The sequence below is a fragment of the Oncorhynchus mykiss genome, chromosome 23 (assembly GCF_057628025.1).
Source record: "Oncorhynchus mykiss isolate SJ-2025 chromosome 23, ASM5762802v1, whole genome shotgun sequence".
Taxonomy (NCBI): domain Eukaryota; kingdom Metazoa; phylum Chordata; class Actinopteri; order Salmoniformes; family Salmonidae; genus Oncorhynchus; species Oncorhynchus mykiss.
The window spans coordinates 3,109,222-3,253,400 of NC_143044.1; the positions used below are offsets into that span (position 1 = coordinate 3,109,222).

General features: G+C 41.8%; 2 protein-coding genes across 43 annotated transcripts; both read right to left on the minus strand.

The window, feature by feature from the left end:
* Window positions 1–5,102: 5,102 nt before the first annotated feature.
* On the minus strand, window positions 5,103–77,058 carry LOC110502275 (sorbin and SH3 domain-containing protein 1). 40 transcript variants are annotated; one of them, XM_090216599.1, is made up of 26 exons: window positions 76,902–77,058; window positions 50,935–50,977; window positions 49,459–49,554; window positions 48,651–48,767; window positions 47,479–47,588; window positions 47,000–47,144; window positions 46,005–46,159; window positions 45,538–45,598; window positions 45,306–45,383; window positions 43,576–43,611; window positions 43,256–43,352; window positions 41,799–41,913; window positions 40,137–40,220; window positions 32,716–32,765; window positions 29,362–29,537; window positions 22,389–22,465; window positions 21,917–22,090; window positions 17,199–17,245; window positions 16,684–16,798; window positions 16,114–16,239; window positions 15,628–15,822; window positions 14,832–15,389; window positions 13,714–13,812; window positions 12,881–13,077; window positions 12,443–12,549; window positions 5,103–10,138 (listed from the first exon to the last, which is right to left on the minus strand). In XM_090216599.1, exons 3-26 carry the CDS (start codon window positions 49,490–49,492, stop codon window positions 10,071–10,073), a joined length of 3,021 nt encoding a protein of 1,006 aa, XP_090072725.1. In that variant the 5' UTR covers window positions 49,493–49,554; window positions 50,935–50,977; window positions 76,902–77,058; the 3' UTR covers window positions 5,103–10,070. The 40 variants fall into 40 exon arrangements, with proteins under 40 accessions (XP_090072725.1, XP_090072726.1, XP_036816536.2 ...); XM_090216600.1 differs by lacking the exon at window positions 76,902–77,058 and adding an exon at window positions 62,673–62,949 and having other exon boundaries at window positions 46,011–46,159; XM_036960641.2 differs by lacking the exon at window positions 76,902–77,058 and adding an exon at window positions 62,673–62,949 and having other exon boundaries at window positions 12,881–12,933.
* A 2,580-nt stretch (window positions 77,059–79,638) lies between these two features.
* pik3ap1 (phosphoinositide-3-kinase adaptor protein 1) lies at window positions 79,639–118,409 on the minus strand. Of its 3 annotated transcripts, XM_036960130.2 has the most exons (18): window positions 117,895–118,084; window positions 117,332–117,360; window positions 116,554–116,979; window positions 115,822–116,051; window positions 108,747–108,891; window positions 108,382–108,524; window positions 107,427–107,559; window positions 97,401–97,597; window positions 97,016–97,202; window positions 96,844–96,915; window positions 94,502–94,738; window positions 94,332–94,394; window positions 94,018–94,217; window positions 93,797–93,869; window positions 89,458–89,625; window positions 88,997–89,067; window positions 87,347–87,447; window positions 79,639–80,411 (listed from the first exon to the last, which is right to left on the minus strand). In XM_036960130.2, exons 3-18 carry the CDS (start codon window positions 116,975–116,977, stop codon window positions 80,297–80,299), a joined length of 2,559 nt encoding a protein of 852 aa, XP_036816025.1. In that variant the 5' UTR covers window positions 116,978–116,979; window positions 117,332–117,360; window positions 117,895–118,084; the 3' UTR covers window positions 79,639–80,296. The 3 variants fall into 3 exon arrangements, with proteins under 3 accessions (XP_036816025.1, XP_021435857.2, XP_036816026.1); XM_021580182.3 differs by lacking the exon at window positions 117,332–117,360 and having other exon boundaries at window positions 117,895–118,409; XM_036960131.2 differs by lacking the exon at window positions 117,332–117,360 and having other exon boundaries at window positions 117,958–118,206.
* Window positions 118,410–144,179: the final 25,770 nt, after the last annotated feature.

Genomic DNA, 144,179 nt, shown 5'->3' on the forward strand with positions numbered 1-144,179 from the left:
AGGGATATCCTTGCCTCATCGCGCACCAGCGACTCCTGTGGCGGGCCGGGAGCAGTGCACGCCAACCAGGTCGCCAGGTGCACGGTGTTTCCTCCGACACATTGGTGCAGCTGGCTTCCGGGTTGGATGCGCCCTGTGCTAAGAGGCAGTGCAGCTTGGTTGGGTTATGTTTCGGAGGACCTTTGACCTTCGTCTCTCCTGAGCCTGGACGGGAGTTGTAGCAATGAGACAAGATAGTAACTAGTAAAAATTGGATACCACGAAAAAGGTTGGTAAAATTCAACATGTGCAGTTGCAAACTGTAGACTGGCTTTTTTATGCCGGTTTTGGAGCAGTGGCTTCTTCCTTGCTGAGCGACCTTTCAGGCTATGTTGATATAGGACTTGTTTTACTGTGGATATAGATACTTTTGTACCTGTTTCCTCCATTATCTTCACATGGTCCTTTGATTTGCACTTTTCGCTTCAAAGTACATTCCTCTCTAGGAGACAGAACGTGTCTCCTTCCTGAGCGGTATGACGGCTGCATGGTGTTTATACTTGCGTACTACTGTTTGTACAAATGAACGTGGTACCTTCAGGCATTTGTACATTGCTCCCAAGGATGAACCAGACTTGTGGAGGTCTACAATTGGTTTTCTGAGGTTTTGGCTGATTTCTTTTGATTTTCCCATGATGTCAAGCAATGAGGCACTGAGTTTGAAGGTAGGCCTTGAAATACGGCCACAGGTACACCTCCAATTGACTCAAATGATGTCAATTAGCCTATCAGAAGCTTCTAAAGCCATGACAATTTTCTGGATTTTTCCAAGCTGTTTAAATGCACAGTCAACTTAGTGTATGTAAACTTCTGACCCACTGGAATTGTGATACAGTGAATTATAAGTGAAACAATTGCAAACGATTGTTGGAAAAATGACTTGTGTCATGCACAAAGTAGATGTCCTAACCGACTTGCCAAAACTACAGTTTGTTAACAAGACATTTTTGGAGTGGTTGAAAAATGAGTTTTAATGACTCCAACTTAAGTTTGTAAACTTCCGACTTCAACTGTATGTAGTATACAGTGGGTTAGTATGGATTTTCAAACATGTATTGGACACCATTCCCGCTCCTGCCATTACCACGAGCCCCTTCTCCACAATTAAGGTGCCACCAACCTGTGGTTTCCATAGGGGTAGATGGGAAGCCAAATGTAAGATCAGAGCCAGTTTGATAGATGTGTGGCAGAAGAGATGAGACTGAGCACAAGGGCCGGCATTTATCGCCCCATAGCTCTCACTTCTGTCATCATGAAGTGCTTTCAGAGTCTACCTTACCTGACACCATAGACCCACTTAAATTTCCTTACTGTCCCAATAGATCCACAGATGATGCAATTGACATTGCACTGCACACTGCCCTATCCCACCTGGACAAGAGGAATACCTATGTAAGAATGCTGTTCATTGACTATAGCTCAGCCTTCAACACCATCATACCCTCCAAGCTTATCAACAAGCTCGGGCCCCAGGGCCTGAAGCCTGCCCTGTGCAACTGGGTCCTGGACTTCCTGACGAATCACCCCCAGGTGATGAAGGTATGAAACAACACCTCCACTTCACTGATCCTTAACACAGGGGCCCAATAAGGCTGCATACTCAGCCCCCTCCTGTACTCCCTGTTCACCCATGACTGCGTGGCTACACACACCTCCAACTCAATCATCAAGTTAGCCCTGATTACCAACAATGATGAGACCTCCTACACAGAGAGGAGGTGAGGGCCCTGGCAGAGTGGTGCCAGGAAAATAACCTTACCCTCAACTTCAACAAAACGAAGGTGCTGATTGTGGACTTCAGGAAAAAGCAGAGGGAGCACACCCCTATCCACATTGATGGGACCGCAGTGGATAAGGTGGAAAGCTCCAAGTTCCTCGGCGTACACATCACTGACGATCTGAAAGGGTCCACCCACACAGACAGTGTGGTGAAAAAGGCGCAACAGTGCCTCTTCAACCTCAGGAGGCTGAAGAAATTTGTCTTGGCCCCTAAGACCCTCACAAACTTTTACAGCTGCACAATTGAAAGCATCCCGTCGGGCTGTATCCCAGCCTGGTACGGCAACTGCACCACCTACAACCGCAGGACTCTCCAGAGGGTGGTGCGGTCTGCCCAATGCATCACTGGGGGCACACTGCCTGCCCTCCAGGACACCTACAGCACCCGATGTCACAGGAAGCCCCCAAAAAATCATCAAGGACTCAACCACCCGAGCCACGGCCTGTTTACCCCGATATCATCCAGAAGGCGAGGTCAGTACAGGTGCATCAAAGCTGGGACAAAGAGACTGAAAACCAGCTTCTATCTCAAGGCCATCAAACTGTTAAATAGCCATCACTAGCCGGCTACCACCCGGTTACTCAAGCCTGCACCTTAGAGGCTGCTGCCCTATATACAAAGACATGGAATCACTGGCCACTTTAATAATAGAACACTAGTAACTTTAATAATGTTTACATACTGCTTTACTCATTTCATATGTATACTGTATTCTACTTTACTGTATTTTAGTCAATGCCACTCCGATATTACTCGTCCTAATATTTATATATTAAAATAAAATGTTATTTGTCATATGCACCAAATACAACAGGTAAATGCTTGCTTACAAGCCCTTAATCAACAATGCAGTTTTGAGAAAAATACACAAAAAAAAAGAAATAAAGAAACAAATAATTAAAGAGCAGCAGTAAAATAACAATAGCGAGGCTATATACAGGGGGTACCGGTACAGAGTAGGAAAAGGCACCACCGGTTAGTCGAGGTGATTGAGGTAATATATAATATATATAATATATAATATATGTGGGTTGAGTATTTAAAGGGACTTAAGCATAGATAGTAACAGAGAATAGTAGCAGCGTAAAAGAGGGGGGCAATGCAAGTAGTCTGGGAAGCCATTTGATTAGATGAACAATAGTCTTATGGCTTGGGGGTAGAAGCTGTTTAGAAGCCTCTTGGACCTAGATTTGTCGCTCTGGTACCTCTTGCCATGCGGTAGCAGAGAGAATAGTCTATGACTAGGGTGGCTGGAGTCTTTGACAATTTTTAGGCACTTCCTCTTACACCGCCTGGTATAGAGGTCCTGGATGGCAGGACGCTTGGCCCCAGTGATGTACTGGGCCGTACACACTACCCTCTGTAGTGCCTTGCGGTCAGAGGCCGAGCTGTTGCCATACCGGGCAGTGATGCAACCAGTCAGAATGCACTCGATGGTGCAGCTGTAGAACCTTTTGAGGATCTCAGGACCCATGCCCATCAAGAGACTATGACTCCGATGGCTTAGCCACAATGTTACACAGAAGGCCCAGATATAGACTCATTATGGACTTATGTCCCAATATGGATAAAGTTGATCTTTGCCGGCATATGTGGACTCTCTGGCTAGAGGGTCTTGTACACTCTGATCTACTACGACCCTGATAGTCATCCATGCCTTGAATCTTGGTGACATACTGTATACTAGACCATACTATCTTGCCTAAATTGACCATTTGTCTGGCCTAGATGGTCATATGCACTCCAACCTTCTACTCGGTACAGCTAAAAGAGTTTCCGTCCATCTTTTCTTTGTTTCTCCTTTGCTGCTGCTGCTTGCTCTTTGGGGGTTTAAGCTGGGTTGTTGTTAAGGACTCCATGACAATCGTTGTGAAAAGGGCTATAAAAATAACATTTGTATTCCTTGATTTTGATGTGCTGCACCAATGCATCATTTGTGGAAGGATTTTCTCCTTTTCTGTTCCTTTCTTCATGATCTCAAAATGAGCTTGATTGATGTTGTCTAGACTGTTACTACAATCATAAACGAGAATTGTGAATTGCTCCAAAATGGAAATGTTCTCTTCTGAACTATAATTTGAGGATTGGTCAGTGGCATTTGGCACCCACAAGCACTTGGGTCCAGACAATTTCAAAGGCATTTCTGTGCTCCATGAATTTACAGTGTCATGTCACACAGTCTCTACATTCACAGCCAGGGGAAAGACGACAGCAGTAGACTGTATGGCACAGAAATAATAATCGGAACTGTTTATGATGTTGCACATGGCAAAGTTGTTATCATTGACCATCAAAACGTAGACATGACATTTTCTATGTTATAATGTTTGGTTCAGGAGATATGAGGCAAAATACATTATTTGGTAATGGTGGAAAATGTGTTGTTTCTTTTGCGATGGCTCCATATTTGAAAATGTTCAGGGCCCCAAACTGTGTAAGTGTAACAAGTTTCATGATTTAATGAAAAAGTTTACATGTTCACCAATTGGACTATATAAGAGTAAGATGGGAGACAAGCAAATGAATGTAGGCCCTACACAGAAACTGTCCTACTAGGCCTACTGTATCGGGGCCTCTCAGTGCATGATCGAGTAGGCCTAACAAAGCAATATAAATCATTTGAACTGTATTGATCACTTTCAAATCAGAGGTTCAATTGGGATGTTGTTGGTGGTGTCGGACTCACTGTAGCCAAAATTGTTTACTTTTCCATTATCATTTATGTGAAACATAACACAGATCGGACCCGGCCCACTAAGGGGTCCAATATATTCAATATACTTTATTAGAATGACTAAAACTAAACTGTGTAGGAATGATAATGGACCTACATTTAAACAGTTTCTTGACTGTGTCCAGCTCGCTAATAATCATCCCAAAAAAATAAATAGACAGTCGGGGAGTATTGAAAATTCCATAAACGATGGATAGAGCACTACAGTTTCCAAATTGTGACAGCGAGGAAATATAAAAAACATTTCAGTGCGGCCCTTCGGACCTTGTGGAAGACCGAATGTGGCCCCCGCGGCAAAATGAGTTTGTGCTGTCTCCTATCTAGCACTGATTATATAATCAGCGTTATCCATGACATCTCAGGTTCTCTGAAGTATACCTGCGTCTGTGAGTCTGTTGTGTACAGTATGGGTTTTTGAGAAAATGATCAGATTAAGCTTAGTCAAACAACATTAAATACAAATAACTGTAAAACAGTTTTTTTTTTTTTTTTTGAACCCTTCAGTTGTTTGAAAGTTAGACCTATTAAATGACACGAGACACATGGTACTTCAGGATGCTTTATATAGTTTATTAAATATTGCATAATACCGAAATCACAGCAGTAAATAGTGTTGTCTTCATTTTAATATTGACACTGAAACAGCACTGCAAAAAAAAAGCAAAAAAAAAAAAGCAAACAAACAAAACCTGTTGCAGGTTGTGCATCTTGGCAAACTAAAGAAAACAAAATATATATAGTATTGTCACACACCGGATAGGTGCAGTGAAATGTGTTGTTTTACAGGGTCAACCATAGTAGTACGGCACCGCTGGAGCAAATGAGGGTTAAGTGCCTTGATCATTAATAATATCTTTGAAGCAGTGTCACACTTTAGTCAAGGTACTGGTACAGTAGTGGTACCTAGTACATCTATTCTCCCATCAAGGACTAAATCTCATGGTATAAACAATAGTAATATCCTTAAATATGACATATGGATACATTTCTGTGATCATCAATAAAAGCAAATGAAAATTAGGCACAATTTGTATCTGAAATAAGGCATTACGATCCTCACAAAAATGGCAGCGTAATGTTACTTCATATGCATCAAACTGTCTGTGCTAAATAACTCTTCACTCTGTGCTTTTTGCCCCCAAAAAATCATTCAGGTAAATAAGCCGGAACAACTGATAGAGCTTTATGTGACTTTTCCCATCACTTGGATTCCATACTTCTTTATTATACATATTTACAATCCTTATTGTGCCAGGCTGTTTTAATGGTTTACATGTTAATTCAAGCTGAAAGCACGGATCCTTTTTACATAATGTGTGTATACAGTACTCCACAATCATACATTCATACATCCTGCGATGTTTCATGGAGCACATTATCACATCAACATTCTACACTGACTTGTAAAGGCTATCATACGATAGTACAAGAAGAGCGATTATCATACAGCCAGTTTGACATGGAACAGACCTTTCCTTATTAAATTGTCCCTGGATCTTATAAGCTTTGTTTTGACTTCGGATGTCTGTGTTGGAGAAGGGTAATATCTATAGTGCAAGTGCTAGCATGGGGGAACCACAAAATTAAATAGAACACATTGTGTTATACTGTATCTCTATGTGGTAAACAGCTCACAGCGGAGTCATAATACAACCACCACTCAGGTTATCCTTCAGAAACATAAGTTATGGCCGTTATGTACAGCAGACCCAGGGGAAATGTGAGAAACACTACTTACAAACACATGAATGGCCATACAGTCGGACCACATTAGGCTGCTGAGGGGATGACGGCTCATATTAATGGTTGGAATGGAGTAAATGGAATGGTATTAAACACATGAGAACCATATGATTGATGTGTTCGATATGGCTCCATTGATTCCGTTCCAGCCATTACTACAGCCCGTCCTTCCCAATTAAGTTACCGCCTGTGAGTAGAACACCTCATCTATGCTTCACTGTTGCCGCAAAATACTTCTTGATAGTCAAATTAATGATTTAGAGACCAACTCAGCACAATGTAACTGGTTTGGTAAGAACAACTGTCACACAAGACTATTCTCATCAATGTTGGATGTTGGCTGTAAAAAAGCTAGGGATAAACGATGTCGGATGTTTGAGTGTTGTATCGTCTCATGTCAATGACAAACATTGTAACAGCTTGACAGAATGAAGCTTTCTATTCCTTTCAAGTACAACAGACAAATGAGTAAACAGGCAGAGCTGTACTTCATTGTAGAATAAATATCTCACAAGGTAACATGATAGGGGGTAGCCACTTAATAACTCCAGACCATGTCCCAATTTGGTCAATGCACGGAAGAGCAAAATAAATAAATGAATATAGGGGAAACACACTGTGTGTGTGTGTGTGTGTGTGTGTGTGTGTGTGTGTGTGTGTGTGTGTGTGTGTGTGTGTGTGTGTGTTTCCATGTGAGGAATGGTGTGTTGTGGTGTGTTCTGTCTGAAAATGATAAAGATATGTAACATATAAATAATCTTCATCAGTATCACTCCAGGAACTAGATTAGTATTACTACTGTAAAAAAAAGGTAATAATACTGGTTAGATGTTGATAGTCTAACTGATATACTCTAATTTCAATTATACTGCCTAGACTGTCACTCATGACATTTAGGATTCCGCTGAAGAACACAAGGCAGTTAGTCATAAAGAGGAAGAATTTGATATGACTAAGTTAAGAGAGAAGAAAGTAGAGCTGCCACAACATAAGGCGCCCTTTTTTTCAATCTACCAAGTTTTCAGAATATACAGTATTCTGACATGGTGCATGCCTTTTACCAGTTTACAAATCTGATGAAGCTTTGAAATTGGGGACCTCTGTCCTCACAGGAAGACTACTTCGATGCTTTGATATCCGATTTCAAAGCAATCTTCCTCAAGGGAGTAGTCCAGCTCAAAGATAATTAGTCATGTTTTTCTTGTTGTGCCTCAAAATAATGACGGCACTAACCTTTTTAACGCGAAGAAAATTACATGTCGGATAAAATAAAAAATAATTTGTCGCTAAACTTTCCAAAGTTTTTTTGTTGTTGTCAGTCAAATTAATTATGCAAGAAATGGCGGTGGAAATACCTTTAGTAAGAAAATATTGATATAATATCATATTGAAGTTAACTTGGGAGTCATGTGATATGTTGTGTGGTCGTCCCACTACAACTCGGAAAACATGCAGTTTATTAAGCTATAGATTGAATAAGTTATCATAAACTTCACAGGGTGGTGAAAGTGCAAGGAGATGAGCTTAATGCTCCATTCCAATAAATATTCTCGTGACATGATAATTGATGCTTGGCTGCTGTTTGACAATTCAAATAATCACATAATGTAGGCTAGCCTACCCGCACTCTATCTGTGAACTGTTGGCTAAAAGCGCACGTGCCAAGACCAGAGTGGGCATATTCTCTATATAACACAACATTCTTGTGACAAAACCATCAGTAGCGTTGAAAATGCGATGGAAACACATTTCACTTTTTTGGGGCATGGGAATTTGACCGCAAAAAAGTTATATTTATGTGCACTACGTCATCACGCAGAGCCTTTTCTCCACAACAAGTCCATTTGATTCAAACACATCCCTGGTGGGGAAATGTGCATATTGTTTTCATGCGGATTGTCGAATATTCACATTCAAATCTATCGCCAATTAGATGGAAACCTAGCTATTGATACAGTTAAGTGCTTAAAAAAATAGGTGGCATACCACGCCTTGTCCTGTGGTTCCACTGGAGCCAGTCTAGTTTAGGCAGCTGTCTGCCACCAGCTACCTCACAGGAATCACAGAAGATCACGCACACTCACCCATTAGCTCATACACACACACGCGAGCTATCTTCATCAGGTACATACATAGCACAGCCAGTCTTCCTGATTGCATTCATTACTTCATCTGACAGAAAGCTTAGCTAATATGTTTGATCATTGGGATTTCTATCATGCAGATGAACGTGCTCGAATTATAGTACAGATCTTGAATAGAAACCAGAGGCAATACTAAAATGGCATTGGAAGCTTTTGGACTACACTGAGGTAAGAGTGTACTGCTATTTTGTATAAAGACTACAAGCCTACATTGTCACAAACATAGCTTTCTAACTTTTAGTGCCTTCTGAGCTAACAAAATCAAGCCATTCCACGATGATACACAATATAGCAGGCCTATAAATTTGTTGCTTTAAGTTCGCTGTCAGGTCAATGGGTTTTTGATATTTAAACCCAAGGAATATGGTCTGTTGGACACGGTCCAAGTATGTGCCATCACATACAGGCTGGTACCTTCATGGTATGTCCAACCAAACACTACATGGATAGACAGCTTAGCAAGTCATGTCAACCTTCAAATATATCTGCATTCAACATTAAATAAAACAACTTTTCCCAACATAGGTCCTGGAAGGTAGCTGATGAATAACAGCTCCTATTTCTCTAGTGCAGCAACTACACATTTGAGCCCTCCTGATCCATCATGGAGGTTGTAAGAACCGCTCTCTTGATCCATAAACTGCTCTGCTACTGCCCCCTCATATAGATAGACATTCATGTGCTTCAAAAATACTTTGTATAGTAGTTAACAAATCACAAGGACACACCGCAAGTAAGAATATAAGAATATACAGTGTACAAAACATGAGGAAAACCTGCACTTTCCATGACAGACTGACCAGGTGAACCCAGGTAAAACCTATGATCCCTTATGTCACTTGTTGAATCCATTTTAAATCAGTGTAGATGAAGGGGATGAGACAGGTTAAAGAAAGATTTTTAAGCCTTGAGACAGTTGAGATATGGATTGTGTATGTGTGCTATTCAGGGGGTGAATGGGCAAGACAAAAGATTTAAGTGCCTTTGAACGGGGTATGGTAGTAGGTGCCAGGCGCACCGGTTTGAGTGTGTCAAGAACTGCAACAATGGTGGGTTTTTCAAGCTCAACAGTTTCCTGTGTGTATCAAGCATAGTCCACCACCCAATAGACATCCAGCCAACTTGACACACTTGTGGGAAGCATTGGAGTCAACATGGGCCAGCATTCCTGTGGAACGCTTTTGACACTTTGAGTCCATGCCCCGATGAATTGAGGCTGTTTTGAGGGTAAAGGGGGGTGCAACTCAATATTAGGAAGGTGTTCCTAATGTTTTGTACACTCAGTGTATGCTGCAGTGTGTGACATTGAATTGTTTTACTAAAAATTCCATTGTTAGAATATCATATGATAAATTCAGCCATGTACTGTGCAGGACGTGGTTAGGGTATGTGTACACCACACTGACGATTGGGCAGAGGGTCAACAGCTAGCTTTCTCCTATTGTCACCTCATGCACCTTAACATACCTCAGACCAAACTGATCACTTACATTAGACAAACGTATTCACTTGACTAAATAACTGTCCTAATTTAAAGAGTCAAGCATAATAGTAATTATTTCCCAACACTCAACAGGCAACCAAGGGTTAGAGCTAGGTTCTCCTCACACTATAAATGTTTGCTGACAGGTTATAAGTTGACCTCTTTTACGTAATTTCCTGGAAACGTGCCAAACTGTTTTGTCCTCTTCGAGGTACCTGTGAACAAAACAACAACAACATTTGTTAGTCTTTGCAATCAAATGTGCCTACTTATGTGACATAATAGCAACCACTACTATTGAGTACATAAACATAAACACATGTTTTGAACTCTACGGGCTCTATTTTTTAGGCCTAACGCACGCTCATTGGCAATTCCCGAGGTGTTAAAAACCAGCGCTTTGCAATATATATATGCTCGCTTGCGCTGAGGTGGAAGGGGTGGAAATATTTGATGTGTGTCATTAAAAACATGCCAATTTCAAGTAGTGCTACTGGTGATATTTAAGACTCACTAAAATCTGTTTTAGCAGTAATCCAATTGGTTATGGCATCGATTTTGTCAGCGGAGGCACACAGTAGCCTAATCAGTAGCCTATAACCAATGTTTTATTAAAATATCTTCCAGCAGCAAAAGAGTCAACTGCCATTACCGTATTTCTTTATATTGGACATTATTATTGTCCATGCAGCTTCTGGGAAAAGTTAGGACTCAATAGGCCTATGTGAGATACCCATCGAATGAAAGGTGCCAGTGACTGTAGGAAGTCTGTTTAGAAACATCATGTCATTACAATAGACTGTTTATTGTTTTTCCTTTGTAATTTTGTTAAAAAAATTGTATCTTACACTTTCATCTCTTGGACCTAACTGTCCAATCGCAGGAATTCCAATCGCTGTGCTTGGTGCAGAATCTGCTTGTAGCCTAGGCTATTTGCCTGTTCATTTGTTTACCTTCCACGTGGCAAAGCCACTAACAGGCTATATCAACGGCAATGGTAGGCTAATTTTATTATAATGGTTGGGCAATATTCATTTGTCCATGGCTCGAACATGCAGTGCATTTTTGAAATGCAAATGCAATGTGTGTAGATAAATATTTGAAGCCCCCCCCCCCCCCCAAAAAAAAAGAAAATACCAGATTGGCTAAATGTTTGTTATGTTTGTTAACTAGCCTTATTGAAGGGTTACTGTATACTATTTCATAAACAATATTCAATGTATAGGACAAACATCCACGCCTCAGGGGAGGATGGCTCATAATAATGGCTCATAATAATGGCTCATAATAATGGCTGGAACTGAGCGAATTTAATGGCATCAAACTCGGGGAAACATGTAATTAATGAATTTGATATCGTTCCACCTTTTCCGCTCCGGCCATTACCACGAGCCCGTCCTCCCCAATTCAGGTGCCAACAACCTCCTGTGGTTGGTTGGTTTGCTTTATGTTCATGGAACAAGAGATGCGATTTATGCATGCTTCTGACCCGATCCTATTTAGAAATATTGTTGTTGTTGAAAAAAAACCCAAACAGATGAATTGCTTTTCATTTCATTTGATTAAAAACCAAACTTATTATAAAGATTCAGCGACAATGGGTTTATGTTGAGAATGTACATGGCTATTTCTGGAGAAGTGCAAGTATGATCAGTAAGATGGCTCCATGACGTTTATAAAACGTTACATTTGGGAGCAGATTAACAGTGAGAGTGGACATTCCCCCTTTCTCTTTATATTCAATCTTTGTCCAGCTCCTGTGAAAAGTTTGGATGTGCGTAAAACCCCCCCATTGTCTAAGTTGCCTTGTCTGTATTATAAGCCCACGGGGAGTAATTATGGTGCCTGTAACTATTTAGACAGCCCCATTTTTTTATTTGAATTATACACTGTCTTTTTAGGCCTCATCAATAGCCTAGTGAATTTAATCTTGCTTATTGACTACGTTTGGCATGTCCATGTCCAATATACAGTAGGCCTATCCCCTACAGCCCCTACAAAACAATGTATTTCCATATTGAAGCAACGCAATTAGAACAATGTGGACTGCAAACATATTCAACGTATTTAGCAAATATGGGGGAGGCTATTTAACAAACTAGGAGTTGATGACAACGCAATACATAAAAGACCGTAAATACACAACTTAAAGTGACCACATATTTAGCCATGGAGCACGTTCTGATTGGCCAGTGAGGTGTCAAGCTGCGACGCACCCACAACTTCTTTATTCATCAAGACCCAGCTACCGCCTGCTACTGCGCCACTAATTCCGGTTGTGAAAATAGCTCAAATATTTTTGACACCTGTAGCGCTACTGCCAGCGCTAAGATTGACCATTGTGTTAGGTTTGCGAAAATAGAGCCCGATGTGTTTGAACCTCCTCTATATGCGAATTTCTGAGAAACTACCCACATGGCAGTTTTACCCTCTGCTGTCACTCTGCTGTAACCCTATATGGATGAATGTGACTATGACCATATCTTTGGGGAATCCATCCTGAGCCCCCAGGCACATACCAACAAACCAGCCATCATCGCACTTCTCCATGACACTGACAAGATCTCCCTCCTGCAGCTCCAGCTCATCTTCATTCTGTGGCACGTAACTGTACAAAGCCTGGAAACTGTAGGATAACATTACATGAAGTTAGAACTACAACCACAAAAGGACTTGAGACATAGTATCAAAAACGAAATATGAGACGTATTTACAAGACCAGGGTAGTGTTCAGTAGGCACCAAATGGTTTAAAACCAACTGAAACAGGGAGCGACTACTGGGACTCATTTTCGTTTTCTATTTGCAAAGCATTTTAAAATCTTTTCCGTGGCATGCCCTAATGAACATGACTCGGTTGAACTGGGGCCTTAAGTCAGAGTACAACAGTAAAACAGAAACCAGAGTATCCAGGGCTCAGACTAGACGTAGGGACAGACGTCAGACGGCCATACTCACATTCCACAGCTGAGACGGCTTGGCTCCGGGCTGCTGCTGTGGGACTGGGGTTGCTGGGAAATGATGAGAGATTGTTTACTGGGGTGAAGGGGGGGCAGGAGTCTGTGGAGGACAGAGTCATTGGGGTGGGGGGAGAGGGTGCTGCAGTACCTCACCGAGGTCTCGGCTATATTCATGATCTCATTACACACCGCCTCCTAGTGACAGTGGTCAGGTCAGAAGTCAGTCAGAGAGAGAATTCCCAGTCAGCCCAGAAGGAGAGATGAAGGAGTTGGGTAGAGGGGCAGGGCAGGGAGTTAGAGGGTGCACAGGAAGAAGGAAGGTAGGAGGTCCAGTGAGTAGCAAGGCAGAAAGGGAGGGATCCGTTAGAAACCAGGAAAAACCAGGAAAGTCGTGAAACACCAGAAGAGATGGTGGTGGAGTCCGGCCGAGGGGTAAGCATGGAAGAGCAAGACACTAGAGTGAGTGGCATATAGAATGAACACAGTCACAATGAACTATTAGTTCACGTCTGATACTATTCAAAAGATGATATGCACAATTAGTGGGGAGGAAAAGATGACAGCAAGGTCATGCAAGAATGCTGTCATATTCATCTTATTGACTTGTTCTTCACAGAAACTCAAAGTAACAGTCTAAAGCTGAGATGGGGTTCAGGATAAACAATTAGTTAAGTGAGGAAGTTCAGCTAAATTAACAGTGACGAGTTAAAGCAAGCGATCATCATAGATCATGATAAATAAATCCCCACCACATATTTCTTATCCAGAAATACCAGACATATTCATTTTCATACATTATCGTCGTCCACAAAAGGCAAATCAGCACCTTACCGTGAATGAGTTAGCATTCATGTTGTTGTCCTGGATGTCAAACAACATGACAGGGCTTCTGGAGGTTCTTCCATGGTAGTCACTGTCATTCTTCAGCAGCTGTAAGAGGAACACACACATTAGACTCCATGGCTCACAAATAGGAGTTCCCCACTGGGCACAGATGTCAATTCAACGTCTATTCTACGTTGGTTCCATGTAATTTCATTGAAATTGCATGGAAACAACGTTGATTCAACCAGTGTGTACCCAGTGGGTGATGTCTGGAAGATGCAATTCATTTCCAACAGCGTGCTGTAAACACAATCGTAGTGGAAGTCAATTTACACTGTTAGAAAAATCCATAGACCTATCTCTCAAACAAAAGTTATTTTCTATAAAAACATTCATACATTTGTGTCAGATTGTTCACAAACCAGTCTTGGGGCGGCAGGGTAGCCTAGTGGTTAGAGCGTTGGACTAGTAACCGGAAGGTTGCGAGTTCAAACCCCCGAGCTGACAAGGTACAAATCTGTCGTTCTGCCCCTGAACAGGCAGTTAACCCACTGTTCCTAGGCCGTCATTGAAAATAAGAATTTGTTCTTAACTGACTTGCCTGGTTAAATAAAGGTAAAATATATATATATATTTTTTTTAAATCCTCAAATAGTAATCAAATTGGCTTCTCTATGACAATATTTTCCAATATGATGGTATAATTGTGGGGGTCAAGAATCTGCAACCCCTCTGAATCATTCAACACATTAAAAAAAATACAATGATTTAATCATGCACGGTCACATGGTTTTCATTCCAAACACCTGAGATAAATCTTCATATGAAAACTCAATTTAACACTCAAACATGTGCATGTTAGTAGCGCACACACAAACAAAAAAAACATGCAGACCAAAATATGACACATGAGTCGTGTAAGCTCTGCTGACTGCATTGGAGGAAGGTCAACTTTAGGTCAACATTACAGTTAGTTGTCATTCACTATCTATTGCACAATTATCTATCTAGAGGCAGCAACAACGGAAACATCCTATTATTGTGGCTCATGGAGGGAAGAACTCCAGTTCTAACCACAGTGAGCCCGAGATGCAACACTGCACACCATGCAGTTGATCAGATACCTCTGCAGGGCTATTTCGCCAGCTGCCCAGGGCTTCGCGGCCAGTGCCCCTGTCTCCCTCTGCCCCCTCCCCCTCCATCAACTCCCTCTCCAGGATGCTCAAGGGGCTGGCCCCTGTCAACCAGCTCTCCAGGCCCGCCCCTCCACAGGGGCTCAGGCTGCGGGACAGACGAGGAGAGGGAGGGGAAAGCAGGAAGTCCTCCCCCTGGGGCGGGGTGAAGGTGAGGAAAGGGGTGGCCGAGCCAGGGCGGGGCGGGTAGGGCGGGGGCAGGGGGGAGGCAGAGGGGGAGGCCATGGGGGAGATGCAATAGGGGCTGCCGCAGATGGGGGGCACGGGGCTGGCAGACTTGGAGGGGGGCAGGTACTCGCCCCAGCGGTAAGACACAGAGGGGAGCGGGGGTAGAGGAGGGGTGGGGGCAGTGGGGGGGCTGGCACCCCCTATGGTCAGGGAGATCCACTCAGAGGAGATGGCATGGACCTCGGGGGATACAGAGCGGCGGGGGGAGCGGGGGAGGGGCAGGGGGGATGTGGTGAGCCGGTTGTTACGGACACGGTTCAGCTTATAGACCAAAATGACCATCCAGAGAGAGGGGAGGACGAGGGACAGAAACGGAAAGATTAAACATTACACATGAGTATGAATAAACAAAACACAAATAATAAAGTTAAAATAAATAGCAATACTAGGCCACAAAAGTAAACAAAAAAAACTGAGGCAAACTTGGAGTGTACAGGTTGTTGTATTCCTGGACAGACAGCTATACCAGAGAGTGTGTGTGTGTGGAGCGTGTCATTACCTGAGGGGAAGCATTGAGGCTGCGGTGAGGTGATTGGCCAATGGGGGGGTCTGGGTAATCCAATCCATTCTTTACTCTGGGTCGTTTGTGCACCTCTATGTAGGTGACTGGGAATATACCCTGGCGATTGGTGCCAGAGACTTTGCCCTCGTACCAGTTCTCATCGACCCTGCGAATCAGGATGATCCTCTCTCCCTGTAGACATACATTGGCATCCCGTTAGCTCATACTGTATAATCACACATTTAGATGCATGATATAACAAACCATTATATAAGATAACATAGTATAACATTAAAGCAAGCACAAACTAAACACCATCAGCTCACACAAGATTTCTGATAAGCATACTGTATTTCCTGTATCCTGAAACTATGATGGTACTATGTTGCAATACTTGTGATTTCCATCTGTATTACGTAAAAAGAGGAACTAATGTTACAGCTGCTCCGAACCTCAAAACCCTTAACACCTAGTTCTTTTTACCTTTCTGAATGACATCTCCACCACCGTGTCCCCTGTAAAGTTGAAGCGTGCAATGGCCTCTCCATACTCCAGCACCTGCACTGGGGCACTCTTCTTTGGCTGGGCCTTCTCCGTGGGGGGAAGGAGCTGGAGAAAACATACACGCAAAGCCCAAAATACAAATCGGTCAATGTCAATGCTAGGATCTAGTGTCAAGTTCAGGAGGCAATCAGTCAAAGTCAATGATAGGTACTGTAACAGCGTCACATTCACGAGGGCACACTGTAGTACAACATTTTGCAACAGGAAACAAATATCTGTGCTTTTCCATGGACAAGGTGGCACCTCCCTGTTTCAAAACAGTTTCTTCCTACTGAACACGACTCCAGTGAATACCAATACTGGGCCTCTTCCACTGTTGAACTTTTCAACTGACTGGTGTCATAACCCTGAAGAATTGACTTGTGTCGTAATAACACTGCAATGACTGGTCAATTTGGCACATCAGTCTGTACCGTACTGTAGTGAGTTCCATTTTGTAACGAAAAGGTCAGAGTTCATTTTCAGCTACATTATTGTAACGGTCTGTACCTCAACATAACTCCGCGGGAAGATGCCGACTCTGCCGTGATGCTCCCCTTCAAACCAATTATTATCCACCTGTCGAATGATGTACACAATGTCTCCCTTTTGAAATGGTAACTCCCTGAAAAAGAGAGCAACAACAAACATATATGTTAGCTATTGGATTCAACAATATGCCAAGTTAAAAATAGGAGCATTATGTCAAAAGGCATATGAGCAATATGACAAAGGCAGAAATATGACCACACATCAACCACATGAAACATTTCACTATGAGACTCAGAATGAGGTCTACCCACATGGAAATTGCTATGTGAGAGTGGAGATGAATATAAACCACCAGCCAGCCAGCCAGCCAGCCAGCTAGCCAGTCAGTCAGTCAGTCAGTCACACTAATGCCTATATGGTACAGTAACATGATGATTACAACACACCAAGGCTTATATTTTGCTGCAGCTTAACATATTTTGTGCATGTTCTTGAAATCACTCGTGAGATGTGCGTCAATGCGTTTTACCCACTTTAGAGTCTCCGCTCTGAAGTCAAACCGAGCCAGGGCTGGAGTTCTCTGTAAAACAAACAAAGCAGGGACTGTTAGAAAATAAGGATGGATAAAGGAGCCTGGACTCCCATGCCCTGTGGCATGTACTGAACATTGGTTATTCAGTTCAGGCTGGCCTTGCATGCCAGGTTCACACAAAACTATCTTTTAATTTATGTGCACGTGAATTACTGCTGGTGGTTACAGTATATCTTTATACCCTGTAGTAAGACATTATTTATTCATAAAAGTTGAGGCACATGTCAGGCTGCAATAAACATTTGTGTTCTTCTCAAACTAACAATAACATGATAACATAATATGATTCCCGAATGTATAAAAACATAAACATTATAATCCAGAGTAACAATTTGTACTGGTCGGTAATTAGTTCAAATGCTTAAATGTTTTTGAGTGCTACATTTAACTTCTGAGCTCATCTGGTTGTTAGTTGTGCCCTTTCAGTGTCCCTGATCCACTGAGAATATTCTAGCAATGACAGGAATGAAACGACTCATGTGACTGTTTCTGTGCGGTGGTGGTAAATACTGAGCTACTGTGGACTGCAGTCAAACAGATGCCAAAAGAGCAGGCAGGCCAATCAAAATGCAGTAAATGTGTGTGTCAGGGAAAACAGAGTGAAAGGCTAGGATCATGATGATATACAGTATTTTGGGCAGATTTATTTAGCTGGTCCCTGAAAATAGAGTAGAGTAGAGAGCATACTCTTTGTTGTCCGGGTTTGGCCGGAGTAGGCCATCATTGTAAATAAGAATTTGTTCTCAACTGACGTGCCTAGTTAAATAAAAGGTTTAAAAAAATTATAATTGGAAGTGTATGGTATTGTAAAAAGGTATGTTGAAACGATAAATCACAAACATATTGGGTGAAAAAAACTGTAGAACCTATATTGTGCTAACCTGTGCAAAGCGTTATGTTGAACCTTGGAATGTGTTTATAGCTACAACTACTATCCCAATAGCTTCATTCATCCATATTCAGGCAAGCAAGGTCAAATCATGATGTAAGTACATTTAAATCGTTGTAGTCAGAGGAGCCATGCTCATAGGGGGCACAGGGGCACAGGGGCACATGCCCCTCAGATTTGTACGGTTTAAAAAATTCAAACTACCCAAAAATATTTGGGGTTGTTGTTATTTCTCTGTAATACTACTAGCCATCTAGCAATTTTATGAAGTTGGCTTTAGCTCGCCCAGATAGGTTCCCAATCTCCCAACCTCCCAACCTCATAATTACAGTGCCTTCAGAAAGTATTCACACCCCTTGACTTTTTCCACATTTTGTTGTTACAAGTGGGATTAAAATGGATTTGTCTTTTTTTTTTTGTCAAAAACTGTAACACGGCCACTCAGGAACATTCATGTATTCTTGGTAAGCAACTCCAGTGTAGATTTGGCCTTGTGTTTTAGGTTATTGTTCTGCTGAAAGGTGAATTCACCTCACAGTGTCTGGTGGAAAGCAGACTCAAATCAAATCAAAATGCTTGGTAAACAACAGGTGTAGACTAACAGTGAAATGCTTACTTTACAGGCCCTTCCCAACAATGCAGAAAAAAAGTACAAAAACAGAAAAAGTGGAATGAACCAGGTTTTCCTGCAGGATTTTGCCTGTGCTTAGCTCCATTCCGTTCCCAGTCCTTAACAATTACAAGCATTCCCATAACATGATGCAGCCACCACTATGGTTGAAAATACAGAGAGTGGTACTCAGTAATGTGTTGTATTGGATTTAACCCAAACATACACTTTGTATTCAGGACAGAAAGCGAATTGCTTTGCCACATTTTTTGCAGTATTACTTTAATGCCTTAATGCCTTATTCTGTACCTGCTTCCTTCTTTTCACTCTGTCAATTAGGTTAGTATTGTGGAATAACTACCATGTTGATCCATCCTCAGTTTTCTCCTAGCACAGCCATTAAACTCTCTTAAAGTCACCCATTGGCCTCACGGTGAAATCCCTGAGCGATTTCCGATTTCCCTGAGCGATTTCCTTTCCAGCAACTGAGTTAGTTTGGAAGGACGCCTGTATCTTTGTAGTGACTGGGTGTATTGATACAGTGCTCAAATGGATATGCCAATGTCTGCTCTTTCTATTTTTACCCATCTACCTATAGGTACCCTTCTTTGCGAAGCATTGGAAAACCTCCCTGGTCTTTGTGGTTGAATCTGTGTTTGCAATTCACTCCTCGACTGAGGGACCTTACAGATAATTGTGTGTGTGGAGTAGAGAGATTGACGTAGTCATTCAAAAATGTTGTTAAGTACTATTATTGCAAAGAGTGAGTCCATGCAACTTATTATGTAACTTGTTAAGCACATTTTAACTCCTGAACTTATTTAGGCTTGCCATTACAAATGGGTTGAATACTTATTGACTCAAGACATTTCAGCTTTTCATTTTTTATGAATTAGTTTATTAGTTATTGTTCAATTGAATCCATTTTAAAATCAGGCAGTAACACAACAAGATGTGGAAAAAGTCAAGGGTTGTGAATACTTTCTGAAGGCACTGTAGCGACCTACCAAGAAGCCATTTCAGGCTATCAATCAAGTTAAAGAAGCTACATTGAACAAAAATACTGAACAAAAATATAAATGTAAAGTGTTGGTCCCAGGTTTCATGAGCTGAAATAAAAGATCCCAGAAATCTTCCATATGCACAAAAAGCTTATTTCTCTCAAACGTTGTGCAGCCAAGCTAATCCAGGCACCTAACAGGTGTGGCATATTAATAAACTGATTAAACAGCATGACACAGGTGCACCTTGTGCTGGGGACAATAGAAGGCCACTCTAAAATTAGCAATTTTGTCACACAACACAATGCTACAGATGTCTCAAGTTGAGGGAGGGAGCGTGCAATTTCGCCCTTTTGTGGGGAAAAGCTTATTCTGATTGGCTAGGCCTGGCTCCTCAGTGGGTGGGCTTGGGCCCATGCCCTCCCAGGCCTACCTATGGCTGGCACCTGCCTAGTCATGTGAAATCCATAGATTAGGGCCTAATTTATTTATTTCAAATGACTGATTTCCTTATATGAACTAACTCAGTAAAATCGTTGAAATTGTTGTATGTTGCGTTTATATTTTTTGTTCAGTATAGCTTGTCTAATTATCTTAGCTGGCATGCCTGCTAGCAAGGCTGGTATACTTTTAAAAAATGACCACCATAGACAGCTCATGATGTATGCTTAGATATGCAGAAAAATACTTATTTTTTGGACATAGAATTAAGCATAACGATTATGGCTCTAGATTGCAGGAAAAAGCTATTTCAGGTGTTTGAAAAATATTTTTGGAGTGCATGACACCCCTGGTTATAGTCATCATGGGTGTTGACCCATGTTGAACGTAATAAGCAGTAAAAAGGCAGAACAATGATTCAAGTCAGAGTTACTAATGCCCTAATCACCGTAACATCTGACTCAAATGTACAACGTTTGCTTCAACCCTTTGAAGTCTGGTTACAGCTGACAAAACCATCTGTGAAAGCAGGAACCCAACTGTCTCTCCTCCCCTCACACACAGTACAGTACAGTACACACTGGTGGATTTAGGTATAGGCGAAATGGGCAGCCTCCCAGGGCGGTATCTTGCCGGGGGCGGCACGGGGCGCCCACACAAAATAAAACATCGGAATGGTGACATTTGCGGGATTGGTTTTCTATAGCTCATTTGCACATCATTTCAATGATATCATATCACCATGTGGGACTGTGGGTCAATTAACCATGTCGGAGTGGGTGCCCTGATTCTAGTTTGTGAGCTAGGCAGGCTGCTGCCTGGGAAGGTCTCCCACTCAGAAGTACAAGATGGAAGGGGGGCTGGGGTAGGTAGACCTCAGGTCTCTCCACTGGAAGCCCGAGGTAGGGGGAGCGGGGAAGTCTATCAAATAGCGCACCTCTAACTTGGATTTTACTAATTGCATTAGTACTGTACAGTCACTCTACGAAATGCTACCAAATAAACCACAATTCATTCATAATACTGTGAATATATTGTTTCACAGACATATTGTTGCATTTCTTTCTGGTTTGTGCGAAGTCGTTCAGAATATTATAAAACCAGTCTGCACACCACCAAGGTGAATTGGTTTAGTCTTGACTCTTGGTTGACAGTGTTGGGGGATGGGTAATGTAGTCTTGACTCTTGGTTGACAGTGTTGGGGGATGGGTAATGTAGTCTTGACTCTTGGTTGACAGTGTTGGGGGATGGGCAATGTAGTCTTGACTCTTGGTTGACAGTGTTGGGGGATGGTTAATGTAGTCTTGACTCTTGGTTGACAGTGTTGGGGGATGGGTAATGTAGTCTTGACTCTTGGTTGACAGTGTTGGGGGATGGGTAATGTAGTCTTGACTCTTGGTTGACAGTGTTGGGGGATCGGTAATGTATTGATGCTCGAGTGACAAATCGACACACATTTGTTTCTATTTGTCTTTGTTACTTCTTTTTGATATTTGAGTCTTGTTTTTTGTAAATGTTTTTAAATGTCATTATTATTTATTTTAGTTGTTCCAAATGTTGGAATAAAAATTACAGTTAGTGCAGAATGTTTTTTGGGTGTTTTTTTGCGGTGGGGGCTGAAGGTGGGGTTCGCCATACAAGCTAGATCCGCCACTGCGCACACACACACCAAAATAGCTGTCATTTTTTACAATGAGAGGGATGGTACTGTGTTGTACCTCTGATCCGGATTTCCTCTTGTCTGCGTCATTGATGTTGATGTTGAGCAGGTCTCCGAAACGTTCGTTAGTGATGAACTGATGGTGGGTGGGAACAATTCCCGTGTGTCGCCTCGATGCTGTGTCAGCCTCCTCCTGCTCCCTCTTCAGCCGCCGTTGCTCTTCCAAAATTTTCTGCCAGGAAACATACCATTATCTGTCATTTATTTAGCGTTTTACTTGTTTTTGAATGCCACATGAATAGTTCTAAGGACCACAGACACTCCAAGATGGAGGATGGAAATGATAGGTAAAAGCAATTTGAATATTGGGGAAATATTTCACAGTTTTAGTATACACTGAACAGTTTTTAGTAATATTTATTGTTCAAAAGGAGAGCGAAGCCCTATCAGATTTTGTTGAGAGAGGACGACAAAAGAAATGTTGCAGAAACAATAAACAAACCATAAAACAATCAATAAAGAAACATTACCTCTTTATCTCCATGGCGTCTCCTGACCACCTCATCCAGGCCGTCACCAAGGTCTCCTTGGGTCAAGGACTCTGAATCTAATACAAAATAAATACATCAATTATGTCCTGAAATTCTCCAAAGGCATTCAACATTTTCCCATAACAGAGTTCATCAATAGTGCTGCTTTCAATATCTATAATATTTCAATAAAAAAAGAAAGAAATGTCTCTAACCCTATTGCAATACCACTATTACAATAGAGCTGTAAAACGTATTTTGACAATGCAAGGGAACACTGTAAAATATAGAACTAGACATGCTCCGAAGAAAAGGTGTCCGTTGCAGTATGACAAAGGAAAGATACACACACCGAAGGGGGAAAAAAACATATTCCCACATGCACAAAAACAATAAACACAGTATGACACAGCTTTATTTAGCCTGTTTTTATGAGAAAAAAAATACTAGAGGTGGATGGCTATAGAGAAAACAAAATACTGTACAAAACAGTCAGATCAAAAAAAAAAAAAAATGACATGATATGGTTGATGTACAATGAAAATGCATATCACCCATCACCAATGAGTCATCTGATTTCCACACTGACATGTTTAATTACTTCATCCCAGTTATCCCTAACTCTATCCCTAAACTCATCTTGCTTCCCAGCCAGCCATTAGCAATAGACATTTCACCATTCCTCAAACCAAACACCATAAGAAAACCCCTATAATTACCAACCTCTGAGACATAAATCCATGTATTATTACACAGAATATATACAGGAAGTACCAATACCAGCTATAAGGAAATAAGAGGGAAGCACATAGTCTCTCTACTTGAAATTCCAGTCTTGTCAGAATGATAAAATGGAGGATGACAGACGAAAACAGACCCCTGACACAGCACATTTGCTTATGCCAAAGCTGACAAAAACCGAAAGCACATAGCCTTGTAAAATATATGGTAACGCATTACTTCAGGGTGTATACTGTATGCCATATGCATTGCCATAACAATAGCCTACACCAACAGTCCATGGCATTTTACATGAAGATCAATACATTTTTATCTAAATGAATCCCTTTTAACCAATCTACTTTAACACAATACAGAGAAGTGTCATGTAGGCCTCGGACATGTTTACGTGGCCATGTATAACTCCTTAAGACGTGTCACTGAATATATACATTACCAAAAGTTGTCAGAATGCACTAAAGTTACAAGTGTTTTGCGATGGGTTGATGGAAAAGAATGTTTGTCAGGCAAGACAATTTAACCAAACACCGCATTGTTACTGTGACACACCACACAGACAAAAAGAATATGGAAGGTGGTAGCATCACGTTGTGAAAAATACAGATAGAATGCAAATAAGAAAAGCTTGGAGAAAAAAAAACACAATGAGTGGCCATAGAGATCGGCACGGGTGTGTGGGAGAAGGGACACTCAGGTGAAAATATGGAGAGGAGATAGCCACCTCTGCGGTGAGCTGCTAGCGGCTGCAGAAGATTCCCATTGGCGTCCAAGACTCCCCTATTAGTCAGGTTGTTGTCACTGTCGGACGGTGCACCTTCCCCGTTGCCCAGCTTCTCCAGCAACTCCAAGGAAGAGAGGCGCGGTGGAATGAGGGGCCTGGGATCATAGACATTTGTCTGTGACGTTTGACCTGCCATCACCTTAGTGGCTGAGAGAGTCTTTTTGGCCTGGTGAGACCGGAGAGGCCTCTTCACCCTGAACGGTGCAGGGCCCATGAGGAAGATGTTCGAGGGGAGAGAGGAGGAGTTCTTTATTTTCTCCTGGGTAGACAGTTTGTCCTGCTGGGCCGTAGCCTGCTGCTGCCTCTCGTGCCGCCGGATAGTGGTGAAGCGGGTATAGGAGGCAGGGCAGGAGCCTTTGCACTTGCTGCTAGGTTTATGGTGGTGGTGGTTGTGGTGGTGGTGGTTGTGGAGGTGGTGGTTGTGGAGGTGGTGGTTGTTTGGGGAAGCGGATGGGGTGACTGGTGCTGGGGGACTGTTTGAGGTTCTGGAGATAGTGACCTTTGGGGGTTTCTCTGTTGGTACTGGGGCTTTCTCTGTTGGTACTGGGGCTTTCTCTGTGGGGCCGTGCTGCTCTGTCTCTGACTCAGTCCCAGAGAGGGACTCGGCTCTCAGTGTGTCACTGTACTCAGAGGATCCCACCATCTCGCTGCCTGACAGAAAGGCCTTGTCTCGGGCTGCCTTGCCGTCTGTGTCCTCGAGAGGGCAGCCCTCTGTCTGCCCAGTGTGCCCTGGGACAGTGACCAGCAGCGACTCAGCCGAGACAGCGGACGCCATGAAGGGGTCGGCGGGGCTGTGGTTGTAGGTGAGGCTCTGGCCTGTGGGTAGTGTTGGCATGGAGGAGGAGCGTGTGGGAGACGGGCTGGAGCGCTGGATGATCAGCTCAAACTCTGACACCCGCGACGACACGGCATCCCGCCTGGGAATGTTCTCCCCTGCCTCATCCCCCTCCCCATCAGTTCCATTGACCCCCACCTTCTCGAACAGGGAGGTCAGGCTACGGACACTCCCGTGGGGGCTGGAGCCCACTGAGCAGGATGGCCTCTGGATGCTGTGCATGTTCCGGTACAGGGTGGAGAACTCAGATGTGCTCCTTCTAGTCGCAGGGCTGCCATTATTTAAATCAGCCTCAGAGTCAAGGGAGAGACCATTAGAGTTTTTGTGTGTGTTTGAGTTTAGTCCGCTCTCCTGGGCCTCTGCGCCTGTGCTCCCTGTGTATATATCCTCACAGCTGTGTGCCTTTGGGTGCCTGGCAGGCGCAGTCCTCCTGTCCTGGCTGTCAACACTAGGGGGTATCAGCTTAGGTTTGAACTTAGAGGGGAGGATTTGGGGTATGCAGGCTTTGGCAGCAGATAAGGGCTTCTTATTCTTACACTGGTTACCTAGGGCATTACTGGCAAGAACTGATCGACTATTTACAGAAGAGCATGGTGAAATTATATAGCCATTCCCACCTTGATAATCCACTGGCAAGCATGCAGGACAACAGAATAAACAGCATATTAGGTTAATGGTCACAAATTCACACACACTGAAAATAACACAGGGTCAACACATTTCTACAGTAAAGACAACGTCCATCAAAAGTTGATGAGGGAGAAAAGAACGTGATGCATTTCACATCAAGTAACAAAATGACTTTGTTATACTATTAGTAATGCCACTTGTTAAATGCTTCGTTTTAAGTGGAGAAGTGAACATGTTGATTCTGAATAGTGCTAGAAATGCATCTTAAGTGTCTTGGAATTTTCACTGGAGCTGATATGTTAATTCAATCACAATTATTCATAATTAAATGATTAGTGATCGTAAAGCAGTAACATAAAAGAAGTGAAACAACAGAAAGGGCAAAGAGCAGGGCAGTATGTCATGCATGAAATGCTATGTGATGTAATGTTGGTTAGCTTGCTGTTCGAACATCAAATTAAATAACAGATTACATTTTCAGATTACATTTTCACAGTAGCTTTCATATCAGTATAAACTAAAATGATGCAATAAAGGAGCTCATAAGAGTTCATAAGAAACACAAACTACTCTATAAGCCACCGTTGCCCATCTACGCACTACTTACGAACTAGGCCTCAGCATTGAGGATTTGGAATGCCCTTAACTTTTTGCAGCTAACCCAGAAAGCCCTTCCAACACCAGGGTCCATCACAGGACAGTCTCAAATAGAACTGTCAAAACAGCAAGGTCATACACGCCCCTGTGAGCGACTACAACATAATATTCTGGAAGACACACCTGCTGGGATGAGTAGTCATGGTTGACTCTCACCTCTGAGTAAGAGATGTGCTAGTAATGCCACATACTGTATGTGCTAGTCCTACCACAGTAAAGAATGACACAACCCAGTAGGGAATGATGACACACAACCGCCACCAGCTGTTGTGATAGCAACTCTACAGGGATGTTGCCTACAGCAGTAAATGCTCATTTACATTATGCTAATGAGGCTGTATTTTTTGGCTCAGTCACATCTACCCTCAGTATCCTGTTTAAGCAACTCTTCACTGTATAAGTTGAATACTAATGTTATTTCTATGAATATGTCATTATAGGGTGGCTTGCGAAAGTATTCACCCCCTTGGCATTTGTCCTATTTTGTTGCCTGGAAATGGAAATAAAATTGATTTTTGGACCGGTTGTATCATTTGATTTACCCAACATGCCTACCAATTTGACGATGCAAAATATATTTTTATTGTGAAACAAACAAGAAATAAGACAAAAAAACAGAAAACTTCAGCCTGCATAACTATCCCCCAACCCAAAGTCAATACTTTGTAGGGTCAACTTTTGCAGCAATTTCAGATGCAAGTCTCTTGGGGTATGTCTCTATAAGCTTGGCACATCTAGCCACTGGGAATTTTGCCCATTCTTCAAGGCAAAACTGCTCCAGCTCCTTCAAGTTGGATGTGTTCCGCTGGTGTACAGCAATCTTTAAGTCATATCACAGATGCTCAATTGGATTGAGGTCTGGGCTTTGACTAGGCCATTCCAAGACATTTAAATGTTTCCTCTTAAAAAAGTTGAGTATTGCTTTAGCAGTATGCTTAGGGTCATTGTCCTGCTGGAAGTCCCAGTCTCAAATCTCTTGAAGACTGAAACATGTTTCCCTCAGGAATTTCCCTGTATTTAGCGCCATCCATCATTCCTTCAATTCCCACCAATTTCCCAGTCCCTGTTGATGAAAAACATACCCACAGCATGATTCTGACACCACCATGCGTCACTGTGGGGATGATGTTCTCGGGGTGACGAGAAGTGTTGGGTTTGCACCAGACATAGAGTTTTCCTTGATGGCCAAAAAGCTCAATTTTAGTTTAATCTAACCAGAGCACCTTCTTCCATATGTTTGGAAGAAGTCTTCCACATACCTTATTTTTTTCTTTCAGCAATGTCTTTTTTCTGGCCACTCTTCTGTAAAGCCCAGCTCTGTGGAGTGTACGGCTTAAAGTAGTCGTATGGACAGATACTCCAATCTCCACTGTGGAGCTTTACAGCTCCATCAGGGTTATCTTTGGTCTCTTTGTTGCCTATGATTAATGCCCTCCTTGTCTGGGCCGTGAGTTGTGGTGGGCGGCCCTCTCTTGGCAGGTTTGTTGTGGTGCCATATTCTTACCATTTTTTAAATAATGGATTTAATGGTGCTCCGTGGGATGTTCAAAGTTTCGGGTATTTTTTATAATCCAGCCCTGATTTGTACTTCTCCACAACTTTGTCCCTGACCTGTTTGGAGAGCTCCTTGGTCTTCATGGTGCCCCTTGCTTAGTGGTGTTGCAGACTCTGGGGCCTTTCAGAACAGGTGTATATATACTGAGATCATGTGACAGATCATGTGACACTTAGATTGCACACAGGTGGACTTTATTATGAACTAATTATGTGACTTATGAAGGTAATTGGTTCCACCAGATCTTATTTAGGTCCTTCATCGCACCACTTTTCAATTTTTTCTTTAACAAGTTATTTTTTAAATTTCACTTCACCAATTTGGACTATTTTGTGTATGTCCATTACATGAAATCCAAATAAAAATACATTTTAAATTCTAGGTTGTAATGCAACAAAATACGATAAAAAGGCAAAGGGAGGCGAATACTTTTGCAAGGCACTGTAAGGGGACTTTACAATTATAGCCACTAGAAAGGCCTGCAGGAAGCAAAGTTCTGCGACAACAAAGTGTGCCATTATTGTTTTAAAGAGCATGAAGCAGGACCACATGATGAAGCTCTCTCTGCACTTTATCTTGCTCTGTTGTAATGTACTGTAACGGAGTGTCCACAGAGCTGAGGTGGTGTGTCTCTGGTAGGCCATAATGAGAGAGCGTGCTAGTCAGTTGACTTTGGCTCAAGATGACTCTGGGCAGAATTCCCTTTATAGCAGTTTCCACATTTTATGGAAAAGGGACTTCAGTCAAGACTTTTATAGGATAGGGATTTGAACTTCAGTCAAGTTATCTGGTATCTTTGTTTCACGATACAGTACTGACAATCTAAAATAATTCTGTAGAGAACAAATATTTATTACTAATTGAGGAGCGCAGACAGCTTACATAAACTAATAATACCTCTACAAACAATACATTTGTGCATCTGGCAAAAACAAAAACAAACTCTAAAAGGACTGGCGCAAAGGTTAATTCTCTTACTTTTAGACTTCAGGACTAGGCCTTGCTTGGCCAGTTGGAATTCTGGTTATGTATTGGGGCAACATTGCCACACGGTGCCCGATCTGTCCCTTCCTTTCTCCTCCCCTTCCCTCCTTTCCTCTCCCCTCCCTCGCATTTCTCTCCCCTGGTCATGTGCGCAGGAATTCCATCCTCTGACCTCTCTTTGACAGCTGACTTCCCCATGCCTAACCACCCTGCTGTGTCCCTCTTGTTTATCTCACCCCTGTCTGGCCCAGCCTAGAAAACCAGAGCCCTGTTAACCCCCCCTTTCCTCCCCATTAGTCCCCTCGCCTGGACCTTTGCTCCCTGGCTTTAGAACACTCTGGAGCCCTGCCCCTAAGCCTCTCCAACGAATGCCTGGTCTGCAGAGGCAGATAACTGTAGGGTGAGGGCACAACCCAAGGTTAGCGTGATAGTCTCCATTGATTTAGCAGGAAAACCTTCAGCAGCCTAACTCTCGATGGATTTCCAAGCGGATATGGACAGTTTGGTGAAACATCCATGATATCAATGATTTAAAGAATAAACGGCTGAGAAAAGATTTATGCTGAAAGATGATTGGCCTCTGGTGTGATAACCTGAAGCAGAAACACATGTGGATTTCAACACAAAGTCAAAAGGAAACACATGTATCCCTAACAGATGCTTTTAGAATCCAACATCCCAATAAGTCATTTGGTTCCATCTGAGTGGTAAAAAAACCTTTCAGAGTCCCACTGTGAAGCCAGTTCAGTACCCCCTCTTCACTGGCAGCATGTGTGGAGTGGAATCCTACCTTTGGAGGAGGTGCTGGCATGGCGCTTGTTGATGGCCCGCAGACCTTGCAGGGGAATGTCGCCGCCCTCCAGGACGCTCTTGTAAACATGGCGGTCACATTCTGGAGCCGCTGGCTCGCCGCTGGATGATCCTTCGTCCTTCTCCACCTCGCTGTGTCCGGCCTTACACCCAGAGCTAGAGCAAAACATTGGAGAAAATATTCAACCTAAAAACAGCTTGACTCAGAGAGCCTGATTTAGGACGAGACGATATGTTCACAGCCAGCTAGCTAGAAGAAAGCATGCTGTAATTACATGCCAGTGTTGGTAATTAAGTGCAGTTTAATTGAGTAAAACAATTAAGAGTAACATGCATTTTATGAAAAGATTTTTGTGAGTTGCCGTAGGGTTAGACTTATCTTACACATTCTGCGGTTGATTACTTGTTGATTCGGCCGTTTTGTTCATTTTTATTAGGGGAACTAGACGTAAAATAAAACAGCACTCCACTGCCCTTAACTTTGCACTCCACGGAGGCCAATGGGAGAGATTTAAAATATTATTGTCTGAACGTTCCTACATGTTACTCTGCTATGCATCTGTACTTTTCTTTTAGGGTTACTCTACTTCAAATGCCACTGTCTGAGGAGAGGGTTTGGTGCCTCCCTGTCATTATATTTATGCTGCCATGCATGAGTGTAGGCCATTTAAACTAACAACAATTTCCAGTAACGTAGTAAATCATGTGGAAAAAATGTAACAAAGACTGAAAACAAAGTTTTTGAGCGGAGTAAATTCAGCACAGTGAATTACTCCACCCACCCACAGTATCTCTACAGGGTAACACAACAGTAGTCTATTTCCCATTGCAGGATATTCCACTTTCCGGTACTGTAAATTAACAATAAAAAACCATTTGCCGACACAATAGACATCTTTGAGACCAGAAGTGAAGTACAGCGAGGCGTGAGGAGAGAAGCAGGTTTTCCCCAAATGAGTTTGGCCCTCTGACATAATGCCTGGTTTAAGTGTAGTTCCTGCAGTTGAACGATCAGAAGCACCCTCTAGTGGCCTAATGGGTGAAATGTTATGTTCATAATTAATCAACATTATTTAAAAAATGACAAAATCCAGTGTTTCTATATCAAATGGTTGTTATATTGGGATGCAAACTCAAAATTGAATACATTTAAGCTCTATACTGACATGGTACAGGTGTCTTATTTAAAAATAAAAATAAACATTTACCCATAACCATGTTAAAGGCCAATAAACAATCTGTGTGACCCTGATTTAGCCCACTGCAGTAAAACATTAAGAGAAAGAGCCATGTCTCCTTTTTTTGTTTATTTAACCCCCTCAACAATAACCTTTTTCATAGTTCTCAGAATAACCAGCCATTTGGGCTACTGCATTCATACTCAATAATAACCTGTACTTTATAGGGTACATGCAGGTATTCAAATAAGGTACCCCGTATAACGCCTTGGAACCATCTCAGATGGTTTCCTGGGAAGAGTCTATGTGAGGTCATAAGACATCCCATTGCCTGAGAGGGAGCCAGTGGCCCCACAAGTAGGCTATGGAGCCTAGCTTCAGTTGCATAAGTTGCATAACTTCAGTTGTTATCTGAAGATGGTCTTACCCAACTGCATCTAACCAGCAGGCATCAATGTGATACAAACGTATTGGGGAAGAGAGTTTGATCATTAATGATGGATAATATTGCAAGGCTAAGAATAGTTTGATTGTAGCTTACCCTGTTTGTAAATGGCAATATTGGAAATATAAGCCTACTCCTTGATAGACTATTCACATTTAATTGAGATATTAACAATTGAATACTGTCTGTACACATGTCTGTTGCTAGCCTATCTTGAACTCAGCCAACAATATATATGTTGGTCCCTTGTTTATACACGTCTGTATACAGTAAGCAATGTGGTATATGACAATGAGGTAAATGTGTACTAGAAAGTTCTTGTAGACTAGGCGTTTCATTTCAAAGAAACCCCAGTAAACTCTCACCCCTAAACATGTGTCTCGTAACCCTTTGAGGGAAGCCTGTGGGACTTATGGCTTCATCCCAGGAGTTTACCATTTTAAACACATTTCTTAAACAGATGATAGGATTTGTACACAAGCTGCTGTGATGCAATACTTGCATCATAAACATGAATAAATATTATCAAATCAAAACCAGTTTGGGCCAATGAAGCAGTCTGATTATTTTGTAGAAAAAACATTAAAGTCATGTGCAAATGTGAATGGATGTTAACCAGACGCAGTTTTAGCATATTTTAAATGCCCATAACAACTTGGTGGCAGATGATGCGACAAGTTACTAAACACATTTCTTAGACTTTTACAAATAAATGTACAAAAAGAAAAGGGAAAACAGTCTTTAGACTGATTTAATGCTTTCAGAAATCCATCTAGACTATTAAAATAAGTTAAAACATGCAGCATTCATAAACATTATGACATAATATAATAAGTGCACAGACAGACGTATCTGTTAATGAACTCATTCCAATACAGTGCATGGCATTATCAGTAACCTGTGTTACTTAATATCCAATGAGCTGGCCACAATTGAACGACGTCAAAGATCCTTGAGAAAATAAACGGCTCAAAAGAGTTAGGGAATATCATGCTGTGAAATCCAAATAGACGTTTCGGGAGAGATGGGAAAGTTCCAAACAGAAATGGTGGGAGAACTTTCTGCCATTGGACCACAAGAAAATTTGCCATGGCTAGGGCTAGAATTCCTTACGTTTAATTCCAGAAACAAAATGAGCGCAAATAAATCTATGCTGACAAAAAAAAAACAAAGAGATCGAAGTCGTAATGCTGCTGGTTTGCTTATTGATCGAACACCCACTTTCATACCAAAGTTATTCTTGCTATAAGATACAGGCTGGCTTCACACACCCACTCCGGGGAGATAACGGATAAAATGACGTAGCTGCAGGGTGGAATAGAGTGGAGTTCCCTGTCTCTCTCCACTCACAAATGTCATCCAGGTTTGACTCTGGGGCTGTTTGCTTTCAGCTTGAAATAAATCGCCATATAGTAGCCATATCCCCACCACCACTACCTCCCAAAACCTCTCCAGACAGAGGACACACTGTACTGGCAGCTTTTACACTCGTTAATAGGAACCTCTCTCTTTCGCTGTCCCCCCTCTCAGGAAGCAGCAGGAGTTTCCCCCCTTTCCCTAAAATGGGGAAATCTCCACAGGGTGTAAAAATGCTTAAAATCCCCTGCTGACAACACTCCTAAAAACGTGCCCTAAAACACAGACAAACACACATTTTTGGAATGGATAAGCACAAGACAGAAGCATAGAAGTAAGAGAAGCATGGACTTACTACTGCTGTAGTTCGGCGGGTGTTTCCAAGGGGCTGAAAGAGGGGGCACTCTGCAACAGACCAAACAAAGAAGTCATTGATAAATCCACAGGAAGGTCTCTTCCGACTAGAATAGAAGCAGGAGCATTAGCTGTGGTGACTGGCTCTCTTTTCTCTTTCTCGAAGTGTCTGTCTGAAGTGTCTCCAAAGCCTGGGATTGTTAGCTCTGCTGAACGAAGCTTTTACATGGAGGAGCAAGCGTGTGTTTTGGCACGCTTGCAAGTTGGAGAAAACAAGCGGCAGTGAGGGGGGGGGGGGGGGGGGGGTGGGCGTGCATCGGTTCAGGGGCGCCCATGCGGGGAGGGGGCTGTCACTAGGCTCAGCCAATGAGCTGGTGTCCCTCACAGAGGGCCTCTCTTCTGTCTGGTATTGAGTCACTATCATTACCACTGGACCAGACCAGGGGACAATTAACCAGCTGGTGGTGCAAGCAGGCCAAATTACACACACACACACAAATATCATCACAGTATGATGCTGATAACAACAATCCCAAAACACAATAAAAGCCTTTGAGAAACACAGTCAGAGGCATCACAATATCACACCAATGAAGTAAAACTGACACAATGCCATGTAGTATAAGCACAGGCCGACATACACAAACAAACAAGGAAAGGGTGAGTGAATACGTTTGTTTACAGGACTTTGCCGTGCGAGCTGACAAAACACATAGTTATCTAATTTGATGTTATTCTGGGGCGGTTCCTAAAACACAGAAGAGCCATTCGCTGGTGGGGCAGTACCCGCTAGGCACTTTGAATGGTTAATTTTAGACCACTGTTTCTGTTGCTTTTCTCCAAGAGGACATCACAGAGTGTAAAAATAACAGACATGACAGGCAGGCTATGAATAAAAGCATAAGTGTTGTTTGCAAATAAGATTACACAATCCCAAGCGCCAGCCTGGCCCTTCTAAAAGCACCTCTCCCCCAACCATACATGTCCACCCCTGCCCCATCCCAAACAGATGACCATACCAGACCAGTAGCATACCGCGCGCACAAGCTCATTTCCCACAACATGCCTTCCCTCTGGTTGCCAGGGAAGGAGGATCATTAATAACCTTTCAAAATGAATGCCTATCTTTATAAGATCAGAATTCAGCCTGGCAGGTATATAGACTAATCTATTTATAAAGCCAAATGTTCCACAGGCGCCTTACCCCTTCTTCGAGAACATGCCACCGCCACTGAATGTATCTGTGCCTTTTCACTCTCTTGTCTTCCTATCCCTCTCTGTCTGACAGAACTGGGTTCAAAAACTTTTGGAAATAATTTCAAATACATTAGCTGGGCTCCATTGAGCTTGCCTGGCGTAATGGAGCCAATATAATAGTTGCAAATCTGCAAACCCCACACATCTGGCACTACAAGAAGGCTAAAGTAAACACTACAAGTATTTGAAAGACCATAAATAATATTTGAACCCAGGTCCGCTGACTGATCTCCCGGTCCCTCTCGACAGGGGATGAAATGGATGGTGTCCCCTGGTACTTGTGAGCAACTGAGCTGACACTACACTGCTCGGATGGAAAATAATCGTGACATAGGAGTGAGAGACTTATCTGAACTAAAGGAAGGGGGATCTCATTCTGATTATTTACAAGAGATCTACAAGCCTGAGGATTCCCAGCGATCTTCATTACATGTATGGGATATGTGTTTAGTGTATGTCAGGGGAAATAACAATTACAAGCTGAAAAGATGTCATGCAAAGGTTCACTCATATCCTTGGGGTGGAAAATATGATTTATCCTTCAATGTTAAACATTCCATATGAAGTGGGGCACAAAATAATATTACTAACGATGGAAAGTTCATATGCATGAACAATTGTCACTAGCATGCCAAGATCCCTGAAGTCAAACAAGGACTTCAGACAGATATTGCCGACATCTGATGTCTCTTTGTGTGCAATGTGTGTGGTTTCACTGGAAATGAAGGGACACGTAACATATTTAAAGCTGTTTACGAATCTAGGCGGATGAAGGTGCTGTGAATTCCTTTCTCTTGACCCGTCAGTGGAACACTGCGTTAACAACGTTTGCACATTTTCCAAACAGGTGTCTGTGATGACTTTGCTGCAAGGTGATATATATAGGCCAACATTGCAGGTTGGGGATCTGGGTGCTTTGTTTATTCACATTCAAAAATAGGAATCATGAGTGTAATGGGAGCCTTTCCCTTCCAAAAGTAAATGCTTATTTGTTTAGACAAGTTCTTATAACAAAAAAATCAGCTCCCCTAGCATGTTGTTACTGTTATAGCTATATCTTTATCCCCTCAGCACGAGTACTTAGAGATAAAGGTGAAGTCTATAACTGAGGTTAAATATGAAAACAATGAGCTGAGGGGATTATGGGTTACTTCCGGTCGAACATTAAAGTCACGGAGAGGTTCATAATGGGTGCGTCCCAAATGGCACCCTAGTCCCTATATAGTGCGCTACTTTTGACCAGGGCCGCCGTTTGGGATGCCCAGCCATTCAGTGTATGAATCCGTACAGAGACTGTGGTCAGAGTCCGACACTGTATTAATGACCACACATGCAGCTGCCCTCTCAGTGACAGCTTACGCCAGACAGACTAGTCACTGACGCAGTCACTCAGTCGGGACACAGAAGGCCAAAACTTTCTTCCTAACCATAGATACGTATGGTATTTTGCTTCCGTTTCACCTTGTATGTCCATGGAGCTGTGATTGAATGTGACTGTAATCATATGAATTTCGAGGCCTTTGACTGTGAGCTCGTGCATAAGTCGTGACCTTTGTGAAGTATTAATATGGTTGAAGTGATTAAACAAGAATGTCAATGCATCGATCTGGTTATGACCATGATTTTGGAGCGACAAGGATTGTGGTCATAAGACAATGCACTACAAGTATAACAGGTCAGAAAACCACTTTATCTATTGTTATCTATTGTTAGATACGCTGTCAAGAAACCATTAAGCTCTTGGACATAGGCAAAATAATAATAACAAAACAAATATATATATATATATATATATATATATATACACAGAACCAATCAAAAGTTTGGCCACACCTACTCATTCAAGGGTTTTTCTTTATTTGTACTACTTTCTACATTGTAGAATAAGACATCAAAACTATGAAATAACACATATGGAATCATGTAGTAACCAAAAAAGCGTTAAACAAATGAAAATATATGTTATATTTGAGATTTGTCATTGAGGCAAAGTAGCCACCCTTTGCCTCGATGACAGCTTTGCACACTCTTGGCATTATCTCAAACAGCTTCACCTGGAATGCTTTTCCAACCGTCTTGAAGGAGTTCCCACATATGCTGAGCACTTGTTGGCTGCTTTTCCTTCACTCTGCGGTCCAACTCATCCCAAACCATCTCAATTGGGTTGAGGTTGGGTGATTGTGGAGACCAGGTCATCTGATGTAGCACTCCATCACTCTCCTTCTTGGTCAAATAGCCCTTACACAGCCGGGAGGTGTGTTGGGTCATTGTCCTGTTGAAAAACAAAAGATAGCACATTTGGACTCATCAGACCAAAGCACCGATTTCTACCAGTCTAATGTCCATTGTTCGTGTTTCTTGGCCCAAGCAAGTCTCTTCTTATTATTGGTGTCCTTTAGTAGTGGTTTCTTTGTGGCAATTTACCATGAAGGCCTGATTCACGCAGTCTCCTCTGAACAGTTGATGTTGAGATGTGTCTGTTACTTGAATTCTGTGATGCATTTATTTGGGCTGCAATTTCTGAGGCTGGTAACTCTAATGAACTTATCCTCTGCAGCAGAGGTAACTCTGGGTCTTCCTTTCCTGTGACGGTCCTCATGAGAGCCAGTTTGATCAGGCTTTTGCGACAGCACTTGAAGAAACTTTCAAAGTTTTTGGCATTTTCCGTATTGACTAACCTTCATGTCTTAAAGTAATGACGAACTGTCATTTCTCTTTGGATATGGACTTGGTATTTTACCAAATAGGGCTGTCTGCTGTATACCACCCCTACCTTGTAACAACACAACTGATTGGCTCAAACGCATTAAGAAGGAAATAAATTACACAGATTAACTTTTAATGAGTCACACTTGTTGAGAGAATGCCAAGAGTGTGCAAAGCTGTCGTCAAGGCGAAAGGTGGCTACTTTGAAGAATCTCAAATATAAAATATATTTTGATTTGTTGAACACTTTTTTGGTTACAACATGATTCTATATGTGTTATTTCATAGTTTTGATGTCTTCACTATTATTGTACAATGTATTAAAATAGTAAAAATGAAGAAAAACCTTTGAATGAGTAGGTGTGTACAAACTTTTTTACTGGTACTGTATATACTGTGAAAGAATACTCATGTTTCCTCCTGAGGTTGATCGTCATGTGTTACATGGACATACATGGAGTCTAGAGTCACTAGACCTTCGAAGAAGGAGTCATCATCCCATGAGCACTAAGAACTCATAGAGGTTACAAGCAGCCTGTAGAGTCACCATAACCAAGAAGAGATAAAGATATGCCAATCAAACCCCAATGTGCCGGGATGTCTAGCCCAACCCTTGAGGGTCAAATACTACACATACCAGGTGTAGCAGGAGCTTTGAGTTAGTCAGACATCAAATTGAGCTCATCTGGAAACCATCCTACTCAGAGGCCAAGTTTTTAGTACTACCCCCTCCTATTCCTAATATAACCAACCAGGAGTTGCAGGACAGGAGTTGCTGGAGTCTGAGTCAGACAATACTTTCCATGGATAACACTGACTTAAAGACAACGTTGGGAAGATGAGAGATTCTTAAGCCTGCCCTGTGTTCAGCTGACGTGAGAATATGATCTCATGTAGTCAGTGGTTCCGCATCATATGATCCAGGGTGTGGTTTCCAGGCAGACTCCGCTGCGGAGGTTGGCCCTGACTGACTTACAAAGCAGAAGGCAAGGAGACAGAACATCTGTTTGTGGGCAGCCAGTGAGTCTGAATACTTGTCTGGTGCCAACTGGAGCCCAAGGCACGTAGCCTAGCGGTATTTGTCAAGCTGCCTACTGTATATCAAACTTAGTATTCAACTTTGACAACATGCCCTCACTTGAAAAAGGAACTATAGTAAATACAGTGCATTCAGAAAGTATTGAGACCCATTTGACCTTTACCAGATTTTGCTAGGTTACAGCTTTATTCTAAAATGTATTAAATTAAATGTTTTCCTCATCAATCTACACACAATACCCCATAATGACAAAGCGAAAACAGGTTTTTAGACATTTTTGCAAATGTATTAAAAATAAAACACAGAAATACCTTATTTACATAAGTATTCAAACGCTTTGCTATGAGACTCGAAATTGAGCTCAGGTGCATCCTGTTTACATTGATCGTCCTCGAGATGTTTCTACAACTTGATTGGAGTCCACCTGTGGTAAATTCAATTGATTGGACATGATTTGGAAAGGCACACACCTGTCTATATAAGGTCTCACAGTTGACAGTGCATGTCAGAGCAAAAACCAAGCCACGAGGTCAAAGAAATTGTCCGTAGAGCTCCGAGACAGGTGTGGTAGGGTACCAAGAAGGGTACCAAAAAATGAATCAAAGAACACAGTGGCCTCCATCATTCTTAAATGGAAGAAGTTTGTAACCACCAAGACTCTTCCTAGAGCTGGCCGCCCAGCCAAACTGAGCAATCGGGGAGAAGGGCCTTGGTCAGGGAGGTGACCAAGAAGCCGCTGGTCACTCTGACAGAGCTCCAGAGAAGCATGATGGTGGCAGCATCATGCTGTGGGGATGTTTTTCAGCGGCAGGGACTGGGAGACCAGTTAGGATTGAGGGAAAGATGAACGGTGCAAAGTACAGAGAGATCCTTGATGAAAACCTGCTCTAGAGCGCTCAGGACCTCAGACTGGGGTGAAGATTCACCTTCCAACAGGACAACGACCCTAAGCACACAGCCAACACAATGCAGGAGTGGCTTCGGGACAAGTCTCTGAATGTCCTTGAATAGCCAAGCCAGAGCCCAGACATTAACCCGATCGAACATCCCTGGAGAGACCTGAAAATAGCTGTGCAGCGACGCTCCCCATCCAACCTGACAGAGCTTGAGTGGATCTGCAGAGAAGAATGGGTGTGCCAAGCTTCATCCCCAATAATACTTTTTTAGAATAAGGCTGTAACGTAACAAAACGGAGGAAAGGTCAAGAGGTCTGAATACTTTCCGAATGCACTGTAAACCAGACTAGACAGCACTCCTTGATTCAATAAGGCCTGTCATGTAATGATTGTGTGGGCACTGTAATACTCTTTTCACACTACCGGGTTGAGCCAAGCAGAGCCAAGCTGTATTGTGCTGGCCTGGTTTTATCTACTATAGTTGTCAGAGACTCTAATGGAAATGACCACGTGAAAGGAAAATATCTGAGCCAGCACAATACGGTTCGTGTCAGCATGAATGTGTGAAAAGGGTATAACAGTCTTGAACTAAAGTATTACCCACAGTTGAATCACCTTGCCCAGTCCCGCTGGGGTATGCTATGTGTCCTCATTTGCAGGGTGCCCATAAATGCTACAACAAAAAGAGTTCCACATGGGTGCTGAGTTAATGACATGGCACAGGCGGCATGGTGCCAGTGTTGGCATAGCCTTGAGGATCCTGTTGTAAGGGACAAAATGCAACGATGGCCAACTGCACCGACAACAGCTGTAGCATTCATCAATTATTCTTTATCATCATAGACAGTAGCAGTAGGACACCTAACCCAAATTGGGTATATAATTAGCCTAACATATGGTCAATGTTCAAAAATGTAAATCATCTAATGACCGGACAGGAGACACTTCTACTGTAGTTCGCCATACAATGCTCAGCTGCCAGCATAGTTGATATAGCTAAGTTACAATCCAAACACAGCAAGCCTCACAGATGAAGAGCAGTCACCAAGATACACAGCATGGAAGGGGATTTTAAAAAATATAAGACAGCACATTTCCAGGGGTTATTGAAGTGGAGAGATGGAGTTGGTATTCAATGAATAAAACGTGCCAAATTATAATAACTAGCAATGATAGCATAACAAAACAATTAACTGCATTTCGTTGCCACAGACCCACTCCCGACTGATAGTAGAAAGAAAAACACAACAATGGGTTGTATATACAGTGATAGAGCTATATCTAGAGTTGATTGACTACCTAGAGCTGGGAAAAGAGATAGCAGGCAATAACTCAAGGTAAAGGCTCCATTACGCAGGTTTTTAGGAGGGGATAACGTTTTGGTTAATGTTGAGTCAAGGTTTGCAAAAGTTGTTGGAGTAGTCCTTACAGACAGACATAGTTTGTTTAGGCATTTAAACATGGATGTTATTACCACATTGCATTGTTTAAATACACCGTCGCTTCAAGACTGTGACCACTTACCGCTTCATCAAAATCCATCTCTGAAAAGAATCTATACCAAGGCTCATTCTCTAAATGCACATCTTCTGGACTTATGTCCTGAGTCTACAGGGCCATGGCAACAAGGAAAAGAGGAGAAAGACAAAGAGAAGACAGTTCAGACAGCACATCGTTTACAGACAGGCAATGAGGCTATGACACATTCTTGAGGTGATCCAGACAACATTCCCGACATAATGAATTTCTAAACAAGAGTTCACAATCAGAAATAATTCCTAAAGATTTGTCTTTATGTGCCCGGTGAATTATCCAAGGTGATAAAAAAGAAGGACTTTTGGAATTAGGATCATATACTTGAGGATCTTGTTCTCTCTAATTAGGATCTTGTTCTCGAATGTATAAAGACATAGAAGGCACATAACATGTGACTTCAACAAATAATATGAAGCAGTCAGCTGAATCGGACTCAACTGTAGTGTGCAGTGTGTGCATACGTGTAAGAGAAGATAAGCAGGTGTAATACTACATATTTTGATGGGTCCCATCTGCTTTTGTATTCTTATTTGTGAAATAGTCTTATTTTACTTATTCTAAATGTCAATATAAATAGTCTACTAGCATGTAAATTTGATTTAGATTTGTTCACATCAATCATTGAGCCACAATGGCAATGAGAAAGACAATAATGGACAGAACTACAGCTACAGTATAATAGGCTAAATGAAAGTAAGAGACCGTGTAGCCTGCCGCTAATGCTGCCAGGAACCTGACACAGAACCACTGACCATGGTCTGTAATTACAGAGACTGTCACGTCACATGCAGTGTCTGTCTGACCACGATGGACAGCATGAACAAGGCCCTGTTCCCTACTGTTCAGTATATGGTGCCACTGGGATTGGTCCAGAACCGCATCATAACCCTTAATAGCTTACCATAAAAGACAAAACAATGATTGCATTATGATATAATCAAATAACTATTCTACTGTAGAGGAGATGCAACTCTATTCTATTCTGTATGAGCCACACAAAGAGGCTGCTAGCTAAACCAAATGTCAGCTTAAACAATATATGCAGCATTTATTTAAAGGCCTACTCCTTAATGAATCTCACGGGGCATTTCTAAGTGATACTCTTTAAGAATCAATGGTTGCATGCCATTGAAAATGACTGTAAATATCACAGTGGGCCTTTAATTCCTCTTTGATGGAGTTGATTCTATAATTTCAATTGAAACCTGGTAGTGCACACTGTATTGGGACAATGATCTACCTACCGGTATTCATGTTGTCAAATGTAATGAAAAAAGAGACCCCACAAGGACATTTCCTGATGTCACAATATCCATTGCATTATTTATTTTTACAGGCATTTGTCCGACTCCTTTCCCATCAAATTCAAGCCAATTCAATCCGTTGGTTGAAACACTGCAAGACAATAGCCATGGCTTGAAAGTGATACCTCCACACCGCCAGATAGGTCATCTGTCATTGTAATAGGATCCCCCTTTAGGAATGTTGTACACATGGAAATTCAGTCTATACATACGTTGCCTACTAGAGCTGCCCTAGTTAGTGAAGCAGCCACCCTAAGCTCTTAGAGGGAAACAGCTTACACAACATGCGTAGTATAGAGACTGCAGAGGCAAACACAGAAACACACACGTGGCACGGCTGTCGTACCTTTCTCTCCAGTTTCAGCACCGATGATTTTCCCGGCTCGTACTCAAAGATGCTTTTGGGCTCGGCACGGTACTTCCTGGTGTCTACCTTTTTGTCAGGGGGCTCCCACTCGTTCCTGCAGGAGGGAGGGGAGAGCAAATCCCTATCAAGTCAAGCAGTCTCCATGGCAACCGGCGGGGGCTATTTTTTTGGGTGACAGCTCTATTATCAACAGCGTTTTCCCATACAGTAAAGCTCATGCCCCTCCCACTCTCCATCTCTTTTTCCATGTCGTTCTCTCTCGTTCTCGCTCTCTCCATCAGAGCTGTCTTATTCTTTTTTATATAAATAATAAAATATACAGTCATGTCAAGGCATGAATCAAGTCATGCTAGCTAAGTAGACTGAACCAAAGAACCTAGCTGCATTTCCTGAGAGAATACACCACAAGGTGTGGTCAATTTGATCTGCTTCAGGATATAGAATTCCACAATGGTTCCTTTGGTTCCACCTTGGTTCCACTATGATTCCACTGGGAATAAGCAGACTAAAACAATTGGGCCTAGTGTTGCATTGAATATTTTTACGTAAGTTTGAAACACATGCTTTCTATTACACCCGTTAGTCACGGATCAAACAGCCTATTGTAGTGGGAAAATCCAGGTATTTCATCAAAAGTTATACTTGTAAAAACAAGTAGAAAGAGCAGAGAGTAATTACTCTCAAAGAGCAGAGAGTAATTCACAAGCGGTCAAAAAACTCAAATGCGGCCCTCAGAAGGTTCAAACGCTAGAGGTACAGTAACTAGAGGAAACATGTACACACCAAGGAAGGCGCTAGAGCCAACCAGGCACGCCGTCCTCAGCTTCCGTGCGCAACAGTTTATCCTCTATCACCTGTCTTTCTTCATTAATTAATCACTCATTCCTCCACACGCCTAGGAGAGTGGATGTTCTTTGTCAGGGCTAACATTAAGGGGAGAGGTGAGAAGGCTGTTTAGTCACACCTAGTATGACAACAAGCACCTGAGGTAGTAGAGGTCAGAGAGGACCTAACTGGAGGTTACCATGGTTACCGCGATTCAATGTCAGAGGTGAGGAACAGATGTACTGCTCTGTACTCGTCTACTTCTAATTCCTATAAAAAATAAAAAATAAATAATCTAATATAAACACAACATTTGAATCTTTGACAAGCATGTGTTCAAGTGTGTCGGTTACATGTTACGTGGTGTGTGAACACTGTACCTCATTAAATATTCACTATCACACCAAACATGAATATAATCGTATACCTCTTACTGTATCTCATTACAGTCCCTCACGTAAAAGTGCTACCAAAAATGCATCCCCTTGTGAACTGCTCTGCAGAGGCAATGAATATATTATGAAGAGTGAGTTCAATGGGTTAAAAGGTCCTCGCAGATACACTATACTACTATCCATGTTAAAGGGAAGCAGCAATAGAAAAGGACTTACCTTTTGGAAGGTTTGAGGGAAGAGGACCGGGTTGGCACAGGCATAGACAACCTATGGTCAACTTCAGCAGCACTTTTTGACCGTGGGACCCCTTTCACTGAAAATAAACACACGAGAACAACAGATACGGCTGTGAAAGCAGCCTGTAATGTTTAGCTTAAACTTAAATAAACTGAAATCTCTTGTCAGTGATGAAAGTGTCTACTGTACAATTTGATTGTACAGTAAATGTAAAAATCCAAAGATCATGCTATTGAGATCACAATATAGATATCATATTAATTTCTCAATCTATGAGAATGACAATTGAAGAAACTCACCATCTTCCACAAAACCGTAGGGGGAGGGACCATCATCTGAAAGAGAGAGAAAATAAACGTTATTATTTATCGACTATAAACATGTACTTACTAACATACACAAGGTCAATCCACTGGCAGTTCCACTTGTATAGGGTCTAAGCTATGCAATGTTAATCAAGGGTGACCCAATCTATTGTCTGTTAAATTAGCTTGTTATAGTGGTGCTATATATGTAGACACTCAGTATAACCAGTAGAGGTCACTTTGGTAGCAGCCGTGCCACACTATAATAACTGCTTATTATAGGACCGAGATTGGGAAACCCTGCCCTAACGCACGTTCTAAGTTATATAGAACAGAAGTGTGATTAAGAATAAAAATTGTATAAAAAATGTACATTTTTTTTTGGGGGGGGGGGGGGATTACAGACCAAAAAGGCACGTTATAGCAATAACATACATCCACAACAATAGCCTTCCTGGAGGGGCCATATTTTTATTATAAACATCTAATCACGATTAAAACTAATTCTCAAATTCAAATACATTATGTTGATATATACTGTATGTATTTCAGCTGTAACGCAGGGTATAGCCAGAACCTTATATCACATTTAAGGCTATAAGACCCTTCATAAGGCTCTTCAAAGGGCACAGTAAGTATCTCTTCCTCTTCTTTAATTGCCCAGTACAGTGTGTCCTTTATTGCATTAGTTCAGACATTATATTTCTTCAAATACACTGTAAATAGAGTCCTTTTCATAGGTTGTGTCAGTCAAAACCCTTTGGAAGAAGCATTACTTCTCTAAAAATGGATCCAATCGATTAACATCCTCATGAATAAGTAATGCTTTTCTTGGAAATCTCGGAATAGTCTACACATTTCGTACAAACCTTCTTCGATCAACTGTTTGATTTATTGCTCAATTGATTGATCGATTCAGTGAATAACTAGACATATCAGCTTGCCTGGAAGCAGACATGAGCAGAAACAAAGGGAAAGGAAGTAGATCTATACACAGTACACACTGTACAAAACGGCATGCGCAAGGGCAGTTATGATTTAAAAACAACTGTCAACTGTTAGATAGATAGTACGAACAGACAACTGTTAAATAGTACAAACGGCTAAATAACTATTATTTCAGTGTGTCAATGCAGAGTAACTGAATACACATACGCACACAAATAGAGCGTTTTTACACCGACTAAACCGATTTAAACTAGTGTAGTGTAAAAAAGGCTAACAATATACTGTAGATGGAACACAGGCCGTGTGGTCTACTACTGCCTGGACAGGACATACAAAGCCTCTCTGTCGAGCTTGTTTGTTGCAATCCATGCACTTGAGCACCATCTAGTGGCTCAAAACTAGCTACAGTACTGCATCTTTTGTTAAGGAAGAACTTGGGACTTGCCAGGAAATGTCTGTACATAAATATATACATTTTAAAACATGAGCAGAGCGTCCAATCCATTGTGTATGGATTAGTTCATGCGAAATGTTATGCTTTGCATTCGTGCTAAATATCAAACAGTTAAAGTGAATTCGCAGTGTAGTTTTCTATTAGTCTCACTCGTAGTTTCGCTAAGCAATCAAGTGCTCAATTTACTGACCCACTTTCAATTCTATCAAGGCAACGGTAAGTAACAAAAGGAGAGTCAAATGCAGTAATAAGATCATTATAGAGAAGGAATTATACATGATTAGTAAAGTCAGGAAGTGGAGCCATGATTGCAATTGGGTACCTGTGGTTTTCATCTGTCTAGGATCATAGAATTCAGGGAATATGTAGGTGGGGCGGTATGGGTTTTCCTCAACAGGTTCTGAGCGAGGCGACGGAGACACAAAACACACACAGCGTGACAGCAATAAACACACTCGGAGAACTCACAAAGACAACGGCTTGACAGAAACAACTGATATCAAGTCAAACACACACGGGAACGGTGAGTTTGATTTTCATGATGATCCCCTTACCTGGAATTCGGTGTATTTGTTTAAACATGTTCTTGTACCAGTCCTTGGACTTATCTGTGTTCTGAAAAGAACATAGTCATGGTTTTTGCCATATCTCAAAAATAAACAGGGGTTATGACAAATATATGGGTAAGAGTGGATTGGCGATTGGCGGTCAGGCATATTGATTTTCAACACTGTACTCCAATAGCTGTAGGAAGTAGGGGTGCTGATAAATCAGAATTTTTTAAAAATATAAAAAAATATCACAAAAGTACTATACTGGGCCTTTATTACTCCTGTATGAGCGGACCAAAATAGCCATCAGCAGCACGGGTAGAACCCCCCCCCCCCCCAGCCCTAAACATCTTCCTGTGGCCATGTGTACTCCTCAGCATCAAATTAAAAATGCCCTGTGAAGATTATTTTCAAAAGGCACAAAGTAGATTACAATGTTTTTGGGCCTGTACATAGGTTTGTGTTCTTACCCGTACTGGCAGGTTGGGCTGGTTCAGTGGGCCCAAGACAGGGGATTGTGAGAACCTCATCCTCTTGCCGTCCATATCTGGGTGTTGGCTCTGTTCTCTCTCTGCCCCAACTACAGGTCCTGGATCAGACAATTTGTCCCTCTCTGGGGTGGGGTCTGAAAAAGCCAACATTGCTGTGTCAAAGGGAAGAGAAGCTGGGTTCTACTAGTCAAAATGTGTTTCCCTTGATGAGTAGATGCACTGTACTATAGGTCTACATAAATGGTGGCCAACCGGTTTACCCCATATAATCCACAAGCATACTATGCAAATGATATACAGTCATTTCAATGGTGAAACATGATTATGAACAGATTACCTACAAAAAACACGGCAATGAAAATACTTAGTTTGAGATACCAAATTATATATCAAAGTAATTGATCAATAAGATATCATTGAGTACTCTCCATCCGTGAGGTTAAAAAAAATCCAATATCTCAGAGCAGGGGCATGAAACGTTGGCGCATTGGGCCGACATGAGGCTGATGGCAAACATATTCAGCATGCTGTGCCAATATTCAGCATGCTGTGCCAATATTCAGCATGCTTGCCAATATTCAGCATGCTGTGCCAATATTCAGCATGCTGTGCCAATATTCAGCATGCTGTGTCAATATTCAGCATGCTGTGCCAATATTCAGCATGCTGTGTCGACTGCAAAAAGCATCCCTGACACACGAATGCACAAAAAAACAATGCAGCAATGTCTGACGACTAAACAGATATTGATAACAAAACTGCTATTGGCGCACAAAGTGAAGGACACTGAAGCATTGTTGTACCTGATTGATCTGATGTTCCATACTTTTGAGTTATTTAAAAAAGCTTTCAGTGTCGGAACTTTCCATTTAAACAGATCAATGGAGTCCATACTTCACCGTGTGGTCAACTGTTGGCATGGCAATTTCACCCATAACCCACATACAGTACTACCCAGAATCAGAAGTGCTTACCTCTGTTGTGTTGTAGCAGAACTATGGTTGGGTTGACCGTTTTGGTGGTGGATGGGTAGGCAGAGGGAGCCTTTGTCGATGTAATATGGTTCTGAATGTCAAAGGCAAGAAACTGGTGTTCTTCTGTGCTCACAGGAGAACTTCCCTGGTAATAAGTGAATAAAACACGTAAGTGATGCTGTTCATCTTTATTAATGAAATTGTAAGTGATGCTGTTCCTCTCTTACAAAAGTTTTGAACAACAAAAATAAACGAAGTAAAAGGCCTTAAGGTTGCATATTAATAAATTCTGGTTTTGCAAATAAATAATAACTTCAATTGACTCGCTACAGCAAAAATACACCAAATATAGCTATTTCTATCACAGTTAAATCTGGTTTTAATCACATTAAACAAGCATAGCATTATCCAATTTACAGTATTATCCCATAAATAGGGGAAATTAACAACAGCTTATTCAATGATTAGATAATACATACCTGGGGTTGAGTTCTGTTGACTGTAGGTAAATCAGCTGTGATGTCGTGGAAGCATCCCTCAGCCAATCCTGTTAGAGAGCTGTCTCCATTGATCTGGCCGATCCAACTACCTGAAATTATCCCAAAACAATCTCATTTTGGCCAGCGAATAGCAGTGCAAGACGATCCTCTCAGAAACCTAACAATACTGAAAGATACACAAACTACTGTACTCTTGGCAATATTTGTCTTTTGGCGATGAACCTGTTTCAGAGATTAACACCACAAACTACAAACAGGAAACAATTAATCCTCAATTAAATAAATCACTGGATAATCCTGCGGGGACAAAAAGCTTCCCATAGTGCTTTTCCCCTACATAGATGCTAATATCCCCATGGATAAATAAAATAATGATTCTCCCACAATCTGTGAACTTTGTTATCAGAACAAGGCGCCTATTCAGTGGTCTGTAAAGGCCGTTTGTTCCAATGGCCTTTATATTCAGGCTCGCAAATAAAGCATCTCCCCAAAAGCCTTGGCCAGTCTCCAGCCCAGTTCTAACATGCTGAACGCAACAAACAAATCCACAGTCAAGGCCCTGGTTCCAAAGTGCAGTGTGGGTAGGTCCGAACAAAAGAGGTCTTTGACGAAACACATGGAAATATGAGCAATCATGGTCAATGATTCTGTGTTGTGCTGGGCAACCAAATATAAATACACTAAAATGTGTCAAGTTCTCACTTTTAATATCAAAACATACTGAAATATGTGTATAAGTGAGCCCAGCGGAACTTCATGAAGTATATAAAACATTTGAAGACTTCTATGAACAGAAAAGCTTGTGAATACAGTGCATTCTTCTCCATATCCATCAATATCACTATGGAAAACAAATGACTAAATAGTCATTAAAGTTAGTGATTCATACTATGACATAATCAATATATTACAATATGCTATTTTGTTAACGGGAACATTTCCTTCGACTTTTAAATAGTTTGTCTCATCAGCTATTTCTCCAGCTAGACATCAGCTCTCTAACCTGACCACTTTCACAGAGCGATGCTAGCGTATCACTCGACTCTGTATTAGAAAGAAAACTCAACATAATTTCAGAGATATTAGATATAATGCACATATGATGTAATATCTAAGACTTGAGAGCAGCTGTAGCATTCTGTTTGACTTACTTGGTGCTGTTTCGACGTTGGAATCTTTACTGACGCAGTCCTCGTCGTCTATGTGTACCAGAGTGGCCCTCAGAGTCACGACCCCCTTCCCTTTACACACTCTTGTAGGGTCCAGCTCTATAGACAGATAGACAGGTATTCGCAAGGATGTTACCACTAGATTGACTTACATTGGATGCCCATAGTCACCCATTCTTCAATGCCAAAATGTGTGAGACAACCTCACAATTCTACAGTCTGTTTGAATCTATTCTCAGTAAGCTTCAAATCACACAGCTCTATTGCCTCAGGTCCTGAGGGAATCCATGTTACCTCAAATCCCCAAATTATAAAAAATAGAATGTAAATGTCAAATCCAGACCAACACTAATACTCCCCACATCCATATCATTAATTATAATGCTAACACCATCAGTCTGTCATTATATCCAATTAGTACAGCGGTGGCGCAGCGGTCTAAGGTACTGCATCTCAGTGCTAGTGGTGTCACTACAGACACCCTGGTTCGATTCCAGGCTGTATCACAACCGGCCGTGATTGGGAGTCCCATAGGGCGATGCACAATTGGCCCAGCGGAGTCCGGGTTTGGCCGGTGTCGGCCGTCATTGTAAATACGAATTTGTTCTTAACTGACTTGCCTAGTTATATAAAAGTGAAAAAGAGACACTGTATAGTAGCTTACAGTTGTTTAAAGTGAAGGCACATCGTTAGCAAGTGAGTATTGAAAGGATCCTAGAGTACAGGCTGATGAAAGATACATGAGACGGAGGATTGGAGGGGTGGAGGAGGAGTTAATGAGTGTGTTCACCTGCAGCCGGAATTAGGTCAGGAGAGCCTTTCATGCTTGTCAGAGGGGTGATTCTGACTGCAGACAAACAGCAAGGACCTGAGGAGACCGGAGGAACTACCAAAACAACAGACAGTGTACAGGTGGGGACAAATTGTGAAAAGTGAACAGGGGGAATAGTATACAGTTGCATTGACATGGAGGGGTGTTAAGTGTATTATTGTCAAAATCAAGGTAGCCCTTTCCTGCAGTCAATGACCAAAAGTGCCCTCTTTGGCCTCATGGGTGGAATGTTATTAATATTTTTCATAATTTCATAATTAAAAAATATTATTTCAAAAAACCTAATGAAAATCCGGTGTCTCTGTCTCAAACAGTTTTGTTATATTTCAATTCAATCTTTTGTGATGTATATAAAGTGTAATATTGGGAACTCAAAATATAATACACTTCAACTCGATATCTGCCATTGTACTGTACAGGTGTCTTCTTTTTTAAAGCCCATAACCATATACGTGAGGTGTATACTTTGTTTCAAAGTAGATTTGTTTAAGACTACCAAGAATCACTCTGTGTGACCCTGATTTAGCTCACTGCAGTAAAAGGTTAACAAGAGAGAAGCCGTCCCCTCTCACACCCCCTCCATTCGATCCCTGGGTGTAAACAAATGTATTTACCTGAACCTCACCAAGTATGGGGTAAGCCAAATAGTAAACCCCTGTCTTTCTGTATTATACAACAGATTTGAGGGAATTTGGGGCCGATGAGCATTGCAATACTTAACATTGTAGACATTGTAGACAGTTATTACATACACATCATCCTCATGAAAGAAAAAAACACCCATAATTTGAGACAAATAACATCGAGGTGAAGTGGAGCTGGAAGACAGATTGCAGAAAGTAGCAGATCGCTGTAACAATGACCTTTGGAAACATAAAGGACAGTGGACCACTGTACTTTTGACTACAGAGAACAGAGCTACAAGTGTACAGTAACAGATGTTACGGACAATTGTTGTTTAACTATTTAAAATGATGTGTAGGCTACATCACATACAGAATGGTGATGAAATCTTACATCTTACCATGTAACTTTCCCTCAGATGAGTAGACAGCATTTGTGTGCCCCCTTCCCCTAAACTGCCAATGCCATAAATGCATGCCATCTCTAACGCCGCCCACTCTAACATATGTATGTTAGCCCTCCCTCATAAAATAGCACTTTTGTTGTTGTTCATTGCTTTTGCTTGTTTCTCAATGCTTAGTTGATTGACTAGAATGTATGGTTAGTGGTGTAACAATACGATAGGCATATTTCTGGTGTGCTGCTTCAATTATCAAAATTAGCTTGATCATTACACTCAACCAAATGAACAGGCATTGTGATCAAAGGTAGGATTGAAGACCCTAAACATCACTAAAGCCTTCTGGGACCACAGAACTGAGCTATGCAGTATAATGAGAGATATGAGAAAAATAAGGGGATGAAACTTACTGTAGGATTGTTCAAATCTCACACTGCCCTCTGTTGGTCAGCCCTGTAACAAAAGAAAGTCAGAGTTACTGTAGAGGAAAGCAGATTTGAGCAAAATACATTAATTTACAGCATAGTAGTCCGTTTTTTTATGGGCCATCATAGGAGACCAGGAAGTTTGAGCAGCAGTTTGTTTCTAGGCAGGAATAGGCTGGGATATAGTCGAAACTGACAGTAATCAGGGATGGCGGAAAATACTTATTTTGACAGGGGATGTGGGACCTCTTATTTGCGCACGCACAATTTATTTATGAGCATAATAGTAAAGGCATGTCATTTAGCTGTAAATGTATTACCTTTAAATATGGTATGAACACAGCCAGGCATGATGTTTTCATCTGATTGTCAAGCGAATCACTTAAAAAAATAGGCTACCTGTGCACGTTTGATCTACTCTATGGTCATGTTACCCTGCTCAGAAGTTGCATGCATCTGACAGATCGCTATAACATACTGTATGATGTGGTTAGCTGATACGTAAAAATACCTATCCAGGTGTTGTAAGTGTCTTGGGATGCGTCAAAGGAAAGGGCAGAGGAAAGCGCATTATAATTGACGTGTCCACTGATGTCCGCAGGCGTCACGGTCCTGGCCAGTCATCTTTGCCTACTCAGGCTACTGTTACCTCTATTCCTGATATTTTTCTGCATATAATTTCCAACATTTGGTAGGCTATTTGTTAGCCAACTTCTCTATCATTAGATAGGCCTACATGCATCTTCTCTTCTGTCATTACCTGAAGACTTAGTAATTTGGAGGCCACAGGCAGAGGCCAGTCTTCAAAAAATAGGTTACCTTTGCACGTTCATCCAAAAAATTCCAGCATTCAAACAGTCCACTGTGCACCCGCCAACTTTCCTTCAATTCACAAGTGGCTGAAACTATCTCAACAGAGAAAGCATCCAAGCAGCGAAACAGCGCCCCTCTGTTTAACTAAATGTAGCCCATGTATCTGATGCTGTCTGGAGAAAAAAAGAGTATGACGTACCACTCTTTTTGGCCAGACAGCATTAGATACATGGACTACACATACACCGCATTCGTAAAGTATTCATACCACTTCACTTTTTTACACATTTTGTTACGTTATAGCTTTATTCTAAAATGTATTAAACGAAATGTTTTCCTCATCAATCTACACATAATACCCCATAATGACAAAGCAAAAACAGTTTTTTAGAAATGTGCAATATGTGCCATGTAAGAAAGCTAACGTTTAAGTTCCTTGCTCAGAACATAGGAACATATGAGAGCTGGTGGTTCCTTTTAACATGAGTCTTCAATATTTCCAGTTAAGAAGTTTTAGGTTGTAGTTATTATAGGAATTACAGGACTATTTCCCTCTATACCATTTGTATTTCATTAACCTTTGACTATTGGATGTTCTTATAGGCACTTTAGTATTGCCAGTGTAACAGTATAGCTTCCGTCCCTCTCCTCGCTCCTACCCGGGCTCGAACCAGGAACACAACGACAACAGCCACCCTCGAAGCAGCGTTACCCATGCAGAGCAAGGGGAACAACCACTCCAAGTCTCAGAGCGAGTGACGTTTGAAACGCTATTAGCGCGCACCCCGCTAACTAGCTAGCCATTTCACATCGGTTACACCAGCCTCATCTCGGGAGTTGATAGGCTTGAAGTCATAAACAGCTGCTGGCAAATGCACGAAAGTGCTGTTTGAATGAATGCTTACGAGCCTGCTGGTGCCTACCACCGCTCAGTCAGACTGCTCTATCAAATCATAGACTTAGTTATAAAATAATAACACACAGAAATACGAGCCTTAGGTCATTAATATGGCCGAATCAGGAAATTATTATCTCGAAAACAAGACGTTTATTCTTTCAGTGAAAGACGGAACTGTTACGGATTTTATCTAACGGGTGGCATCAATTAGTCTAAATATTCCTGTTACATTGCACAACCTTCAATGTTATGTCATAATTACGTAAAATTCTGGCAAATTAGGCGGCCCAAACTGTTGCATATACACTGACTCTGCGTGCAACGAACGCAAGAGAAGTGACACAATTTCACCTGGCTAATATTGCCTGCTAACCTGGAATTATTTTAGCTAAATATGCAGGTTTAAAAATATATACTTCTGTGTATTGATTTTAAGAAAGGCATTGATGTTTATGGTTAGGTACACATTGGAGCAACGATACGCACTGCATCGATTATATGCAATGCAGGACACGCTAGATAAACTAGTGATATCATCAACCATGTGTAGTTAACTAGTGATTATGATTGATTGATTGATTGTTTTTTATAAGATAAGTTTAATGCTAGCTAGCAACTTACCTTGGATTACTGCATTCGCGTAATAGGCAGTCTCCCCGTGGAGTGCAATATAATCAGGTGGTTAGAGCGCTGGACTAGTTAACTGTAAGGTTGCAAGATTGAATCCCCCGAGCTGACAAGGTAAAAATATGTTGTTCTGCCCCTGAACGAGGCAGTTAACCCACCGTACCTAGGCCGTCATTGAAAATAAGAATGTGTTCTTAACTGACTTGCCTAGTTAAATAAAGATTAAATAAAGGTGTAAAAAAATTACTTGAAATCGGCCCTAATTAATCGGTCATTCCGATTAATCGGTCGACCTCTACACTCTACCATAAAGGCCTGATTGGTGGTGTGCTACAGAGATGGTTGTCCTTCTGGAAGATTCTCCCATTTCCACAGAGGAACTTATGGTTAAAAGCCAAAGAACCCTTATTCGGCACTATATAGAAGAAAAACAATGTGTGTAGAAAGAGAGGAGAGGGAGAACAGAACATATGTTAATCTGAGCTGCATCAGTGGAGCATGCAGGAACAAGGCCACATAAAAAGAGGCAGTGAAACACTTCCAGGTTGTCCTCCAATATACACACTCCCATTTATATTGTCCACTGCAGAAAAGGTTGCAATTGAGTTAAGATGCAAACAGAGAAACATTTGCTCTCTTTCTCCCTCTCGCTTGCTCACACGCTTGCACGCAAACTAGATGTCAACCGATTCATCGGAATGGCCGATTAATTAGGGCCGATTTCAAGTTTTCATAACAATCGGAAATCTGTATTTTTGGACACCGATTTGGGCGATTTTTAATATTTTTTTACACCTTTATTTAACTAGGCAAGTCAGTTAAGAACACATTCTTATTTTCAACTGACGGCCTAGGCACAGTGGGTTAACTGACTGTTCAGGGGCAGAACGACAGATTTTTACCTTGTCAGCTCCGGGATTCAATCTTGCAACCTTACAGTTAACTAGTCCAACACTCTAACCACCTGCCTCTCATTGCACTCCACGAGGAGCCTGCCTGTTACGCGAATACAGTAAGAAGGAACCACCAGATTTCATATGTTCTCATGTTCTGAGCAAGGAACTTAAACGTTAGCTTTCTTACATGGCACATATAGCACTTTTACTTTCTTCTCCAACACTTTGTTTTTGCATTATTTAAACCAAATTGAACATGTTTAATTATTTATTTGAGGCTAAATTGATTTTTATTTATGTATTATATTAAGTTAAAATAAGTGTTCATTCAGTATTGTTGTAATTGTCATTATTACACATAAATAAATAAATAAATATTGTCCGATTAATCGGTATCAGGTTTTTGGTCCTCCAATAATCGGTATCAGTATCGGCGTTGGAAAATCATAATCGGTCGACCTCTAACGCGAACCCACGCGCACTGTACACAAACACAAACCGCCACACACACAGAGTTGGGGTTCGATGACATCCTCCTGAAATTAGGGTAAGTCTTTTAAAACACTGAATCACAAATCTCCCTTGCAGACAAAAGAGAAGACGTGAGAGCTAACAGTGTACACTACGCTAGGTAAACACATCAGTGCAGAGATCGTTTTAGTCCTTATTAGGAAGAGGGATGCCTCCGAACAGAGAACGTCAGAAGTCCGACCAGAGAGAGAGAGAGAGAGATTTGAGAGAGAGACACAGCAAGAGAGAGAGAAAGATTTGAGAGAGAGACACAGCAAGAGAGAGAGAAAGATTTGAGAGAGAGACAGCAAGAGAGAGAGGAAGATTTGAGAGAGAGACACAGCAAGAGAGAGAAAGATTTGAGAGAGAGACACAGCAAGAGAGAGAGATTTGAGAGAGACACAGCAAGAGAGAGAGAGAGAGAGAATTGAGAGAGAGACAGCAAGAGAGAGAGAGAGAGAGATTTGAGAGAGAGACAGCAAGAGAGAGAGAGAGAGATTTGAGAGAGAGACACAGCAAGAGGGAGAGAGAGCGAGAGATTTGAGAGAGAGACACACAGCAAGAGAGAGAGAGCGAGAGATTTGAGAGAGAGACAGCAAGAGAAAGAGAGCGAGAGATTTGAGAGAGAGACACAGCAAGAGAGAGAGAGCGAGAGAGAGATTTGAGAGAGAGACACAGCAAGAGAGAGAGAGCGAGAGAGAGAGAGATTTGAGAGAGAGACACAGCAAGAGAGAGAGAGCGAGAGAGAGAGATTTGAGAGAGAGACACAGCAAGAGAGAGAGAGCGAGAGAGAGAGAGATTTGAGAGAGAGACACAGCAAGAGAGAGAGAGAGAGAGAGAGAGAGACAGCAAGAGAGAGAGAGAGAGAGACACAGCAAGAGAGAGAGAGAGAGAGAGAGACACACAGCAAGAGAGAGAGAGAGAGAGAGACACAGCGAGAGAGAGAGAGAGAGAGAAAGATTTGAGAGAGAGGCACAGCAAGAGAGAGAGAGAGAGAGAGAGAGAAAAATTTGAGAGAGAGACACAGCAAGAGAGAGAGAGAGAGAGAGAGAGAAAGATTTGAGAGAGAGACATAGCAAGAGAGAGAGAGAGAGAGAGAGAGAGAAAGATTTGAGACACAGCAAGAGAGAGAGAGAAAGATTTTAGAGAGAGACAGAGAGAGAGACACAGCAAGAGAGAGAAATGGAGAAAGATTTGAGAGAGAGAGACACAGCAAGAGAGAGAAATGGAGAAAGATTTGAGAGAGAGACAGAGAGAGAGAGACACAGCAAGAGAGAGAAATGAAGAAAGATTTGAGAGAGAGTGAGAGTGAGAGAGATAAATAAAGCCCCAATAAAGCCCCTTGAATTGAATTGAGAGAGAGAAATACAGAGAGAGGTCTAAGCGCATCTGTGCAGGGACAGCCAGCAGTGCTCAGGCCAAGATCAACAGGAGACTGCGATAAGCTGTTTTCAAGTAAACCTCCAGTACTGAGAATCTCTACCTAAATGCACATTCTCTAGATCTGGACAATTTGAAATGATTTTAGAGCCTATTTAACTTAAACAAATACAGGTAAATTTGCCTCAGTGACATGCACACTGAAGAACAAATAGATATTGTACTAAATTGAGAAACTCAAAACCCAATTTCCAATCAAATTAATTTTGGCAGTCTGTTTAGATGATAAATGATGGTACTCTGCACTCAGATATCTAATGAGAAGTCTGATGTAGGTCATTAGCTTAAAGAGGCCATGAGGTGGCTTCCTGACAACTGTTTCCCGCCACACTGTGACATCAGTAAGACCTCTGGACATTGGTCATTCATTAGCTAAACAGGGGGAGGGGGTTGAGTTGGGAGAAAGAGGCTGAAACCTGACAACAGACGAATTGACAAGAATGAATGACAGTGACAGTGCATGGATATTTCTGCTGAAGATATGATGAATCCACTGCCATTCTATAATGAGGTAACTTTCATTGCAGTATGTAATTCCCTGCACCAAAGGGACTTCATTACCAATTACTAAAAATGTTGTTTTTTTTACATTTTATCCAACTTCTACCGCCTCTTGCAGGTAGCCTAGCGGGTAGGTGCGTTGGGCCAGTAACCGAAAAGTTGCTAGATCGAATCCCCAAGCTGACAAGGTTAAAATATATTGTTCTGCCCCTGAGCAAGGCAGTTAACCCATTGTTCCCCAGACTAGGTATCCCTCTTTCCCTTTCCTCTTGAGATAGAATGAACATAGAGCTGTTTATTAAAAAAAACTATTTAGTAAGTCACTAAATATGGGCAGATTTTTTTTAAATACAGTACCAGTCAAAAGTTTGAACATACCTACTCATTCAAGGGTTTTTCTTAATTTTTAATAGTGAAGTCATTACAATTATGAAATAACACATATGGAATCATGTAGTAACCAAAAAAAGTGTTCCATTTGAGATTCTTCAAAGTTGCCACCCTTTGCCTTGATGACAGCTTTGCACACTCTTGGCATTCTCTCAACCAGCTTCACCTTGAATGCTTTTTCAACAGCCTTGAAGGGGTTCCCACATATGCTGAGCACTTGTTGGCTGCTTTTCCTTCACTCTGCAGTCCAACTCATCCCAAACCATCTCAATTGGGTTGAGGTCGGGTGATTGTGCAGGCCAGATCCTCTGATGCAACACAAACATCTGGGGCTGTATTCAAAGACTCTCAATGGCAGTGCAGTCCATAGAATCTTAGTCATTATTATTATTATTATTATTCATTATGCACTCCTTCTCTGAAACGCTTTGCTTTATAACATGCATTATGACATCACATAATTCGATGGCAGCAGATTGACTGATTGCATTATGGGTAATGTCGTCATTATACTGTTTCCAAATTGGCCTACAAGTGCATACATCATATGCATTGTATTTTTGCCTAAAATGAAGGAAATCGAAACAAAATTGCAGGACAGACCCCGTCACAAGGTTGTTATTATTATTATAATTTAGCATTGCTGTTAAGTACTGTAAATGTAGTTTTTGGGGTATCTGTACTTTACTTGACTATTTAAATTTTGGACAACTTTTACTTTTACTCCATTACATTCCTGAAGAAAATAATGTACTTTTTACTCTATACATTTTCCCTGACACCAAAAATTACTCGTTACATATTGAATGCTTAGCAGGACAGGAAAATGTTCCAATTCACGCAATAAACAAGAGAACATCCCTGGTCATCCCTACTGCCTCTAATCTGGTGGACTCACTAAAATACTTTGTTTGTAAATTATGTCTGAGTGTTTGAGTGTGCCCTTGGCTATCCGTAACTTTAAAAAACAAGAACAATGTGTTGTTTGGTTTGCTTAATATAAGGAATTTGAAATAATTTATACTTTTGATATAAATATAGTAAAGTATATTTTTGCAATTACATTTACTTTTGATATTTAAAGTGGAATTGACAACATTTGATCTACTTTGCAAATATGAAACAAACAGACAATCATAATATCAGTAAAAAAATGTCAAATTCCCAGTTTATGCTGCAAAACCAACTTTGAGGTTTTAAAAATAGGTTATATTTGACTTAAAATTCCATGATGTACAGTAAGGCATTGTTGGCAGAAGAGATGGATGCAGTTCAATGCATGATTAATATAATTCACAAATAGATTTCTTGGTAGTCCAAAAAATATTGCTACCAGGTTGTAAATCATAGCTGGCCTGGTACATTGTTTAGTAGTCTGGCCCAGGAGTGGGAGGGTGAACGGAAAGGCTCTGGAGCAACGAACCGCCCTTGCTGTCTCTGCCTGGCCGGTTCCCCTCTTTCCACTGGGATTCTCTGCCTCTAACCCTATTACAGGGGCTGAGTCACTGGCTTACTGGGGCTCTCATGCCGTCCCTGGAGGGGGTGCGTCACCTGAGTGGGTTGATTCACTGATGTGGTCATCCTGTCTGGGTTGGCGCCCCCCCCCCCCCCCCCCCCCCCCCTTGGGTTGTGCCGTGGCGGAGGTCTTTGTGGGCTATACTCAGCCTTGTCTCAGGATGGTAAGTTGGTGGTTGAAGATATCCCTCTAGTGGTGTGGGGGCTGTGCTTTGGCAAAGTGGGTGGGGTTATATCCTTCCTGTTTGGCCCTGTCCGGGGGTGTCCTCGGATGGGGCCACAGTGTCTCCTGACCCCTCCTGTCTCAGCCTCCAGTATTTATGCTGCAGTAGTTTATGTGTCGGGGGGCTAGGGTCAGTTTGTTATATCTGGAGTACTTCTCCTGTCCTATTCGGTGTCCTGTGTGAATCTAAGTGTGCGTTCTCTAATTCTCTCCTTCTCTCTTTCTCTCTCTCTCGGAGGACCTGAGCCCTAGGACCATGCCCCAGGACTACCTGACATGATGACTCCTTGCTGTCCCCAGTCTACCTGGCCGTGCTGCTGCTCCAGTTTCAACTGTTCTGCCTTATTATTATTCGACCATGCTGGTCATTTATGAACATTTGAACATCTTGGCCATGTTCTGTTATAATCTCCACCCGGCACAGCCAGAAGAGGACTGGCCATCCCACATATGCTCTCTCTAATTCTCTCTTTCTTTCTCTCTCTTGGAGGACCTGAGCCCTAGGACCATGCCCCAGGAATACCTGACATGATGACTCCTTGCTGTCCCCAGTCCACCTGACCGTGCTGCTGCTCCAGTTTCAACTGTTCTGCCTTATTATTATTCGACCATGCTGGTCATTTATGAACATTTGAACATCTTGGCCATGTTCTGTTATAATCTCCACCCGGCACAGCCAGAAGAGGACTGGCCACCCCACATAGCCTGGTTCCTCTCTAGGTTTCTTCCGAGGTTTTGGCCTTTCTAGGGAGTTTTTCCTAGCCACCGTGCTTCTACACCTGCATTGCTTGCTGTTTGGGGTTTTAGGCTGGGTTTCTGTACAGCACTTTGAGATATCAGCTGATGTACGAAGGGCTATATAAATACATTTGATTTGATTTGATTGTTTGCTGCCTTCACCCATTCGGGATGCACTATTTCAGTTTCAATGACTCAATATTTTGGACAAACAGATGAATGTAACTAAGACTGGGAATGTCAATACAATCAATCTAGCAAGGACAATGATCATAAGTCAGTCATAACGTGGCTAATAGGCTAGCATGTCTATTTCTGTAGCTCTTATTTAGAAAGCTAAAAACACAGAGCCTACCATTAGCTAGCTAGCTGCTGGGAGGATGTTATGTCATTAGAGGAGTGGTTGAGTGACCGACTTTTCCCCCTCATATCGTTTTTTTTGTATGGCTACAGCTAGATGCAGGTGTCATTTGGTTACTAAGCAAAAAAATGGAATCGGTTTGCAAGCTAGCTGAACGACTATTATCCAATTAGCATATCTCTTGCGTTTGTAAATTGACTCTGGCTATCTACTCTGATTTCAGAGCACTCTCATCTGAGTGTGCCAGAGCGCAGAATAACTGATGAATTTACTAACGTGTACAACACCCACTGAATATGACCGGTGTCAAAGAAAAAAAAGTAACAGTTAGTCACGAAAGAGAACATGTAAACAGTTGCTACTGCCTGTAAACACACATTCTAGTTCAACGTGAATGATGGCAGGCCCATGTGGCAAATGGCTTATTTGCATGAAGGCCTACAGTAGCTCTGATTGGCTATGGCGCACCGGTCTGTCTAGACTCCGGTCCTGGACGAGAAAGATGTTCTTATTAGGTTTTATTTGCTGCGGTGTCTATTAATTATCTATACGCACGGCCGCTTTCCCACTTTATACTGCTATAAAATGTTCACAAATGCCTTACTATACGTCATTGACAAACATCCTAAGAATTTATGAAAACATGAAAATTACCATATATAAGTGCTCGCATGTCAGAAAATGTACAAAAAAGTGTCATATTCTTCCTCAAATAGTATTTTACTGGGTGACTTTCACTTTTACTTGAGAATTTTCTGTTAAGGTATCTTTACTTTTACTCAAGTAAGACAATTGGGTACTTTTTCCACCACAATCATTTAGATTACATATTTACATTACATTATTTGTGTTAAACAATTTCAGTCCCTACAGGATTTTGCTGAAATTTGTTGTGATATTTCCGACAATTCTGTCATTTTGCATGGCAATATGCAGATTGATTTTGTCCAATTTGTCCCGAAAATGCGCTGATGAGGGAAAAGTTTTGTTAAAGTATGTCTTGATTGTGTCATGCCCTGATCTGTTTCACCTGTCCTTGTGCTTGTCTCCATCCCCTCCAGATGTCGCTCATCATCCCCGGTGTATTTATCCCTGTGTTTTCTGTCTCTCTGTGCCAGTTCATCTTGTTTGCCAAGTCAACCAGCGTTTATCTCCTAGCTTCTATTTTTCCCAATCTCTGTTTTTCCTAGTCCTCCTGGTTTTGACCCTTGCCTGTCCTGACACCGAACCCACCTGCCTGACCATTCTTCCTGCCCTGACCTCGAGACTGTCTAACGCCTTGTACTGTTTGGACTCTGACCTGGTTACTGAACCCCTGCCTGTCCTGACCTCGAGACTGTCTATCCCCTTGTACTGTTTGGACTCGGACCTGGTTACTGAACCCCTGCCTGTCCTGACCTCGAGACTGTCTAACGCCTTGTACTGTTTGGACTCTGAACTGGTTTATGAACTCTCGCCTGTACCCAACCTGCCTTTTGCCTACACCTTGTGTTATAATAAATATCGGCGCTCAACTATCTGCCTCCTGTGTCTGCATATGGGTCTCGCCTTGTGCCCTTATAGATTGAACCATATTATGCAGTAAATGTGTCGTGAAATTGTGAGCCCTCTTTCTGTTCGGCGGTGATGGATCAGTTTTGTGCGATAATACCGCAATGAGTTGACTGTTTTATGAGGAAAGAGTGGGTTGATTGGTCAAATTTGAAAGCTCTCACATAATATGTGGGAGATTGTTGATTTTGCAAAAAATAATTGCAATCGCAGGATCCTGGAGGGACTGCAAATTGACATTTATATTCTATATGTTTATACAGTGGGGTCTGAAGTTATTTACACCCTTGATAAATATGTGGAAAAATTACTGTATAGAATAAATAATTTAAAAGTATGTGGACACCCCTTCATATTAGTGGATCGAGCACACAGCCATGCAATTTCCATAGACAAACATTGCCTGTAGAATGGCCCGTACTGAAGAGCTCGGTGACTTTCAACGTGGCACAGTCATAGGATGCCACCTTTCCAACAAGTCAGTTTGTCAAATTTCTGCCCTGCTAGAGCTGCCCCGGGCAACTGTAAGTGCTGTTATTGTGAAGTGGAAACATCTAGAAGCAACAACGGCTCAGCCGTGAAGTGGAAGGCCACACAAGCTGGCATGCCAGCAACAAATGCTGACACTACACATCCAAGTATAGTAAAAGGGGCACAAGAAATAAGAAAACCCATCAAAACAAAGGAGAAAACAACATTGCTTTTTGAAAAGATTTGTAAAGATTTTTTTAAAGATAACAACGTTTTTTAAAAGATAGATTACTCTCCATAAGGTGTGATTCAGGACTAACAGAGAAAGTCTTATTCATTATACAGTAAATATTATCAGCAGAGGTTCCATAGCACAGAGAGCTACCCTTCAGCAGAACCTTTTTCAAAACCAAGAATCATCTCAAAGCCGGAGCAAGTTGGGTAGATAGATAAGATGCTTGGAAGATGTCATGTGACAAACTCATCCCTATTATAATATTTAAGGAGCCCAACACAACTGCTTGTGGTGAATTTCCCATTTTAGAAGAGAACATTGTTTGCCAAAGGAGTACATGCCACTGTGTATATATACTTATGGTTGTAGAAAAGACATACAGGAAAAACACATCTTCTGCATCACTTCAATTTTTCCATCACTAGATATGTTCTAGGGTGTTTTCAACACTCACTTTAAGTACACACACTTCCCTTAAAACCCTCTCCTAAAAATAGGCATTTCCAAAAGACACAAAACTCTGCAAATACATCCACATTAAGATCACAGCTTACCAACAAGATTCTTTGCAAACCAGATCAACCAGCCTTGAGTAGGTAGCTCTCTCAGACAGTCACACCAGCCTACAAGACTCCAGACAGTCCCTCTTTAAGATCTCTCTCTCTCCTCAGTCTTCTGAGACTAACTGGGTGAGGTGATACGGACTGGCCCCTGCACCCTCTGCTTTAGGTGCCCAGTTCTGACCTTGAACCAGACCAACAAGGGGGTCTGGTTGCTTTCAGCACAAGGCGTACCCAGATGGACCCGTCATCGCATGCCACCTGGGAATGTGGCACCCACTCAACAGCTGCAACAGATAATTTCAAAACATTTGGGCCCTCATCCAAATCCAGTCCATGCAACATAGACTGGACATTACAAGATGTTTGGAATTAGATACTGGACAACCCTTGGGCTTGACTCACAAGCTCCCTTACTGATACACTGGTCAGTCATACTGTGTCATTTCACTAAGTTCATTATCAACAACTATGGTCTCATTAAACTGTAAAACTGTATGGTGATTAATAGTCGAGAGGAATGTGATACTAGTAGTATGTACTGTGGCAAGAAGAAGTATATGAACCCTTTGGAATTAGCTGGGTTTCTGCATAAATTGGTCATAAAATTTGATCTGATCTTCATCTTAGTCACAACAATAGACAAACACAGTCTGTTTAAACTAATAACACACAAACAATTATACGTTTTAATGTATTTATTGAACACACCGTGTAAACATTCACAGTGCAGGGTGGGAAAAGTATGTGAACCCTTGTATTTAATAACTGGTTGACCCTCCCTTGGCAGCAATAACCTCAACCAAACGTTTTCTGTAGTTGCAGATCAGACCTGCACAACGGTCAGGAAGAATCTTGTACCATTCCTCTTTACAAAACTTTTTCAGTTCAGCAATATTCTTGGGACCGCTCTCTTGAGGTCATGCCACAGCATGTCAATTGGGTTGAGGTCAGGACTCTAACTGGGCCACTCCAGAAGGCGTATTTTCTTCTGTTGAATCCATTCTGTTGTTGATTTACTTCTGTGTTTTGGGTCATTGTCCTGTTGCATCACCCAACTTCTGTTAAGCTTCAATTGGCAGACAGCCTTACATTCTCCAGGCAAAATGTCTTGATACACTTGGTAATTTGTTTTTCCGTCAATGATAGCAAGCTGTCTAGGTCCTGAGGCAGCAAAGCAGCCCCAAACCATGATGCTCCCTCCACCATACTTTACAGTTTGGATAGGTTTTTCATGTTGGTCTGCTGTGCCCTTTTTTCTCCACACATAGTGTTGTGTGTTCCTTGCAAACAACTCAACTGTAGTTTCATCTGTCCACAGAATATTCTGCTAGTAGCACTGTGGAAAATCCAGGTGCACTTTTGCAAAAATGTTGTTTTTTTTGGACAAAAGTGGCTTCTTCCGTGGTGTCCTCCCATGAACACCATTCTTGTTTAGTGTTTTACATATCGTAGACTCGTCAACAGAAACTTAACATGTTCCAGAGATTTCTGTAAGTCTTTAGCGGACACTCTAGGATTCTTCTTAACCTCATTGAACATTCTGCACTGTGCTCTTGCATTCATCTTTGCAGGACGGCCACTCCTAGGGAGAGTAGCTACAGTGCTGAACTTTCCCCATTTATAGACAATTTGTCTGACCGTGGACTGACGAACATCAAGGCCTTTAGAGATATTTTTGTAACACTTTCCAACTTTATTCAAGTCAACAAACTCAAATTTTGTGAGTGTTTTTTGAAGGGCAAGGCAGCTCTAACCAACATCTCCAATCTCGTCTCATTGATTGGGCTCCAGGATAGCTGACTCCTGACTCCAATTAGCTTTTGGAGAAGTCATTCGCCTTGGGGTTCACATACTTTTTCCAAACTACACTGTGAATGTTTAAATTATCTAGTCAATATAGACAAGAAAAATGCAATCATTTGTGTGTTATTAGTTTAGGTGTGTTTGTCTGTTGTTGTGACTTAGATGAAGATCAGATCAAATTGTATGACCAATTTTTGCAGAAATTCAGGTCATTCCAAAAGGGTTCACATACTTTTTCTTGCCACTCTATATTTTTGCAGTAAAATGATGTAATGAAATAACTCCTGTAAACTCAATGTCACTGCCAGTGACTGAGAACAGCTGTTGTGTGCTGTAGCAATCTTTTAGTCTCCACATGTTTGAGAACTGCTCTCTGTTTGCTTTTTAAAAAATAAACAAAAGGTCAACGCTACCAAGTTGAACTATGATACACCTCACACAGTCCTGGATCCCTACTATATTTCTGAGTTTTCCTTAAATGTGATTAGTGTTCATTTCCAAAAGCTCTCACCAAGAGATCTGGTGTACTACATAGAGAAAGACAGAGAGCTGTTACATAATATAGTTGACTTTTGCTTTGTCAACAAACGGCAGAGAGGAGAGAAGCTGTCCAGCGCTCAGTGTGGATCTCACCAAACAGCTCCAAACATGGATAGAAAGGCCCGCTCCAGAGCAGCTGCTTAGCCCTCTAATTGAGAGGTCCTCCTCTCTTCCATAAACAGCATCCACACAGGCGGTGAGCCGAGGCTTCTACACATTCCACACCACAGCCATTGGATGTTCAAGGGCTAGTTTTAAACAACTGCAACCTAAAAGGAAATGTATGCAACTTGTACATATTCTAGTGTTTCTGGGTTTCTAGTCTTTCAGGAAAGACACCGAGTAATTGTCGAGTGGGAAAATATGTCCAACACATACCTACTGGACTGGAGTAGTCTTTTAATCCTACATAATATTTTACACGAGAAAATATGGATAAATATGGATAAATATGGATAAAAACACAATAGCAATGAAAATAACTGAAATCCACGTAAGCACTGAAGGAGAGTAAATCTCTATTTGAAAATAATAAGCACCCACTAAAATGTGTGTGATGAATAGGGAAAAATAGGGCAGCTTTACAGTATGTTTGAGCGGTGGGGCTAGGTGTCATCCTTTTTTCGGAGAGGATAAACACCCACCCAGTGAGTTGGTCTGGCCAGTGAAAGGTTATGGCTGAGGTAGGTTATTCTGAGGTAGGAGGGTAGTTGTTGCTGGTGCTGCGGCAAGCTAGCATGGCCGTGAAAAGGACTGACAGGGAAGGCACTGGCATACCACATGGACACGTCTCACATGGACATTTTTAGAGAGGGCACAACCTGACAGCTCAGTTTTTAGAGCCAGTGTAATAAGAATGTCACTAAACTGACAGTTTACCAAGGACGATACGGTTGTTTCACAAGGACTCTAGACTTTCCTCCAAGATCACTTGGTAGAAAATACACAGAGAAGCACAGAGAGAGAGAGAGGATAAACAATGAGACAATGTGAGGCACCTGGCAAAAAGTATAAAACAATACAAATATGAAAGTGGGATTTTTTTATCTCTCAAAAATGCATTATCAATCTTAAACATAGAAAACACTGCAATGGACTACATGATAATACAGATAAGATACCATTTGACTGACACATAGAGTCTTTAATTTGGTAATTCTGTAACTGGAAGACCTCATCTACACTATCACTGCCAGAGGACAAGACTCACCTTAAGTGTAGGAGGTGGGTTCCTATTGGCTTAAACATTGGAGAACCTTAACATGTTTGTGGGACTGCTGATGACTGTTCAGGTTATTTATTGAGAGAGTGTTGAAAATGTCACCTTATTTCAGGGGGATGTTTTGACTTGGACATGGAATACAAGCTTACTCTTCAGTGTGTTGCATATTAACTCCCTGAGTGGCTGTGTGACCAGACTACTTGATCATTTTGTCATAGGATACAGTAGCTACACATACCTAAAAACAGCTATGTCATAATCCAGTAATTTCAAGTGCTTTGACAAGGTAGGCCCATATGAAAACAACATCTCTAAAAATGTATCAATATCTGCCTATTTTAAGGGTGCCACCCTTATGTCTGTCTATCCCTTTACCCTGACACAAGCACTCAAGGGCACTAATAGCCTATTAACTGACAGCTCCAAGAAACTTTATTTATTTGGATAAGCAGGCACTCAGCTTTATCACTACAGCACACTACACATGCTTGCCTTAACATTTTTGTTGGGTATTCTATCATGGCTGGATGACGCTGAGTGGGGCACATAGCAAAACTGGATGTTTTTGTCAAAACGACAACCAACAATGCAGGTAGCCTAGCGGATAGAGCGTTGGGCCAGTAATTGAAAAGTTGCTGGATCAAATCCCTGAGCTGACAAGGTCAAAATCTGTCGTTCTGAGCAAAGCAGTTAACCCACTATTCCCCGGGTGCCGAAGATGTGGATGTTGATTAAGGCACCTCTCTGATTCAGAGGGGTTGGGTTAAATGTGGTAGACACATTGTTGACTAGGTATCCCCCTTTCCCAATGGTTTGTTTTCCTTGTTTTTCCATCACCACTTGCAGAGCCAGCGAGAGGGTGACTAGAAATCAATCCCCAAACAATAAATTGTCTATTCACTTTCTTGTTTACTCGCTTGCATTGGTGGGCTTCTCTTTGTGCACACCGACCTTGAAAAGCATAACGCTTCAAGCGGCACGATCCACTTTGGCCAATGGGAGCAGATGGAGAAAAGGGGGAGGGAGAAGGTTGCTAAGCAACAAGCAGTCACGGGATGGAAACAGAAACCTTTCTGGTGTCTCTGGCAGAAATCGGCTTGCCTAAAGACCCATCAGTTATTTAGAATAAACAGAATGTTGTGAACTTTTGCTTAGACCATGGTGTTAAACCATTGGTCTAAATTGGTTAGCTGCTAGCTTTTCTCATAGGCCAACCTGGCCAAATTAGCCATGATGCTGAGGATGGCCAGCTGAGCAGGTAATTATATCCGGTAACAAAATAATGAATCACCTGTCAGAGACCTTAAACTGTAGAGCCACCATCCAATCACATTTGGTCAGCAGGTCAATTTGGCCACCAGAAGTAGATTGTCAAACCATCCAATTGGTTGGTTGAATTTTTTACCCATCGTCTAAGTGGAGTGTGCCAATATATTTTTGCATGATGCTTCCTTGACTAGGCTACTGATGTCATGCAAAATTCCAAAGGGTTGTCATAATTTCTCATTGTTTGGGCGGCGTTCGGCGGGCGACGTCACCGTCTTCTAGCCATCGCCGATCCACCTTTCATTTTCCATTTGTTTTGTCTTGTTTTCCCACACACCTGGTTTACATTTCCCTCATTACTTGATGTGTATTTAACCCTCTATTCCTCCCATGTCTGTGTGTGAAATTGTTTGTTGTAAGTGCTTGTGCACATTTTGACTGGTGCACGACAGGTTTTGTACCCATATTTTGTTATTCTGGATGCCGTTGGTTTTGATAATTAAACTGCTCCGGTTATTACCCAGTTCTGCTCTCCTGCATCTGACTTCCCTGCCACCAGTTACGCACCCCTTACAAGGGTTTTCGGTACATTAACATCTGTAATATATGATGTTACACCAAGTCGTGGCTGAACGATGACATGATTAACATACAGCTGGATGGTTTTAAGCTTTTCGGCAGGATAGAACAGCGGCCTCTGATAAGACAAGGGGAGGCGGCCTATGCATATTTGTAAACAACATCTGGTGCACAAAATCTAAGGAAGTCTTGAGGTTTTGCTTGCCTTAGGTAGAGTATATCATGATAAGCTGTAGACTACACTATTTACCAAGAGTTCACATCTATATTTTTCATAGCTGTCTATGTACCACTGCAGACTGATGCTGGCATTAAGACAGCACTCAACGAGCTATATACGGCCATAAGCAAACAGGAAAACGCTCATCCAGAGGCGGCGCTCCTAGAGGCCGTGGTCTTTAATGCAGGAAACTCAAATCAGTTTTACCTAATCAGCATGTTAAATGTGCAACCAGAGGGCAAAAACTCTAGACCACCTTTACTCCTCACACAGAGGCGCATACAAAACTCTCCCTCTCCCAGATCGAGGGAGATTATCAGTGGTCTTGTATGTCTTCCATTTCCTAATAATTGCGCCCACAGTTGATTTATTCAAACCAAGCTGCTTAACTATTGCAGATTCAGTCTTCCCAGCCTGCTGCAGGTCTACAATTTTGTTTCGGGTGTCCTTTGACAGCTCTTTGGTCTTGGCCATAGTGGAGTTTGGAATGTGACTGTTTGAGGTTGTGGACAGGTGTCTTTTATACTGATAACAAGTTCAAACAGGTGCCATTAATACAGGCAACGAGTGGAGGACAGAGGAGCCTCTTAAAGAAGAAGTTACAGGTCTGTGAGAGCCAGAAATCTTGCTTGTTTGTAGGTGACCAAATACTTATTTTCCACCATAATTTGCAAATAAATTAATTAAAAATCCTAAAATGTGATTTTCTGCATTTTTTTTCTCATTTTGTCTGTCATAGTTGAAGTGTACTTATGATGAAAATTACAGGCCTCTCTCATCTTTTTAAGTGGGAGAACTTGCACAATTGGTGGCTGACTAAATACTTTTTTGCCCCACTGTACATACCCCAACCAGAAGCCATGGATTACAGGCAACATCCTCACTGAGCTAAAGGGTAGAGCTGCCGCTCTCAAGAAGCAGGACTCCAACCCAGAAGCCTATAAGAAATCCAGCTATAGCCTCTGACAAACTATCAAACAGGCAAAACATCAATACAGGACTAAGATTGAATCATACTACACCGGCTCCGATGCTCGTCGGATGTGGCTGGGCTTTGAAACTATTACAGACTACAAAGGGAAGCACAGCCACGAGCTGCCCAGTGCCACAAACCTACCAGATGAGCTAAATTATTTCTATGCTCACTTCGCGACAAGTAACACTGAAAAATGCATGAGAGCACCAGCCGTTCCAGACGACTGTGTGATCACGCTCTCGGTAGCCGATGTAAACAAAACCTTTAAACAGGTCAACATTCACAAAGCCGCTGAGCCAGACGGATTATCAGGGCATGTATTCAAAGCATGCGCGGACCAACTGTCAAGTGTCGTCACTGACATTTTCAATCTCTCCTTGACCGAGTCTGCAACACCTACATGTTTCAAGCAGACCACCATAGTCCCTGTGCCCAAGGAAGTGAAGATAACCTGCCTAAATGATTACCGCCCCATGGCACTTACGTCAGTAGCCATGAAGTGCTTTGAAAGGCTGGTCATGGCTCACATCAACAGCATACTCCCGGACACCCTAGACCCACTCCAATTCGCATACTGCCCCAACAGATCCACAGATGATGCAATCTCAATCGCATTCCCTTTCACACCTGGACAAAAGGAACACCTATGTGAGAATGTTGTTCATTGGCTATAGCTCAGCATTCAACACCATAGTGCCCACAAAGCTCATCACTAAGCTAAGTACTCTGGGACTAAACACCTCCCTCTGCAACTGGATCCTGGACTTCCTGACGGGCCGCCCCTAGGTGGTAAAAGTAGGCAACAACATGTCTGCCACGAGGATCCTTAACACTGGGGCCCCTCAGGGGTGTGTACTTAGTCCCCTCCTGTATTACCTGTTCACCCACGACTGCGTGGCCATTCAAGACTCCAACACCATCATGAAGTTTGCTGACGACACAACAGTGGTCACCGACAACGATGAGACGGCCTATAGGCAGGAGGTCAGAGAACTGGCAGTGTGGTGCCAGGACAACAACCTCTCCCTCAATGTGAGCAAGACAAAGGAGTTGATCGTGGACTACGTGAAAAGGTGGTCCGAACAGGCCCTCATTAACATCAACGGGGCTGTAGTTGAGCGGGTCGAGAGTTTCAAGTTGCTTGGTGTCCACATCTACAACGAACTATCATGGTCCAAACATACCAAGACAGTCGTGAAGAGGGCATGACAAAACCTTCTCTCCCTCAGGAGACTGAAAAGATTTGGCATGGGCCCCCAGATCCTCAAAAGGTTCTACAGCTGCACCATCGAGAGCATCCTGACCGGTTGCGTCACTGCCTGACCGTAAGGCGCTACAGAGGGTAGTGCGAACAGCCCAGTACATCACTGGGGCCAAGCTTCCTGCCATCCAGGACCTATGTAATAGGCAGTGAGGAAAGCCCATAAAATTGTCAATAAAACTCCAGTCACCCAAGTTATAGACTGAATTCTCTACTATTGCACGGCAAGCGGTACCGGACTGCCAAGTCTAGGACCAAAAGGCTCCTCGACAGCTTCTACCCCCAAGCCATTAGACGGCTGACCAATTCATAAAAATCACCACCGGACAATTTACATTGACCCCCCCTCTCTTGTACACTGCTGCTACTCGCTGTTTATTTGTTACCTATGCATAGTCACTTCGCCCCTACCTACATGTACAGATTACCTCAACTAGCCTGTACCCCTGCAAACAGTCTCGGTACCGGTGCCCCCTGTATATAGCCTCGTTATTGTTATTCTTATTGTATTACTTTGTATTATTACTTTTTATTGTAGCCTACTTTGTAAATATTTTCTTCTTCTTGAACTGCACTGTTGGTTAAGGGCTTGCAAGTAAGCATTTCATGGTAAAGTCTACACTTGTTGTATTCGGCGCATGCGACAAATAAAGTTTGATTTGATTTAAGTGAGTCAGGCTGTTGCTGAGTGAGTGAGTTGTGGGGAGGGCCGGAGGGGTGTGTGTGTTCAGAGAGAAGCATGCAGCTCAGTCCACTATTGGCTGAGTCATGTGAGTGAGCAGAGACAGAGCAGCATGCGCACTCTGTGACAACTTTTTTACCAGTTGTAGGTAGGCTATTTAACTTGTAATTATGCAGGAGTGGAAATTTAAAATGGAAGTCGTGTGCTTCTGTTATGGGGAAAAGTCCTCAATGAAACTGACATTAAATGTGGAGAATGACACATTTGCATCTGTTGGACATCAACTGTATATGCCATTGTAGGCTACAATAAATATGTTGAAATTACTATATCACTGGAGTCATTGAAAATAAATCTGTGCCACTTGTGTAGCCTACCTGTAGCTGGCAAACAGATTTAATAAATAGCTTATAACTTCAGTGTATTATTGTTTTAGCCTTGTGTTATTCTGCCATTATTAATGGCCATGTTTAGTTATTTAAATTGCCGATCAGTTGCACGCATTAGATTGACTGTAACAGTCAGTCAGATTAGGCTACAGGTATTTATTTATTTTTTATAAACACTGGCTGTTGTTGACAAGAATATTCAGTTCATATACATATTATTAATGTTTAATTCAGTGATTGAAATTGCGATCCCGTCCTCGGTAGCCTATTCCAGCAGGATATTTGAAAACACAAGCACTTCTTACCTCAAAATTGCTAAGCTAAGCTATTCATGTTGAAATCATTTGTCAGACGAGTTAAATATTTGAACTAAGCAAGCTGCTAAATCTTTCAGTTTACATCTTGCCTAGGCTACTGTAGCCTGTTTTAAATAAGATGTAGGCCTATCAGGGGCTATAGGCTACCTGCATCTACAGTAAAACTGTTTTCCCTTTGTCTTTATGGGGTATTGTGTGTAGATTGATGAGGATTTGTATTTATTTAATACATTTTAGAATAAGGCTGTAATGTAACAAAATGTGGAAAATGTCAAGGGTTCTGAATACTTTCTCAATGCACTATCTAAGCAAGACATGGCAAAGTTCAATTACAATCATAAACCCAGATTTTATTCTGTAGCCTATGCCTACTGAAATGACAATTAAATCTTGCAAATGGTCTTAACATCTGGCACATAATAACAGCACAATTGCCAGAAAATAGCCTAGCATTCGTTTTTTTGTCCAAGTGTTTTCTTGCGCAGAGATTTCAAGATCCTCTGTCCAACTTTCATCACTCAAACACTCCTGGTGGATTTATCTATAGTTACAGTATGCACATGCTCAAAATGGATTTATTTACAGATATGAACCGGGTTTGAGCCCTGAACGCTGATTGGCTGAAAGCAGTGGTATATTAGACCGTATACCATGGGTATGACAAAAAAAACTTTTTACTGTTCTAATTATAATGGTAACCAGTTTATAATAGCAATAAGGCACCCCAGGGTTTGTGATATATTGCCAATATACCACGGCAAATTGCTGTATCCAGGCAGTCTGCGTTGTGTAATGCTAAAAGACAGCCCTTAGACTATATACCATACCCCCTCATGCCTTATTGCTTAATCATAGTAGTCAAACAAGTTAAATCAACATCCATTGATAGAAAATGATCTTGCGAGTTTAATAAGGGCAAATTATAATTTCTCTTGCAACATATTCAAATTTATTACATAATTTCATAGTTCGCAATAATAATAATCTTGATGAAAACCGAACTTTGCTTCTAATGTCGTTAGGTTATTGTATACATTTGGCAACTCTTCTCTTGCTGTGGAAAAAAATTTGGCCAAATTTTCAGGCCAGGTTTTCAGTGGTCATTGTTATAGAAAGTTTAGCTAGACCTGGCAACCCTGTTTATGTGGAAGTGTTTTTTTGTAGTTTTTTTTTAACCTTTATTTAACAAGGCAAGTTAGTTAAGAACAAATTCTTATTTACAGTGACGGCCTACCAAAAGGAAAAAGGCCTCATGCGGGGACGGGGACTGGGATTGAAAATAAAATATAAATATTGGACAAAACATACATGACAACAAGAGAGACAACACTACATAAAGAGAGACCTAAGACAACAACACATGACAACACAGCATGGTAGCAACACAACATGACAACAACATGGTAGCAACACAACATGGCAGCAGTACAACATGGTAGCAGCACAAAACATGGTACAAACATTATTGGTCACAGACAACAGCACAAAGGGCAAGAAGGTAGAGACAACAAAGCAAAGCAGCCACAACTGTCAGTAAGAGTGTCCATGATAGTCTCTGAATGGAGAGATAAAACTGTCCATTTTGAGTGTTTGTTGCAGCTCGTTCCAGTTGCTAGCTGCAGCGAACTGAAAAGACGAGCGACCCAGGGATGTGTTTGCTTTGGGGACCTTTAACAGAATGTGACCGTCAGAACGGGTGTTGTATGTGGAGGATGAGGGCTGCAATATATATCTCAAATAGAGGGGCCTAAGAGGGTTTTATTCAATAACCAGTGGGTCTTTATTTAATTTTTTACCTTTATTTAACCAGGTAGGCCAGTTGAGAACAAGTTCTCATTTACAACTGCGACCTGACCAAGATAAAGCAAAGCAGTGCGACAAAAACAACAACACGGAGTTACACATGGGATAAACAAATGTACAGTCAATACCACAATAGAAACATTTGTATACAGTGTGTGCAAATGAAGTAAGGAGGTAAGGCAATAAATAGGCCAATAGTGGCAAAGTAATTACAATTTAGCAATTTACACTGGAGTGATATATGTGCAGATGAGGATGTACAAGTAGAAATACGGGTGTGCAAAAGAGCAGAAAAACAAAAACAAATATGGGGATGATGTAGGTAGTTGGTTGAATGGCCTATTTACAGATGGGCTGTGTATAGCTGCAGAGATCGGTAAGCTGCTCTGACAGCTGATGCTTAAATTTAGTGAGGGAGGTATAAGTTTCCAACTTCAGTGATTTTTGCAATTCGTTCCAGTGATAGGCAGCAGAGAACTGGAAGGAAAGGTGGCCAAAGGAGATGTTGGCTTTGGGGATGACCAGTGAAATATACCTGCTGGAGCGCGTGCTACAGGTGGGTGTTGCTATAGTGACCAGTGAGCTGAGATAAGGTGGGGCTTTACCTAGCAAAGACTTATAGATGACTTGGAGCCAGTGGGTTTGGCGACGAATATGTAGCAAAGACCAGCCAACGAGAGCATACAGGTCGCAGTGGTGGGTAGTATATGGGGCTTTGGTGGCAAAACATATGGCACTGTGATAGACTGCTTCCAATTTGCTGAGTAGAGTGTCGAAGGGTATTTTGTAAATGACATCACCGAAGTCAAGGATCGGTAGGATAGTCAGTTTTACGAGGGTATGTTGGCAGCATGAGTGAAGGATGCTTTGTTGTGAAATAGGAAGCCGATTCTAGATTTAACTTTAGATTGGAGATGCTTAATGTGAGTCAGGAAGGAGAGTTTACAGTCTAGCCAGATACCTAGGTATTAATAGTTGTCCACATATTCTAAGTCAGAACCGTCCAGAGTAGTGATGCTAGTCGCACGGGTGGGTGCGGGCTGTGATTGGTTGAAGAGCATGCATTTCGTTTCACTAGCATTTAAGAGCAGTTGGAGGCCACGGAAGGAGTGTTGTATGGCGTTGAAGCTTGTTTGGAGGTTTGTTAACACAGTGTCCAAAGAGGGGCCAGATGTATACAGAACGTCTGCATAGAGGAGGATCAAAGAATCACCCGCAGCAAGAGCGACATCATTGATGTATACAGAGAAAAGAGTCGGCCCGAGAATTGAACCCTGTGGCACCCCCATAGAGACTGCCAGAGGTCCGGACAACAGGCTCTCCTATTTGACACACTGAACTCTGTCTGATAAGTAGTTAGTAAACCAGGCAAGGCAGTCATTAGAGACACCAAGGTTGTCGAGTCTGCCGATAAGAATATGTTGATTGACAGAGTCGAAAGCCTTGGCCAGGTCGATGAAGACGGTTGCACAGTACTGTCTTTTATTGATGGCGGTTATGATATTGTTTAGGACCGTGAGCGTGGCTGAAGTGCACCCGTGACCATCTCGGAAACCAGATTGCATAGCAGAGAAGGTACAGTGGGATTCAAAATGGTCGGTGATCTGTTTGTTCACTTGGCTTTCGAAGACTTGGTGGCGGATCATTTTAGGAAGAGAGGGTCCAGATTGTTTAGCCCAGCTGATTTGTAGGGATCCACATTTTGCAGCTCTTTCAGAGGGGGGGGGCTTGGGCCAGTTGCTGCGTGGGGTGCAGAGCTGTTGGCCAGGGTTGGGGTAGCCAGATGGAAAGCATGGCCATCCGTAGAGAAATGCTTATCGTAATTCTCAATAATCGTGTGGCCGAATGGTAAAGAACATCTAGCCGCTCGAGAGCACCCTTACCTGCCAATCTATAAATTACATTCAGGTCACATGCACTTAATCAGGAAGCCAGCCCTGAGGCCGATTTGTCAAACAACTGTCTGAACATGGAGGTAACCATTCAGTGTGTCATAACTATTGTACATTCAGTCCCTATGGGTCATTCAGTTGCTTTCATGTCTTTACGTGGCATGAGGGTTTGTGCAGACAATCAATAATAGCTTAATCCATAGCATTTGTCCAGAGGTTGTCGTTCTCTGACCAAGAGGGGTCTATTGTTTGTTTCTTATTTAGCTCATACAGTGAGTTGGTTATGCAGTAATCATATTTGTGTCATTTTTACACATACAGACTAATTACAGAGAGAACCGGGTTGAAATATAATGTACAGGGGAATGCAATGTACTAGAATGGACATTGGGCATGCAAGAGATTATAATAAGAATGGGAATTTCAGAATTTCGCTCACACAGCCTATTCACACTCACATTTTGAGATGAATGCTAGTTTGTAAATAGACAACCATCCATCCACCCACAAGTCATTATACTGTACGGTACCTTTTGTACAGTAGCCACAAATCAAGTTAAATTGGGGTTACCTATCAGTGCCGCATAATATGCATTACATTATGCCCATACATACCACTGATGTTATTCATGTATTTACCTACATACTATGTTGCCATATGTTGTTTCTACTATAATGAAAACCGCTACAATATTCTGAACCATTTAAGAGGAAACTAAGAAAGAGTTCAAGTGATGTTGTTCAATGTGCAGTAGGCCAATAGTAGACTATTGTCTTTTTGTAACCAGATAAAACATGCAAAGAGCGTTCCATGACAATAATAAACGTTACGTTATTTCGTTCCATGATTTGGAATACTTAATTTTACAAAACTATAGACTAGTGTCTAGTCTAGTGCGACACAAGGATGAGCAGCGGTCGTGTGTATGGTTGCAGATATCAAATGGATGTGTCTTTACTGCAGTATAGCTTCAACACAACGACTGTACTGCCGTCTGAAGACAGAGTCCCAGGCCATTTTGGTCCCACTTGGAATCCAATAAAAGCCCACCAATGTAGGTAATAGGCTAATATTAGAATTACAATCAAACACTCGAGACATTACCGCAAGTCCCTCGTGCCACAGAATCAAACACACATTTGTCAGGGCATTTGTTGCCAAGGGAGTAAAATTATCCAACATGGGCATGATGCAAATTGGCTTTTGTAGGCTATTTACAGTATCTGACGTGCAAATAAAGTAAGAGACAATAAAATGGCAAACGTTTACCTTTGTTGCAATCCAGTGTTGTTTATCAAATATCGCTCCCACACACGGCAAAGAGGTATGTGCTACAATGTACAGTCAGGACAGTGAGCTACACAGCACCCACCAATCACCCCGACAACGCACTGTACCTCACTCCTTGCTCATAGGCTACATGCGTATTTCCCTCCTTGAGGACAGGCAAAGGGAGGGAGGTGGCTTCAGGACTCATTGTCATATAATGGGATATCTTCAAAACTCTTACATTACAGGATTCTTACACATTTATGATCCTTAGAATGTTGATGGATCATTTAATTAAATACATTATTGTCAAATAGGAAATTCATGTAATATGGTACATATGGTACTTGCTGTATGAAATACACTCAAATGTAAGCGAACAATAATGTGTTGTGCTGTGCAGGTTGACAACGACACTAAACATCAAAGCAACAGACAATAAACACATGATATTTCATAGTGTATATATTATAAAATATAGAAGTAATTACATTTTTTGAAATATAGCCTAGCATGCCAAACATCAGCAAACAAAACAGTGTATCTCATGAGCAGAGTGCCACCAAGTGGCTGATATTGTACCATACAGTATGTACAGTGTGCAGTGTAAAATGCTTGTCTAGGAAATGAATGTTCATATCCAATGTTGCAGTACACACCAAACATTAACACAACCAGTAGCGACCCGTCATGCTGGGCAGGTGGGGTTCTGTTTTGAGCCCCACCTTTCTAGATAAAAATAATAATAATAATAAAGCCGAAAACAAACATTGTCTCTTTTTTGCTTTCTTGAGTAAGGCAGCTCCAAAATGCAGGTGTTACAGCCTAGCTCAGTGCTTTCTGTGGTGGTGGGGCAGCCATCGGAAAATACTGAGCGTAGGGGTTGGTAATGTTCTCTAGTTCCGTCGGGATTGGCTTAGTGTTCTGTCACTCATGGGGACACTACGTCACCGCCAAATCTAAGGGTAGAGCTCGAACATTCAAGCCCCTTGGATGCTGCCATAGAGTTACATTAGAAGTGCCTATCCAAGAAGGCTCAAGGTCATTGGCCAAAGATAAAAGGAAGTCAAATTAAGTTATATCTACAGCAACATTGATTGGACTCATCATGTCAACGTCATACTTTCAAAATCATCATGAATCACGTTGACAATCTACTGGCAAATCATTTTTAATCCTTGTCATATGAAGATAAATAATAAAGAGAAATTATAGATAAAACGTTCCGGTGCTCTTCGGCCATTGGACATAAACATTACGCAACAAGTTGGAAATCGCAAATTCAACAATGAGTGGTTTGGAAGGACTCATTGGCTAACTGCAAGCATTGCAAAGCAATCACTAGCCTGCTATTCAGTTGAGTGGGTGTGTGGTCCCAAGTCTGGGTTTAATGGTCTCTTTTCCAAGCTTGAAAGGGTAAACATTCAACATTGGCCATGGTGTCAATCCAGCATGACTTCTGCCGAGCTCAAAACAACTGGAAACTCAGAATTGGAAAACTGATTACAGTGAGTTCAAGACAACTGGGAACTCTGAAAAAAAACTAGCTCCGAATGGGAAAATATGTTTTGAACGGTCATCCAAATAGGAATTGCGAGTTTGGAACTCGGGCCTCTTTCTAGCTCCGACTGTCACGAATCCCGTTTCCTGAGTCTGTTTTTTGCCTATGTGCTGTCCTGGAGTGTTTTTTCCGGCGTCCTGGAACACACCCTGTCTGGTTGCCGGGCAATGTAGCCAGTTGGGGTTTCTGATTACCCGCACCTGTATCCCATCAGCTATCTGCACACCTGGTCCTGATCATCATCTCTCCTCTTCATTAGCCCGGACCTGACATCCATTCCCTGCCGGATCGTTAGCCATGAACAGTATGTTGTGCCAGAGTATCAGCCTCAATTTGGATAGAATTTGTTTTGTTGTTTGTTACGTATTGCTTGCCTTAAACTTACCTCCGTTTGTTTTGTCTTCAGTTACTCACCTTCTTCCTACTCTCCTTGTCCTGGTCTGCTTCTGGGTTCGATTTTGAAGAAACTTGACACCGACCTGAAGATCCCTGAGGTCATCATGATTCAACCTTGTTTTTTTCAGAGTTCACAGTTAGCTTGAAAGCACCATAAATGCAGAGAATGCCAGACTTTAATGACCAAGTCTGATGACAAAATTTTCCCACAAAGGACCGCAGCACCACCTTCCTGTTCAAGTGAGCACAGGACAACGAATAGTTATATTGACTACGTCCATCCTACCTCGCTCATTAATGTCTTAATCAAAATTACGGATCGCCTCTTATCCAGTCGTCGTTCCCTTATGCCATAGTTTGTACATCTCAATTGTCAGTAGAAACCACATTTGTTTAAGCAAGTCAGCCATAAAAGCTATCTTTTTTTAAAAGCCAGTAAATGAGGCTGAAGGAACTGTTTCACTGCCAGACAAGGCTCCGCTGATAGCCAGGTGTAGCAGTGGTAAGGTGTTGGGACAGCTTTATGTAGACCCTAACAGTTTGTGGGCACCGTTTGTTCAGCGTTATAGTGCAATTAATGAATTGTTTAGTGTTGGGTTGTGGGTTTGCTGGCATGCATCTAAAAAAAAAGTGACACACCTTGATTTACACGCTAAAATCGCCACTGAACTCAACACATTTATTTTAAAACAGATTACATGAATGTTTCAAATTTGCATTTGTAAAATCAAACTTCATCGTGTGATCGGTTGTATAATACAGTAGTACGCATGCACAAGCTTGATAAACAAACACAATCTTTATTTGATCACTTTGTTGAAAACCCTTTACAATTCTAACGCATGGAGTTATTACAAGATCCATGTACAGTATCAATGGGTCTATGGTAGGGTTGGGGTCAGTTACAATTCAAGTCAGTCAATTCTGAAAATGATTGAAATCGAAAATTCTAAACAATGAAAAACTTTTGAAATGAATAGCTTTTTTAAATTTGATTAAGAAGTCATTAAAAATGTTTTCCTTTTTTTAAAATTACATTTCTACAGACCCATCTCTCAGCGGTTCACCTAAAAAGTGTGCTTTGTTGATGTTTGAATCCAAGATTGGCCATTTTAAATTGGAATTTCAGTTTACTTCCTGAATTGACTGACTTGATGATCATGTTCTATGTGCTTCTGTTCTACACACTCAAACCTTTATGTATGCTAATGTTCATGTAAATCAGCCATCATCAACTAGATTTACTGAGCAGGGGGCCGGAACATAGTTACACATCATTTATAGACTGCAAATTGACCACAAGAAGCCCAAACAGATATAATAATTGACTAAAACATAATCATTTCTAACCCTGCTGACATGTGTACACGATCACATACAGTATATCTCTTTATTATGCATGGGAATACTTTGGAACAGATTTCAGCAGAGATGTGCGTCACCGTGTTCTCCGGGGTATGGGAGGGGGAAAGGTGGTCCTCTGAGTTGGTGTTTTAGGAAGTGCTCGAGAGGGGCATGATGTGTAACGCTCCAGCAACAAACTCTCTGAGGCCCTAAAATGTATAACAGATAACATGGTTGTTACACTTGGCATGACAAATTAAACCGAGACTAAGCAATGCAGAGTGTATTCGTGTGAGTCACACAGTATTTTCAGTCATAAATGAGTGTGTCTCTCAGGGGAATTATTAAAATAGTCAAGGTGTTGTAGAGATGTCAGTCTGTAGAGTCCCTTATAGCTGATTGTCTGTTTCACAGTTAGTCCAGTAATTCTCAGCTCAAAAATAATTAAAAAAAACAGTCATAATGTCAGCTGCAGTAACTGGACATGTTTTTAATTTTTTTTTTAACATTTCAACATATAACCTATGACACAGTTAAACTTACATCTAGGTCATTAAAGACCCACGAGAGCAATTATTTGGCAATCATTAGGGTCGGTTTGGTTTTGTGGTTGGCAGTTTAAAATGCACATCAACTCGGATTACCCAAATAATTTAGTTTGAGATGCAAAATTCACAGAACTATCAACAGAAATATACCCAGACCAGTTTCATTACAAGTAAGGAGAATAAATGGTAACACTGCATATGAATACCCTCTTCATAATGCATATTTAACTCCTTATGAGAAATGCATTACAATGGAGAAATTGGGCGCTAATAACTGCTCATAGACATTCAAACTGCATTATGACCATGGCCATTGTCTTACGTCAGATAGAGCGTCAAATCCGCCTGCACTGATCTGTCTCGTATCTTGCAAAGGGTAATGGGATAGCTCGAAAGTAGTTCTGCTACTCCGAGTCAATATTCAGGTGATAATAAGGCATTCCACTAGACCACCACAGTCAGAGGCTGGCACAAAGACAGCATTGAATGAGCTGTATTTCCGCCATAAGCAAACAAGAAAACGCTCACCCAGGGGTGGCACTCATAGTAGGCAGGGACTGTAATACAGGGAAACTTAAATCAGTTTTAACAAATTTCTATCAGCATGTTAAATGTGCAACTTGAGGTAAAATAACTCTGGACCACCTATACGCCACACACAGAGATGCATACAAAGCTCTCCCTCTCCCTCCATTTGGAAAATTTGATCATAATTCCATCCTCCTAATTCCTGTTTACAAGCAAAAACTAAAGCAGGAAGCACCAGTGACTAGATCAATAAAAAGTGGTCAGATAAAGCAGATGCTAAACTACAGGACTGTTTTGCTAGCACAGACCGGAATATGTTCCGGGATTCCTCCAATGGCATTGAGGAGTACATCACATCTGTCATTGGCGTCATCAATAAGTGCATTGATGACTTCATCCCCACAGTGACCATACGTACATAGCCCAACCAGAAGCCATGGATTACAGACAACATCCGCACTGAGCTAAAGGGTAGAGCTGCCACTTTCAAGGAGTGGGACTCTAACCCGGAAGATTATAAGAAATCCCGCTATGCACTCCGAAAAACCATCAAACAGGCAAAGCGTCAATACAGGACTAAGATCGAGTCATACTACACACCGGCTCTGATGCTCGTCAGATGTGGCCGGGCCTGCAAACCATTACAGACTACAAAGGGAAGCACAGCCGCGAGATGCTTAGTGACACGAGCCTACAGAATGAGCTAAACTACTTCTACACTAAAGGAACACCTATGTGAGAATGCTATTCATTGACTACAGCTCAGCGTTCAACACTATAGTGCCCTCAAATCTCATCAATAAACTAAGGACCCTGGGACTAAACACCTCCCTCTGCAACTGGATCCTGGACTTCCTGACAGGCCTACCTCAGGTGGTAAGGGTAGGTAACAACACATCCGCCACGCTGATCCTCAACACAGTGGCCACTCGGGGGTGAGTGCTCAGCCCCCTCCTGTACTCCCTGTTCACTCATGACTGCACGGCAAGGCACGACTCCAACACCATCATTAAATTTGCAGATGACACAGCCGACAACAACTGATCACCGACAACAACGAGACAGCCTACAGGGAGGAAGTCAGAGACCGGGCTGTGTGGTGCCAGGACAACAACCTCTCCCTCAATGAGATCAAGACAAAGGAGATGATTGTGGACTAAGAGAAAAAGAGGACCAAGCATGCCCCCATTCTCATCGATGGGACTGTAGTGGAGCAGTTTGAGAGCTTCAAGTTCCTTGGTGTCCACATCACCAACAAACTAACATGGTCCAAGCACACCAAGACAGTCGTGAAGCGGGCATTTCAAAACCTATTCCCCCTCAGGAGACTGAAAAGATTTGACATGAGTCTTCAGGTCCTCAAAAAGGTTCTACAGCTGCAGCAGCTGCTTGGCACAGTACATCACTGGGGCCAAGCTTCCACCCATCCAGGACCTCTATACCAGGCAGTGTCAGAGGAAGGCCCTAGTCTCCAGCCACCCTAGTCATAGACTCCAGCCACCCTAGTCATAGACTGTTCTCTCTGCTACAGCACAGCAAGCAGTCCCGGAGTGCCAAGTCTAGGTCCAAGAGGCTTCAAAACAGCTTCTATCCCCCAAGCCATAAGACTCCTGAATATCTAGTCAAATGGTTACCCAGACTATTTGTATTGCCCCCCTCCCCTCTCCACACCACTGCCACTCTCTGTTGTCATCTATGCATAGTCACATTAATCAACTATACCTACATACTACCTCAACTAACCGGTGCCCCCGCACATTGACTCTATACTGGCACCCCCCTGTATATATTTTGATTTTTTACTGCTGCTCTTTAATTACTGCTTACTTTTATCTCTTATTTCTATTCATATTTTTTGAAACTGCACTGTTGGTCAGGGGCTCCTAAGTAAGCATTTCACTGTAAGGTCTACCTGTTGTATTCAGCACATGTGACTAATACAATTTGATTTGATTTGATTTAGACCAGGCCAACAAAATTCAGGAAAACAAACATTCTTTCCTTTAAACCCACAGCGTGAAAAGCCGTCATCATTTTTTTTTTGTTATAAAGAAATAAACAAAATGTGTCAGAAAGCTGCTGTGTCGTTCAATGTACATGTAACCAGGTCAAAAATCTTGACCTATGGATCGCAATGCTCCCACGTAGGGACATAGAGCCTGTGAGAACAGCCTTGTGACTTCAAGCTATTCGACATTGGAAATGTGGGACCCAGTTGTGTCAAAGTAGGAAGGCTACACGTAGCTAGTTTATGTGTGTGGAAAACATAGAATCACAGCTAAGACATTTCACTTGTTTTGTATAGTTTGTTTGTAACTCCACTAACTACAGTACCAGTCAGAAGTTTGGACACACTTACTCATTCAAGGGGTTTTCTTAATTTGTACTATTTTCTACATTGTAGAATAATAGTGAAGACATCACAACTATGAAACAACACATATGGAATCATGTAGTAACCCAAAAAAGTGTTAAACAAATGAAAATACATTTTATATTTGAAATTCTTCAAAGTAGCCTACCTTTGCCTTGATGACATTTTTGCACACTCTTGGCATTATCTCAACAAGTCTCAACCTCCACAAGTCTGGTTCATCCTATATCGACATAACCTGAAAGGCCGCTCAGCAAGGAAGAAGCCACTGCTCCAAAACCGCCATAAAAAAAGCCAGACTACGGTTTGCATCTGCACATGGGGACAAAGATTGTACTTTTTGGAGCAATGTCCTCTGGTCTGATGAAACAAAAACAGAACTGTTTGGCAATAATGACCATCGTTATGTTTGGAGGAAAAAGGGGGAGACTTGCAGCACGGAGGTGGCAGCATCATGTTGTGGGAGTGCTTTGCTGCAGGAGTTACTGGTGCACTTCACAAAATAGATGTGATAAGGCAGGAAAATGATGTGTATATATTGAAGCAACATCTCAAGACATCAGTCAGGAAGTTAAAGCCTGGTCGCAAATGGGTCTTCCAAATGGACAATGACCCCAAGCATACTTCCAAAGTTGTGGCAAAATGGCTTAAGGACAACGAAGTCAAGGTATTGGAGTGGCCATCACAAAGCCCTGACCTCAATCCCATAGACAAATTGTGGGCAGAACCCGAAAAGGCGTGTGCGAGGAAGGAGGCCTACAAACCTGACTGTTCACCAACTCTGTCAGGAGGAATGGGCCAAAATTCACCCAACTTCTTGTGGGAAGCTTGTGGAATGCTACCCGAAATGTTTGACCCAAGTTAAACAATTTAAAGGCAATGCTACCAAATACTAATTGAGTGTCTGTAAACTTCTGACCCACTGGGAATGTGATGAATGAAATAAGAGCTGAAATAAATCATTCTCTCTACTATTATACTGACATTTCAGATTCTTAAAATAAAGTGGTGATCTTAACTGACCTAAGACAGGGAATTTTTACTAGGATTAAATGTCAGGAATTGTGAAAAACTGAGTTTAAATGTATTTGGTTAAGGTGTATGTAAACTTCCGACTTCAACTGTATATCTTTTCCAGAGCTTGAGGAGCTATTGAGCTATTACAATGTTGGGTGCACAATGGTGGAAGTATGTGTTTGGGGATGCTCAATATTGCCATCATAAATGCATTGTGTGGTGGACTCTGCAAAGGCCCCTTCCCAGAAACCGCAGGCGCTGGTCCATGAAGGCATTAAAAATGCAGCTTGGGCATTCACTTTGGGATATGGCTACAGTGGTAGGAAGAGGGGCGCCAAGAGTGTGGCACCAGGGCACGTGGACCGAGTTGTAACTAATTTGAAAGCAGGTGAAGTTTGAAGGTCGCAAGAGAGGTTGTGTGGTGTGCATCCCAAATGGATGCAGGGCAAAGAGTGGGCATAGAAACCTCCTTTGGGTGCACTACGTGTTCTGTGCCACTTTTCAGGATGGGGCCATGCTTTCAGAAGTTCCATGACATGTTGGCAAACACTAAAGTGACAGTGTGAAATATGAATTTAATATTTTATTACCTTTGAACAGTTGTGTTTTGTATCTTCTCTCTTTATCGGTCTCTATCTAATACTTGTTGCATTCACTGAATTGTTGTCAAAGTAGTGTCGTGGAATAATCAGAATTTGTTGGTAACATACAGTGCCTTGCGAAAGTATTTGGCCCCTTTGAACTTTGCGACCTTTTGCCACATTTCAGGCTTCAAACATAAAGATATAAAACTGTATTTTTTTGTGAAGAATCAACAACAAGTGGGACACAATCATGAAGTGGAACGACATTTATTGGATATTTCAAAATTTTTTAACAAATCAAACAGGCTAAGCGAGCTTTTTGTGTTAGTAAAGAAAGGGATAACAAATTACCTATCTATGTCAGTAAGCTAGCTAGCTACAACAGTTAGCTACACAGCCAACGTCCAAGCACAGAATTTGTGCAGGATATGGCCACCGGTTTGTTTTTATTTTTTCTCACAGTTGTAAACTATTAAATCACTGTCACAACGTTTGTAACAATTTAGCTAGCTAGTTATTCTGCCTATTTCATGGAGAGTCATTTGAGGGCGCAGTGATATTGTTACATTTTGTACTGTACTTTCATCTTTTGAATGTCGGTTTGAGTTTGAGCTCCATGTCCTACAAGACAGATCAGCTGAGGGACGAGCTTTACGGAGGAGTGACGGAATCTGACGTGAACCAAGGCCTTATGAAGCAAATGCTCATATGAATACAGTGAACATAAAACTAGACAATAAAAGCTTTCTATGAGTAGCCTTATATACAGTAAGTTGTGGTAAAAGCCTTTTGATGTTAAACTCAAACTCAATATACACTGAGTGTACGAAACATCTGCTCTTTCCATTATATAGACTGACCAGGTAAATACAGGTGAATGTTATGATCCCTTATTGATGTCTCTTATTAAATCCACTTCAAATCAATGTAGATGAAGGGGAGGAGACAGGTTAAACAAGGATTTTTAAGCCTTGAGACAATTGAGACATGGTGCCAGGCCCACTGGTTTAGGTCAACAACTGCAATGCTGCTGGATTTTTCACATTCAACAGTTACCTGTCTGTATCAAGAATGGTCCACCACCCAAAGGATGTGGAACTTAGGAACTTAGGAACTTAGGAAGGTATTCCTCGTGTTTGGTATACTCAGTGTATATCCATCTCTCTACCTGGTGACAAGTTTTCATTTTAGATAATAAGAAAAAGTTGACATGAATATCTTCAAACTTCAGGTTTCCTCTCTGACAGTGCAGTCATCAATCAGTCAGCTTATATTTCCTCTTTATCATTTCCGTCATCTCACTTTTACCACTGTGTATAATGCGCACTGAGGTGTTTCTCAAGTTGGCTTGCCTTTTCAATATGCAATATTCTCAAATAAACCACCGGTTTTCATATTTATTGAGCTGCTATCTAGACTACAGCATTAATACATCCCATTGTAATATTGTATCATTGGTTGTTATACTGCAATATTAGACCATTTGTGATTCTATACCGCAATAATACTCATATTGATGTAGTACTATGATGGTGAATTTCTGTCTACCCCAGTGTTTTATTCAGGCTCAGGCTTCTTGTTGTCTCACTGGGCCATGGCTCTGGCGGCACTGCTCTAACTGGGAGCCAAGGCCAGGCCTTGGGTACTTTTCAGCTCTCATTCACATAACAATGGCTAGCTGTGAACTTTAACACCTTCTCACAAAGAATAGAATGTCACACTCCAGGAAGTCACTCTGCTGTTTGTGATGACGGGGTGGCAGGTAGCCTAGTGGTTAGAGGGTTGGGCCAGTAACCGAAAGGTTGCAAGATCGAATCCCTGAGCTGACAAGGTGAAAATCTGTCGTTCTGCTCCCGAACAAAGCAGTTAACCCACTGTTCCTAGACTGTCATTGTAAATAAAAAAATTGTTCTTAATTGACTTGTCTAGTTAAATTAAGGTATAATATTACTGATTCTACTTTTAACTCCTGCAATATTGCCTTTCTGTAATTCCATGTTGCATAACATCAAGTAATCAAGTTGCATCAAGTTTCTGTGATCCTGACACAGGAACGTATGAAAGGGCCTCTCTTCTCCAGAGAGTGGGCTTACCGGTCTGGGAGTCGTGGTGGGATTCTGGGGGGAGGAAGTAGAGGTGCGGACTCAGCGATCCTTGGGGGTTGTGGAGGAAGAGGGATGAAGTCAACTGTGTCCTTTCCATGGATCAAATCAATATACAGCATAATTAATAATCAGGTTATCGACAAAAGCGACATTGACAGAGAACGTTGTAAATACATTGACAAGAGTACATTGTAAATAAGTACAGTCGTGGCCAAAAGTTTTGAGAATGACACAAATATTAATTTTCACAAAGTTTGCTGCTTCAGTGTCTTTATATATTTTTGTCAGATGTTACTATGAAATACTGAAGTATAATTATAAGCATTTGATAAGTGTCAAAGGCTTTTATTGATAATCACATAAAGTTGAGGCAAAGAGTCAATATTTGCAGTGTTGACCCTTCTTTTTCAAGACCTCTGCAAACTGCCCTGGCTGCTGTCAATTAACTTCTGAGCCACATGTCTCAGGATGCTTTACTGTTGGCATGACACAGGACTGATGGTAGAGCTCATCTTGTCTTCTCCGGACAAGCTTTTTTTCTGGATGCCCCAAACAATCGGAAAGGGGATTCATCAGAGAAAATGACTTTACCCCAGGCCTCAGCAGTCCAATCCCTGTACCTTTTGCAGAATATCAGTCTGTCCCTGAGATTTTTCCTGGAGAGAAGTGGCTTCTTTGCTGCCCTTCTTGACACCAGGCCATCCTGCAAAGGTCTTCGCCTGTCTGTGCGTGCAGATGCACTCACACCTGCCTGCTGCCATTCCTGAGCAAGCTCTGTACTGATGGTGCCCCGATCCCGCAGCTGAATCAACTTTAGGAGACGGTCCTGGTGCTAGCTGGACTTTCTTGGGGCCCTAAAGCCTTCTTCACAACAATTGAACCACTCTCCTTGAAGTTCTTGATGATCCGATAAATGGTTGATTTAGGTGCAATCTTACTGGCAGCAATATCCTTGCCTGTGAAGCCTTTTTTTGTGCAAATCATTGATGACGGCACGTGTTTCCTTGCAGGTAACAATGGTTGACAGAGGAAGAACAATGATTCCAAGCACCACCCTCCTTTTGAAGCTTCCAGTCTGTTATTCGAACTCAATCAGCATGACAGAGTGCTCTCCAGCCTTGTCCTCGTCAACATTCACACCTGTGTTAACGAGAGAATCACTGACATGATGTCAGCTGGTCCTTTTGTAGCAGGGCTGAAATGCAGTGGAAATGTTTTTTGGGGGATTCAGTTCATTTGCATGGAAAAGAGGGACTTTGCAATTAATTGCAATTCATCTGATCACTCTTCATAACATTCTGGAGTATATGCAAATTTCTATCATACAAACTGAGGCAGCAGAGTTTGTGAAAATACATTTTTGTGTCATGCTCAAAACTTTTGGCCACGACTGTACATGGTGCCTTCCTAAGTATGATTTTTAAATATCAAGATGCTTTAGATCAATTACAAAGGTGTTTATAACGTAACGCTTTTTGCGGTGATTTGACTCAATTGGATTTAATGTCTCTCAGCAACTACATGTAGGAATAAGGATAAGCTATTTAGCTTTGTTGACTAAGCCATGTATTCACAAAGACATAAATATACCAGAAGCGTGTTGCGTGAACTGGGCTTTGAAGAACAATTTGGCCTTACCTCAAACTCAGGCTCAGTTCCACTGCTGTAGCTCATGTTACTATGTGTGCTGAGTCTGTTGCTGCCACTACCTGAGAAAGTAAAAGTCAAAACTATACGCTCAGGAAAGAAACACGACAAGTAAATGTAAAACAATTTCTTGAAGAGTTAAGAGCCTGCAGTAGGATGTGATGAACTCCCCCCCCCCTGAGCTGAGTAAAGCAACAATAATGGGGAGAGAACTGCAGCTACCGGTCTAATCTTTTAGACATAATGACCATAGATGATATGGAAATAATCAGAGTTGATCAGCACAACAAATGACCGTGTGTTCTTATAGAATAATCTTTCTACTAAAATAGATTATTGATCAAGACAATCCACGCTAACATCATCTTGCAATATATCCAACATCAAAACTACATCAGCTGTCATTTTTGATAGTATATCACAGTGACATGAAAATGACAGATAAGACTCACTAGATGTGCTGGAGGTACTGCCAGTCTTCCAAGTGCTTCTCTGGATTGGCCGGGCCACAGGAGGCGTTTCGGTCATGACCTGTGGGGCAGGTTCATTCACAGAACACTCCACAGCCATGTTCGAGCCCCAGTTAAGGTTCCTCTGCAAAGGGGCGCTTATCTCCAGACCTCACAGGGAAGAGGAAAGATCAACAATAAGCATCAATCATCAACAATAAGCTAAATGTCATATATACAGTACATACAGTATATGTTCCAAAGTATTTCCATTTAAGTGTTTTACTGTAACATTATCATGATTTTATACTGGACAAAAATATAAACGCAACATGTAAAGTGTTGGTCCCATGTTTCATGAGCTGAAATCAATCAATCAATCAAATTTTATTTGTCACATACACATGGTTAGCAGATGTTAATGCGAGTGTAGTGAAATGCTTGTGCTTCTAGTTCCGACATTGCTGTAATAACCAACGAGTAATCTAACCTAACAATTTCACAACCTTTCACAACACAAGTGTAAAGGAATGAAGAATATGTAAATAAAAATATATGAATGAGAATGGTACAGAACGGCATAGACAAGATGCAGTAGATGGTATCGAGTACAGTATATACATATGAGATGAGTAGTGTAGGGTATGTAAATATTATATGAAGAGGCATTGTTTAAAGTGGCTAGTGATACATTTTTTCATACATTTTTACATTATTAAAGTGACTGGAGTTGAGTCAGTATGTTGGCAGCAGCCACTCAATGTTAGTGGTGGCTGTTTATCAGTCTGATAGCCTTGAGATAGAAGCTGTTTTTCAGTCTCTCGGTCCCTGCTTTGATGTACCTGTACTGGCCTCGCCTTCTGGATGATAGCGGGGTGAACAGGCAGTGGCTCGGGTGGTTGTTGTCCTTGATCTTTATGGCCTTCCTGTGACAGGTGTCCAGGTGTCCTGGAGGGCAGGTAGTTTGCCCCCGGTGATGCGTTGTGCAGACCTCACTACCCTCTGGAGAGCCTTACGGTTGTGAGCGGAGCAGCTGCTGTAACAGGCAGTGATACAGCCTGACAGGATGCTCTCAATTGTGCATCTGTAGAAGTTTGTGAGTGCTTTTGGTGACAAGCCACATTTCTTCAGCCTCCGAGGTTGAAGAGGCGCTGCTGCGCCTTCTTCACAATGTTGTCTGTGTGGGTGGACCAATTCAGTAAACACACCAGCCAGCTGGTCTGCGCATGCTCTGAGGACGCGACTGGGGATGCCGTCTGGGCCTGCAGCCTTGCGAGGGTTAACACATTTAAAGTTTTACTCAAGTCAGCTGCAGTGAAGGAGAGCCCGCAGGTTTGGGGAGCGGGCCTTGTCAGTGGCACTGTATTGTCCTCAAAGCGGGCAAAAAAGTTATTTCGTCTGTCTGGGAGCAAGACATCTTGGTCCGCGACGGGGCTGGTTTTCTTTTTGTAATCCGTGATTGACTGTAGACCCTGCCACATACCTCTTGTGTCTGAGCCATTGAATTGCGACTCTACTTTGTCTCTATACTGATACAGTGCCCTGCGAAAGTATTCGCCCCCCTTGAACTTTGCCACCTTTTGCCACATTTCAGGCTTCAAACATAAAGATATAAAACTGTATTTTGTGAAGAATCAACAACAAGTGGGACACAATCATGAAGTGGAACGACATTTATTGGATATTTCAAACTTTTTTAACAAATCAAAAACTGAAAAATTGGGCGTGCAAAATTATTCAGCCCCTTTACTTTCAGTGCAGCAAACTCTCTCCAGAAGTTCAGTGAGGATCTCTGAATGATCCAATGTTGACCTAAATGACTAATGATGATAAATACAATCCACCTGTGTGTAATCAAGTCTCCGTATAAATGCACCTGCACTGTGATAGTCTCAGAGGTCCGTTAAAAGCGCAGAGAGCATCATGAAGAACAAGGAACACACCAGGCAGGTCCGAGATACTGTTGTGAAGAAGTTTAAAGCCGGATTTGGATACAAAAAGATTTCCCAAGCTTTAAACATCCCAAGGAGCACTGTGCAAGCGATAATATTGAAATGGAAGGAGTATCAGACCACTGCAAATCTACCAAGACCTGGCCGTCCCTCTAAACTTTCAGCTCATACAAGGATAAGATTGATCAGAGATGCAGCCAAGAGGCCCATGATCACTCTGGATGAACAGCTGAGGTGGGAGACTCTGTCCATAGGACAACAATCAGTCGTATATTGCACAAATCTGGCCTTTATGGAAGAGTGGCAAGAAGAAAGCCATTTCTTAAAGATATCCATGAAAAGTGTTGTTTAAAGTTTGCCACAAGCCACCTGGGAGACACACCAAACATGTGGAAGAAGGTGCTCTGGTCTGATGAAACCAAAATGGAACTTTTTGGCAACAATGCAAAACGTTATGTTTGGCGTAAAAGCAACACAGCTGAACACACCATCCCCACTGTCAAACATGGTGGTGGCAGCATCATGCTTTGGGCCTGACTTTCTTCAGCAGGGACAGGGAAGATGGTTAAAATTGATGGGAAGATGGATGGAGCCAAATACAGGACCATTCTGGAAGAAAACCTGATGGAGTCTGCAAAAGACCTGAGACAACAAGACAATGATCCAAAACATAAAGCAAAATCTACAATGGAATGGTTCAAAAATAAACATATCCAGGTGTTAGAATGGCCAAGTCAAAGTCCAGACCTGAATCCAATCGAGAATCTGTGGAAAGAACTGAAAACTGCTGTTCACAAATGCTCTCCATCCAACCTCACTGAGCTCGAGCTGTTTTGCAAGGAGGAATGGGAAAAAATGTCAGTCTCTCGATGTGCAAAACTGATAGAGACATACCCCAAGTGACTTACAGCTGTAATCGCAGCAAAAGGTGGCGCTACAAAGTATTAACTTAAGGGGGCTGAATAATTTTGCACGCCCAATTTTTCAGTTTTTGATTTGTTAAAAAAGTTTGAAATATCCAATAAAAGATCGTTCCACTTCAAGATTGTGTCCCACTTGTTGTTGATTCTTCACAAAAAAATACAGCTTTATATCTTTATGTTTGAAGCCTGAAATGTGGCAAAAGGTCGCAAAGTTCAAGGGGGCCGAATACTTTCGCAAGGCACTGTACTTGTTTGATTGCTTGTTTGAATAGCTACACTGTTTGTATTGGGTCATGTTTCCGGTCACCTTGCCCTGGTTAAAAGCAGTGGTTCGCGCTTTCAGTTTCGCGCAAATGCTGCCATCAATCAACGGTTTCTGGTATGGGAAATAAAAGATCCATAAAATATTTCCATATGCACGGAAAGCTTATTTCTCAAAAAAATGGTGCACAAATTAGTTTACATCCCTGTTAGTGAGCAATTTTAATTTGCCAAGATAATCCATCCACCTGACGGGTGTGGAATATCAAGAAGCTGATTAAACAGCATGATCATTACACAAGAGCACATTGTGCTGGTGACAACAAAAGGCTACTTTAACTTCTTTGTATTTTTTTGTACCATCATCTTTGAAATGCAAGAGAAAGGCCATAATGTATAACTCCAGCCTAGATGCAATTTAGATTTTGGCCACTAGATGGATTCAGTGTATATGCACAGTTTTAGACTGATCCAATGAACCATTGCATTTCTGTTCAATCAAGACTGCCCAAATGTGCCTAATTTGTTTATTAATAACTTTTCATGTTCAAAATTGTGCACTCTCCTCAAACAATAGCATGGTATTCTTTCACTGTAATAGCTACTGTAAATTGGACAGTGCAGTTAGATTAACAAGAATTTAAGCTTTCTGCCAATATCAGACATATCTATGTCCTGGGAAATGTTCTTGTTACTTACAACCTCATGCTAATTGCATTAGCCTACGTTACCTCAACTGTCCCGTGGAATGGACACCGATCCCAAAGAAGTTTTTAAGTACTTTACACAACTGATCAAATGTGACCACTAATGCTGTCTTCTGGACTGACATAATTGTAGGCATAGTCAAAGAGGAAAGGCTATTAAAATAAAAAAATTACACTTTTCAGTAGCTTGATAAATGAAATGTGCAAAGTTGTCATCAAGGCAAAGGGTGGCTACTTTGAAGAATTTCAAATAGAAAATATATTTTGATTTGTTTAACACTTTTTTTGGTTACCACATTATTCCATATGTGTTATTTCATAGTTGGGATGTCTTCACTATTATTCTACAATGTAGAAAATAGTAAAAATTAAGAGAACCTGGAACGAGTAGGTGTGTCCAAACTTTTGACTGGTACTGTAATTGCAGTTGAAGTAGCCTATAAAATACATCTTGTCACATGTAGAGGGAAAGTATAGAAGAGTCTCCAAATATGCCTACCAATCTCCTTCCCAATCTTCTCCCTCTCTTTATGGCGTCTGGAAATGCTGTCTCGTAATTTTTTCAGATTTTCCTGTGACAAAATAATATTTTCTGAATTCATGGAGGTAGTATTTCAGATAATCATTGTACACCCAAAAGCTAGGCCCGGGCCACAGAAAATATCGGTTTCTTGTGTTCTGCCAAGAGATATTAGTATTAACTATAATCTACTACTGTACCTGTTGATAGCGCAGAGACTGAGATCTCCTATCCTGGTCCAACTGCCAGGTCTTGAATTCCTGCACAGCATCATCCACACTCAGGACCCCCACCTTCACTTTCTCCTGCAAGGCTATGAGCTGCCTCTGGCCTGGGGTCTTCATTCCAGCATAGGGGTCGTGGGAAGAGGAGGTGGCCCCTCCGTCACTCACAGGCCTCACTGGAGGTTTGGAGACACATACATTGTTAACTAATTAGTGGAGAAGCTGTGATTCAGGGCAATGTGCAATGCATAGAAAATACAATCTCAAGTGATGTTCAATTTGATATGTACCTGTGTTTGATGGGACTTCTCTGAGGTTCCTCTGTGGATTTGATTCTTCATTTCCCGAAAACACTGTGAAAAGCATAGTCATTCACCTGGACCTTAAATACACCGCTGGTTTGGCGACTTATGCACTAGCTAATAGCTTTGGAGAACACTAGTGCTGTTCAGTCATGTACCTCTTGAGATGTAGGTCTTGGACTCCTCAGGCTCTGAAAACGTTACAGGTCTCGGAATTGGAGCTGGTGGACGGTTTAAAATGTCTGGGATATAGGTTGCATTCTCGTCCACCATGTCATAGATTTGATCTTGAGCACACATGTTGTAAGGGTCTTCCTCCTCACACTCCTCTGGTTCTTCCACCTCTTCATTAGCTGTATGCTCCCCAACTTGGGCCACACCTGCATCAGGTTTCCCTTAAAAAAGCCACACAATTTGTTGAAAAAAAGAGTACGTCCACAAGTCCAATTACAGTACAATGCAGTACAGTATTTCGTAGTGAAGTTTAGACAACTGTTAATTGCCCCTTGAGCCAGATGTGAATGCTCTGGGGACATCAACTTACCCAACCAGTTTAAAGACAATGAGAACCCCATCAAACATTGAGGGCCCATAAGCAGACAATTATAGTGCATTCAGATTATATTCAGACACCATCATCAATCTACACTCAATACCCGTAATGACAAACACAAACAGGTTTTAGAGATTTTTGCAAAGTTAATAAAAATCTAAAACGGATATATCACATTTACATTTAAGTATTCAGACCCTTAACTCGGTACTTTGCTGAAGCACCTTTGGCAGCGATTACAGAGTGGAGTCTTCTTGGGTATGATGCTACAAGTTTGGAACACCTGTATTTGCTAAGTTTCTCTCATTCTTCTCTGCAGATCCACACAAGCTCTAGGAGGTAAGATGGGGAGCATCCCTGCACAGTTATTTTCAGGTCTCTCCAGAGATGTTTGATCGGGTTCCATTCTGGGCTCTGGCTGGGCCACTCAAGGACATAAAGAGACTTGTCCCGAAGCCACTCCTGCATTGTCTTGGCTGTGTGCTTAAGGTCATTGCCCTGTTGGAAGGTGAACCTTCGCCCCAGTCTGGGGTCCTGAGCGCTCTGGAGCAGGTTTTCATCAAGGATTTGTCTGAACTTTGCTCCGTTCATCTTTCCCTCGATCCTGACTAGTCTCCCAGTCCCTGCTGCTAAAAAACATCCCCACAGCATGATGCTGCCAACACCATGCTTCACCGTAGTGATGGTGCCAGGTTTCCTCCAGATGTGATGCTTCCCATTCAGGGCAAAGAGTTCAATCTTGGTTTCAACAGACCAGAGAAACTTTTTGCTCCATGGTGTGAGTCTTTATGTGCCTTTTGGCAAACTCCAAGCAGACTGTCATATGCCTTTTACTGAGGAGTGGTTTCCATCTGGCCAATTTAGCATAAAGGCCTGATTGGTGGAGTGCTGCAGAGATGGTTGTCCTTCTGAAAGGTTAGGCAACTCTGGAGCTCTGACAGAGCGACCATCGGGTTCTTTGTCACATCCCTGACCAAGGCCCTTCTCCCCGATTGTTCAGTTTGGCCAGGCAGCCAGCTATAGGAAGAATCTTGGTGGTTCCAAATTTCTTAGATGAGATAACCTTTCAGAAGGACAACCATCTCTGCAGCACTCCACCCATCAGGCCTTTATGGTAGAGTGGCCAGAAGGAAGCCACTCCTCAGTAAGAGGCACATGACAGCCTTTCTTGAAGTTTGCCTAAAGGCACCTAAAGGACTCTCAGACCATTAGAAACAAGATTCTCTGGTCTGATGAAACCAAGATTGTATTATTTGGCCTGAATGCCAAGCGTCACGTCTGGAGAAAACCTGGCACCATCCCTTCGTTGAAGCATGGTGGTGGCAGCATCATTCTGTGTGGATGTTTTTCAGCGGTAGGTATTGGGAGACTAGTCAGGATCGAGGGAAAGATGAACGGAGCGAAGTACAGAGAGATTCTTGATGAGAACTTGCTCAGGACCTCAGACTGGGGCGAAGGTTCACCTTCCAACAGGACAACGACCCTAAGCACACAGCCAAGACAACGCAGAACTGGCTTTGAGACAAGTCTTTGAATGTCCTTGAGTGGCCTAGCCAGAGCCCGGACTTGAACCCGATTTGATACAGGTGTGCAAAGCTTGGAGCGTCATTCCCAAGAAGACTCAAGGTTGTAATCTCTGTCAAAAGTGCTTCAACAAGTACAGAGTAAATCTGAATAACTTCATAAATGTGATATTTCAGTTTTTTTATTTGCAAAAATTTCTAAAAACCTATTTGTACTTTGTCATTATAGGGCATTGTGCATAGATTGATGAGAGAAAAAAACATTTAATACATTTTAGAATAAGGCTGTAACGTAACAAAATGTGGAAAAAGTCAAGGATTCTGAATACTTTTCGATTGCACTGTTTATCGATATCCAACGATATCAATATCATATTGAATAATCGATATTGGTTTTTCCACCATTAGTATTTTGTCAATTTACCTTGAAAGAATTTTCTAAGTATGCTTTCTTCTGGGTTATGCGACTCTCCTAATGCCTTCCCCATGTCCTCATCTGAGGGAAATAAATATTCAAAGATAATAGTAATCCATCATCATCGTCATCATCGTCATCATCATCAAAGGGAAATGGTACTTCATGTAATAAATCATACATAGGTCTTCCATGTAGTCTGGGCTTAACCCCATCATGGACTCATAGATGTCTTCTTGGCACCCGGGGTTTAGGGAATATTTCATGATGATATCTCGAGAGGAGTTGGACGTGGACTCGTACACGTCCTCATCTTCTTTAGCCGAGATGGACTCTTTGATATGAGACTTCAGCATGTCAGCCGTCTCCTACATACAAGATACCGTGCACATAGTCTTAGTCTTCACTAAAGATATGATTTCACAAAGTTACTACAATAAGATTTACCGGTGGCTGTTATTCGAAATCATTGTTGTGCAATCCAGAGCATTTTCCAAAATTGAGATCACACTAGAGAGATACAAGATAAACACATCACTGAATGAATATACTAACAATGGACTTACCACAAAGTCGTCCATGAACTGTCTCAGGTCAGAGAAGCCGCTCCTCTCTGCCAGTGTATTTGGGTAGTCTCCATTCTTATTCATCACGCTGTAGGCCTGCAAGGCACCTGGACACTGTAGAAGGACTGTGGTAAGCTTCTTCAGCCCATACTTTGCAGCAAAATGAAGCAGAGTGGGAAGCTCCTGCTTTCGCTGATCTGAGTGACAAAACAGTCAAATGTGATCTATTCCACTTGTTATGAACGTTCTTGAAGACTCAAAACCTTCAGGATATAAGTTGAACTTGATAAAAAAGAAATGTTCCCAATTCACCTAGAACACAGAATGTATTGACCTTTTGGACCTTGGATCATATCCCTGGATGTCAACGTAACTCAATGGGGATAAGATTCTTGAACTCTTAGATAAAAAAATGATTTGATGGCATTTCTGAATGTCCAGATAACATTTTTGGATGTGCCAGATAAAAGCAGGTTACAGCAGGTGAATGGTAGTTCATCAGTCATTTTAAAAAAATCACATTTTTGCAACTTATTTTTCTTGAAGTGTCCCATTTATCCAAATTCATAAACATAACTGTCTGCTTTAGGATGGATTTATATCCAGTGGGGAGAACAAGTATTTGATACACTGCCGATTTTGCAGGTTTTCCTATTTACAAAGCATGTAGAGGTCTGTAATTTTTATCATAGGTACACTTCAACTGTGAGAGACGGAATCTAAAACAAAAATCCAGAAAATCACATTGTATGATTTTTAAGTAATTATTTTGCATTTTATTGCATAGCATAAGTATTTGATCACCTACCAACCAGTAAGAATTCCGTCTCTCACAGACCTGTTAGTTTTTCTTTAAGAAGCCCTCCTGTTCTCAACTCATTACCTGTATTAACTGCACCTGTTTGAACTCGTTACCTGTATAAAAGACACCTGTCCACATACTCAATCAAACAGACTCCAACCTCTCCACAGTGGCCAAGACCAGAGAGCTGTGTAAGGACATCAGGGATAAAATTGTAGACCTGCACAAGGCTGGGATGGGCTACAGGATAATAGGCAAGCAGCTTGGTGAGAAGGCAACAACTGTTGGCGCAATTATTCGAAAATGGAAGAAGTTCAAGATGACGGTCAATCGCCCTCGGTCTGGGGCTCCATGCAAGATCTCACCTCGTGGGGCATCAATGATCATGAGGAAGGTGAGGGATCAGCCCAGAACTACACGGCAGGACCTGTTCAATGACCTCAAGAGAGCTGGGACCACAGTCTCAAAGAAAACCATTAGTAACACACTACGCCGTCATGGATTAAAATCCATGAGGTCCCCCTGCTCTAGCCAGCGCATGTCCAGGCCTGTCTGAAGTTTGCCAATGACCATCTGGATGATCCAGAGGAGGAATGGGAGAAGGTCATGTGGTCTGATGAGACCAAAATAGAGCTTCTTGGTCTAAACTCCACTCGCCGTGTTTGGAGGAAGAAGAAGGATGAGTACAACCCCAAGAACACCATCCCAACCATGAAGCATGGAGGTGGAAACATCATTCTTTGGGGATGCTTTTCTGCAAAGGGGACAGGATGACTGCACCGTATTGAGGGGAGGATGGATGGGGCCATGTATCGCGAGATCTTGACCAACAACCTCCTTCCCTCAGTTAGAGCATTGAAGGTGGGTCGTGGCTGGGTCTTCCAGCATGACAACAACCCGAAATACACAGCCAGGGCAACTAAGGAGTGGCTCCGTAAGAAGCATCTCAAGGTCCTGGAGTGGCCTAGCCAGTCTCCAGACCTGAACCCAACAGAAAATCTTTGGAGGGAGCTGAAAGTCTGTATTGCCCAGCGACAGCCCCGAAACCTGAAGGATCTGGAGAAAGTCTGTATGGAGGAGTGGGCCAAAATCCCTGCTGCAGTGTGTGCAAATCTGGTCAAGAACTACAGGAAACGGATGATCTCTGTAATTGCAAACAAAGGTTTCTGTACCAAATATTAAGTTCTGCTTTTCTGATGTATCAAATACTTATGTCATGCAATAAAATGCAAATTAATTTAACATGCTTTGTAAGTAGGAAAACCTGCAAAGTCGGCAGTGTGTCAAATACTTATTCTCCCCACTGTACATCCAACTATGAATTAAGCTGACTGTCAGAGTAAATTTAATCTCACAATCTGTAATTAATATAAGGCATAATCTGTAAAAGTTCCTGTAATTAAATGGTAATGCCAAAGAAATAAGAAAATAACTTACGTGGCTTTTGGGCTTGCTTACTACAAATGTATTAAACTGTTATAACCCAAATTGAACGTTTGTTTTTCTTCATTCTTTATGTTTTAGTGTCTTTTGATTCCCAATATATAGGGAATTTCAATCAACCCCCTATTTTTAAATGGAATTGACACCAACTCTGCTTAGAGCCACTGTCTGTATTTTTTTCCTCATAAAAAAAAAAGCAAAAACAGTTGCGCTTTTCTGAACTAATTCCCTATTTCTTCTAAAATAAATTGAAATTAAAATAATCAAATGTCTCCACTCATTGTTATTGAATTTCAACATTGCAGAGCAAATTACATTTTTGTTAACTTAAGTTATTAAAACAAATAGCATGAACAAAATGACTAGCCAAGATAACTGCCAACAAATGCTTCTTGTGAGCTTGATGCATCTTTCTACTGGAAATTTGGGCCACTCTCCAGCAGCAAACATATCTAATCATTCAATGTTTGAGGGGTGCCCTCCACCAACTGTTTTTTCAGCTCTCGCCATAGGTCATGTATGTGATTCAGATCTAGACTCTTGCCACTCCAGAACAGTCCAGCGTTTCTTTTTTTATCAAATCCTGCATGCTTTTGATGTGTTTTTTGGGGTTGTTATCCTGCTGGAAGACCCACAACCTTCAACAGAGACAGTTTGCAGACATGGGTTGAACATTGACACTCCGAAACAACTTTTTACGTTGCTGCTACTCTCTGTCTATCATATATGCATAATCACTTTAACTATACATTCATGTACATACTACCTCAATTGGCCCAACCAACCAGTGCTCCCGCACATTGGCTAACCGGGCTATCTGCATTGTGTCCCGCCACCCGCCAACCCCTCTTTTACGCTACTGCTACTCTCTGTTATGCATAGTCACTTTAACCATATCTACATGTACATACTACCTCAATCAGCCTGACTAACCAGTGTCTGTATGTAGCCTCTCTACTTTTATAGCCTCGCCACTGTATATAGCCTATCTTTTTACTGTTGATTTATTTCTTTACTTACCTATTGTTCACCTAATACTTTTTTGCACTATTGGTTAGAGCCTGTAAGTAAGCATTTCACTGCAAGATCTACTACACCTGTTGTATTCAGCGCACGTGACAAATTGTTATGGTGCGTGAATGAGGACCCAAAAGCGAATTAACAAACAGAGTACTTTAATGACGAACATACGTGGGCTCAGATGGACAGGTAGATTCCGACAGGACAGGACAAGGTTGCAGCACACACGATGATAGTCTGGTTCAGGCATGAGACACATAAACAAACAAACAAGAATCCGACAAGGACAGGAGCAGAAACAGAGACAGATATAGGGACCTAATCAGAGGGAAAAAGGGAACAGGTGGGGAACGGGGTGAATGGGTAATTAGGAGGAGACAAGGCACAGCTGGGGAAAAGAGGGGGAGAAAAGGTAACATAACAACGACCAGCAGAGGGAGACAGGGTGAAGGGAAAGGACAGAGACAAGACAACATGACAGTACCCCCCCACTCACCGAGCGCCTCCTGGCGCACTCGAGGAGGAAGCCTGGCGGCAACGGAGGAAATCATCGATCAGCGCACGGTCCAGCACGTCCCGAGAGGGAACCCAACTCCTCTCCTCAGGACCGTACCCCTCCCAATCTACTAGGTACTGATGACCACGGCCCCGAGGACGCATGTCCAAAATCCTACGGACCCTGTAGATGGGTGCGCCCTCGACAAGGATGGGGGGGGGGGGGGGAAGACGAGCGGGGGCGCGAAGAACGGGCTTGACACAGGAGACATGGAAGACCGGGTGGACGCGACGAAGATATCGCGGCAGAAGAAGTCGCACTGCGACAGGGTTAATGATTTGAGAGATACGGAATGGACCAATGAACCGCGGGGTCAACTTGCGAGAAGCCGTCTTAAGGGGAAGGTTCTGAGTGGAGAGCCAAACTCTCTGACCGCGACAATATCTAGGGCTCTTCACTCTACGCTTATTAGCAGCTCTCACAGTCTGCGCCCTATAACGGCAAAGTGCAGACCTGACCCTCTTCCAGGTGCGCTCGCAACGTTGGACAAAAGCCTGAGCGGAGGGGACGCTGGACTCGGCGAACTGAGATGAGAACAACGGAGGCTGGTACCCGAGGCTACTCTGAAAAGGAGATAGCCCGGTCGCAGACGAAGGAAGCGAGTTGTGGGCGTATTCTGCCCAGGGGAGCTGTTCTGACCAAGACGCAGGGTTGCGAAAAGAAAGACTGCGTAAGATGCGACCAATAGTCTGATTGGCCCGTTCTGCTTGACCGTTAGACTGGGGGTGAAAGCCGGAAGAGAGACTGACGGAAGCCCCAATCAAACGGCAAAACTCCCTCCAAAATTGAGACGTGAATTGCGGACCTCTGTCCGAAACGACGTCTGACGGAAGGCCATGAATTCTGAAAACATTCTCGATGATGATTTGTGCCGTCTCTTTAGCAGAAGGAAGCTTAGCAAGGGGAATGAAATGAGCCGCCTTAGAGAACCTATCGACAACCGTAAGAATAACAGTCTTCCCCGCTGACGAAGGCAGTCCGGTGACAAAATCTAAGGCGATGTGAGACCACGGTCGAGAGGGAATAGGAAGCGGCCTGAGACGGCCGGCAGGAGGAGAGTTACCGGACTTAGTCTGCGCGCAGACCGAACAAGCAGCCACGAAACGACGCGTGTCATGCTCCCGGGTGGGCCACCAGAAACGCTGGCGAATGGAAGCAAGCGTACCCCGAACGCCAGGGTGACCGGCTAACTTGGCAGAGTGAGCCCACTGAAGAACGGCCAGACGAGTAGGAACGGGAACGAAAAGAAGGTTCCTAGGACAAGCGCGCGGCGACGGAGTTTGAGTGAGTGCTTGCTTTACCTGCCTCTCAATTCCCCAGACAGTCAACCCGACAACACGCCCCTCAGGGAGAATCCCCTCGGGGTCAGTGGAGGCTACTGAAGAACTGAAGAGACGAGACAAAGCATCAGGCTTGGTGTTCTTAGAGCCCGGACGATAAGAAATCACGAACTCGAAACGAGCGAAAAACAGCGCCCAACGCGCCTGACGCGCATTAAGTCGTTTGGCAGAACGGATGTACTCAAGGTTCCTATGGTCAGTCCAAACGACAAAAGGAACGGTCGCCCCCTCCAACCACTGTCGCCATTCGCCTAGGGCTAACCGGATGGCGAGCAGTTCGCGGTTACCCACATCATAGTTACGTTCCGACGGCGACAGGCGATGAGAAAAATACGCGCATGGGTGGACCTTGTCGTCAGAGAGGGAGCGCTGAGAAAGGATGGCTCCCACTCCCACCTCTGACGCGTCAACCTCGACAACGAACTGTCTAGAGACGTCAGGTGTAACAAGGATAGGAGCGGATGTAAAACGATTCTTGAGGAGATCAAAAGCTCCCTGGGCGGAAACGGACCACTTAAAGCACGTCTTGACAGAAGTAAGGGCTGTGAGAGGAGCTGCCACCTGACCGAAATTACGGATGAAACGACGATAGAAGTTCGCGAAGCCGAGAAAGCGCTGCAGCTCGACGCGTGACTTAGGGACGGGCCAATCAATGACAGCTTGGACCTTAGCGGGATCCATCTTAATGCCTTCAGCGGAAATAACAGAACCGAGAAATGTGACGGAGGAGGCATGAAAAGTGCACTTCTCAGCCTTCACGAAAAGACAATTCTCTAAAAGGCGCTGGAGGACACGTCGAACGTGCTGAACATGAATCTGGAGTGACGGTGAAAAAATCAGGATATCGTCAAGGTAAACGAAAACAAAGATGTTCAGCATGTCTCTCAGGACATCATTGACTAATGCCTGAAAGACAGCTGGAGCGTTAGCGAGGCCGAAAGGAAGAACCCGGTATTCAAAGTGCCCTAACGGAGTGTTAAACGCCGTCTTCCACTCGTCCCCCTCCCTGATGCGCACGAGATGGTAAGCGTTACGAAGGTCCAACTTAGTGAAAAACCTGGCTCCCTGCAGGATCTCGAAGGCTGAAGACATAAGAGGAAGCGGATAACGATTCTTCACTGTTATGTCATTCAGCCCTCGATAATCTATGCAGGGGCGCAGAGACCCGTCCTTCTTCTTGACAAAAAAAAACCCCGCTCCGGCGGGAGAGGAGGAGGGGACTATGGTACCGGCGTCAAGAGCTACAGACAAATAATCTTCGAGAGCCTTACGTTCGGGAGCCGACAGAGAGTATAGTCTACCCCGGGGGGGGGTGGTTCCCGGAAGGAGATCAATACTACAATCATACGACCGGTGTGGAGGAAGAGAGGTGGCCCTGGACCGACTGAACACCGTGCGCAGATCGTGATATTCCTCCGGCACCCCTGTCAAATCACCAGGCTCCTCCTGTGAAGAAGAGACAGAGGAAACAGGAGGGATAGCAGACATTAAACATTTCACATGACAAGAGACGTTCCAGGAGAGGATAGAATTACTAGACCAATTAATGGAAGGATTATGACAAACTAGCCAGGGATGGCCCAAAACAACAGGTGTAAAAGGTGAACGAAAAATTAAAAAAGAAATGGTTTCACTATGATTACCAGAAACAGTGAGGGTTAAAGGTAGCGTCTCACGCTGAATCCTGGGGAGAGGACTACCATCCAGGGCGAACAAGGCCGTGGGCTCCTTTAACTGTCTGAGAGGAATGTCATGTTCCCGAGCCCAGGTCTCGTCCATAAAACAGCCCTCCGCCCCAGAGTCTATTAAGGCACTGCAGGAAGCTGACGAACCGGTCCAGCGTAGATGGACCGACAAGGTAGTGCAGGATCTTGAAGGAGAGACAGGAGTAGTAGCGCTCACCAGTAGCCCTCCGCTTACTGACGAGCTCTGGCCTTTTACTGGACATGAAGTGGCAAAATGACCAGCGGAACCGCAATAGAGACAGAGGCGGTTGGTGATTCTCCGTTCCCTCTCCTTAGTCGAGATGCGGATACCTCCCAGCTGCACGGGCTCAGCACCCGAGCCGGCAGAGGAAGATGGTAGTGATGCGGAGAGGGAGGCGACGGAGAGCGCGAGCTCCTTTCCACGAGCTCGGTGACGAAGATCAACCCGTCGCTCAATGCGAATAGCGAGTTCAATCAAGGAATCCACGCTGGAAGGAACCTCCCGGGAGAGAATCTCATCCTTTACCTCTGCGCGGAAACCCTCCAGAAGACGAGCGAGCAAGGCCGGCTCGTTCCAGCCACTGGAGACAGCAAGAGTGCGAAACTCAATAGAGTAGTCTGTTATGGATCGATTGCCTTGACATAGGGAAGACAGGGCCCTGGAAGCCTCCTCCCCAAAAACAGATCGATCAAAAACCCGTATCATCTCCTCCTTAAAGTCTTGATACTGGTTAATACACTCAGCCCTTGCCTCCCAGATTGCCGTGCCCCACTCACGAGCCCGTCCAATAAGGAGAGATATGACGTAGGCGACACGAGCAGTGCTCCTGGAGTAAGTGTTGGGCTGGAGAGAAAACACAATATCACACTGGGTGAGGAACGAGCGGCATTCAGTGGGCTCCCCAGAGTAACACGGCGGGTTATTGATTCTGGGCTCCGGAGATTCGAAAGCCCTGGAAGTGGCCGGTGGATCGAGGCGGAGATGGTGAACCTGTTCTGTGAGGTTGGAGACTTGGGTGGCCAGGGTCTCAACGGCATGTCGAGCAGCAGACAATTCCTGCTTGTGTCTGCCTAGCATCGCTCCCTGGATCTCGACGGCTGAGTGGAGAGGATCCGAAGTCGCTGGGTCCATTCTTGGTCGGATTCTTCTGTTATGGTGCGTGAATGAGGACCCAAAAGCGAATTAACAAACAGAGTACTTTAATGACGAACATACGTGGGCTCAGATGGACAGGTAGATTCCGACAGGACAGGACAAGGTTGCAGCACACACGATGATAGTCTGGTTCAGGCATGAGACACATAAACAAACAAACAAGAATCCGACAAGGACAGGAGCAGAAACAGAGACAGATATAGGGACCTAATCAGAGGGAAAAAGGGAACAGGTGGGGAACGGGGTGAATGGGTAATTAGGAGGAGACAAGGCACAGCTGGGGAAAAGAGGGGGAGAAAAGGTAACATAACAACGACCAGCAGAGGGAGACAGGGTGAAGGGAAAGGACAGAGACAAGACAACATGACACAAATAAACTTTGATTTGATCATCTGATGATTTCATGATGTCTTGCACACATTCAAGGCTTCCAGTACCAGAGGCAGCAAAGCAACGCCACAGCGTTATCGAACCTCCCCCATAATTGATTGTAGGGTAGGTGTTCTTTTCTTTGAATGCTTCATTTTGTTGTTGGTAAACAAATCATAGAAAGACTCCACTGCTGAAGGAGACAGAAGAAAACCTGATTGAACTCAAAAACCCACCTAAAACAAGCCTAAATCCTGGGGAACATGTTCTGTGGACCAACAAAATGAAATTAGAGCTCTTTGGCAATACAGTGTTTACTGACAGACAAATGAAGCATTCAAAGAAAATAACAACCTCCCTACAGTCAAACATGGCGAGGTTTGATAATGCTGTGGGGTTGCTTTGCTGCCTCTGGTACTGGGAGCCTTGAATGCGTGCAAGACATCATGAAATCAGCAGATTATCAGGTGTTTTGGAGTCCAATGTTCAACCCGGTGTCCAAAAACTGGGTCCCCATTGAAGGTTATGGGTTTTTCATCAGGAAAACGACCCCAAACGCACATCAGAAAGCACCCAGGAATGATTCAGTAAGAGATGCTGGACTGTTTTGGAGTGTCCATCGAATCACATCCAAAACTTATGGCAAGATCTGAAAACAGCAGTTGGAGGGCACTCATTAAACATTGAAGAATTAGAGCAGTTTCTTGCTAAAAAGTGGGCCAAATTGCCAGTAGAAAGCTGCAGTTAACAAGACGCATTTGTCTGTATTTATCTTGGCCAAAGGCTGTGCAACCAATTACTAGCTCCTGGATGGCAATAATATTGCAATGCCATTTATCTTTATTTTCTCAATTAAAATAGTAAACTTAAGTTTAAAAAAATGTAATGTGGAAAATCCAATTACAAGGTCTGATGGCCAAATGTTTAAATGTCAACTTATTTTATAAGAAATAGGGGAAAGTGCAATGGCGCCAATATATTTGGCCGCAACTATCACTTGATTTGAAATAATATGATTAAAAAAATGCCTGACTGAGATTAGTTGAATTGTTTGAGGAACTCCCTTTACTCTCTTGTGAAAAATCTACAACAATGTAGTGTAAGTATTCACTAGAAACTAGCTAGCTGTTAGAGGTGCGTGAATGAGGACCCAAAAGCGAACTAACGTAAACAGGGCTTCTTTAATAACAAAACATACGTAGGCTCAGATGGACCGGCAGATTCCGACAGGACAGGACAAGGTTGCAGCAAACATGACGATAGTCTGGTTCAGGCATGAATAACACAAACAAGAATCCGACAAAGACAGAAACAAAAACAGAGAGAGATATAGAGGACTAATCAGAGGGAAAAAGGGAACAGGTGGGAAAAGGGGTGACGAGGTAGTTAGGAGGAGACAAGGAACAGCTGGGGGAAAGAGGGGGAGAAAAGGTAACCTAATAACGACCAGCAGAGGGAGACAGGGTGAAGGGAAAGGACAGAAACAAGACACAACATGACAATACATGACACTAGCACATGGTTTTTCCTTACAACAAAAACGCGCAATAGCAGTTACAATAGAACTGTTAAGTGTGTAGACAAGCAAATGTATCATTCCATTATATTTTCTGGTCAAAATGTAAAGCACTTACATGCAGCCATATTGTCTTTCTCAATCTGTCTGATTCCAAACACATGAATTCCACTTGCAGGAATCCTGCCTTTTAACGAGTCTGTCAGCATATTGTCAAGTGACTCTGTGGCGTTGGATGTGATATTGAATGCCTAGAAACATAGAAATGAACAACACACTATTGAAGGAAATAGAATATGTTCTAAAGAATTGAAATAGAAATGTTTTTTAGGTTTCCTTGAAGCTTTAGCCTGTGTGAAATGCAGTGCAGCCTCCAATTAAATATTTAGACATTTGACATAACTGCAGGCAACAGGAGATGGCCTCTTAAGCCCTTTTAATTACAGCGTATTCGCCATATGTTAGCTTTCAGTCAAACTGCACAAAAACGAAAGCGAAACTTAAGTTTAGGCAGTAATTCCAACTGGTTAAGGTTAAGGTTTGGGATAGGGTTAAAACACAAAATGTGTGCTTATCACTGGGATGGAACCCCTGATGCTTGGGGCCGTAGCTTTCATTTTAAGCCCATCCCCAGCACCTTGGCTTGTTGCAAGCCTAGTAAATGGTAACAGGGACTCGCATTTGTGGCACAAATCCCATTCAAGTCATGGTACCGATATTAGCGTTTTTCATACATCATGTTCAAATCATCTAAAACTGATTTTTGTTGAGCTTCACAATGATTTTGAGATACTTTCAGATGATTTGGACAAAATTCTAATATCGGCACCAGGACTTGGATTTGGCACAAATGATAAAATGTTAGAATTTGGAAACAGTGCCATAGAAACTTAAACAAAGCATGGATTTCTGTCAAACCTTGTCCATACACTGCTTACAGGGTTAAGAAACCAATATGTCATTTTGTATTTTGGGTGAACTATCCCTTTCAAAATCAATTATTTAGAGGTGTTGAAAACAGAGTTTGTCAGTCTTCAGTATTCTGTTTTCACTCTATTACTGAGCACTCTCACCTGACACATAAAGTCCATGGGAGCAGCTGCAAGTTCAAGGTAACGACTGACTTCTCCCATGGCTGTGTAGTATGTTACAGGCCTCAAACAGACTGGTGAGTCGTTGCCATGCAGAGTGAGTGACACCTCTCCTGCTGGCATATCTGGTAAAGATAAAATTTATCTGGGTTAGCATTCTTTATCTATTGTACAGAATAGTGGCTGGCAAATCACTTCAAGTTATTCACATTGGTCAAAGAAATGTCCACAATAAGAATGTAATAGTGAAATAGAATAATAAGTGAAAGTGAAACAGACTGGGTAAGCGGTCTACATTTTTCTCTATAGCTTTGCGATCGAAAGTCTCTAAAGGTTAGCCTACTTACCAGGCGCATTAACACTGATGGTGTATTCATTCTCCAAAATCCCTAAAACCCGTTTTGCAGCTGAATCTTTAGAGGAAAACTCCACCTCCATTTTCAATTGGTTGTCCAGTTTATTTGAAAAGATTATGAAAATAGTTGCATGGTCCTGTAAAACATGTACAGTCATCATGGAGACATCAGATACTGGAAGCAATCGTATTCTAGGCTTAATAGGAGTTGGCTCAAAAAGAACTGCACTTGCAAATAAAGTTGTCCTGGGCTGATTATAATTTGAGTGTAATTTAAGTGTGCGCCTCGATATGAATCAAGAAATAATCAGAAAAATGTACACTTATGACAGTATCATGTACATTGCCTTCAGAAAGTATTCTTCCCCCTTGACTTACCTTGTTGCGTTGCAGCCGGAATTAAAAATGTATACAAAAAAAAAATTCTCACCCATCTACACACAATACCCAATAATGACAAAGTGAAAACATGTTTTAGAAATGTTTTCAAATTGATTGAAAATGAAATACAGAAATATCTCATTTACATAAGTATTCACAACCTTGAGACCTTTTAGAATCACATTTGGCAGCAATTACAGCTGTGAGTCTTTCCAGGTAAGCCTCTAAGAGCTTTGCACACCTGGATTGTACAATATTCCTACAAAAATTCTTCAAGCTCTGTCAAGTTGCTTGTTGATCGTTGTTATATGCCATAGATGATTATATTTAGCCTTGTGTTTTAGGTTATTGTCCTGCGGAAAGGTGAATTTAAACTCCCAGTGTCTGTTGGAAAACAGAAAACAGACACTGCTGTACTGCAGCGCCAGCTGTGCCATCAGAGTCCCTGGGTTCGCGCCCAGGCTCTGTCGTAACCGACCGGGAGGTCCGTGGGGCGACGCACAATTGGCCTAGCGTCGTCCGGGTTAGGGAGGGATTGGTCGGTAGGGATCTCCTTGTCTCATCGCGCACCAGCGACTCCTGTGGCGGGCCGGGCGCAGTGCGCGCTAGCCAAGGTTGCCAAGTGCACGGTGTAGCCTCCGACACATTGGTGCAGCTGGCTTCCGGGTTGGATGCGCGCTGTGTTAAGAAGCAGTATGGCTGGTTGGGTTGTGTATCGGAGGACGCATGACATTCAGCCTTCGTCTCTCCCGAGCCCGTACGGGAGTTGTAGCAATGAGACAAATTAGTAACTACTACAACAATTGGATACCACGAAATTGGGGAGAAAAAGGGGTAAAATTCACAAAAAATTAATAAATAAATATGAAGTGTGGTGCTCAGTGATGTGTTGGTTTTTCCCCAAACATAACGCTTTGTATTTAGGACATAGACAATTTCTTTGACACATTTTTTGCAGTTTTACTTTAGTGCGTAATTGCAAACAGGATGCATGTTTTGGGGGATAAAAATGTTTCTGTACAGGCTTCCTTCTTTTCACTCTGTCATTTAGGTTAGTAGGACAGTGGCAAACCATCCTCCAGGGCAGGTGGGGCTGTAAAGGCTCTGCCCCACCTGTTTATGAAATAAATAAATAAACAAATGTTTTATTAAATACAGTCCCAGTCAAAGGGTTTTACACACCTAGTCATTACAGGGTTTTTCTTTATTTTTACTATTTTCTACATTGTAGAATAATAGTGAAGACATCAACACTATGAAACAACACATATGGAATCATGTAGTAACCAAAAAAGTGTTATATTTGAGATTCTTCAGTAGCCACCCGTTGCCTTGATAACATCTTTGCACACACTTGAATGAGTAGGTGTGTCCAAACCTTTGGTACTGTATATACAGTGCCTTGCGAAAGTATTCGGCCCCCTTGAACTTTGCGACCTTTTGCCACATTTCAGGCTTCAAACATAAAGATATAAAACTGTATTTTTTTGTGAAGAATCAACAACAAGTGGGACACAATCATGAAGTGGAACGACATTTATTGGATATTTCAAACTTTTTTAACAAATCAAAAACTGAAAAATTGGGCGTGCAAAATTATTCAGCCCCCTTAAGTTAATACTTTGTAGCGCCACCTTTTGCTGCGATTACAGCTGTAAGTCGCTTGGGGTATGTCTCTATCAGTTTTGCACATCGAGAGACTGAAATGTTTTCCCATTCCTCCTTGCAAAACAGCTCAAGCTCAGTGAGGTTGGATGGAAAGCATTTGTGAACAGCAGTTTTCAGTTCTTTCCACAGATTCTCGATTGGATTCAGGTCTGGACTTTGACTTGGCCATTCTAACACCTGGATATGTTTATTTTTGAACCATTCCATTGTAGATTTTGCTTTATGTTTTGGATCATTGTCTTGTTGGAAGACAAATCTCCGTCCCAGTCTCAGGTCTTTTGCAGACTCCATCAGGTTTTCTTCCAGAATGGTCCTGTATTTGGCTCCATCCATCTTCCCATCAATTTTAACCATCTTCCCAGTCCCTGCTGAAGAAAAGCAGGCCCAAACCATGATGCTGCCACCACCATGTTTGACAGTGGGGATGGTGTGTTCAGGGTGATGAGCTGTGTTGCTTTTACGCCAAACATAACGTTTTGCATTGTTGCCAAAAAGTTCAATTTTGGTTTCATCTGACCAGAGCACCTTCTTCCACATGTTTGGTGTGTCTCCCAGGTGGCTTGTGGCAAACTTTAAACAACACTTTTTATGGATATCTTTAAGAAATGGCTTTCTTCTTGCCACTCTTCCATAAAGGCCAGATTTGTGCAATATACGACTGATTGTTGTCCTCTGGACAGAGTCTCCCACCTCAGCTGTTCATCCAGAGTGATCATGGGCCTCTTGGCTGCATCTCTGATCAGTCTTCTCCTTGTATGAGCTGAAAGTTTAGAGGGACGGCCAGGTCTTGGTAAATTTGCAGTGGTCTGATACTCCTTACATTTCAATATTATCGCTTGCACAGTGCTCCTTGGGATGTTTAAAGCTTGGGAAATCTTTTTGTATCCAAATCCGGCTTTAAACTTCTTCACAACAGTATCTCGGACCTGCCTGGTGTGTTCCTTGTTCTTCATGATGCTCTCTGCGCTTTTAACGGACCTCTGAGACTATCACAGTGCAGGTGCATTTATACGGAGACTTGATTACACACAGGTGGATTGTATTTATCATCATTAGTCATTTAGGTCAACATTGGATCATTCAGAGATCCTCACTGAACTTCTGGAGAGAGTTTGCTGCACTGAAAGTAAAGGGGCTGAATAATTTTGCACGGACAATTTTTTAGTTTTTGATTTGTTAAAAAAGTATGAAATATCCAATAAATGTCGTTCCACTTCATGATTGTGTCCCGCTTGTTGTTGATTCTTCACAAAAAAATACAGTTTTATATCTTTATGTTTGAAGCCTGAAATGTGGCAAAAGGTTACAAAGTTCAAGGGGGCCGAATACTTTCGCAAGGCACTGTATATTGTTGTTGCCTGTTTTGCATGTTATTTTGGCATCAATTTGTTTCACATATCAATTTGCAAACAATGTAAAAAAAACAATGTTTTCCTTGAGTTAATAAAGCCGCAAACAAACATGGTCTCTTTCTTGAGTAAGGACGCTCCAAAATGCAGGTGTTTCAGCCTAGATCAGTACTTTCTGTGGTGGAGGGGCTGCCAGCGAAAGTACAGAGCATAGGCGTTGGAAATCTTCTCTAGTTGCGCAATGATTGGCTCAGTGTTCTGTCACTCATGGGGACATTACGTCACCCCCGAATCCACAGGAAGAGCTAAGCAGTTCAAGCCCCATTGGGTGGTGTCATATACACTGCTCAAAAAAATAAAGGGAACACTTAAACAACACAATGTAACTCCAAGTCAATCACACTTCTGTGAAATCAAACTGTCCACTTAGGAAGCAACACTGATTGACAATACATTTCACATGCTGTTGTGCAAATGGGATAGACAACAGGTGGAAATTATAGGCAATTAGCAAGACACCCCCAATAAAAGAGTGGTTCTGCCGGTGGTGACTAGACCACTTCTCAGTTCCTATGCTTCATGGCTGATGTTTTGGTCACTTTTGAATGCTGGCGGCTTTCACTCTAGTGGTAGCATGAGACGGAGTCTACAACCCACACAAGTGGCTCAGGTAGGTTGGCACATCAATGCAAGCTGTGGCAAGAAGGTTTGCTGTGTCTGTCAGCGTAGTGTCCAGAGCATAGAGGTGCTACCAGGAGACAGGCCAGTACATCAGGAGATGTGGAGGAGGCCGTAGGAGGGCAACAACCCAGCAGCAGGACCGCTACCTCCGCCTTTGTACAAGGAGGAGAAGGAGGAGCACTGCCAGAGCCCTGCAAAATGACCTCCAGCAGGCCAAAAATGTGCATGTGTCTGCTCAAACAGTCAGAAACAGACTCCATGAGGGTGGTATGAGGGCCCGACGTCCACAGGTGGGGGTTGTGCTTACAGCCCAACACCGTGCAGGACGTTTGGCATTTGCCAGAGAACACCAAGATTGGCAAATTCGCCACTGGCGCCCTGTGCTCTTCACAGATGAAAGCAGGTTCACACTGAGCACGTGACAGACGTGACAGTCTGGAGACGCCATGGAGAACGTTCTGCTGCCTGCAACATCCTCCAGCATGACCGGTTTGGCGGTGGGTCAGTCATGGTGTGGGGTGGCATTTCTTTGGGGGGCCGCACAGCCCTCCATGTGCTCGCCAGAGGTAGCCTGACTGCCATTAGGTACCGAGATGAGATCCTCAGACCCCTTGTGAGACCATATGCTGGTGCGGTTGGCCCTGGGTTCCTCCTAATGCAAGACAATGCATTAGGAGGATTGCAACTTTAATTTTGAGTGTGACTCCAAATCCAGACCTCCATGGGTTGATAAATTTGATTTCCATTGATAATTTTTGTGTGATTTTGTTGTTAGCACATTCAACTATGTAAAGAAAAATAAGAATATTTCATTCATTCAGATCTAGGATGTGTTATTTTAGTGTTCCCTTTATTTTTTTGAGCAGTGTATTTACATTAGAAGTGTCCGTCCAAGAAGTCTCAAGGTCATTAGCCACAGATAAAATGATGTCAAATCAAGTTATATTTATTGTAGCTTTGATTAGACTGATGTCAACATCATACTTTCACAATATTAGCTAGCAAGCTAGACAAGCTTGGGTTTAAGGATTTATAAGATCACTGATGTCATGATTCAACCTAGCACCATAAATCCAGAGAATGTAGTAAGCTGTTTGTAGACCATCACCCTAAGAATTTGGTCTCTCTCCCCCACAGAAGTTAGCCTAATGTTCTGACTTGGTGGTGCACATGTAGTCTATAGCCTGTTTTAGAGAAATGTCATAATCAAATATTGTAAGCCCTTTCATTGTCTGCTCTGTTATTTATCCTACAGTTCTGACTTACATCTGAACATCACACCTGTGGGACAGGTACAGGATGGCAACAACAACTGCCCGAGTTACACCGGGAATGCACAATCCCTCCATCAGTGCTCAGACTGTCCGCAATAGGCTGAGAGAGGCTGGACTGAGGGCTTGTAGGCCTGTTCTAAGGCAGGTCCTCAACAGACATCAGACAACAACGTCACCTATGGGCACAAACCCACTGTCGCTGGACCAGACAGGACTGGCAAAAAGTGCTCTTCACTGACGAGTAGCGGTTTTGTATCACCAGAGGTGATGGTCGGATTCGCGTTTATCGTCGAAGGAATGAGCGTTACACTGAGGCCTGTACACTGGAGCGGGATTGATTTGGAGGTGGAGGGTCCGTCATGGTCTGGGGTGGTGTGTCACAGCATCGGACTGAGCTTGTTTTCATTGCAGACAATCTCAACGCTGTGCGTTACAGGGAAGACAGCCTCCTCCCTCATGTGGTACCCTTCCTGCAGGCTCATCCTGACATGTCCCTCCAGCATGACAATGCCACCAGCCATACTGCTCGTTCTGTGCGTGATTTCCTGCAAGACAGGAATGTCAGTGTTCTGCCATGGCCAGCGAATAGTCCGGATCTCAATCCTATTGAGCACGTCTGGGACCTGTTGGATCGGAGGGTGAGAGCTAGGGCCATTCCCCCCAGAAATGTCTGGGAACTTGCAGGTGCCTTGGTGGAAGAGTGGGGTAACATCTCACAGCAAGAACTGGCAAATCTGGTGCAGTCCATGAGGATGAGATGCACTGCAGTACTTAACTTAATGCAGCTGGTGGCCACACCAGATACTGACTGTTACTTTTGATTTTGACCTCCCCCTTTTTTCAGGGACACTTTATTCCATTTCTGTTAGTCACATGTCTGTGGAACTTCAGTTCAGTTTATGTCTCAGTTGTTGGATCTTGTTATGTTCATACAAGTTTGCTGAAAATAAATGCAGTTGACAGTGAGAGGACTTTTCTTTTTTTGCTGAGTTTATGGTTTATGTTCAGACTGTTGTTGTACATGTTTGCTGTGTACTATGTAATAGATTACTTTCCTTTTCTTGGCACTTTGCCCAGTCATATTTAAGGTTAGAACTACCTTTCTAGGCGTTCTGATGCTTCTAGCTTGGAGTAAACAATGTTGATAAGATATCTACAGTATTTCACTTTTTAATGTGTATAGTATTGCTTACTAGGTGTTGTCCAATCAATGTTGTAACCACACCCTCTTCTAATTAGGGCTGATTGGAAAAAGCTGTTTAAAAGAGGACATTGTATTATCATTTCTTTGTACTCCCTGATGAAGGCCATGCAGCCAAAACACAGATTTTTAAAACTTTGTTTCTATTGAACATGCCATACAAATAAAGTAATTTTAATTAATTATATGAAGAGTGCCTTGGTCCTCCTTTCTTTTTGATAACCAATTTACCCCTTTTACCAAAGTGCACCTTCTGTCTACCAAAATCTACTATTGTGTACCTTGGCAGCGCTTCCCTTCCTCCTCTTTTTCTTCTACAAGTTCATCCATTTAAAATTCAGTCTGCAAAACAACAAATGTGGAAAAAATCAAGAGGTCTGAACACCTTCTAAAGGCACTGTACCGGTTATGTCCCATTAATCTTTCCTTATGCTGTGCTGTCCAGAAGAAATCTTTGAACTTTGTTCAGTGCCATTACAGCCTTGTCTATATAGTATGTTAAGCAATTCTTACCCCACATAGAACTCTGTTTGGTTGTACAGTGAGGCAGGCGGGATGTGTGGGGCTCGTTGCCTGGTTTGGGTGGACCTCTGTTCTCACATTGTCACTTTCATCCTGGACACACTCTGGTTCTGTCACTGACTCATCCTCTGTCCCCTCAGCTTTGGGGTTCTGGACCACAGGGATTTTTGCTTCTGTTGTTGCCATAGCTTCCACATCATGTCCAGCCTCTTCTGTATTACCTTTTGAATACAAAGTCAAAATAAAAACCTATCGGTAGGTCTCAGTTGAAAATTGTGAAATGGGTGAGTTTAATGAACTGAAAGTTTAGCCTGTAAGTTCTAGATGGTATGTAATTTTCTGAGTATAATTCAATAATGGTTACATGCACTTTAAACAGAGAAACAAAAATCAAAACGTAAACCTATGTCTGAATGTTATGAGAATCTGGCTGTATCTGGCTCCTGAGTGGCGCAGTGGTCTAAGGCTCTGCAGCTCAGTGCTAGAGGTGTCACTGCGGACACCCTAGTTCAAATACAGGCTGTTTCACAACCGGCTGTGATTGGGAGTCCCATAGGGCAGTGCACAATTGGCCCAGCGTTGTCTGGGTTTGGCCGTGTAAGCCGTCATTGTAAATAAGAATTTGCCCTCAACTGACTTGCCTTGTTAAATAAAGGTAAAAAAAAAATTTAAAAATGTAATATACTTTCCCCAAACTTTATAAGGGTATTATAGTGAACATACTGTCAGCAATGGATTGTAGAATGGTGGAGATGTAGAGAGCAGGTTCATCTTCAGGATAAAGTTTTCTCCAGCTCTGCCAGTCCTCAAACCATTCAGTCGATATGTCATCCTCTGATATTCCACACAACAGCGCCACCACTCTGTGTGGAGGGTGTAGGAGTCTCTGAAAAGTGGCCAGGACTTCAGGGTCATCTAGAATGTCTACGAATGCGGCTGTCAGTAGCAGCACAATGCATTTACTATTACGGAAAATGTTGAGGTCACATCCATGTAGCTGATCAGCACAGTCAACTGCATACAATACGATAGACCTCTTGGGAAACTTCCGCGAAGACTTCAAGATTTTTTGCAGATACATTGCCCATTCCTGAGCCTCGCTAGAATGGACAATCAACAGCTCGCACGTGGAGTGGAATCCAGACATCGCTGGAAGACAAATTATGGGATCTATTTTATTAATGAATTATTAAAAGATCTATAACTTTTATAAACATAACTGTACTTAATATGCCTACATTTATATCAAATTATCTTTATAGTTATGTTGTTCTCTTGAGAAAGAGAAAAGTCAGGGTACTAAAGCTGGGGTTATGCTAAACGTTGCACTAAAACTGTACACAACGCCAAGTGTCCAAAGCAGCCTGAGCTATGAGATTTCAAGGTTGATGTGGTTAGAAGAATCAATAAGCGTCCTGTTTGAGATGTCAACACTGAGTACAGTCAATAGGGAGCTGAACAAACATTGACCAGAGTAATTTATTGCAACTCATGACCGTACTTCATCAAGCCAAGTTCATCCCTGTAAACCTAAGAGTTAAAGAAACAGCATAAGTATGGCTTCTTTATTGTCAGAAACCACTACATTCATACAATTAAGAAACACGTGTCATTTGTTTGAACCAACATTATTATCCGCAATCATAAATGCGCTTCAATCATAATGTACAGAAATGGTTTTGCAAAACTTTTGCTGAGATGACATGCAGAAACATGGCACCAATGCTAACTAACTACAGGAAGAGTAAAACACTAACTTCCTTATTTTGAAAGCAGATCTGTAAATGGTTTTACATTCAGTCAAACTACAAAAAAGCTATTTTAACAGATTCTTGAAACGTTTTTAGGTATATGTCATATTTAAGTTTCTCAAAGAAAACATTCATTAAAACCAAACCCTTCTTTCTTCCCCGCTGAATTGTTGATTGACCAACAATAGGTTCTACAGTGTGCAGTGAGTGCTTATAGTATTGGTTTGTACAATTAGAATTTGTATGTTGTTGTCAGGCTAACATCGGACAAAAAAAGAAAGACATTTAAGACTTCAACAAGTTCACTTCTTACCCGTTTCTGAAGACGAGACAACTCTATCCATTGTGAAGTTTGAGAACAGTTGCATCAACTCACCCCACAGCACAAAACATCTGTCCTTGTCAATGGCTGTCCTCACTTTTTGGAGTTAAGCCCTTCTTTCTTTCCTGCTGAATTTAGGCTCTTCGCATGAACAGCTTTCACGAACTAACCCCCTATTAATAGAAACAGTTTCCTGATGTTGAGTGGCACGGTGTCACTTCCTAAAACAGTTACAGCAGTGAGACATTCCCCTGAGAGGAGTGTGAAAGAAATGCAGACTGTATCCTGTAGTAATTTGTGTAGAAATGAACTAGTGCTTGCGACATGAGTCATCTCTTCTCACAAAGTTTGGTTTGTAACAACAAAACCTAAAACAAACCTCAAGTCAAAACAATAACGATAGAGCAAACATACGAAGACCACAAAACAGTCATTATATTTGACACCACCAATAACACACACACACACACACACACACACACACACACACACACACACACACACACACACACACACACACACACACACACACACACACACACACACACACACACACACACACACACGCCCACACACACACACACACACACACACACACACACACACACACACACACACACACCCACACACACACACACACACACCCACACACACACACACCTGATAGTTGTCACATGTTCCTTTTTTCACTTCCTCACAGATTAAAATTAGTGCTTTTCAATGTTAACCTGAAAATACAACAAAAAGCATGTCAGAGACTGAGGGCTCATGCAAGTTGACGGTATAGATGTCCTGTGGTTCCCCATCACTTACATATTAGACCAAAATATGGCCTCATCAAACAGCCTATTCAGTAAGCATTTATAAAAAATGAAAAAAGTTTGTATTTCTATAGTTATGTGACTATATCGTCATGCATAAAGTATTCACGGCAAAACCACATTACAACACTCATAAGCACGTCTAAGAAGAACCTCTCCCTCAATGTAATCAAGACCAAGGAGATTGTGGACTAAAGGAAAAGGAAGACCGAGAACGCCCCCATTCTTATCGATGGGACAGTAGTGGAGCAGGTTGAGAGCTTCAAGTTCCTTGGCGTCCACATCACCAACAAACTAACATGGTCCAAACACACCAAGACAGTCGTGAAGAGGGCACTACAAAACCTATCTCCCCGCAGGAGACTGAAAAGATTTGGCATGGGTCTTCAGATCCTCAAGGGTTCTACAGTTGCACCATCGAAGAGCATTTTGACTGGTTGCATCACTGCCTGGTACGGCAACTGCTCGGCCTCTGACCGCAAGGCACTACAGATTGTAGTGCGTACTGCCCAGTACATCACTGGGTCCAAGCTTCCTGCCATCCAGGACCTCTATACCAGGCGGTGTCAGAGAAAGGCCCTACAAATTGTCAGACTCCATCCACCGTAGTCATAGACTGTTCTCTCTGCTACCCCACAGCAAGCGGTATCGGAGTGCCACGTCTAGGTCCAAGAGTCTTCTAAACAGCTTTAACCCCCAAGCCATAAGACTCCTGATCATCTAACCAAATAAAATTTGATTTGATTTTGATTTGATTTCCAGAACTTCATAGTGTATACATTGACACATGCCCAGAATAGGGCTAGTGATGCCACCAGAGGGCAGCACACCGTTGCTGAATACAAACACTAACTCCAGCTCCTACTCCACACACTTATTGATCAAAATCCAATTCGAGAGTTATATGAGACTGATACTTCCCCTAGTTTTTAAATTTATCTAAAAATGAAATCAGTTGGTGCTCCAGCCATGAAATCATACTGCACTTCTCTTTTCCGTTTAATAACAGATTGTATGTGTGTGTGTGTGTGTGTGTGTGTGTGTGTGTGTGTGTGTGTGTGTGTGTGTGTGTGTGTGTACAGTACCAGTCAAAAGTTTGGACACACCTACTCATTCAATGGTTTTTCTTTCTTTTTACTATTATCAACATTGCAGAATTATAGTGGAGACATCAAAACAATGAAATAACACATATGGAATCATGTAGTAATAAAAAAATGGTTAAACAAATCAAAATATATTTTACATTTGAGATTCTTCAAAGTAGCCACCTTCTGCACATTCTTGGCATTCTCTCAACCAGCTTCATGGGGAATGCTTTAGCTTAATGCTGAAGGAGTTCCCACATGTACTGAGCACTTGTTGGCTGCTTTTCCTTCATTCTGCGGTCCAACTTATCCCAAGCCATCTCAATTGGGTTGAGGTCTGGTGATTGTGGAGGACAGGTGATCTGATGCAGCACTCCATCACTTCATCATAGTTGTGATGTCTTCACTATTATTCTACAATGTAGAAAATGGTACAAATAAAGAAAAAGACTTGAAGGAGTAGGTGTGTCCAAACTTTTGACTGGGACTGTGTATATAATATTTTTTTATCTCCTTCCCCGAAAAGTATGTTGACTTTTGAATAGTTCTAATAAAACGCTCACTTCTGAACCTGCCTCTGAAGAGTCTGGTGATCCATGACCTGTCTCTAAGTACAATTTCCTGTGGAAAAAGTCCCCTAATTTCTTTTAACTCAGCCATTAGCTACCATAAGCATGACCATACCTTTACCTTTTGTTTGGATTCCCTCAAAACCACTGTCTATTAAGTGGCTCATATCAAATCCCAGCAGCCTAAGTTTAATAAGAGCATATTTTGCTCCTATATTTTAACCTTGTTATCCAATATCCTGTCTTTTATTCCTCAGTGAGTGTTCAGCACATGGATTTGACCTTACCAGAGAGCCAGACTCCGTTCAGAGCAGGAGGCTGGGCCTACACTGCAGTATGTCAAAACAAAAGTCCATTGTTTTTCAAATCTACACTTTTTTAAAAGTATACTTCTGGACCATTGTTCTGTCAAGAAAACGGAAAAAAAAACGACCAAAATTCAATATCTCTACAGATGCATTTCAACAAGCTCAGAATTCGTGCATTCTCTGATTTGAACCCAATTGTCAAGTGCATGATGAATCTGTGTGAAGTGTCAGTAAATAGTATCCTTGACTTTGTACACCTCTGCATTTACTGTGTAACAGTCAATGAAACAATACCAGCCATTGTCAATACTTCCCATTTGTCTTTTCCCTTCCACACTGTTAGCTTCCACTGTATTGACCTCAACCCTGTAGTACATGCTATCCAGTAAGTTGACCTTGCAGTGTCACATTTCTATTGAGAGAGTAAATAATTTAAAGGTTGAATATTTGAGAGTTGGGAATCATGCCTAGTCTACTATAGGCAAATATGTTATTCAGCTCAGTTGAATGCTTGGATATTGAATATAATTTATAATTTGACAAAATGATAGAAAAGGTGTGACCCATATAATTATAACCCTGGCCACTGTCATTCTCAACAAAAGTTATACTTGTTCCATATGTGCATGTTCATTAACAGTGCAAATATTCAACCGCCATGAATATAGGGCAGCTTCTCTATCTGAAAATCTTACCATCATTTCCCTGGGATATGTTTAACCTCTCATCTCAAAGATATGATTGGGATTTGAAGTGATATCTTGAAATATTCTTAAATGAATTAACTTTATCAGAAATGGGACATAATGTGTTGGGGATTTCAGTTAGAAAAACACTTCTTAGAGTAGAGTGAGATATCATTTCAAAAAGGTGGAGTATGATTTTGCCTATTAATTTGACTCACACCAGGACAAAAGAGAACAATATTGTTCGGAGCCACAAGAGCACAATGGGCCTGTCACGTTCTGACCTTAGTTCCTTTTTTATGTATTTGTGTTAGGTTGGGGTGGGTAGTCTATGTTCTTTTTTCTATGTTGTTATATTTCTATGTGTTTGGCCTAGTATGGTTCTCAATCAGAGATGTCGTTCGTTGTCTCTGATTGAGAATCATACTTAGGTAGCCTGTTTTCCCCATTTTGGTTGTGGGTGTTTAATTTCTGTTTAGTGTCTGTTCACCTGGCAGAACTGTTTTGTTTTCTCTTCGTTATTATTTTGTGTAGTGTTCAGTTTGTTCTATTAAAACATGACCGAACACTTACCACGCTACATTTTGGTCCTCCTCTCCTTCCACCAACGAGAAGCGTTACAGGGCCAGACCAGAACTGTACTGTGTACATCTCACATTACAGGAAGACGCTCATGTAACCTGCTCACTTACTGTACTTCCCCATCCTAGGAGACATATCTGGATCCACCCACATATCTGCATTAGTAATGGTTTCGGGAGTAACCAGAAACAAGTTGCACTTACAGCCTAAGGATGTGGAGTGAAATCTTGAAATGGAAAACTGAAATAGGGGGTGGTAGCTGAAATGTTATTTGGATGATAGCCTGCATAAAAAAGGGACTATGAGTCAGCAGCAGGGCTCATTGTGATAAGGAAATACGTCTAATGTTACCTGATCTGGTATAATGTGGACCAATTACCACTCCATTGCACTTCATTACAGGACTGTAATAGGGCCGGGTTCAGCTCTCCAGTTGGAGTGGCTGAGGCGAAATTGAGTCATCATTGATAATATGATAAAAAGTGATAGTGAGAGGCCCCTCCAACAAATTATTTAAATGTATAGTTGGTAGGGGAAACACTATAACCTCATTTGGTAAAGAGCTGGCCAGCAGTTGTGGAAAGCTGTCCCTCAGACAGAATGAGATGCTTATGGAAGGAAATCTAAAACAATCTGAGAATAGTTTTAGACCCTGCACATGGAGTCTTGTACCTAATGAAAATATATTCAGGTGATTTTATTTCCACACTCACATTAGGCCACACAAATACATCTTCGGAAATGTACTTCTGTGCTTGAGCTCTGTTTTGCCCTCAGAGGTTACTGTACAAAACATGAGAACATATTTGCAATTATTTTAATTGGTACTTACATTTGGATCATCACACTGCATGTTTTTGTGCCTATTAATAATAAACTCTTTACCAAGTTTTTCAAGTTTGAGCATCAGTACTGCACTTTTTTAAACTTTTTTTAACCCAATCAGGGTCAAAGAGTGGGACTGAGGATTTCCTAATATGGTCTCATTAGAACATTTCAGAGTAGTGACATTTTATCATTGTAACCTACATGTCATATGTCACCAAAACTGACACATTAGTCATATGTCATTTGCAGCGACATATTACTTATGTACTGGATTTTCTGGATTTCCAGAAATCATTCAATACAACACAGTGGCACAAATGACAATACAAGTATAAGTACTGTATGTCACTCCAATATTTCCCCAGTGTTTTCATACTTTGAGGTCGAATATATCGTATGTTGTGCCTGAGTACCTGAGCAATGTTTGTTTCCCTTGATAAAACTGCTCCATTTGTAGCTCAGAAATAAATCTAATAAACCAAGGTCAGACATACATTTTCCAATCCATCAAGGTAATCAGATTTCTGCTTACCTGAATTGGAACTATTCTAAAATGTTATTAACAACTTAAATGGAGTTCAGGTCGAGAAAACCCACACAAGGGAAATGATGAGCAAAGAGCAGGATAAGATTCCAATTATTATTTAAACAAGCATTGCATTGACTAGCAAGGAGGAAAATAGCATTGACATTTCCCTCAACAAGGACGTTCTATGCAGGCTTACTCAGAAGAGACAACAACAAATCCTATTCATGGGTTTTTAGACATTAGGTTGAGGTGGTCATTGGCAGAACAATACAAAGATAAGTGTGCCATTGAAGGGTCCTATTTCAATTGGCCATTGTCAAAGTATACGGGGGTGGTTCCTAAACTGCTATTGTTTGACTGTTGTTGTAATCTTACGTTTTAGACAAGCCACTTCGCAATGTTATAATTATCTAGATTTTGTGTCATAAAGGGATAGTTCACGCTTTAGCTTATCCGTGCATTACCTAGCCTGTTGAAAACCAGTTTGTATGAAATGACAACACCCCTATGAAAATAAACTAAAACCTAAAGAAAAAAGTGAACCATCTCTTTAAGTAGTCCTTCTAAAAACGACCTGTTTTACTAGAAAGAATGAGTGGTGGTTGCCGTTGACAGTAAGTAATCTTGTCCGATCCAGAACAGCCCAGGAACCTGTCTCCTGTTTCTGTAGAGTGAGACAGTTTGATATACAAGTACACCCACTGAACAGGATACTAGTTTATCGCAGAGCCGTACTCAAATCAAATCAAATCAAATTTATTTATATAGCCCTTCGTGCATCAGCTGATATCTCAAAGTGCTGTACAGAAACCCAGCCTAAAACCCCAAACAGCAAGCAATGCAGGTGTAGAAGCACGTACTCCCAATCTATTTCCTTAATGCTGAGTGCCAAGCAGAGTCCCTTTTTAGTCTTTGGTATGACTTGACTGGGGATTGAACCCCCAACCTTCAAATCTGAGGACGGACACCAACAAGGGCACTGAAATGGTCTGTTAATGCCAGTAGCCAAACTTATGACAAATTGTTACTTCTTATATTGTATATTTTAGTTTTATAAACAGCAGAAAAATTATGAAAACCAATATGTTTACATTCTTTAAAAAAAAGTGTTGCTTTCTTTTGCAGTTTCCTCCTCTTTCTACATGCTAGAGCTGCCACAAGCTGAAGTCAGTAACATTGATAATACAATGAAGTTTTAAAGAGATTATCGCTGAGGAAATATACTGAACAAAAATATAAACGCAACATGTCATCATTTCAAATATTTTACTGAGTTCCAGTTCATATAAGGAAATCAGTCAACTGAAAAAAAATCATTAGGCCCTAATCTATGGATTTCACATGACTGGGAATAAAGATATGCATCTGTTGGTCACACTCATAGATACCTTTAAAAAAAAGGTAGCGACGTGGATCAGAAAACCAGTCAGTATCTGGTGGGAACACCATTTTCGTAATGCAGCACAACACATCTCTTTCGCATAGAGTTGATCACGCTGTTGATTGTGGTCTAGGGAATGTTGTCCCACTCTTCTTCAATGGCTGTGCAAAGTTGCTGAATAGTGGCGAGAACTGGAACACGCTGTCATACACGTCGATCCAGAGCATCCCAAAACATGCTCAATAGGTGACATGTCTGGTGAGTATGCAGGACATGGAAGAACTGGGACATTTTCAGCTTCCAGGAATTGTGTACAGATCCTTGCAATATGGGGCTGTGCATTATCATGCTGAAACATGAGGTGATGGCAGTGGAAGAATGGTATGACGATGGGCCTCAGGATCTAATCATGGTATCTCTATGCATTCAAATTGCCATCGATACAATGCTATTGTGTTTTTTGTCCATAGCTTATGCCTGACCATACCATAACCCCACCGCCACCATGGGTCACTCTGTTCACAACGTCGACATCAGCAAACTACTCGCACACACGACGCCATACACATTGTGAGGCCAGTTGGATGTACTGCCAAATTCTCTAAAACGACATTGGTAGAGAAATTAACATTACATTCTCTGGAAATAAATTCCTGCAGTTAGCATGGACATTCCTTCAGTTAGCATGCCAATTGCATGCTCCCTCAAAACTTGAGATATTTGTTGCAAAACTGCACATTTTCAAGTGGCCTTTTATTGCCCCCAGCACAAGGTGCAATGATCTTGCTGTTTAATCACCTTCTTTATATGTCATGCCTGTCAAGTGGATGGATTATCTTGCCAAAGGAGAAATGCTCACTAATAAGGATTTTTAAAAAGTTGAGAAAGATGCTTTTTTAGGCATATGGAAAATTTCAGGGATCTTTTATTTCAGCTCGTGAAATATGGGACCAACACTTATATTTCTGTTCAGTGTATAATTTATGAAACATTTAAAGGACCAGTTAGCCTAATCTGGATGATCTAAATAGGCAATATTGATCACCATCTTAAAATACTATTTAAAGATAATTTTGCTGTCACCTACCATTTCTGCTCTGCTGGAATCACTTGGACATGATAAGACATTCCGTTTGGATGTCAGCTTTGGCCTACAGTAATCATGCTGTCCAGCAGATCATTCTTGCTTCATTTATTTTGAATAGAACATTTGCAGAGTGGCCTCATTGTCAATGTAAGAGCTTTTATATTGTTCTTAGAGCATATCTAAATATAGAACGATGTCAGTATACTATGTACAGATCCCCAAAAGGTACTAAGTTCACGGCAACACAAATTAGTGCTATATTCCATATACATACCAACATTTTGTGCAATCCTTGACAATGTGGTATATCGGAGGTACAGTATATTTGTATTAATAGGGTAAATAGTGAAGAGGTTTAGCAAGGTGCCACCCGTGGCAGGAGTATGGTTCAATGTATTACACTGCTCATTCTTAAAGAGTTTGTACTCGTGGCCATGAAGCTGAACTATACTTGGCCTTGTTTTTTTGCTTAATCCAGTATCTAATTCAATGATGTCAAGGAGTAATAGATTGACAAGTGACTATGTATAACTAGCCAACTGCACCACAGAGGTGAGATATCAAAACCGGCTACTGCATGCAGTATACTTTTCAATCATTGGTTATCCCCATACAGAATATACTGTAGTTGTCTGCAACATGTAATGGTTTTTTGAATAATAGTATTGTGTGTAGTCCTACTGTAGAGCTCTCATGAAACAGAATCTCAGCTCTCAATGCTGGATTATAAGTAGAAAATGTAACATTTAACATACATTTGATCAAATATGACCAAACAGCAAACTCATACTGTCCAATTGCACAGAATATTACTTCCAACAGGGTGGGTTAGTGGGTTTGCATTCACAGAAACTCTATTTACAGAAAAATGTGCCTAGATTTCGATTATTTTGAGTGACAAACATGATTCATAATTTGTTCTGCGTTTCTCGATTAAGTAGCATACTAGTCACTAGTGCACTACCTGGATGGTTCACAAGAGGTCAGACCTCCACTGCAAATACATTTGCAGTTGCTCTCAATCTCATCTATGCAAGACATATGTGTATACCGTATGCAGCTCTCTGTGTATCAAGGCCAATGTCTATTGCAATAGGTTAGCATATATGTGATTAATCGAGATGAGCCGTGTGACAATACTGTAGGTTTAGTTTTTTACATTGTTTTTTAACAATGTCCATGACTGACACAGGTTACCAGGTAACAATCTGCCTTGATATTAAAGTGATGTCTAAATGGAGACATTTTAATTGATAACCACCTCCAAAAGCTTAATTGCAAGCCGTTAATTGCAAGTGCACAAATTATTTGAACGCCTAGGTTTGGAAATGATCAAATAATTACTAAACAAAAAAACAGCATTATTTGTCTTTACGTATTAAACTGTTGTGAAAGGTATATAGTAGTAAGACTAATACTCTGGCCTGTATGGTATAACACGTGTGCGTCTGTTTGTACGTAATGTACCTCTTTCCTGCATGGCGAAGTACAGGGACAGTAGTTCCCTTTAGTTGATATTCTATGCAGCATATGACTTTTGCAATTGGGCTCGTGTATGATAAATAGCACACCTGAGGTGAGAAGAGAAGAACAAATCAAATATGAAAAAATGCTGCTTCCAAGCCTGGGTCTTGGTTTGAATCCCCCAAGAGTCAGTGTGTCATTCAAACCAAGTAAGTGAAGAAAAAAAGTTCACTTCATTTTAAGTCGGCATTTTCTGTTGACAAATCTGTTGGATTTGATCAGTCAGCCCACTGATTCCTTCACTCCCACATCATTGACAACATTGAGATACAGAGGATTAAGAGGTAAATCAATAAACACAAGCTCTGTAAGGGTAGGTATATCAGTCAGCTGATACCTACAACACTCTGGACTGTCTGATACCTGCACACAGGGGCCTCTCTAAAGCTGTGTTGTGGTTGCAGCTCAATACTCTTGGTAGGACTGATAGGCGCTCTCTCTATGCAGTCTATATTCCTAGTGAAACATATGGATCATTACCAACTAGACCATGGGAGGTCGCCTCTTTGTATGACAACATTGGTTAATCTAGGACCAACCATTATGGTGTGTTGTAGCTCAGGCTGTAAGTGACTGATTTAGACCAATACACTCCAACAATAGGTTGCTAACTAAATTCAAAACAAATGGAGAATAGTGTCTGATCATGTGTCCATCGTCTTTCCTCTTTCCCCATAACTTGTCCCTGTACTCTGCGTGGCATCATTTAGATCCACATAAGACAAAAGATAATGCTATTATGTTAGAAATGAATGTTTTAGATATTCAGATATTACCCCACTTACCCTTTAGTACAACTACTTTATGTTTCCGTTTTTGTCAGAAAGTAGAACTAACTTTCCGAAAAGGACAACGAACAAGAGGAGGTGAGACTGCACAGCAGACAGACGAAGAGCGTTCCAGTCTCAAGCTCTTAACAAGCATAATAATACATCAGTCAAAAGCAATAATTTTGCAATTAATGAAATTCCAATTTGCCTTCAGTGCATTTTACGTTGACATTTTCCACATGGAAACAGTGCTTTGATAAAGTTTTTTAAAATGCAAAAACGCATCTAAGAGGCTAAAGACCAGCCCGGGTGTCAACGTGCCTGGCAGAGGACTATGGTACTTAATTTTTATCGCCATGTGCCCGGGGTAACCGAAGCCTGAATGTTAACATTGGCTCCATTTTCATTATCACCATATGATTATGGATTTTACTGCATTTAGCTGATAATACAACTAGAAGCTCACCTTAAAATAAGTTGCTGGAAGGTTTCATTTCTGCCCAAATGAAATTTTCATTTGACAAACAAGTCTAATTACGCTGTGCTTCTTGTTCAGCGTCAGTCTGTTTCCTGATTGAACTTAGACCAATTTGCTGCCACTAAATGAATTTGAATCATTTCCATTCGGAATGTCTCGAGGACATTAGCTTAGGGAGAGCTAAGTGGCAGCATGCTTTTTGAAGTTGCCCATTATTTGATGCCATCCCCTCTCTACCTATATGCATTTTTTTTTGTTGAGCTACTTCAAAGTTAACTAGAAAAAAAAACTACATACCTGGGAGTACAATGGAAACTTAAAAGTGTTTTGGCCAATTCTGGGAGGCAGAGAGAAAATGACTTTAATATGTGTGTAATGCACTTCGTTAGCTTCAATGCTCGTTGCTTTTCCCCTTTATTTCTTCCATGCCACCAGTTTTATTGTATTGAATGAGCGGATTTGTTTCTGTTGAAACTGTACTCCTAAAAACTATTAAAACAGTATCAGTGTCAATTAAGAAGTAATACCTGCTAATTACAAATGAATAAGTTGTGAACCCGTGCATCACAAGAACTGCCCGCAAATTCAGAGCCTTCTATTTAGAAAGTAGTGCTTGTAAATGATAATAATTCCGCCATGGCAAATAAATAACCCAGAAAAAAATTGTAACACTTTGAACGGTAGGCTAGGCTACATAAGGGCTTCATAATACATCCATAACACATTCATAAGCAGCAGCTCATAATTGTAGCTAGTTGATAAGGGCCATTACCGTGACATAACCAACATATTAGTGGTTGAGATAAGAATTATCCACTGCTTGGGAATGTGTTATGAATGAGTTATGAATTCTTAATGTAGGCACCCCTCATCATATTCAGTATGCAGGGAGACATTTTCTAGAATCCAATCCTAAACTAAGGACATTTTCACAAAAGGTTCTATCCCTTAATCTGCTTATTTAAAATGATCATTTAAAATTTTAAATATGAATAAATCCATAAAAAACCCATTCTGCCCTATTGACCTCATCTGTTATTGATCTATGGTCAACCATTTTCAAGAACACATGCGATTAGGTCATAATATCACATGCTTTCTACATTTACTCATTAGGTATCCATAATTAGCATCAGATAGCCTCTCCTCCCAAGAAAAAGTTGTAGCTTTGTTATAAGTTAATTAAAGCATTATTGCATGCGTTTGATGAAAAGGTTGAGACACATTATTGTGAAGTCACAAAACTAAGCCTTTTACTAGAATCCAGAATGTGAAGAATTGCATCACAGTATGTTTCCGCCATGACCCATTGCTTCCCCTTGCTTCCGCTTGCTTCCCCTTGCTTCCCATTGCTTCCCATTGCTTCCCCTTGCTTCCGCTTGCTTCCCCTTGCTTCCCATTGCTTCCCATTGCTTCCAATTGCTTCCAATTGCTTCCCCTTGCTTCCCATTGCTTCCCCTTGCTTCCCCTTGCTTCCCCTTGCTTCCCATTGCTTCCCCTTGCTTCCCCTTGCTTCCCCTTGCTTCCCCTTGATTCCCCTCCCCTTCTGTTTGTTGTCAGTCCTGTAGGTAATCATTAAACAACACTCCAGCTCTCACTCACATAGGGTGCTTATTTTAGTCTAATACAATAATGTAAATATATTAGGGAAGAAATAGTGTTACAGATTACCTCCTAACAATGGGCCACTAAGCTCTTGGCTCAGCTCCACATGATGAGGAACTGTTGAAAAACAGGTCACCATGGATGGGAGAGAAAAGTGGGGTTATTTGTATGTTTTTTCTAAATGGATTTGCTGTTGACCTCAAATCATAGTTACAGCTATTTCAGTAAGAGTAATCCATTCATTCCCTCAGAATTTAAACACCAACGCGAGGGAAACCGAGAGAGTGAACAAGGGAGAGAGAGAAGGAGGGATCACAAATACAGCAGCAGGGTGTGGGTTGGATGAAAGGCACAGAGGATTTTACAATGTGATTACTAAGTAATGGGCTCAAAATTCTACTGAAGCATACTGGTACTGTAGAATAACAGTAATTCAATGTAGTAAATGTACTCAGAAAGGGTCAACTAGACCCACTTTAAACAAACAACTTATAAGGCTTAGACTTCACATAACAAGTACATTTTCCCTCAACAAAGTATATTTCAGCAAAGTCAGTGCTAGTAGTTATTTATTTAAAATGTGTGGTGGTGGGGGGTGGGGCAGAGTTATTTAAGACACTGTAACCTACCTCTTTGAACAGTTTTGGACGTTTTGAAAAATGGGCAGGGAGTGACTCCGATCTCCAGGCTTTAGGGGGAAGCTTGTTCAACCATTTGGGTGCCAGGACAGAGAAGAGCTTTGACTGGGCTGAGTGGGAGCTGCTCTCCCGTAGGGTTAGGAGGGCCAAAAGACCAGAGATGGCGGAAAGGAGCGCTCGGGTTGGGATGTCGTGTTTGAACATAGCCTGAAGCTAAGGAAGGGCAGTTCCCTTTGCTGCTCCATAGGCAAGCTTGAAGATGATGCGAGCTCCGACTGGAAGCCAGTGGAGTGTGCGGAGGAGCGGGGTTACAGGGGAAACTTAGGAAGGTTGCACTCCAGGACGTCTGCAGAGTTCTGGATAAATTGCAGGGGTTAGATGGCACAAGCGGGGAGCCCAGCCAACAGAGAGTTGCAGTAGTCTAGACGGGACCTGCGCCGCTTCCTGTGTGAGGAAAGGTCGTACTCTACAGCTGTTTTAGAGCGTGAACCTGCAGGATCGAGTCACTGCTTTGATGTTTGCAGAGAAAGACAGGGGCTTGACCAAGATCACGTCAAGGTTCTTTACACTCTGGAGGGGGACACCGTGTGTAGTGATCATGGTGTCTGCCAGGCACACAATGAGACATAAACACCATGTATCACATTTCATTCTAACAGAGAAAAGGCAACTTTGTAAATAAATTGGTGTTTATTTCTTACCAGTTTGTACCCTAGGCATATTTTAGAAGGGTAACCTTGAACGCACCCATGACAAAAGTAGGCTACAATACAAATAAATATTGCCATTCATTAATGGCAATATTTATTTGTATTGTAGCCTACTTTTGTCATGGGTGCGTTCAAGGTTACCCTTCTAAAATATGCCTAGGGTACAAACTGGTAAGAAATAAACACCAATTTATTTACAAAGTTGCCTTTTCTCTGTTCAATAAAGGTATAAGCTGGGAAGCGCTAAAAAACAATAGACAATTCACAAACGCACCTGTTTGTGCCCTAGAACTTCAAGGCCATGAGGGAAAAAATTAACTTTGAAAGCAATAGAAGGACCTTATGCTGGGAAATGAACAGCTCATGGGGATGGATATATAAACAAACAACTCTACCCAGCGGGACATTCAGTTAGGCTATAACAGCTCTGTTAGTCTGAGTTCAAAGCAAGAGATGTTGCAAAGTTCAAAAAAGTGAAAAATATATACTAGGGCGATTTGCTGCTAGGACCATTGTTTATGACTTATGGAATGTCTGAAACGACAATGAATGAATGGCAGATCACAATTGTCAGTCCAGTCCACACGGGTTTCAAAACAAATTAATGCACGTTAGATATCCTTGGTAGGCTCCCTTGGTAGGGATATCAAAAGATAAAATATCTGCTAAGCCATTCAACAAACAAAAGCTGAGTAATAAATCCAAAATCTGATTTTGGGTATCTACAGTCCACAGTGTATGCATCCCCATCCAAAACAGAGCTGCTTTGTGCTGGCAGCGACCACACTTCATACATTGCTCATCTTGTAATGGTTTCCAAAGCTGTAGAAATCTCTACCCAGGGGGCCATTATAGTGCAAAATACAAGGTCCAACCCAATGCAAGGTCCAACCCAATACAGGGTCCAACCCAATGCAGGGTCCAACCCCTGGAGTTGATGTCCGCACCCACGTGGAATTAGCATAATAAATCACTGTTCTATTCATCCAAATCTGTCAGTTAAACCTAGAGACTTCCGATGTTTAAATTGGCTGCGTCTCAATCCACTGCATCTGCCGGTGTCGGCTATTCGGCTGTGCGGTGGAATGCGGCAGAGGGACAATGCTGTTTGGGAGACCAGGACACATCCCGGAAACAGTTGTTCTCATGAAAATTTATGTAATGTCCAAACTGCTAGAAACTATTTGGACCCCGTTCTAAAAAGCTGAGACTCTCACGAACGCGTCGTCCGTCCTGCTCTAAGACGCCCACAATTTTCACTGGACTAGTCTGATATTGGTTCCCTCGTCGTGTGACCTTTTTTGTTGTTGTAATAAACTTCTGTACAGTCTGAATGGTTTGAGCAAGCTTCACAAAACTCCTCAGAAGTTAACCTGGTACCGGGCGGTAAAAATGTATGAAGGTTAATAGGCTTTTCTGGAACCTGGGTTACACATTTAACCTTATTTTTGTCCTTGATGCTTTCCTATATCTCTTAGATGCATTTCAGACAACTCAAACTATACTCCTCAATTCCACCATTAGTCAAATTAAGTCGGCACTAAACGATCAAAAATAGAATTTTACCATTTAAAGAGATCATAATAACCACTTTTGTTGCTGAAGGACATGGGAATGAAGCTTTATGATGATCACACCAGAAATATACAACTAAAATATCTATAGGTCAACCAATGATATCTTATAGTTCAACCCCTCCTTGCACCCGTGTCCGTATGCTAGTAAGTGATTGACAGGTGCCACACACCAAGGCACCTTGCTGCTTAGAGAGAGTGTTTGTTGATATCACTCTGTTTTCGTTCTTTGAGCAACTTATCTGTAAGGTACACATAAAGGCCCTCCTTCAGCATCGTACACAGAACACTTCTATTGGAGTACATAAAAAATGTCCCCCTGCAACATTAAACAGCACGGAGGGGGAAGAGGGGGAATTTGGGAGAGTGGGGATGGGGGACAAGGGGGGGGGGGGACTCAAACAAACACTGGAGAGTGGCAAGTTTGCATCGCCCATACCAACAAGCTCCTATCTCATTAACAAACCGCTGAAATAAAAGAGTGCTTTTTTGGCTCACAGCTATAAAAAAAATTATCATAGTGATGATGTTCCTCAGCCGTCAACAGAGCTGCGATAACGTTGTTTGATGATGACTTTCCCATGAATGTTAAGCAGCCGCCGCCGCGGCAGAGGAAAAGAGCTTATCAGTGCCTAATGCCCATCTCTAATTCCTGCCCTTCTTGAACCAGCCATTTTCTAACAGCGTTAACTGTCAAATTTACATCCCGTCTTAATGCCACTAAAGAGTACAGGGGGATGAAGAGTAAATGACAGCAGTGTAATGAGGAAGGAAAGGCATTCCTCTCCCTCTCTCGCTCTTAATCTAAAGGCAGGAGATTTTCCACAATCTGGGCGGGGGGGGGGTTCTCTCTCCCTGAGCTATGGTGGAGCTTACCTGAGCACTTTGCTGTAGATGAGCAAAATTAACAGAGGGAACTTTTAAACAACAATAAAATGAAAAATCCTTCAAAAGAATCAAAAGCAAACCTCAGGCTCAAGAAAAATAAACACCTAATTAGAAAATGATGATACTGGTTCTGAGGTTCTGTCTCCATTCAAACGACAACAAGGGATCTAACTAACAGCTACTATATGAATCCCCAGTTGAGAAAGAATGAATGTTATGCTGAACAAAGGACGTTGCTAACAATGCTGGGGATCCCTGAAAGATAAAGATATACAGTACTTTGTATCCACATGATCTAAAAATGCAATGTCATGATTTTGAATCAACATGGAAACTGATTGGATTTGCAAAAGTCATCAATGTAAAGGAATTTGGGGAATTTGTCTTTTTTTTTCACCCAACTTAAAACCTAAACCAATGACATTGCTGAAATGTTTGTGAATTTCACATTCAATTCATGTAAGTTGACGACTCAATAACATCTGAAACCAAACTAGATGTTGACCTGACGTCTTTGGCGAGTGGGATAATACTTTTGGGCTGCAATACACTGATACAGGTTTTGTCATTTCAAGATGGACACCTGAGTGACATTCCTGTTGCTAACCCCGTTACAGTGATTTCCTAGTTGAATGAATGTTCAGAAACATTGTTGCCATAGGTGTTTTTTCTATCAATAACGCATTTTAATGACATCAACATTTCCAATGACCGAAATGAAAGAGATGATATCAGTCAGTTGAACATGTTTTATTTCCACTTTAAATTGACATTCCCTCAATTTAGCCAATTAAAATGACTGTAGAGAGTAATTTCCTAACAGAATGTAATCTCTGACATAAAAAATGTAATGAAAATAGAGCAAGTTGTTGCGCTAATAATTTTATTGGGAAAATAAATGAGGTTTTAATGAATAAGGTGAAGCCTTTGATGTATTATTTTGTATAAACTTTGCAGGGGTTATTTCACTACAACACTAATGCTATTTAGTAGAACACTGTAAATGTGTTAACTGAAAACAAGGAAGTGATTAGTAATCTATTGCAGGAATTCAAATTTAGTGCAGTGTGCTTTACATTGGGATTTGGTGACCTAGTATGACAATCCCTATCAAGACTGGTACCCACTTGTACTCTCTTCACACAATCAAGCCTAGCCAAGCTGTGCCATAGTTAAATGGTTTGACTCGATTGTGTGAAAAGCTTCTAGCCATACTAGCCACATTATATTTTGTTATTATTACCTTAGGGCCCAATTTATCTTGCGTATACAGTATGTCTTGAAACACTGTCCAAACATAATAACGCATCTCTTTTTTTTACACTGGTATGCTTTTATGAAGTCTATAACTTTTTTTTTTAAGTGATTTGTTGCGCATACTGTATAAACCACTTTTGAAAGGAGTATTTTCACCTGCCAAATGTCACACAGCAAAAGAGGTGACAAACAGAACCATTTATGATGATTGGTACACAATGATGCACTCCTTGTGATACAGTATGTGGACCAGTGCCACAGCTGGGTGCTAATGAGCAGTCGCTTAATTGTTGGCAGTACATTTAAGTATGACCAAACAATAGAGAGGGATACAGTCTGTCATGGAGGAAAAAAAGATTGTGGATAATGTTTTCTGCTCACTAATTATGTGATTTATAATTTAGTCAAATGATTTCATCAATTAGCCTTCTCCGGGATTGTGCCGGCCTCTCTGAGAAGCAAGGCTACACTCAGTGCTCCTCTTATGCAAATGAGACAAGTTGAAAGTTTCCCAATGCCTGCATGTAATTTAAGATGGCATTTAAGCTACTTACCCCAGATGCTATCACATAAATTAATTCATCAGGTAATATTTCCCATTATTCAAAGGCATTATTTTTTGTCAGGCAAGGTAATGGAATGATTACAAGGCCATGCACACAAATTAGCAGCAAAACGCAACGTTCTCTCCGCTGTAAAATGACACATTAAGCAGCTGGAAATGAATGAATAGGACTGTTTTATGCATGAACACATCTGAGAAGAGTAAACTAACTGAAGATCAGATGCTTTGTTCATATCCAGCCCAGCATCATATTTCTCCTCCATGTGAGATGGGTTCGCCTCCCATTTGTTCTCATACTTCCAGACTCAATCAATCAGGGCCAATATCAATCTTAATTTTCACAGGAAATAGAAAAATGTATACATTTCTCCGCTGTTATAATCAACCATGTAAGTGAACCTATGAATATGTAGTCCATATCATCAGAGGGGACTCATTCCGGTAGGGCAGGCAGCTGATGATTAAATCTCAGCTCATCTGATTGGAGCATGTAAAGATTCAAACTGAGCTTAATTTCATGGTGATCTGGCAACATCCAGTGAAACTATCCAAAAGGCAAAGGCTATAATGATTTGGAAAGAAATGAGACAACAGATAAATGGTGAAATAAAGTTAAAGGCCCCCCCTTAATGTACCTCAGAGGATAATTATTTCTATTTAAATGTATCATTTTATCAGGGTATGATATAATGGTCCAGCTGTGCAGCTTAGAGATGAAACTAATTAAAGATGAACTGTATGAAAGTTTTTACAAATCGACATGTGTTTTACTGTAAATGGCTTCCATTTTTGAGCCAGTTGAGGGTGGAGGATGTAACAAACTGTAATCTGCATGCGGCAGCAGTTTGAATCCAATTGGGTTTTCGTTTTGACGTGGTTTAACCTCGAAACCTAACCCTTACCCCTCTCTAGCATACCTAAACATAGCCTTAACCCTAACCACTTGCTAGTATGCATGCCTAACCTATCGCAATTGGATGTCAAGTGTAGGCAATGTATTTGGTACAGTGCATTCAGAAAGTATTCAGACCCCTTCACCTTTTCCACATGTTACGCTACAGCCTTCTTCTAAAATGTATTAAATAATTTTCCCCCTCAGAAATCTACATACAGACCATTACATACAATAAGCCATAATAACAAAGCAAAAATGTATAACAAATTAAAAACTGAAATATCACATTTACGTAAGTATTCAGACCATCTATTATTTAGTACTATGTTGAAGCACCTTTGGCAATGATTACAGCTTCCAGTCTTGGGTATGACCCTTCATGCTTGGCACACTTGTATTTGGGGAGTTTCTCCCATTATTCTCTGAAGATCCTCTCAAGCTCTGTCAGGTTGGATGGGGAGCGTCACTGCAGAGCTATTTTCAGGTCTCTCCATGGATGTTCGATTGGGTTCAAGTCCGGGCTATGGCTGGGCCACTCAAGGACATTCAGAGACTTGTCCCGAAGCCACGGCCGTGTTGTCTTGGCTGTGTGCTTAGGGTCGTTATCCTGTTGGAAGGTGAACCTTCACCCCAGTCTGAGGTCCTGGAACATCAACGATCTCCCTGTACTTTGCTCCACTCATCTGTCCCTCGATCCTGACTAGTCTCCCAGTCGCTGCCACTGAAAAACATCTCCACATCATGAAGCTGCTACCACCATGCTTCAATTGTAGGGATGGTGCCCAGAGTAAACTGCCTGCTATTCAGGCCCAGAAGCTAGGATTTGCATATTATTAGTAGATTTGGATAGAAAACACTCTGAAGTTCCTAAAACTGTTTGAATGATGTCTATGAGTATAACAGAACTCATATGGCAGGCGAAAACCTGAGAAAAATCCAACCAGGAAGTGGGAAATCTGAGGTTTGTAGTTTTTCAAGTGAATGCCTATCCAATATACAGTGTAAATGGGGTCAGATTGCACTTCCTAAGGCTTCCACTAGATGTCAACAGTCTTTAGAACATTGTTTCAGGCTTCTATTGTGAAAGGGGAGAGAATAGGACCACTCACATTGGTGGCTCAGCTGAAAGCTATAAGTTGTTTATCGCACGCGGCCGTGAGCGCGAGCTCTGTTCCCTTTCCTTTCGAATGACAGCAAAATTGTCCGGTTGGAATATTATTGAAGATTTATGATAACAACATCCTAAAGATTGATTATATAAATCGTTTGACATGTGTCTAGGAACTGTAATGGAACTTTTTAAAACTTTTCGTCTGGACTTTGTGCTCGCACTTTGTGCATTTGGATTACTGGACTAAACGCGCAAACAAAAAGAGGTATTTGGACATAAAGATGAACTTTATCGAACAAAATAAACATTTATTGTCTAACATGGAGACCTGGGAGTGCCATCAGATGAAGATCGTCAAAGGTAAGTGATTAATTTTAACACTATTTCTGACTTTTGTGACACCTCTCCTTGGTTGGAAAATGTCTGTATGGTTTTCTGTGGTTAGGCGCTGACCTAACATAATCGCATGGTGTGCTTTCGCCGTAAAACATTTGAAATCGGACACAGTGGCTGGATTAACAAGAAGTGTATCTTTAATCGTATGTATAACACTTGTATCTTTCATCAATTTTTATGATGAGTATTTCTGTAATTTGATGTGGCTCTCTGCATTTTCACCAGATGTTTTGTTTGAGACAATGCATTTCTGAACATAAAGCACCAATTTCAAATTAGGTTTTTGGACATAAAGATAAACTATATCGAACAAAACACACATTTATTGTCTAACATGGAGTCCTGGGAGTGCCATCCGGTGAAGATCATCAAAGGTTAGTGATTAATTTTAACGCTATTTCTGACTTTTGTGACACCTCTCCTTCTTTGGAAAATGGCTGTATGGCTTTTGTGACTAGGCGCTGACCTAACATAATCGCATGGTGTGCTTTCGCCATGAAGCCTTTTTGAAATCGGACACTGTGGCTGGATTAACAAGAAGTTTATCTTTAAAATGGTGTGTAATACTTGTATGTTGTATGAGGATTTTTAATTATGAGATTTCTGTTGTTTGAATTCGGCGCCCTGTAATTTCACTGGCGGTTGGCGAGGTGGGAAGCTACCGTCCCACACATCCCAGAGAAGTTAAGAATGATGGAGGTCACTGTTTTCTTGGGGACCTTCAATGCTGCAGAAATGTTTTAGTACCCATCCCTAGATCTGAGCTTGGACACAATCCTGTCTCGGAGCTCTTCGGTCAACTCCTTCGACCTCATGGCTTGGTTTTTGCTCTGACATGCACTGTCAACTGTGGGACCGTATATAGACAGGGGTGTGCCTTTCCAAATCATGTCCAATCAATTGAATTTACCACAGGTGGACTCCAATTAAGTTGTAGAGACATCTCAAGGATGATCAATGGAAACAGGATGCACCTGAGTTCAATTTAGATTCTCATAGAAAAGGGTCTGAATACTTATGTAAATAAGATATCTATTTTTTATTTTGAATAAATGTGCAATTCAGGAACATGTTTTATTTAAAACATTTTAGAAAACGCTGTAGCATAACAAAATGTGGAAAAAGTCAAAGGGTCTGAAAACTTTCCAAATTAACAGTAAATAAAGTTACTGCATAAACATCACTATTCCTAGTTTCGTTTGAATTGGAACCAGCCCTGGTCTCAGACTAAGTATTTAGATCTGCTAAAAGATTGCTTTTCATTGCTTTGTAATTTAACCAGACTTTAGTCTCAGCAGGTAATATTCCTGTGCAATTGTAACTTCACATGCATTTGAAGGAATGTCTAGACTAGCTTATGATGTCTTTATTCAGAAAGGCTGTCAATCTTAGGCCTATCTTTACGTATGATTTCAGTTTCTCCCCCTTGCCTTCTGCAGAATTGATGGTGGCTTGCCTGTGTGTTGAGAGCCCTGTATGTGCAGTTGGCTGAGATTTGCCTGTGGGCATTATGGATTTGACACTAGAGTGTTGATGAATCTCATCTGTTTAATGTGTTTATGCTGGCTAAGCCCTCAAAGCTTATTGCTGTTCAATGGAGTGCTGCAAAGTTACCTCATCTCCCCGTTGTTCTCTCTCACTCCTCTCCTTCTCTTGGCAAGCCAAGTTCCCTGCTTAAACAGACATTAACTGCAACCTGTGGGGAGAAAACACAGATTGATTGGTTAAGTCTGAATGACTTTTGTACATAACAGAATAAACTTTGATTGACAGACATATGGACAGACAGACACTGACAGACATACAGTACCAGTCAAAAGTTTGGACACACCTAATCAACTGATTTTACCACAGGTGGACTCCAATCAAGTTGTCTTAAGGATGATCAATGGAAACAGGATGCACCTGAGCTCAATTTCGAGATTGAATACTTAGGGTCTGAATACTTATGTAAATAAGGTATTAAAATAAATATACAGTACCAGTCAAAAGCTTGGACACACCTACTCATTCAAGGTGTTTTCATTATTTTTACTATTTCCTACATTGTAGAATAATAGTGAAGACATCACAACTATGATATAAAACATATGGGATCATGTAGTAACCAAAAAAGTGTTAAACAAATCCAAATGTATTTTTTTATTTTAGATTCTTCAAAGTAGCCACCCTTTGCCTCGATGACAGCTTTCCACACTCTTGGCAAACGTTGATTGGTGCTGCATTTTGCTATTTTTACACCTTAAATACAGTTCATCATTGGTTCTTTCCCATCCGCGTAATCCCCTTTTACTAGGTTTTCACACGAAGTGCTTTATTCTTACTTCCTTTGCTCCCCTCATCTCCCTCAAATGCAAACCAAAGGATAGCTAACAACACCCAGTATTACTTAAAATGTCATGCCTCCAAATCAATATTCTAAAACAGTTCAAACGCAACTCAACGTAACTCCTGTGATAAGTGCTTTTGGGTGACAGGCGAGTTGAAAGAAAGAAGTACAGGAGAATGGCATGATGGAATTATCCAGAGAGTACATGTTTTATGACCCCCTATGTGTTACTTCATCTCTCACAATTGCAAATTATTCACACTGCCATGTACTCTGCTGTGCTCAACTGACATATCCGTAACAGGCAAGGGAGCTAGGTGCAAGAAACGTTTAGCTTCACTTATTTAACTGCTGTCTGTGTGTAACATTGACTAGACACTCATTTGGAAAGGTGGCTGTCGGAGCGGAATAGATCAGAGTCCTTAAAATTGGATTTACGCATTTAGTCATGTGTGTTTATATATGTATTATTTGTGTCAGCGCAAAGGCCAGAGTAGTACACCGTCTTCTCCTGGGTTTATAACATTAGACATTTGAACCTCTAAACCACGAGAATAATAAACACAGCACCAATAGTTCCCATATGCCAAGGTCAACCCTCACCATGTCAGTGTTTCTCCTGTCCTTCTGCCTCTGGCTCAAGGAAATGCGCCACCCTTTTGTATGAAACAGGTGGAGGTCATTCAGATAGTTAGAGGATTCAACTTTAATATATATGCCGTTTTAGCATGGACGTTGTCGACTGGGGAAAGTTGTCAAATGGGTAGGGATTCCTATTGGGAGCAATCAGCCGCTGATCAGAGCATTATCTTCTTCAAATTGGGTGCTATGGTTTGTAAATGGCTTTAAGCTATATCACCGCCATCTAGTGGCCACAATAAATTAATGACACACAAGATTTGGTTCAGGACTCCAGCACTGCAGGTGGCAGTAAATCTCTAATATTAGCTTCACGCTTTTGTAAAATACAAAATATGAAAATGGACTAAATTAAAATGGAGATAGCCTTAATCAATCAATCAATCAATCAAAATATTTATAAAACCCTTTTTACAACCGAGCTTAAAACCCAAGAGAGCACGCAATGCAGATGTAGAAGCACGTGGCTAGGAAAAACTACCTAGAAAAACAGGAACCTAGGAAGAAACCTAGATAGGAACGAGGCTCTGAGGGGTGGCAAGTCCTCTTCTGACTGTGTCAGGTGGAGATTATAAGAGTACATTGCCATTAAGGCTAGATCGTTCTTCAAGATGTTCAAACGTTCATAGCAGGGTTTTTTCTAGTAAATCAGGTTCAAATAGCCAGAAGTCGTCAGGCCAGGTAGAGAGAGCATACCTAAAACCACACAGGAGAATTACACAGGATTTGACAGACTGACCTTAGCTTCTCGGCACATAGACTATTGCGGCATAAATGCTGGTGACTGAGACAGGGGGTTTGGGAGACATTGTGGCCCGTCCAACTTTGCCCCCAGACCGGGCCAACCGGGCAGGATATAACCCCAACTACTTTGCCAAAGCTCAGCCCCCACACCACTAAAGGGATGTCAATAGACCACTAACTTACTACCCTGAGACAAGGCTGAGTATATCCCATGAAGAAATAGTGAAAATAAAGAAAAACCATTGAATGAGTAGGAGTGTCTTAACTTTTGACCGGTAGTGGATGTTCCACTATATTCTTGTTAATGATAGTCAGGGGAGTTTGCTAATCTGAGACCAGGCTACAGTAACAGAAAACCATAACAAAGATATTTTCTGTGGATGACGTTAGATTGCGCTTAGATTTTATCAACAGATTTTCAAAAACGTGATCTATTTACGTGTTTATATATTTTAACAATTCCAAAGCCATAAACCTAATCAGATTAATTCACCACTTTGCGAGATTTTTCTTGACTCATAAAAACAAAATTGTTCTAAAGCTATGTTTGGGATATGGATAGAATGTGACAAATTCCGTCAGAGTAAATATGGTTTAATAAATGAATTAGCTTCATAAATAATGGCTGTAATGACATTTTAGGGGACAATAAGCCTGAGCGTTGTCAGGAAATAGTTGAGTTTCATGCCTCAGCAGTTCCTCAAAATGAATAGGCTTGGGAAGATAGCTGGGGCCTGCATCCAGCCTATTTCCTAGAATTATCTACTTGTTGTCAATTTGCACAGTGGAATTACACATGCAAATTGAACTGCCTGCACAAACACCACTTGGAGATGATAAAAACAAATTAACAAAGGCTATAGAAGGAGGATTTATTTCACTGGCTAACCCAGGTCAAGCAATACATGTATTTGACGATTGTGTGTACCCAATTTTGGTGTAATTATATCAGCAAATTATTCTTTGTCATCATATTATTTTGCCCCAACCTTCTCCTTACACATATAATTAGTTTCCTCTGTATCCTTGCGGAAAACAAATCTTCTTGCTACCCTGTCGGGTAACACTGCATAATCTGATTTGGACTTCATATTTTACCCTTCCTTGCAGTCTTTTTTTAGATGCAACCCAAAGTGGTTGACTGCTATGGATAGAGGGTTAATGGTTCGCTGATAAAGTATAACTGACTGGCTAACAGCACACACATCCATATAGTTAAAATATATATAATCGCCTGTTAACGTCATCCCTCATCTTCGGCAGGAAATGAAGAATCCCTGGACCTCCACGTTTGCTATTAGATATCTAATTTACTTTGTACACACAGTGCTAATCTGCACTAATGAATTCTGCCACCCCAAGCTAGATCGAGATGACTTAAAATTATTACCACTTCCACAGATATGCCTTTCCTCATTTGAGGCTCAATTTGGCGAGCTCGCAAAAACAGTCTGTCACACTAAGATACTAATAATTAGGGGTTTAAGATGATTAGTTTATCTCTCTGCACTTACAGTACTGCTGCCTCTTATCCACCATGGCCAAAACTTAATAAGAGGCTCCAAGTTTTAAACAGCCAACTCCAAATTACCAAGAAATTACAGAAATAATGGGCTGGAGCACATGCCAAGGAGAGAGAGAGAGAGCTCAGAGAGACAATAATTCAACTGTGAAATAGAACACAAAGTCTGGTAATCAATAAAAAAAAATATGCAAGCTTCTAATGCCAAAATACTGTTAAATACATATTCACCCTGACATTGTGGGTCACTCATTTACCTTCAAAGTTCACCCTTCTTTTTTTTCCATCAAGTTGTCACATAAGTAATTAAATTGGGAATAATTCTGAGTGATAGCAGCTAATGGTAGCATATTCCAGGGGATAAGATAGAGATTTCACATTTTGGGGAATGACATATTAATATACAAGTCTAGCATAAGCCCCGTCACCCAGGTTTAATATGCATATTACATTTCTCATTAAAGTAGAGAACATTTCCAACAAAGGGCGCAGAGAGGTCAAGAAGAGTACTGGGTCATTCACGTTTGTTTTGATTGAGGGTCACCTTTAAGGAAGATCTGGGTCATTAGTTGTGACTTTCACTCCTGTGCATATTTTGGACTTCGGTAAATAATCATATTTGCTGTCTTCCAATCAGTATAGTCCAGAGAGAACATGCACACATGTACCGTTGTCGGTCACATCCTGCCATACAGAAAGAAATAGGAACATAGGCAGTATATACCCGCATAGACATAATTCATGTAGATTAT

What these genes read in the sequence shown, in the direction of transcription:
- LOC110502275 (XM_090216633.1), bottom strand. Translation starts at nt 49,492, where the DNA reads ATGAAAGGCTCTCCTGACCTAATTCCGGCTGCAG. An exon ending in AGCCCAACCTGCCAGTACGG is followed by an intron (nt 45,599 to 46,004) that starts GTAAGAACACAA and finishes TGTTCTTTTCAG; the next exon opens with AACACAGATAAGTCCAAGGA. An exon ending in GACGCCATGGAGATAAAGAG is followed by an intron (nt 22,091 to 22,388) that starts GTAATGTTTCTT and finishes GTTTCCTGGCAG; the next exon opens with AAAATTTTGGAAGAGCAACG.
- pik3ap1 (XM_021580182.3), bottom strand. Translation starts at nt 117,949, where the DNA reads ATGCAACTGTTCTCAAACTTCACAATGGATAGAGTTGTCTCGTCTTCA. An exon ending in ACTTAGAAAATTCTTTCAAG is followed by an intron (nt 94,739 to 96,843) that starts GTAAATTGACAA and finishes GGCTTTTTTAAG; the next exon opens with GGAAACCTGATGCAGGTGTG. An exon ending in GAACTGAGCCTGAGTTTGAG is followed by an intron (nt 87,448 to 88,996) that starts GTAAGGCCAAAT and finishes ATCCATGGAAAG; the next exon opens with GACACAGTTGACTTCATCCC.